This window comes from Mastigoproctus giganteus, chromosome 2 (genome assembly GCF_048544385.1).
Source record: "Mastigoproctus giganteus isolate SK-2022 chromosome 2, ASM4854438v1, whole genome shotgun sequence".
In the NCBI taxonomy this organism is placed as follows: Eukaryota; Metazoa; Arthropoda; class Arachnida; order Uropygi; family Thelyphonidae; genus Mastigoproctus; species Mastigoproctus giganteus.
Window position 1 is genome coordinate 233719904 of NC_143576.1, and position 144179 is coordinate 233864082.

Consider the following 144179-nt stretch of genomic DNA (forward strand, 5'->3'; position numbering starts at 1 on the left):
AATGCTCATTTCACTTAGAATTAGTGAAGGTAATTATTCATAAAAAAAAATAAAAGTGTATCCTAATTTGCTATGAGCAAATCTAAACAAGTCTTGAAATATAATAAATTCTTAATCATGCTAATTTAGTAGCAGAGAATAACCTGACTCTATATAAAATAACTACTGTGTTAATGTAATTTCTCATTTATTTATTTTATGTACTTTGTAAAATTAAGAACAGTATTATTTCTATACAGCTTACTGTTTTTCATTTGAGTATTCTCCACTAGCATTCATATGTAATATATAATGTACAGTATATGTGCACTTTTGTGTGCATGCAGGCCACAGTGTTTGCTATATTGTTAGGTTGTTGCCACATGACATCACTATATAATTGATTTAAAATTCAATGGTTATGCTATAATTTATATTTATGCTATTATAATCAGACTCTAATTTATATTTGCATAAAAATTATATAACTTGCACTGGTGACAATAGCAGAAGTATTCAATACAAGTTGAGAACTTTGAATATTTGAATTTTCTACCGGATATGGATCCTCCCACCTCCATCCAAACTGATGTAATAGACAAAAACAAACGGAATATGGAAAAACCACTAAAAGCACCATTCCAGTAATTCTATTACTATTATCCAACTTTTCAGTATTTATCCTTATTACATATTCTTCACATATATTCAAACAAACATGTATATGGAAAATTGTCTTATTGGTAGCCACAGACAGTTAATAATAATAATAAAACTGCCTCAAAATTAAATCAACACTGAAGATGATGTTACCTACAGATACTTCAGTTAAAAAATTGGTAACTGGCTCCTATGTCAAACATATCATAGCAGACAGAAATTCATTAAGCAAATTGGACACATTTTAATTAACAGATCATCTAAAAGCAAACCAATTAAAACAGCTGCAAAATGTGTGTATCTGAAACTAAATAACAAAAAACACAAATGATACATAATTGTTTCTTCTAAAATGGCAGCAGAACTGAAAATAAAATACCTATGAACTGTCAACATTATCTATCATTATTTATTCACTATTGTTAAATGAAATTTGGCACCAATATCATATTTTCTCTATAAAAGAAGATAAAAAGATAGTGTTAAGCTTAATCTCCCAACATTTGAGTTAAGCAATAATGAATTTTTACTAAAAAACCCACTGGCTTGGGTCATAGCTGATTAACAATTAACTTTTAATTCTGAAATACATAATTTTTAAAAGTCTATTACAGCAATTAAAAACTCCTCCCTTCTTAAAAAAAATTGAAAGATAATCTTCCCTTTAAGGAATACAATATATTCCTTTGAAGATTAATATGGCCACTTAAATCAAAAAGGTATATTTTTATAAGAAATCCAACTGTGAAAAACTTGCTGATATATTAGTATTAGGCATGACTGAAGCTTACTATTAATATAATAACCAATTAAAATGAACTAATAATAATAAAGCTAGTTATAATGTAGATTTTTTTATCAATACAATTTGCATATTTTTATTAGATTATTTTTTTTTTAAGTTAACACATTTTTCAATTATTTGTGACAGCTTGTTATTTACTACATTATGGCAATGTTTGAATACCTCATTTTCAAACTATTTTTGAAAAGCAACATTTTTGAGCATACTGTGCACCAATATAAAATAACTTAAAGGTCAGCAAATGAACAGCTGTGTTTCTCATGATGTCTTTGGTAAACAAAAGGAACCAATATATCAAGTGTTCAATTCATGCCTTAAATGTATGAACAACACGAACTACATATTGTCTACATATGGGGCATTCATGGAGTCTTTTCCCACATTCTGTACATGTAGCCATGTGCCCACATTCTAATAACACAGAATCTATTGGTGTTTCCATACAGATCTTGCACAAGTTTTCATCAGGTACTGCATCTAGGTGACAAGAAAAAATGCATTTGAGCATAACATTATAAAATTTAAAAATAATAAGGCTGTCCCTGTTTAACAAAGGTTTTTAAATAATTCCAAGTTAAGAAACAAATTAATAAACAAATTCAATATGGTACAATAATCCAGGATAGATAGGACTAGGGCAAACCCGTCCTGAAATTTCTGATTATATGGAATAATAAAATCAAAATATACTCTTTAATTTTATTTATTAAAATTAATAGGAATCCTTTTAAAGTGATGACAGAAAAGGTTGAAGTTAAAAATGCATACTCTTACTTCAGACCTACAGCAATTAAATACAATTAAAAAGGCATTTCAAAAATTTTAAACTGTTTAAAAATGTTTAATACTGGCAGGATTTAAACTGCCTAGCAAATGCAATGCTTTTAATGCTCACAGAAGAATAATTGCTGTTGTCCTTGTATTGCACTAGTTTTAAACAAACAGTAGATGGTCTAGAAACCACCTGCTTTCAGATTGCAAGTCTCTAAACAGGCTACCATAGCAGTGGCTCAACTTTTAAATAAATGGCATACTAATGTTCTGGTGATGCCATTTGTTAAATGTGGTGCATTGCCAAAGTAAATTGTAGATGTGAAATTTGTACATGAAGTTCAAAATCATGCTGGCCACAAAAACACAAGGGAGGAGCAGAAAGTCTTCTTTCTTTTAATTATTTTGAAAAGTTCAAAATAGCATTGGCTATTTTATAATTTTGAAATAGATGTGTAGCTTCCTTTTTGTTTTTTTCTAGTGGAAATTTCAGATTAAGTGAAATTCACATTAATTAGCCTCAGATTATTGATTCTACTGTATATAAAACAGTGAAATTCAAAGTTGCAAATTTTTAAGTAAATGATATATTGTATCCACAATAAGACTAATTATGAGGACTGTTAAATCAAAACATAGTCAGTGTGTGATGACAGTTCTCAGCAGGGATGGGGAAATAGACATGATAAAACCAACAAGTCAATAAAAAGCTCTTCATTTTGTTTGCTCTTTATTACAGATGTAGGTGTAATATTTCATATGGAATTTCAAACAGATGGTGCATCCAAAACAAATCATACAATGATTAAAACCACAAAAGCCACAAAAAATTCATAACAGAATTCTGGCTGTGTAGGCAAAGAATGCTACTCAAAAACTACTTATGTTTGGTGCTCAATGTTTCAAGGAAGAAAACCATGCACACACGATTTTTCCCATTCACAATAGCCTCACCACGTGAAATCCACTGACGATGATGAACATTTGAAAACTGTGCTGTGCTCAATTTTAAAAAAATTTTCTACCCCATTACTCATAATCCTGATTATCAAACAGTAGCAGCTCAGTGAATTCTATTTTTTTTTTTAAAAGGAATATATAAATTAGCAAAGCAATGGTACACAAAAATAAATGCTAAAGATAACTTTAATTTTCAAAAATACAGTGGGACTTCTCTATTACGAAGTTCTATTTAATGAATTTCTCTATATTACAAATTTTTTTCGCAAAACATTACACCCTGAAACAAAATTAATCCCATATAGTCAAGTTTTAGTCTCTCTATAATGAATTAAAAAAAAAAAAAAAAAAAAAAAAATACATTCACTCTAATGCAAACAAGTGGTAATTACCAGCCCATCAAAGCAGTGGGTTGGAGGAGCTATGCTTGCTTTTCACTCCATCACACCATGCCTTGACAACGATCGTTTGGAAGGGGTACCATGCACCAAAGATTAACCAGGTTTTCTAATAAATTTTGGGTAAATGTGGGTCATAAACTTTGCAATAAATAGGGCAGATTTGTAAATTGATGTTTAGTTTCAATTGTGCACTTGAATAATTTTACCATCATGGAAACATGTTGAAGAGAAAGTGTTTAAGTGTAAATGAAGTCAAGATTCTTCATGAAACTAACCAAGGTTTTAAGAAAAAAAGTATTATCAAGAAATATAACATATCTGCAAGCAGTTTATCTATGATTTTAAAAAATAAAGAAACAATTTTAAATGCATTGAAGGAGGACCAGACAAGAATTGAATTAATTTGTGTGTATACTGTTGTGTGTAAGCTGTTCTAAAATGGAATACATCAATATCAGGTCCAATAATTAAGCAACAAGCTGTGAAATTTGTGCAGTCTCTTGGACATACAGAATTTAATGATTTAGGGGTTAGATAAATTTAAGAAAGACCACAGAATTGTGAAAAAGGTTATTTGTGGAGAAAGTGTTGATGAAAGCAAAGAAAATTGCAACAGTTGGAGGAACACCTTAGAGAAGGTTTTGGAAGAATATTTGCTTTTAAGAATGATAAATGTTTTGGAGGAAAACAAAGCAAAGAAAGAATCACTCTGCTAGTTGGAGCCAATATGACAAGAAGTGAAAAATTAAGACTTTTAGTCATCAGAAAATCAAAAACCCAAGGTGTTTCAGAGGCACAAAATTATTAGAAGTTGACTACACCTTTAATAAAAAAAAATGGATGATAAGTGATATTTCTGAAGAATGGATATAAAAACTAGAAAAGCATATGACTAAAGAAAAAAGAAAATTGATGGTTGATTACTGATAACTGTCCAGCGCACTGCTAATATTTCTGCCAAACTTAGTGGGAAGTTTTTACCATCAAATGTAACATCAAAGCTCCAAGCAAATGGACCAAAGCATTATTAAAAATTTTAAATTCATTACAAGAACACAGAAACGTGGAAGTTACAATAAACTTTAGAGATCGTATCTCTGAACTTGGCAAAAGTTTGGACAAAACTATGTAAAAAAACGTGAATACACTATTCAGAATTGTTTTTCGAAAGCAGCATTTGCATTGACAACAGAAGTTGAACAATGGGATGAACAAGATGAACTGCTACTTTCACAATTGAAAAACCTTTGGACATTATTAGAATCATCAAAAATCACATAATACTAGATAGTTATGTTAATGTAGACCAAGATTGGTTACAACAGAACATACAAATGAAGATGAAATACTACCGAACAGTGTTAGGTGCAACCATGTTCACGAAGAAATCATGATGATGCATCAGAACAACCTGTAGAAAAGTCAACTCGCGACGAAATGATTCATACTTTTAAAATGGTTAGTCTGGGTCTATAATTTTGTGAAAATGTTCCTGATAGTGCATTTAATAATAAATGTTCTGAATAAATGTGAAGCTTTTTTAATTGTACCGTACAAAAGAAAATTACAGACTTTTTTAAATTTGTAATAACTTACCCACAATAATCGTGTAAACATAATTTAAATAAGTATGTTTTTGAAATAAAATATATTAAAAATAAACGAACATTTGTTTTCATTTTTATTTTCTAATTAGGTGACAATTTCCAATAAAAAAGATATTCTCCATATAGCAAATTTTCTTGCTGGATTTTTATCAAATTCATAACAGGGAAGTTTGTTTGGTTTGGTTTTTTTTTTTTTTTAAGAGCATTAGCAACTAAGGCCATATTGCTCCGGGATATGCGGTGGTCATTCCCTGACCTTTCCACATCCTCCGTATTTGGTGGCGACGGGCTCAAACCCCGGTCTAAAGGGAAGTTTGTATTTGAATGCAAGAACTTGTGAATGGGATTATCACACTTTGACCCTTTTTACACTATCAGAATGAAGGCAATGAATTCTGAATAAGATTATGCAAGGAGATTGGATTGATGCTATTATTTTGAACTGGAGTTGGCACCTTTGGCCTCCAAGAGCAGAAAAATGTAGATCCCAGATTTCTGGAGAAATATGTTAAAACAGGTTTCTTAGACCTGGTGTTTTGCATTTGGATTTTAATGAACTTGATGCTAACATTAACTCTGAACATCATGTTGAAACTTTGGGTTGCCTGCACTTCAGCATGAAATTGGCATCATGCTTCCTTATAATAAGAAGTTCACACAGTGAAAACAAACAACCAATATTCACATTTTTTGCCTGAAACTGGAAAACGGATGGCTTATAGGGTTTAACCTTTCCCCAAAGTGGCAAAATGTTCACAGTTACAAATTTAATAATTAATGATCTGTAATGTTATATAACACTGACATTAAATAACATTACAGATCATTAAGTATTAATTTTTCCACCAAACAAAAAAGTAATATAAATTCCAAAACAGGGATTTATATTACTTTTAATCTCCGATGAATACATATATCTATCTGTATATGCATATTATTTTATTATTTTATTTTTTCTTTAGTGAATACAATTATCTTACCTATATCTTTTGTTTCTTGTTTCTGTAACCACAGTTGCAATACTTTCTGCTGAAGCTCCTGTTTTTCACAGCATCCCTTATAGTCTACAAAATTCCGGGTAAGAATAAGCTTCAACTGTCTGACATTTAGCTGTTCTATTTCAGCTGGATTTTGTAAATCTTCCACAGACATTGGTTTAAATGGTTCTTTTTCATGGAATGGAGTTTTCTGTTAATGTAAAATAAAACATATCAAAAAAAAAAAAAAAGGTAAAACTCCAGTTTTTTTCTTTTTTTTTTTATGAAAACCCCAAACAAGAGAGGTATTATAACCTATAGTACTTAGTACCGTGCTTGGAGGCTGAGAAGACGAGAGAAGATATTTGTTGACAGATTTGAACTTCTGTAGACTGTAATTTTCAGGAAAGGCATATGAAGGAATGTTCATATGCCTTTCCTGATACATCTTGTAACTAGTAGGGGCCAGACATGTTCAAAGCCGCTAAGTGGATTTTTCTTATTTATTGATTTGAAATTATTGTTTTTCTAAAACTTTTGATTTAAATTTAGTAGTATAGCATTATTTTGTGATTTTTTGATTAATTTGGTGTATTTATTCTTTACTCGGCCTTGCAATTGCATAAAAGTATCGGTAAGGGTATCCACATGTTACAAGTCGCAACTCCGCTGAACGAGTAGTTTTAGCTATATTTAGCCGCTTATTGAATATTTTTTACATCAAATTATTTTTTGTAAGTAGCTCATAGACCCAGTAAGGATCGTTAGTTTATTCTGAATTGCGACAGTGAGATTTGAAAGTTAATTAATACTTAAGTGTCCATAGATTTACTGTTCGTAATTTCCCGCCCTTGTCTTTGTCATACGATCGTTATATATCGAACCTAGATAGTGTTAGTATAGTATAGGTTATAATATTTTCAGTGATCGGTAAAATCTATTAAATTGTTGAACTTCGTTGGCATTTAAATTGTACTTTTAACTAAATACATATACCGACTTAGATTACAAACGTAACATAATTAATACATAACTGATATGGAAGTTATATAAAGGGAACTCGGAGATAATTAATACTTGACACTAAAAATATATATATTCCGTTATAACTGTGTTGGGAGATAAGTTAGGGTTATAAACTGAAATTGAAATTTTATTTAAATTAAAAGAAATCATCACTCAGACCAGAGCAGCAAAACAAAAGGCTCAAGCTAATGGAAGTGCTGTGGCTCAGAGGAGAACTGAGGAGGGCAGTTGCCTTCTGAATCACAGCCTTCTAAAATGCACAGCTTGCATGATGTTTGTGGAGCATTCAGTTACGGGACATGATATTGCCATGTGGGATATCTTTGTGTGTGCGCGATGCAAGGAGCGTATCGAAATCAGGCAACAACTCAGCGTTCTTATGGGCCTATATGAGAGCTTGAAGGACAGGGTAGATGCCCTCGAAGGAACTAAATTGAGGGACCATCAAGCTCTCAGCTGCCCACATCAACGACAGAGCTTGCACTTGGTCATCGCGCAACACAGCGGCAACCCGCAAGGCAGAATGCGCTGGTCCCAAAGGAACTAGTAGCTGTTGGTGACTCTATTGTCAGGGAAACAGGGAACATGCTTTGTAAAAAGGATAGGTGGAACAGGACCAGGGTATGTCTGCCAGGGGCAAAGGTTGATGACGTTGTAGAGCAGATATCATCTTTTAAGGGCACAAAAGGTGATATAGTTGTACACGTTGGCACTAATAATATCAAGAGTAGGAGACCGGCAGAATTGCTTAACAAGTACAGGTCACTGTTGAAAAAAAGCCGTGAAGTAGGGTTGAATTTGAAAGTGTCTGCAATTCTGCCCAGACACGATAGGAGAGAGTATATGATGAGAGCCTTGTCGATCAATTCGGCCCTGGAAAGATTGTGCAAGGCTCAAGGGGTAGAATTTTTTTTCAGCCTGGACTGTACTTGTTAACAGGAGAGATTGCTTCTACAGGGATGGAATACACTTAAGTAGAAAGGGTGCAAGAATATTTGCTGATGCTATCGAGGCAGTGTTAGGTGGGTCGGAAAACTGCTAGCTTGGGGGGAGACAAAGACGAATAGATCAACAGTAGCCACTGGCAGAGGTGAAAGAGATTCTTGCACTGCTTCTATTGGAATGAGCAGAAGCCTGAAAAACAAGATGCAGGATATTTCAGAGACTGCTGGGAGTCATTGTGGTACAAGTAAACACATGGGTTGTGTTAGGGTAGCTATGAATAGAAATAGGTGCATGTATAGTTGCGTGTACACCAATGCTAGGAGTTTAGTAAATAAATTTGATGAATTTGAGGTATTGCTCAAAACATCAAAGGCAGATATTGTTGGGATATCAGAGATGTGGCGTCAGACAGATATAAGGAATGCAGAACTGGAATTTGGGGAGTACAACGTCTACAGAAAGGATAGACTGGATAGGAAGGGAGGAGGGGTTATGCTATTAGTTAAGAAATACATAAAATCCAAGGAAGTGAAGCCAGTGGACATCGCTGGACAGTGCAGTGTCGAGTCAGTTTGGTGTGACATAAGCATTGGGAGATCAAAATTGAGTAGGAGTGTGCTATAGGCCTAATGACTCTGATGAATATAATAAAAAACTGTATGGGGAAATAGAGTGGGCCAGTAAATCAGAGAGTCTTATAATGGGAGATTTTAATTTCCCAGATATTGACTGGAATTTGGGGATTGGTCACTCACACACTAGCAAGGCTTTTGTGGATTTATTAGATGATTGTTTTCTACATCAGTATGTTCGGTAGGCAACTAGAGGGAGGAATACTCTTGATTTGATTATCAGCAGTGATTCTTCATGCATTAAGAATCTGCAGATAAACGAACCACTAGGTGGCAGTGATCACAGTGTGCTGAAGTGGGATTTACTCAAAGAGGTAACTACCATTAGGGGTAAAGGGAAGAGTTATTGCTTTCGTAAAGGTGACTACGATGGACTGAGACAGTATTTAAATTCTATACAGTGGGACCAACTGATGATGTTACCAACAGCAAATGCAAAATGGGAAGCATTCAAAGAACTTATCTTGGAAGCTACTAGGCTTTACATACCAACCAAGAAATATTGTTCAAGGTTTAGTCCTAAATGGATGTCAGATGAACTGATGAGGCATATGTTGTTGTTGTATGTTTTACGGCGCAACGGCAGCTATAGGCCATTATGCGCCAAACAATGGTAGGAGGTAACAGACTTTATTAAAGTGAGATATGTGCATTATGTGAAATTTAAGCATTATATTCTGTCATAGCATTTTATCCTTTTTAGGAAAGAGAAAACTGCATCAATGTCAGATCTGTCGTCTAATATTTGTTGCAAAGTAGGTGTGATTTGGTCTGCATAGTTTGATAAGAAGGTAGTTTGCCGTACTCCATTATAGAGAGGGCAGTCAACAATGATGTGCTGGACTGTGATTTGAGCATGGCAGTTCGGACAAGAAGGCGGGTCTGAGGAAGAGAGAAGGTAAAGGTGAGTAAGGTGTGTATGTCCTATTCGTAATCTTGCAAGTGTGACTTCTTCCTTTAGGTTCGAGCGGAAACTAGATGGCCAAGACTGGAGTTTCGGTTTAATCCGAAGGAGTTTGTTGCCTTCTTGGTTTTACCAGATGGTTTGCCAGTAAGTCATACTTCGCTTTGTTATAAGACTTTTATAATTGGTGAAAGGAATTTTGAAAGATTCATCAATTGGTTGCACAGTAGATTTGGCTGCATGATCAGCACTCTCGTTGCCAGGTATGCCAACATGGCTAGTGACCCAACAAAATTTTATTACTTTTGTGTTCTTAGCTAGATGAGCCAGCAAGTTTTGAATATTACCAAGTAGGTAGTTATGATGCTTTCTTGGTTGCTGTAAAGTGAGAAGGGCACTCAGAGAGTCGGTAAAAATAATACTATGGGTAAACTGCTGCAACTTTATAGTTTCTAGCACCATTTGAATGGCATGAAGTTCAGCAGTAAAGATACTGCATTCTAAAGGTAACTGATTAGAGATTATAGATGATGGAAGAACAACAGCAGCACCAACGTGGTGATCAGTTTTGGAACTGTCTGTGTATATCCTGGTATAAGATTCATATTTCTCAAGTAGAGATTTATGAAGCTGGTTTACATTCTGTGAAGAAAGAGTACTTTTCCCCCATTCTTGAAGGGACAGATCACAGGTGGCAGGGCAAAAAACCCATGGAGGAGTCGTGAAACTAGTGGTGGCTATTTTAGAAAGGTCAAGCTGCCAATTATCAAGTAGTGAGCAAAGACGTATGCCAGCAGGTCGATTTATTGATGGATAAACGGCATACAAGTTCTCCCAATCTGGTGTAAATAGATGTTTCCACGATGGATGCAGGGGTTGGCTTTTTATTTTGATAGCGTAATTTAGCAGTAAAATTTGTCTTCGTAGAGAGAGTGGGGGATCGTGAGCTTCAGCGTACAGGCTCTGCACTGGAGATGTGCGGTAGGCACCAAGAGCAATGCGAAGGCCACTATGGTGAATAGGGTCTAAAGCCCTCAAAATGCTAGGTCTAGCAGAGTTGTAAACTGGTGACGCATAGTCTAACCTTGATCTTACAATAGCATGATATAAATGAAGGAGTGTTTGACGGTCAGCACCCCATGTTGTAGCTGATAATACTCTCAAAATATTTAATTTCTTGAAATAGGTGGTTCTAAGTTGTTTAATATGGTCAAGAAAGGTCAATTTTTTATCTAAAGTTAACCCAAGGAAACGAATGGTAGGCACAACAGGTATATCATGATTCCCCAGCTTTAGAAGTGGGTCAGGGTGGAGATTACGTCTTCTACAGAAATGAACTGCAACAGTTTTTTCAGGTGATAGGCGAACCCGTTATCTGTAGCCCACGTTGTAATTTTATTAAGGGCTCCTTGCAGTTGTCTCTCAATCATTCTCATGTTCTGTGAGTGACAAGATATACTAACATCATCTGCATATAAAGTAGTAAATACAGTGGCCGGAATGACCTTGGTAATTGAGTTGATTTTTATAATGAATAGAGTGGCACTTAAAACTGAGCCCTGTGGAACACCTTCTTCTTGGATGAATTTTCGGGAAAGAGTGGATCGAATACAGACCTGGAAGGATCGCTGCTTCAAAAAGTTCTGTATAAATCTTGGCATATTACCCCTGAAGCCTAATGCATATAGATCACGAAGAATTCCGTATCGCCAAGCTGTGTCAAAAGCTTTCTCAACGTCTAAATAAACTGTAGTCAAATGTTCCTTCCTTAAGAAGGCATTGCGAATCTGGTTTTCCATTTGTATCAAGAGGTCTAAAGTTGATCTACCTGTATGAAATCCACACTGCAATGAATTGATGAGGTTGTATTTGCTCAGCACCCAGGTGAGACGAGAGTTTACCATTTTTTCCATTATTTTACCCATACAGCTGGTGAGGGCAATAGGTCGATAGTGACGCGGGTTGATTGGATCCTTGCCAGGTTTTAATAATGCTATGACATACGAGTGTCGCCAGTTATCAGGGAAAGCATTTTCTGTGAAAACCCGGTTATATAGCTGGAGTAAGACATGAAGCGACTTTTCGCTCAGCTCTTTCAACATGACATAGTGAATTCCGTCAGGTCCAGCAGCACTGTGTTTCGACCTGTTAAGAGCAAGCCGTAGTTCAATTATGGTAAAGGGACAGTTGTACATTTGATGGTGGTCGGTGTTAAAATTTAGGGTCTGCTTTTCAGCAAGGGACTTTAATTTCTGAAAGTTTGGCGAGTACGAGGATACGGCAGAGGTTTCAGCAAAGGATTCTCCGAGAGTGTTAGCTATGTCTTGAGGTAGTGAAACATCATTGCTGTTTATATTTAGCATTGATAGATGCAAAGGAGGATATTTGTTATACATTTTTCTAATATTTTTCCAGATGGTTTGTGTTTTAGTGGACCGTGTAATAGTTGAAGCAAAGCGTTTCCATGACTCTCTTTTACTTGCACATTGAATGCATCTAGCATTGGCTCTGGCTTTCTTAAAGTGTACTAGATTAGCAGCAGTAGGGATTTTGCGAAATTTATTCCAGGCTTTATTTTTCTCTCGTTTAGCTTGATTGCATTCATTGTTCCACCAAGGTTTTGATCTTATTTTATAATTTGTGGACACCCTTGGTATTGCTGCTTCTGTGGCCAGCAATATTTGATTTGTTACATAATCAACTGCATTATTTATTGACATATTTGAAACAGTTGTTTTCTGCAGGGTGGCTAGTTGCCTATATTTTTCCCAATCAGCTTTGACAAAGTTCCATTTGGCAGTTTGATTATGACAAGGTGGAGATTTTGATTCTACACGGCAGACTATTGGATAATGGTCACTACCCAGTAGACTGCCATGAACAGACCAATCAAACAGCGGAAAAAGGACTGGTGAGCATATGGAGAGATCAATTGCTGAGCTTGACCCAGAAGGTAGATGAAAATAAGTGGGTAAACCAGTATTCAGTAGAGTCAGATTAAATTTATCTAAAAGCTTTTCTAGTATTTTTCCTCGTTTATCATGTATTCTATCACCCCCATAGAGGATTATGTGCGTTAAAGTCTCCCATGATGTAAAAGGGAGGAGGGAGCTGAGATACAACAGTTTCAAGAAATGTCTTGGTTAGGGGAAAGATATAAGGAAACAATGGTAAAAGAAAAACGAAAAGATATTCGAGCAGCTACTGCTTCTAGATTTGTTTGTAACATTAATGGTCGGGAAGGGATATTGGAGTTGACTACAAGTGCAACCCCTCCATGAGCCGAATTGCTTAAATGAGAAACTCTATCTTTTCTGTAGATAACATGATGTTTAAGTGAGGTAGCGACAGAAGCTGTTAAGTTAGTTTCTTGGAGGCAGAAGGTAACTGGGTTATACTGGAGAAGAAGATCCCGAATATCATCAAGGTTGGTGCGATACCCTCTACAATTCCACTGAAGAAAACTGGGCATTATTTGGGTGAAGTGTGGTCCTCGGTTTCTGTCCGAAGTACTGTTGGCTTATGGTGACCAGATTTTCTTTTTGGGAAGTACGGTCTTCCTGTTTCCATCTCTTCTTCTGGGAAGAGATCGAGAACGGGATCTTCGCGGTCAGTGTTTCCTTCCATTTCAATCGACTCAGTTTTAGAAATATCAACACTTTTTGAGTACATTGGATTACTGGTAAAGTGCGGAACAGTGATTGGTGTGTTAACAGCCTTGTTTGCTTTATATTGTTTACCAGAAAGGGGCACAGCTTCCAAAATTGACCGAGCCCAATCTGACATTGATCAGTCTGGGGGAAACGTTACCTCAGTTTGAGTACCAGTCGTTATTGTTCTTTGCACAGTACTGGTTACCGCAGTTGGTTTTTGGACTATTTCAGCAAAGCTGGGTCGAGTGTTAAATTGAGCCTGTACAGATTTTTTAGCTTCTTGGTAAGAGATGTTTTTTTCGGCTTTGACCCGTTGAATGTTTTTTTCCTTTTTCCATAGGGGACAATCTCTGGAGTAGGTAGTATGTGGACCATTACAATTTGAGCATTTGTGCTGCTCTGCTTTGCAGTCAGAGTGATTGTGCTCGCGTGAACCGCAATTGGCACAAGTGGCTAAACCTCTACACACGTTTTGGGAATGCCCAACGTTTTGGCATTTAAAACAGCGTGTAGGGTTAGGAATGTACAATTTTATTTGACAATTCAGATAACCTGCTTTGATGGATGCTGGAGGTTTGAGGCTATCAAATGTTAGTATTATATTCCGTGTTGGAACTAGAGCATTGTCTCGTTTTGTGTATATGCGCTTTACATGCACAATTCCCTGGTCTTGCAATTCATTTTTCAACTCTTCTTCTGAGAGATTTATGAGATCCCATTCAGCTATCACACCCCTGGAGGTGTTTAGAGTAGCATGAGGGGAGACAGTAATCGATAATCCTACAAAGGATGTCAGTTTTTGGATCCGTTGTGATTGCCGTTCATCTGAGACCTCAACGAGCAAGTCGCCCGATCTCAGACGTTTAGTTGTTTTCGGAGATCCTATTAGAGTTCCTAGGTATTTCTGAATTTTAAAAAGCGAGAGACTACCAAGAGACTGTTCTTGAGTCGAATGCAATACAAGGTGCATTGGATGCCTTCTTTGTAAACTGTCAGTTTTCTGACATTTACCACTGCATGAGTTAGAGTCTTCTGTCTCATGAGCAGCCATATTAAGATCCTTATGTCCTGTAGAAGAGATCATTTTGCTCCTTTTAGGCCCGGAAAGATAGCTTTTCTTTCCAGGTTACCGGCCCCGGCACGGGGAGGCAGGAGCAGTGCCACAAGGGTAACCAAGCAGCTCAGTTAGTTTGGTTAGTAAGATAACAAGAAACAGAAAGGTGAATTTCCTTCCTGGAACTCTGCCTACTTTTTGTAGTGCAAAAGTTTCTCAATACAAATAAATGAAGAAAATTGTGTTTAAACCTAAAGAAAACTATTTGCTTTGCACACAATATATAGATCGCTTGGCTACACTAATAATCGCTTGGCACCCGGGGCCGATGAGGCATATGGCAGAGAAGAAACATGCATGGGATACATTTAAATTAACACATGACACAGAAGCCTATGATAGATACAAGTTGATCTGTAACCAAGTTAAAAAGGAGGTTAGGCAGGCGAAGGCAGATTACGAGAAATCTTTGGCAAGAGATGCAAAGAAAAACAGCAAAGAGTTCTTTACTTATGTAAACTCTAGAAGGAAGGGGATGAATCAGATTGGACCACTTGATATCGATGGGTCAACTGTTAATGATCCTGCTCAGGTAGCTAACAAACTAAATGAATATTTTGCATCGACATTCACACATGAGGAGTTATTTAACGAGGGGAAAGCCAGAGGTGTATTCAACTCTAGCAGTAAGCTAGGGAATCTTGTAATAGCTGAGAGTAAAGTGGAGAAGAAATTGTTGAAGATAAACACAAGAAAGGCACCCGGGGTGGATCGGATCTATCCAGTTATATTAAAGGAGGCAGCAGAGGAAGTAACCAAACCCTTAGCCATAATTATGAGAGCTTTCTTGGACTCAGGGGAGGTACCCACAGACTGGAGATGTGCAAATGTGACCCCAATTCACAAAGGAGGATCAAAGGCTGACACAAGTAATTATAGACCTGTGAGTTTAACTTCTGTTCCAGGAAAATTAATGGAGGCACTAGTCAAAGAAGCACTGCAGGATCATTTAAACTTCAGTTATAGCTCGGACACAGCATGGTTTTGTTAAGGGGAAGTCTTGCCCGACTAATCTGATTGGATACTATGATGCAGTCGCAAAGGAACTGGATGCAGGGAATAACTTTGATATTATATCCTTGGATCTTAGAAAGGCTTTTGATACTGTTGCACATGGAAGACTGCTGCACAAATTGGAGCAGTGTGACATTGGAGGCAAATTGCTGCTGTGGATAAAGGGGTGGCTGAGGGGGAGAAGACAGAGAGTGGTAATCAATGGACACTGCTCGTCGTGGACTAATGTTATTAGTGGAGTCCCTCAGGGCTCAGTGTTGGGTCCATTATTGTTTTCTGTATTCATAAATGATATTGATGATGGTATATCAAGCTTAATGTCAACGTTTGCAGACGATACAAAAGTAGGCAGGGTTGTCAAGGACACTACTGACACTATGCTGCTGCAACAGGATCTGGAAAGGTTGAGCAGATGGACTGAGAGGTGGCAAATGAAGTTTAACATTGACAAATGTAAAGTACTACACATGGGAAACAGTAACCCCAGAGCAACGTATCAACTCTGTGGTACTACACTGACAGTGGTAGAGAATGAAAGGGACCTGGGGGTGGTTGTGCAGGCAGATATGAAGTTCTCTGAACAGTGCAGACGGGCTGCAAGAGTAGCTCATGGTGTATTGTCAATGATATATAGGAATTTTTCTAGCAGGAATAAGGTGATTATTCCCTTGTATAAGGCAATGGTCAGGCCACACCTAGAGTACTGTATACAGGTCTGGAGGCCTCATTTCAAGAAGGATGTAGAGCTGCTGGAATGAGTACAGAGAAGGGCAACAAGATTAGTGAATGGAACAAAGGGTTGCTCTAACGAAGAAAGGCTTAAGTTTTGCAAATTACAGTGTCTGGAGACTAGGCACCAGCGAGGTGATCTGATAGAGGTGTATAAGGCCTTGAATGGTTTGAGCATGCTCAATGCTGATGGGATTCTTCCTCTCGCTCAGAATAATCACCTGAGAGGGCATAAATTCAAATTGAGGAAAGACAGATGTAGGATAGACGTGCAGAAATTTGCCTTTAGCCAGCGGGTGGGTGGTTGGTTGGTGCAACAGACTTCCATCCCTTGTTGTGGAAGTTGATAGCCTAAATAAGTTTAAGGCTCAGCTGGACAGGTATTTTGAACGAACAGAGGGGTGAAGTGGAAGTGGTTTCTTTTTTTTTTTTTTTTTTTATTTTATTTATTTTTTTATTTTATTTTATTTTTTTTTTTTGGCTGATGCTGCATAAGCTTGCTTTCTTGCATCAAATGCCTCTACTAATGCTAATGCTAATGTTGTTCCAGAAAATGGCAGTTGAATGAATAAATGAGGAATATGAAAAGTTGGTTCTGTGGGTTTGAAGTTGGACAGTAAATGGATGTTGGCTAGTGGTGGTACATGTTCGGACTGTTTTGAAGGAGAGAGCAGGAATTATAGAAGCCAATTCAGAAGAACAGTGCCCATGAATGTATCTGTAGAAAAGGCATGCAGCAGAAACAGTATATCTATGAGACAGCGAGTGGAGAGACTCTGTTAGAGATGAGTCATTAATTAACCTAACTGCCCTCTTCTGAATGGAATATAGAAGTCTGAGAGAGGTTTTGGTGGCACCGCCCCAGATGTGGGAACGATATTCCATGGTAGTGCGGACTTGAGATTTGTACAGAGTGAACAGCTGTTTGGAAGAAAAGTAAGGCCGAGAACGAAAGAGAAAAAGTTTTTTAGATGCAGTATTTGTAATGTGCTTATGCCAGGAGAGACTAGAAGTCAGGGTAATACCCAAAAGAGATATTAACTTGCCTAGAAATGAGAGTGTCACCAAAGATAAGCATAGGAGCAGAAGAATCCTTTTTTTCGAGATATAAGACAAGACTGAGTTTTAGAAGGATTGATATCAACTAAGTTGCCTTTGCCCCACTGGAGAATTACCTGGAGATCGGCATTTAAGGAATTGGAAGTGGACATTCAAGAAGTTGAAACTGATTGAGCAGGGCAAGGTTTCTCAAAATGAAGAGTGGAATGCAATGTGCTATAATCGGCAAAACTATGGATAGGATTTCCAGTCAATGAAAAAAGGTCCTTAATATACAAGAGGAAAAGAGTGGGTGAAAGAACTGAACTTTGGGGGGACACCAGCATTAGTGGAGAAGTTAGAAGACAGAGAGCCATCTACCATCACTCTCAGTGAGTGATCAGAGAGAAAACTGGATAACCAATTACAAAAAACAGTTGGAAAACCATAAGATGGAAGCTTGTTTAGAAGACCTTTATGCCAAATATGATCGAAAGCCTTTGAGATGTCAAGCGCAACTACCTGTGCTTCACCAAACCTTTCCATTGAAATAGTCCATAAATGGGTAACATAAGCCAGAATATCACCAGCGGATCTACACTGCCGGAATCCATACTGGCGATCGTTGATCAGATGGGTTTCCAAGTAGTTTAAGAGTTGGCGGTTAATTGATTTCTCCATTACTTTAGAAAGAGTAGAAGTAATTGCAATGGGACGACAATTGGATGGGAGGGATTTGTCCCCTTTTTAGGAACTGGCTGGATATGAGCAAATTTACAAGCAGAAGGAAAAACACCTTTGGAATAAGAAAGTGAAAAAAGGTGGCAAGAACAGGAGTAAGTTCAGGGGCACAGGTTTTGAGAACAAGTGGAGAAATACCATCAGGACCTGGAGCCTTCTTAGCATCAAGATTCGTCAAAATTCTTCTGACATTCTTTTGACGGAAGACCACAGGAGGTATTGAATGGAGCATGTTGGGAATCATGGAAGGTGTTTTACCAAGATCATTAATACATGAGCTGGAAGAAAAATGGGATGCTAGCAGGTCAGCTTTATCCTTGGCCGAAGTGACAACAGAACCATCTGGTTTTGACAAGAGGTGGGAGCAGAGATGGACAAAGGTTGTGGCCAGTAGCTTTGGCAAGAGACCAGAATGCTTGGCTACAATTAGGGCAAGAAGCAAGTTTTCTACTCTTAGCCTGTTCAAAATCTAGTTTGGACTGATTAATAACTGCTTTACAATTGTTGCGAGCTTTGGTGTAAGCAGAAAATGAAACTGAAGAATTGGAAACAAGCCAATTACGATATGCAACATTCTTCTCTAGAATGGCCTTAGCACATTTATTGGAAAACCAAGGTTTAGATAAAGGATGAGATTTTAAAGTGGAGTGTGTGATAAAGGATTCCATTCCTACAAGAATAATTTCACTGACACAATCTGAGCAAACGTTGACAGGCTTTTTGAAACAGTAGTTCGACCAAGGAAAGAAGAAAAGAAATCTTGCAGGTCATCCCATTTTGCATTCGTGTAATGCCAAACAACATGAGGTTGGGAATAGTCATGAGATAAAGGCTCCATTGGAGAAAAGACAATCACCGAGTTGTGATCTGAGGTGCCTAAAGGACCACTCACTTGAACCATGTACTTAGAAGGATTTTTTGTGAGAAAATGTTCAAGGGTGTTGGCTGTATGGTTAGGATTGTCTGGTATTCTTGTAGGTAATTGAACAATCTGTGCAAAAAAAAGGTCATTGGTAATTGCAAAAGCCTCAGCATCTCGACCAGCTGGGTTGGTGTGACTATAAAACCGAAGCCAGCTGGAGTTGTGAATGTTAAAATCACCAAGGAATTGGTGATTTTAACAAGAGGAAGTCGAAGAGCTCCAAGTGATTAGTGGAGTTGGGAGAACGGTAGAGACAACAGATGAATTTGACACAATGAGGCAGAGAGATTTTAAGCTAGAAAAGATCGAAAAGAGGAGATTCCAAATTACCGTCTCTGACAGGGAATATCGGAATGGACATATGCACAAGTACCACCTTTGAGGCAAAAGGAATCATACAGCGAATAATTTGGGCAACTGAGATGAGCAGCAGTTGAATCAACTGATAACTGAGATTCTGTCAAAAAAGATAGATGGGGTTTGGCAGACTGCAAGTGGAAATGGACATCGTTGAGATTAGAATTGAGAGCACGTATGTATTTGTGAAATTAACTATGAAGTGTTTGGGAGGTTTAGATCTTTTCGCAGATAAGCTTACTCTATTAGTTTGACAATTCATGGTGTATTCAATAGTAAGAAAAAGGGGGGGGGGATACATGCTATATGAAGTAATGAAATTTTTGGATATGGCGTACACACAGTAAGAATACACCCAGATCCATGACATAACGTGGCTTCGACAATGCTTCCCGCATACACACTGCTCGGACTCCCTCCAGTCACTATCTGGCAGAGTACAGGTAGCAAGATTATATACTAGTTGATCCGGAAGCTTCCTAGAGAGTTACCAATATGTTCGGTCCTGTGTACTAACTAGCGGCCGGTCTGCGAACGCCGTTTTAGAGCTATACCCTCGAAATGTAAGGAATATTGGATCTTGCCACGATGTTCATCATAACCTCAAAAGTCGTCAATCATACTGCATTATGGAAGAGATGGGGAAGGGTTGACCGGAACTTTGCTCTGGAGACTAAACATGGGTTCCACCACTTCAAAGGCACCTCCGTAGCCAGGTGGGAAGGAGCAGCAGTGCGTAACACACGCTTCTTGATTAGACCGGGGTTCAAACCTGTCACCACCAAATACGGAGAATGCGGAAAGGTAGGGAATGACCACCGCATATCCCGGAGCAATATGGCCTTAGTTGCTAATGGCTCCTAAAAACCAAATAACAAACAAACAAACAAACCACCACTTCAAGCCTCCAATAAGCAAAGTAGTTTGATTGATTGATTGATTTGGTAGTTGTTGGCGCATCGGCTTCTGTGGCCATATTGCACCTCCCAAGGTTTTAGCAGTACTTTGATCCAAGCCCGAGGCGGGAATCGAACCCGCGACCTTTGGGTTGCCGGGTAGGTACTTTACCCACTCGGCTAGCCCGGTCGGCAAGCAAAGTAGTGGTATTGCACCAGTTGATGAGTCATCTACCACCTAGTATTGCCTGGTAACACAGAGGGGCGGCATTCCTCCATGTGGTTTGGGCGCTACACCTCGACCCCTGCTTAAATTGGTTCACACCAGGGTGGTCACCCACAGTGTGCTTGTGCATGGGGGTTATACCCAGGTTTACTAACAGTCCCACCATCGTGAAGGTGCAGGCAGAGGATTTGGTTGTCACAGACCATCTTGACTTCACTGAAATTGAGTCCACTTGACTTCAGTGTCACCCGAATATCAGTTCCATCAGCGTTTTAGACGCCCAAGATGCAAGTACAGCTTGTCTGTCATATCTGAGAGAATGTCTGACAACCTCAAGGACCAAAGTTAATGGGGGGGGCGCCTCTGTACTTCAGCGAGAAAGAGAGGAAGTCAGCGATTTGCAGGTGAAGGCACCTCCCACTCACTGCTTTCCCCCTCTCCTCTGTGCACACGTTACAGGTGGACGTCACATTACAATAGAATATGTCAGAGCAGGGAGGGAAAAAAAAAAAAAAGCAAAATGGAGCAAAAAATTGGTGAATATAAACGAAGTTTTTTTTTAAAAACGAGTAGAAAAAATTAAAATTAAGACCAGACACAACCACCAATACTTCTTGCAATGTGCTCCAGCAATAACATTTTTCTGAAAATTACCTGTCTGTTCTACAACCAGATAGATTAACAAGCCTCAAGAATGCATGCAGTATTTATCTGATACCAAGGAACTCATGATCATAGCTTGGGACAACTTACATATGCATAAAAAAAAAAAGTAAATTGCAGCCATTATCAACCCGCTGCAGGATGGAAGCCTCCTCAACAATTCATGCTGAGGGAAATGGACCATAATCTGCCACGCTGGTCCACTGCGGGTTGGCAGATCGACCGTATTTAGCAGTCAGGGGCTTGAACCCCCGTCTACTCAAAGAGCGTGTGCCACTGCACTCCCGCTCCTGGCTACGGAGGCACTACATACGCATACCATATGTTTAATTATCTGACAATGCTGGTCGAAAAAAATTACTAATTTTTTGGCAAGTGAGTGTATATCTATTTACTTTAGTTTATTTTATGACAGTTCTGAAGTTTGTCTGAAGAAGTAATTATAAGGTTTCCACATTTTAGTCCCAGATTATGTCACAATGAATTTAAGCAGAGAATGTTGTTTAGTATAATGGCTGAGCTATTTGGGTAAGCACCAAGCACTATTTGGGCAAATCAGGACATGCATTACACAGGCAGTCTATGCATTCTGATTTGTCTTGTAGGGCTGCTTTAAGTAAAGTGATAAAAGGCAGACAGCACTAGCCTTGCCAATCTATATAATTTTAATCATGTATTCCTCACTAGTTGTGTTTATTTATTTCAAGCAATGTATTTATCTAATCGTCCGTTAAATTTATTAAAAATCCAGTCTTTTGAAATATCAATTTAAAAATCAATGGAAAATCTCTGTACACAGCATATGTGCGTGTGCATGCACACGCACAGAGAGAGAGAGAGAGAGAGAGAGAGAACAATACCTTATTTATTGCTGATTCTGCTTCTGTGGCATCAAGACTTGTTGTGCTGGCAGTAGAATAACCATAATTCGACATCACAGCATCATCAAGTGATAAATTTTGAGCCTAAAGATTAATATAAACCATAGTATGATTCCTGGTATGCTAACTTTGTCTAAGACAAAAAAAAAAAAAAAAAAAAAAATCAATAGCAAATATGTGTACATTAAAAACAAGTCCAGCAATATACTATGCCCCTGATACTGTACAGAATTTCTGTTAGCAAAATGCATAGATTAACTGCCGTAGAAAAGTTACCTGTGTTCTGACTGAGTGCAAAGTTTCTTTGTTACTATGGCAACTATAAGCATATTGCTCACCAGAGGAAAATTTTCCAAGTATGCATCACATTCTAAGTCTTAAGTTATATATACATAAAAAATCAAACTGTCCTAGTGGCAAGTATATTATATGATTACAGGAAACCTGTATCTCCAAAGAAACAGTGCACTTCCCAATATATATCACATTTGCCCTATATTATGTGATGTTTGAGGAAGCATTCAACAAGTGATAAGTCAAAAATCATTAAGTCAACAATCAAGGAATGCATGCATTTGTTCAAGTGATTTTTGACAATTCTATACTTTAGATCCTGGTGGAAAGCTTCCTGAAGCAGTATATATGCCGGTATCAGTCAAACTTGTTTGCAATGATATTACTGACCAGTTCATTGATAATCCAACTTCAGATGTTCTCTCATCACTTGTCCTAATGAACATTGATACTATTATTATTCAAAATCTACATCATATGAATATGAAAGTTAGCAATCAGAAAGTTTATCAGTCTAATTAACTGTCAATCTATAGTGCAAACCCGACATCAGGAATTGTGCTGCTCTGGGAAATTATAACAAACATCAGAGGTGGTAATAAAGTTCCCAGACTGGTGCTATTGCAGTCACATTCAATAAGTGTGAAAATAAAAGAAGTGGTATGTTGTTGTTTGAACTTCCTCTAACAGATGAAAGTACAGAGATTGTCCAGTAGGCTCATAGATTGCAAGTAACAACCAGTTTCGTTAGTAGCATCAACATTCCGTGTCACGATTTTGTAATAGAGCAACGAATATCAAATTTTTGCTTTAAACTGGGAAAATCTGCAACAGAAACATATGAAATATTAAAAAATGTGCATAGTGATGAAATGTTAAGTTGTACCAGTGTGTTTGAATGGTATAAGTGAGCCACAGATGGATGTGAGGACATTTGTGATGACCTGAGAAGTGGGTGTCTGTCAATCTCTCGAAATGAGGACAGAGCTGCAAAAAAAATTGTGAAATTGTGGCAAAAGATCGTCATTTGACCCTCATATTGATGGCTGGTGAGGTGAATATGATTATGGAGACAATCCTTCAAATTCTTCTACATGAAGATTTAGGGAAAAGGAAGGTCTGTGCAAAATTTGTGCTGTACAGCCTCACAGACAAGCAGAAGCAATGAAGAGTGTCATGATGTGAAGATTTCATCCAGACTTTAAGATAATCCTCCTTGCATGTACTGTCACTGGAAATGAGTGTTGGGTGTTTCAGTATAACACAGAGACAAAGTGTAAAAGCATGCAGTGGACTTCAAAATCATCACCAAGGCCCAAAAAAAAAAAAAAAAAACTTTTGTTTACAGAAGTGCAGGATCAAGATAATGCTGGTCGTGTTTTACGACAAGTGGTGTGATTCACAAGGAATTTGTACCTGAAGGGAAGGGAGTCAATGCTACATTCCGGTACTTCAAATACTATCGCAGTGCATTTCCTGGGTAAGGCAACCATTTCAAGAGAAAGGCAGTTGGTTTTTATTGCACTACAATGGCCCCCCCTCCCTCCAACTGTGAACTTGTGACGACATTTCTGATGAAACATGGCATTGTACAGATCAACCGTCCATCATACACTGCAAAAATTAGTAACAGAGAAATTCTTTTTCCCAAAATGAAAACTGCCCTCAAAGGAAAGAGATTTCAGGATGTTCAGGACATAAAAAAAATGTAACCAAGAACTGAATATAATCGCTTTGAATGCCTTCACTAACTCTTTTCAGAAATTTTTAGAACAATGTAATAAGCACAATCAATTAGGTACTGATTACTTTGAATAAAAGTAAAACCATTTTCAGTCTGGGAACTTTATTGCTACACCTAATATATATACAAGGTTTGGTCAAAAAATATGGTTAATGTTGCAAAGAATTAAATAATTTTATTCAATTATAAAATTGTTCAACACTGTTAATATTCTTTAATCTCTCTCTCTCAGCCATGCACTAGGTTCATCTTGCCCACTACTGATCAAAATATTTTTGGAGGTCCTTTGTGAATGTTTTAGGTGGTCCATCATGTTTGATTGAATTTCTTGAATCTACTCAAATCATTTTTCTTTCATGTCCTGTTTAATTTTGGGAATAGCCAAAAATCACATGGTTCCAAATCAGGAGAATAAGGTGGGTAACTCATGGCCAGAATGTTTTTCAGCAAAAAACTGCTGAATAATAATAATAGAGTACACTGTGATAGTGAAGGAACCAACAGTTTCACCATTTTTTTTGTGTTATTTACAATGGATGGCATCTCGCAACGATTTTAAAGCTTCCTGGTAATAGGCTGCATTAACAGTGGTGCTTCACGGAACAAATTCTGATAACACCATTCCCTCATCAAAAAATGCAACAACCATCATGAACTTCACGTTTGATTTCACTTCTGCACCTGTTTTTGGCCTTGGTGATTTAGTTTCCCACCTGGAATTTCACTGATGCTTTCATCTGAAGTGAAAGCACATGGGGCAAACTTGTCTCCTATGCTTTTCTCGTGCCAAAATGGCCTGAACCAAACCAAAAAAAAAGGAAGACCCCTTGGCAATTTTTTGAATGGTCAGTCACTGATCCATTCAAAGGATGGTGCAGACACATTGATGTTTCAGGTTTTTGATGGCAACTACTTCTTTTAATTTCCCTCATGGAAACTGAAACCACTTGAACACTTTATATTTTTGTCATAGCCTAATTTCTGTGAACTTTAATGAACATTGTGTTTCTGTGGCTGACTTTCCAAGTTTACAACAAACTTTAATGTTTGCACATTGCTCAAATTTTGTCATTTCCAGTACAAATGACAAACAAGAAAGACAAGGGTTCGCTCAAAGAAGCTTTCCACTAGACTGGCATGTGAAGCACCTTTTTCATTTTAACTGATTCTACTATGTAATGCCTTTCAAACACAATGCTGATGAAATTTTATATTTTTATTGTTGACAATATTTGAATATTTTTTGGAAAAAAAAAAAAAAAAAATGAATAAAAATAATTGTGACCCAAAATATTTCAAGAGTTTCTAAAAATACAATTTTCAAATGAATTCTTTTATGAATTTTTAAATTGTAAAAAAATCCTACTGCAGGTGTGAATACCAATATTTCATTTCCATAAAGATTATAACTACTGCCGATCAATAAATCAAAACATTAAAAATTTGTGTCTGGCCCAGCTACAGCACTTCCAACAACACTGCAAAACAAAACAGCCACATAGGCTTGAAAAATGTTTTCAAATAATCACTAATAATATGGAAATCATATCGCACACAAAATCTACGTGGCACTGCTGAAATCATAAAAGGAAGAAATATTCAACAACTATGGTATAAATGGATAAGGCTCACCTTGTAGTCTCTCCTCCATGAAATCACAGTTTTTTCCATGCCTACTTACAGATTAATTTCCCACATGTTGAGGGTATTTACGAACTGGCAAATGAAACAAAAAGATTGTGAATAATTAGTGCATTTTCAATTTAATTCACAAATTCTGCACTTTTTGGACCCATCCATAAGCGGACAGAAGAGACAAAATTGTCTCATCAGGTACTGAGTTGGCTTTTTAAAATCTTTTCAAAATTTTTAAGTGCAGTTCGGCATTAAAACTAATATAGGTATTATTAGAGAGAACAGGAATGACTCAGTTTTTAAGCAAACTCTGAACCCATGCATCTATATGAAGATCTCACTTTAAAATAATTTAATAGTGATCTAAATAGTAAGCATATATCTTTTTTTCTCCTCTGAGAATAATTTCAGAACATACAAAAGCCTATGATAGACAAACTAGTCTGCAATCAAATCACAAAGGAGGTTAGGCAAGCTAGAGCAGATTATGAAAAATCTTTGACAAAGGATGCAAATAAAAAAAGCAGACTTCTTTATGTAAACACACTCGAAGAAAGGGGATAAACCACATTGGTCCAATTGATATTAGTGGATTAACTGTCGATGATTCTGCCCAGGTTGCAAACAAACTTAATAGGTATTTTTGTAACTACGTTCACATATGAGGAATTCCTTAGTGAAAAGGATGGCCAGAAGTTTATCAAACTCAACAGAGATCTAAATGATTGTGTGATAACTGAGAGAAACCACCTACTATTGCACATTGGAAGGAAAATTATTGAAGATAAACATAAGAAAGGCACCTGGGGTGGATGGGATCTATTGAGTTATATTAAAGGAGGCAGCTAAGGAAGTAAGCAAACCCTTAGCTATAATTATGAGAGCTTCCGTGGACTCAGGAGAGCTACCCATGGACTGGAGATGTGTGAATGTATCCACAATTCACAAAGGGAGACATGAGTAATTACAGACCTGTTAGAGAGAAAATAATGAAGTCACTAGTTAAAGAAGTAATGCATGATCATCTAGATAAGAGTGTACTTGTACTTCACTCACAGCATAGATTTGTTCAGGGGGATCTTGTCTGACTAATTTGATTGTATACCATGATGCATTAACAAAGGAACTGGATGCAAAAAATGATTTTGATATCATAAACATGGATTAAAGGAAAACTTTTGATACTGTTGCACATCGGAGCAACAATATCAAAGAAAATCAAAGTTATAAATTGGAGCAGAGTGACATTAAGGGCAAGTTAGTGCTATGGTTAAAGGGATGGCTGAGTGGGAGTAAAGTAAGGTAATCAATGAATACTGCTCTTTGCAGACTAACATTATTAATGGAGTCCTCCAGGGATCAGTGCTGAGCTTGTTGTTTTCTATATTTACTAATGATACTAATAAAGGTATATCAGGCTTAATGTCTAAGTTTGCAGATAATACAAGGGCTGTTCAATAAAGAATGATCATAATTTTTTTTTTTTTTTCACAATACAGTATACCTTTATTAATCATCCATATTTTGATGGTCATTTTCCAAGTATTCCCCATTTGATGAAATGCATTCACTCCAACGTTTTTGCCATCCTTCAAAAACATTGTGGAAGCCATTTTTTTTTACATGCGTTTGAGAATTGCCTTCAATGTTCTTCACAACTTCTGATGAATGGAAATGTTTTCCTCGTAGTTCCTTCTCGAACTGTGGAAATAACAATGACAATGCATGCACTTATGGTCGAATGTGATCCACAAAGTGTGCAAAGTGTGTTAGTTGTGGCACAGAGGGTTTTTCCCATCTCCACCCACAAAGTGTGCAGTACAGTTCTGTAGTAAGGTCCTGTAACAGTTGTATGATGTGGAACAACATGGTGGCACAACATGCTGGTAAACCTTGAATATCAAAAAGAGATGACCATAACCTTCCCTACAGAAGCCACAACTTCTGCTTTTTTCAGTATTGGTAATGCTTTAGACTTCCAAACAGAGCTTTGTTGTTTACTGTCTGGGTCAAAATGATGAAACCACATGTTATCTGCCATTATTACCTCGTGCAAACATCTTCAGTACCTTCTGTAGCTGAGGTCTGAGTGGTCTTGGAACCTAGCATGCACAAACATGTGTCATATGCAAATGGTCATGGAGAATACTGTGCAGCTTCCTTTAATATTCTTGACATCTCTGCCAGTTGCCTTACTGTTATATGATGATCTTCTTTCATGATTACAGAAGTAGTGTTTATGGTTTCTGTGGCGACAGCAATGGTTGGAGCTCAAGGACCACTGATTTAGCATTAGCATTAGTAGAGGCATATGATGCAAGAAAGCAAGCTTATTCAGCATCAGCCAAAAAAAAAAACATAAAACACACCACTCCCATTTCACCCCTCCGTTTGTTCGAAATACCTGTCCAGTTGAGCCTTAAATTTGTTTAGGCTATCAACTTCAACAACAAATGATGGAAGTCGGTTCCACCAACCAACCACCCGCTAGCCAAAGGCAAATTTCCGCACATCTATCCGACATCGGTCCTTCCTCAATTTGAATTTATGCCCTCTGAGGTGATTATTCTGAGCAAGAGGAAGAATCCCATTGGCATTGAGCATGCTCAAACCATTCAAAGCCTTATACACCTCTATCAGATCACCTCGCCGGTGCCTAGTCTCCAGACTCTGTAATTTGCAAAACTTGAGCCTTTCTTTGTAAGAGCAACCCTTTGTTCCATTCACTAATCTTGTTGCCCTTCTCTGTACCCGTTCCAGCAGCTCTACATCCTTCTTGAAATGAGGCTTACAGACCTGTATACAGTACTCAAGATGTGGCCTAACCATTGCCTTATACAAGGGAATAATCACCTCCTTATCCCTGCTAGAAAAATTCCTGTATATCATTGACAAGACACCATGAGCTACTCTTGCAGCTCGTCTGCACTGCTCAGAGAACTTCATATCTGCATGCACAATTACCCCCAGGTCCTTTTCATTCTCCACCACTGTCAGTGTAGTACCGCAGAGTTGATACGTTGCTCTGGGGTTACTGTTTCCCATATGTAGTACTTTACATTTGTCAATGTTAAACTTCATTTGACACCTCTCAGCCCATCTGTTCAACCTTTCCAGATCCTGTTGCAGCAGCATAGCATCAGTAGTGTCCTTAACAACCCTGCCTACCTTTGTATCATCTGCAAACTTGGACATTAAACTTGATATACCATCATCAATATCATTCATAAACACCGAAAACAACAACAGACCCAACACTGAACCCTGAGGAACTCCACTAATAACATTAGTGATTGTTTTTGGATTGGATTGATTGGATGATTGTTTTCTGCAGCAGCATGTTCGAGAGGCAACCAGAGAAAGTAATACTCTTGATCTGGTTATCAGCAGTGATCATTCGTGTATTAAGAATTTGCAGATAAAGGAACCACTAGGTGGCAGTGATCACAGTGTGCTGAAGTGGGATTTACTCAGAGAGGTAACTACCGTCAGGGGTAAAGGAAAGGGTTTTTGCTTCCGTAAAGGGGAGTACACTGGTCTCAGACAGTTTTTAAATTCTGTACAGTGGGATCAACTGACGATGTTACAAACAGTAAATTCTAAGTGGGAAGCATTCAAGGAATTAATTGTGGAAGCTACTAGACTTTTCATACCGATGAAGAAATATTGTTCAAGGTTTAGGCCTAAATGGTTATCAAATGAACTAATGAGACTCGTGACAGAGAAGAAAAATGCATGGGATGCATATAAATTATCAGGCGACGCAGAAGCTTGTAGCAGATATAAGCTAGTCTGTAATCAGGTCACAAAGGAGGTTCGGCAGGCAAAGGCGGATTACGAGAAATCTTTGGCAAAAGATGCTAAGAAAAACAGCAAGGATTTCTTTACTTATATAAACTCTAAAAGGAAGGGAATGAATATGATTGGTCCACTTGACATCGATGGTTTGACTGTTGATGATCCTGCTCAGATAGCAAACAAACTGAATGAGTATTTTGCATCTACATTCACACGTGAGGAATTATTACAGTTTGAAAATGGAAGAAGGTTATCAAATTGTAGCAGTGTGCTTAATGATTTTGTAATAACTGAGAGCAAAGTGGAGGAGAAATTGTTGAAGTTAAACATAAGAAAGGCACCTGGGGTGGATGGGATCTATCCAGTTATATTAAAGGAGGCGGCAAAGCAACTAAGCAAACCCTTAGCCATAATTATGAGAGCATCCTTGGATTCAGGGGAGGTTCCCACGGACTGGAGATGTGCAAATGTATCCCCAATTCACAAAGGAGGTTCGAAGGGTGACACGAGTAATTACAGACCAGTTAGTTTAACTTCTGTTCCAGGTAAAATAATGGAGTCACTGGTTAAAGATGCATTGCAGGATCATCTAGACAAGACTGCAGCAATAATTCAGACACAGCATGGGTTTGTTAAGGGAAAGTCTTGTCTGACAAATTTGATTGGTTATTATGATGTGGTCACAAAGGAACTGGATGCAAAAAATAATTTTGATATCATATACTTGGATTTCAGTAAAGCTTTTGACACTGTTGCGCATGGAAGACTACTGTACAAATTGGAGCAGAATGGTATTAAGGGTAAGTTGCTACAATGGATAAAAGGATGGTTAAGTGGGAGAAGACAGAGGGTGGTAATCAATGGGTGCTGCTATTCGTGGACTAATGTTATTAGTGGAGTCCCACAGGGTTCGGTGTTGGGTCCACTGTTGTTTTGTATATTTATCAATGATATTGATGAAGGTATATCAAGCTTAATGTCGAAGTTTGCAGATGACACGAAGGTTGGCAGGGTTGTTAATGACAGTCATGGCAGTGTGCTACTGCAACAGGATCTAGATAATTTGGGCAGATGGGCTAAGAAGTGGCAACTGAAGTTTAACCTTGACAAATGCAAAGTACTGCATATGGGTAGAAGTAACCCCAGAGAAACGTACCAACTGTGTGGTACTACACTTAAGGTGGTAGAAAATGAAAAAGACGTGGGAATAATTGTGCAGTCAGATATGAAGTTTTCTGAGCAATGCAGACAGGCTGCTAGGGCAGGTCACGGGGTTTTGTCAATGATATATAGGAATTTTGCTAGCAGGGAAAAGGAGGTGATTGTCCCTCTGTATAAGGCAATGGTCAGGCCACGCCTTGAGTACTGCGTACAGGTCTGGAGGCCTCATTTTAGGAAGGATGTAGATTTGCTTGAGCGTGTACAGAGAAGAGCAACACGATTGGTGAGGGGAATGAAGGGATCCTCTTACCAAGAGAGGCTTAAGTTCTGCAAATTGCAGTGGCTGGAGACTAGGCACCTGCGCGGTGATCTGATTGAGGTCTATAAGGCCTTGAATGGGTTGAGCACGCTGAATTCTGATGGGATCCTCCCACTTGTTCAGAATACGAACCTACGGGGACATAAGTTCAAATTAAGAAAGGATAGATGTAGAATAGATGTGCGGAAATTTGCCTTTAGCCAGCGGGTGGTTAATTGCTGGAACAAACTTCCATCTGTCATTGTGGAAGTTGATAGGTTAAATAAATTTAAGGAGGAACTAGACAGGCATTTGGAGGGTATGGTGTGATTTTTTTTTTTTTTTTTTTTTTTGGCTGATGCTGCATAAGCTCCTACACTTGCTTTCTTGCATCAAGTGCCACTACTACTACTACTACTACTATTAGTCCACGTTGAGCAGTGTCCATTGATTACCACTCTCTGTCTTCTGCCACTCAACCATACCCTTATCCATAGCAGCAATTTGCCTCCAATGCCACACTGCTCCAATTTGTGCAGCAGTCTTCCATGTGCAACAGTATCAAAAGCCTTTCTAAGATCCAAATATATAATATCAAAGTTATTCCCTGCATCCAGTTCTTTTGTGACTACATCATAGTATCCAATCACATTGGTCAGGCAAGACCTGCCCTTAACAAAACCATGCTGCGTCTGAGCTATAACTGAATTCTTGTCTAGATGATCCTGCAATGCTTCTTTAACCAGTGCCTCCATTAATTTTCCTGGAACAGAAGTTAAACTAACAGGTCTATAATTACTTGTGTCAGCCTTTGATCCTCCTTTGTGAATTGGGGTTACATTTGCACATCTCCAGTCTATGGGTACCTCCCCTGAGTCCAAAGAAGCTCTCATAATTATGGCTAGGGGTTTGCTTACTTCCTTTGCTGCCTCCTTTAATATAACTGGATAGATCCCATCCACCCCAGGTACCTTTTTATGTTTATCCTCAACAATCTCTCCTCCACTTTCCTCTCAGTTATTACAAAATCATCTAGCTCACTGCCAATGTCTACTTTACCTACGTCATTCTCCTTCCTGAATAACTCCTCATGCGTGAATGTAGATTTATGTGAATGAATCATGTCCATCTTTAAACATTAAACCAGCTGTGCAAGCTGTGCTATAGGGAAGCACAGATTCACCATAAGCCTATTTTAACATTTCATATGCTTCAGGTGATGTTTTCTTGAGACAGAAAAAAAAAAAAAAAAATTAAGAGCAGCATACTGTTCCTCGCACATCATGAACATTGTTACACAGGCAAAACTGAACAGGCATAAATTTGACTGACCGCCGTGCACACACAAGTCAACTGCAGATTTGCTATGTGATACAGCTTGGTTTGGTCTTAAATTCCACAGCTCAGCTAGAAATAACAAGCAGGACAATTGTTCATGGGAAATTATAATCATTTTTTTTTTTATCAAACAGCCCTCGTACAAAGGCTGGCAAGAGTGTTTAATGACAGTTATTAAAGCAACAAGATCTATAAAAATTAGACAGATGCACTGAAAAATGGCAACTGAAGTTGAACAGTGACAAATGCAAAGTACTGCATATGGGTAGTAGTATGTTAAAACTAGATTAATGTACCAACTGTGTAGTACACTCGGGGCAGTGGAAAATAAAGTCCTGGGGATGACTGTGCAGTCAGATGTGAAATTCTCTGAGCAGTACAAATAAGCTGCTGGGACAGCTCACGGGGTTTTGTCAATGATATACAGGAACTTTTTTAGCAGGGCTAGGGAAATGATTATCCCATTGTATTTGTTATTATTTGTTTTTTTTTTTTAGGAGCATTAGCAACTAAGGCCATATTGCTCTGGGATATGTGGTGGTCATTCCCTGACCTTTCCGCATCCTCCGTATTTGGTGGTCACGGGCCTGAACCCCGGTCTAATCAAGAAGCGTGTGCTATGCACTTCTGCTACTGCCCACCTGTCTATGGAGGTGCCATCCCATTGTATAAGGCAATGGTTAGGCTGCATCTTGAGTGCTGCATACAGGTCTGGAGGCTTCACTTTAGGCAGGATATAGAGCTGCTGGAATAAGTGCAGAAAAGGGTAATGAGATTGAAGGGATACTCTTATCAAGAAAGAGGCTTCAGTTCTGCAAATTTCACCTGAAGACTTGGCACCTGAAAGTTGATATGATTGTGATTTTTAAGGATTTAAATGGACTGAGCAAGCTGAAAGCTGATGGGATTTTTCCTCTTGTTTAGATTATGCACGAGGGGAATAAATTCAAATTGATGAAGCATTTTTAGAGAATAGATATGTGGAAGTTAGCAGATGGTTGACTGTTGGAACCAACTTCTGCTTGTGGTTGTGGAAATGGGTAGTTTGAATTAATTCAAAGAAGAATCAAGATCAACTACTGGAGGCTATGGAGAGGTTTGAGAATTTTTTTTTTTTTTTTTTTGGCTAATGCCATATAAGTTTGCTTCCTTGCTCATTTGCCACTACCAATACTAAACACTGAGTGTATGGTGTAGATGGCTGTAGTTATAGTATATTACAGAACATAACAGATGTTCTGTAATAGAGTACAACAAGAACCTTGGTATGCAAATTAAATGGGCAAATCAGGCTGAGTGCCTTGTTATAGGCAATTTCAACTTACCACTCACTGAATGGAAATTATGAACTGGTAACTTCACCTATTGTAGAAGTTTTTTAAACGAACAGTGTTTCCAGACTGCACTTTGAATAATGTATCCATGTATGGAGATGGCACCTAAAACAAGATGCAACTTGTTAAAAGGTCCAAAGAGAGGCAGCCACACCTGGCTAGAATGGCAAAAGGGAAGCACATACACCGAGTGTTCAGTGAATTATGACAACCTACCTAATACTTCGCAGGTCCTTTTGCCCTCAGTACAGCAGCTATCCGACTTGGCATTGATTCAACAAGGTGTCTGAAGTGTTCGGGAGGTATGCCCAACCAAGATGTGTGTAATGCGGCCAGCAATGCAGGTATGGAGATGATTGGTGTATCCAGACGCCTGATATACCTTTCCATAGTGTCCCCCACAAGTGCTCTATGGGATTGATATCAGGTGAGTTCGGAAGCCAGTCAATATGTTGGAAGTCAGAACTGTGTTCCTAAAACCATTCCTACAACAAATGCCCAATGGCTTGGTGCATTGTCATCTTGGAAGACACCAATGCCATTCAGGCAAAAGTGTAACATAGTGGGGTGTACACAGTCAGTAAGCAGTTCACGATAGCAGAGACCACTGATACGTTGTTCTGCATGCACCAAGGGTTCAAGTTCCTGCCAGTGAAACATGCCTCACACCATATAACCGCCTCCACTGGCCTGCACTTTTGACACCACGCATGATGGATCAAGAGCCTCATGTTGCTGACGCCAAATCCATACACGACCATCCATGGTGTGAAGTAAATAACGTGCCTCATCCGACCAGCACACCATCTTCCAGTCTTCTAATGTCCAACTTGCATGCTCTTTTAACCAGGCAAGTCTTTTACAGCGATGAACTTTGGTTAGAAGAGGATGCTGTAGGGGTCGTCTGCTGGTATAGCCCATACGCACGATGCATGGTCATGCCAGCTATTGTTCCGGGTGGGCCCACGTTGTATTGGGTAGTCAACTCTTCAACAGGGCTGCACCAGTTCGCCTGTACGAGTCTTCAGACCCAGCACTCACCTCTAACAGCAACCTTTTGCTGACCATTGCAGTTTTGCCGTCGGGTTGTTGTTTGACCTTTTTGACACCAGTCCCAGTATACTTTAACAACGACGGCTCTCAAACATCCTACCAGTTCAGCCGTTTGGGAAATCGAGGCACCAGCTCATCGATCACCCACAATTTGTCCTCTATCAAAGTCTGATAAATCCTTCCTTTTACCCATCACGCTCGGAATTTTACTACCCACTGAACCACTGACACCTTATCTATGCTACATAGGTCGACTAACTACGTACTCTCGTACCTCACGTGGTCAATGGGTTGCATTGAGTTTTCATAGGGAGGGATGGTCATAATTCAGTGATCACTCACATTGAATATGGGGGGCCACATAGTTGGTAAATATGACACTTTAGAGGGGATTGTAAAATGAATGTGAAATTTTCACAGTTAAAATGACATCAGAACTAAAACTCAAATTCAAATTACAGCAAAGTTTAGATGGACCATAGAAGTTTTATTTTAATCAGTGTGTTGTTAAATAATAGAATAAGTTAACTCTGTGGGTAGACAAGGCTGACCAACAGGAAGTGGATTGGTACCTACATGATGTGGGAAACACGCATATTTATTAATGCTACCATACATATAAGCACTAAAAACTGATACAAATTAATAAAACTACATAAAGTTTTATCCAATTTTGAGATAAGTAAAATCTGCAACTTATTCTAAGTGAATATGTTAAATAAAATTTTAGAACATACAAAGCTTTTAACACATCGATACAATATTAATAAGAATAAATGCTTTCCCCCCATTTTTTTTACCTCTGAGGTTTCCTCATAAAAATTCAAGTTGTTTGATGGTCCTGGACTACTATTTACACTTTCACTAGTCCTAAGGGGTGAATTATGCATGCTACCACCACCACTGCTACTACCACACCCACTACCAGTGTCATCATAATTTGCTGCTTGATATGTAGGAGGTTTAGGACTATAACAATTTGCTGAATCATACTGTCTACAATGTGTTGCTCCAGCATGGTGCATTATCAAATCTACTAACTCTGGTTTTTCTTTACAACCATGCATTGAAACAGCTCTTGAGCCTAAATACCAACGCAAATCCTTGATTCGCAATCCCATTAAAGCAGTTCTGTCCAGTGGCACCAAGGCAAATGTCTGACACCGCCTACACCTGTTTTTTTTTTCTGTTCCCTTTACCTTTAATATACATGATGAGCAAAAGTCATGTCTGCAATCACAACAGGTCTTCTGAAAAGAAAAAAGACATTAAAATTATTACTCTGCGATTCAATATTTTTCTTTAGTCAAAGAAATATTGGTGTAACATTTGACTAAGCCAATGCACAATTTAGAGTAAAATCATCATTGTAATTAGATCAACTGGCAAGGTTTTAACATCTAATAATAATTATTATTATCAAGGAAAGGGTGAGCAAGTTTGATTCAGATCTAGATGTCACCTACAAAACTTATACACCAGATTCAAAGTAAAAAAAAATTCTTTCCATGCTTGCCTGAAATATATCCTATCCAAGCCAACCCTGATACAAGCAGGTGTAGCCTGAACAGCTTTATTCAGCAAATTTAAATTATATAGGACCCACTGGAGACTTAGCATCCCAAAACAATGATTTTTAATGTCACTAAAACATTAAAATGATATACACCAGCAAAATGACATACCACACAAAGAGTGTGGTATATCATTTTGCATGGCACTCAAACTGTAAAACTCTGCATTGTATTTGGTACTTAGTGACTTTCAATATGGATTTAAAAGATTCAAGGAATGTGAGGCTGAAGGAAAGGGATTTTTTTTTTTTAAATAATTTACAGTTGCCAAAAACACAAGAGTATACTGCTATTATGGACTTCTAAGCATAAAACAAATAAAATAAATTGATTAATAAATAAGTACAATAAATACACAAATTAAATTCAGCTGATCTTTTGATTTGGTGTTCTATACATATCTTGAGAATATTTAAAATAATTAAATGCACATGGCATAATACTTTAAGAGTTTAGTATCTATATAATATTGGTGTTTTGATACACCATAGACACTCTTAAAAAAACTACAAAGTAGTTGTGGGCATCATTTGCTCTTTCTCATATTGTGCTCTGCCTTCACGACGAGTTGCCATGATACTGCACTACCTCAAATAAGTAACGCTTCACTAATAGAGAAGACTATTGTTACTTATTCTCAGTGAGTACCACCAGCCAGACATGTTTCAAGGCTATTGGCCTATCATCAGTGGGTGGGCAGGTACCCTAGTATTGCAGACATGACGACTCAGTTGTGAAGTTAATCGCACAATATGAGAGATGCCAAAAGGTGTATAAGATAATATTTAAAATAATTAAATGCACATGGCATAATACTTTAAGAGTTTAGTATCTATATAATATCGGTGTTTTGATACACCATAGACACTCTTAAAAAAACTACAAAGTAGTTGTGGGCATCATTTGCTCTTTCTCATATTGTGCTCTGCCTTCACCACCATATTGTGCTCTGCCTTCACTTCAAGGCCAATAGCCTTGAAACATGTCTGGGTGGTGGTACTCACTGAGAATAAGTAACAATAGTCTTCTCTATTAGTGAAGCGTTACTTATTTGAGGTAGTGCAGTATCATGGCAACTCGTCGTGAAGGCAGAGCATAATATGAGAAAGAGCAAATGATGCCCACAACTACCTAGTAGTTTTTTTAAGAGTGTCTATGGTGTATCAAAACACCGATATTATATATCTTGAGAAATATACAATAAATAAATTAATTTAAAAAAAAAAAAAAAAACTTTGTTAATTTAGTAAGTTTGGTGAATAATAAACTGTCTTTTAGGTATGTTTGCTCAGTTCAAACCCATTCATAACAATGTTAAAGCTCTTACAGATAACGTTATCTACTATCACAGTATACCTCTGAAAATTCCACCAGCAACAGAAAAGACAGAAATTCCATTTGCAGGAGAATTCTGACAGCACAACAGTTTAGAAAGCCTTTACATAATATAAGGGGGTACCTTTGCAGTTGTTGCCAAAATTGATAGGCCACTATACAAAAAACCCTAGCCAACCAAGGGAATATCCTGAATACAGGCTTGCTTGTAAATGAATCTTAAATACAGGCTTTTTAGGTGCATTTGCATATACATGTGCCTATTTTCTTCACCATGTCTATCTGTCCATCCTCATGTAACAGAGGAATTCCTAGTGGGCAGATTTTCATGAAATATTTATATTTGAGCATTTAAAAATATTTGTTGAACCATTCCAAATTTCATTAAAATTCGAAAAATAGAAAAATACAGCGATTTAACTGCTGGATTTTTAGAAAGAAACATTTCCAGAAATTAATATTTCTTTTTTCCATACAAATTGTATGGCAAAAAATAATAAATTCATAGATTAAATGTGGGTTTAATACAGTATTGTTAGCTTTAGACAGTCATGCAAGACTTGTTTTTTTTTTTTTTGTAGTTGTTGGCACATCGGCTTCTGTGGCCATAATGCACCTCCCAAGGTTTTTGCAGTACTTTGATCCAAGCCCGAGGCAGGATTCGAACCCGCGACCTTTGGGTTGCCAGGCAGGCACTTTACCCACCCAGCTAGCCCGGTCGGCTCTGCAAGACTTGTGAATGTGGTATCACATTCACAAGTTCTTCATGAACCATAAAAGCAGCATCAACAAAATGATTTTGCCCTCAACTTAAGCTGTTTGAATAAATTTGCTTTTAGTTTTATTGTATATCTTGAACAAGTTCAGGCAAAGACTGTCTTCAAAAGTTTTTTTTATCTGAACATACTTCAATCAAAGTTAGCATACACTGTTCTGCAAGTTGCTAAATGCTTGCCTGCTTTTGCAGTATGGGCTTGGTACACCCAGAGTCCTGAGCTGGATATCATCATCCCCCCCCCCCCCCGCCCTCTCTCTCTCTCTCTTTCTCTCTCTCAGGGTAACTCAAAGTTTATTTATCTGGTACAGCATAAGCCTCGGGTTTCCTTGTACCATACGGCTAATAATAATAATAATTTCATTTTTTTAAAATTGCATCATTTCTTGATGTTTTGTCCGTCCATCAGAAAGGCTACCTATCTGACTGACATAGCAGAAACCAACACTGGCAACCTGCAAAAAACCTATGGGGAAAAAAATCAGGACGAACACGAACCTAAGACAGGTGATCAAAGAGATGTGGCATATGCAACAGGTAACAACCATCCCGATCATCGTATCAACCACAGGTATGGTGCCAAAGACCCTACATAACAGCCTAGCAGCAACAGGTCTCCCAGCGGACACCTACAAGGTTGTTGTTATTTGGTTTTTAGGAGCATTAGCAACTAAGGCCATATTGCTCCTGGGATATGCGGTGGTCATTCCCTGACCTTTCCGCATCCGCCGTATTTGGTGGGACACCTACAAGGAACTCCAGAAAGTCGTAATCCTGAACACCTGTAGGATAGTCAGAGAGTTCCTCGACCAACAGTTACACCAGACATAACAACAACCACCCTATGTACTTGGTAGCAATACTTGTCACGAGGTGGAACCCCCAACCAGGGAGAAATAATATAAGAGCAATAATAATAATAATTTCATTTTTTTCAAACTGCATCATTTCTTGATGTTTTGTCAGTCCACCAGAAAGGTTTTCAAACTACACATTTTACTTTTCCTAAGTTTCAGCAAGGCACAAAGTTTGCCTTTATTTTCTCTCTCATAATGATGCTTATTACTTTACTCTTATATTAATAGAAAATTTTGTGACAGATAGGACAAACAGGTTTACTTACAATACAGATGCATTTGCTAGTCCCATCTTTGAAAACCTTGCCTTCTTCATAACTTTCCATTTTCTAGGTGTTATGATTTAGAAAATACAACCAATTTATAACATACATAAGCAAAGTATAATTAACCACCTTTCTACAATTACATGGCTGCTTTTGTACATAGAAATATACTGATGACTTCTTAAATGGTCCTACTCATTTATATAGGAATGTAGTAAGTTTATTTCTAATCTTTATTTACTTCTAACATTAGTGCAATGCAATGAATGAATTCTTTGGGGGTTTTTGGCAGATTCCGCTACACACAGATTAAACACTTCGGGGAAACTTCTTTGACTTACCACTTTCCATCCTCATCAACATTCAATACAAGTAAACCCTTCTCTCCATTCCAATTAATTACCAAGTTCATTAGAGGGCATGCTAAATAGTATCGATTTTCCTTCTTCTTACTTGTTTCTCTATGTTTTTAATTTTTGATTTATCGAAATTTGTAGATGGGCAGCATTTTAATGTAGGTTGTTACTTCCTGCTTTATGTAATGGAATAGTCAACCATTTCTATTGGAAGAGTTCTATATATCATTGGCAGAACTTGCATGAATTGTTCTAGAAGGCTGTCTATAGTGTTACAGAATGTCATATCAACCTGTATAGTTATTCCAAAATCCTTTGACATCAACTACCTTGAGTTCGATACTATCCAAGTGGCACATTAACTCTAGGTTTACTTCTGCCCAGATGCAAGCCCTTGCAGCATTGCCAGTGTTATCCGTCTGCTGCCTGCCATTTTTAGCATTGCATTAGTATTATTCTGTGTCTCAGCCAGTTTGATGCAACAAATTCTTTCCTGTAATCCCCCCCCAGTCTATACTTTAGTTTCCCCCGTCACCTTTTTAGGTCTTCTTTCATGCTGGGCACATATGACTTCTTCAGTCGAACTGGATCATCCCACAGTCTAATGATTATCTCATCTCCTATTTCAGCTGATCCAAATAATTTACTAAGTTGTTGTTGAAAGAGAATACTCTTATTACAATTATTATAGTCCATTTCATTTTAGTTCACTGCAATGTAAACTACTACTGAAGTTACTCTCACTACTGAAAGTAGCCATTTTCTCATTCACTGGCATAAATGTCAAGCATGCAGGTGACTTGATTTTGTTCACCTAAGGTGGTTACATGTTCCCACTAGGAATATACCAAAATTACATGCATCAGCAACTTAGGCCATATTGCACCATCTATAGTGTGTGTGTGTGTGTGTGTGTGTGTGTGTGTGCGCGCGTTCAGTGATCAATTTGATGTTTCCCGGACAAAAAACGTGAGTTTCTGGAAGAAAATCATGCTACTCTTGCCTGAGACTGAGTAACTCATTTACGCCATGAAAAATACCCATAAAAATTCCTTGCATCATTGACAGGGGTCAATGATGCAAGGAATGACAAACTTGGGTCTTTTCCACTCAGCATGCAGAGGACAGTGATTATACCAACTGTGCTTACACACGAGGGCTAAAATGAAATAAACTATAAACACCCTGCCCACAACTGTATTATCAGCAAACTGAACTTGAAAGCTGAAATATCTACATAAATTAATAAAAATCAGAAACAGTAAGCAACAATGAAGTTTGCAATTAATTACTGAGTCCACTTAAACATCCCATTATCCACAGTGATTAATTGCCCTAAATACCACACAGCTCCAATTCATACAACAATCATTTATGGAACTATATCAAAAGCTTTACTGAAATCCAAGTAAATGATGTAAAATTTAGCCAGACAGGATTATCCCTTGACAAAACTTGTTAATAGCATGACAAGAAATAGTTTGCAATTAAAATTTTGTAATGTAATTCTTTATTTTGACATTATAATGGAAATCATGAATATAAACGTTTTCTTAAATCACATACTAGTCAGGTATACTTCAATCATCTAAGAAACATCACTCCATTAGAGACAGTCACGTGTCCATATCGAGCTATATAAAAATAGTAGTTAGATACCAAAAGATAACATGTATATGAAATTCAGAAGAGAATGTGCCAACAGCATGACTTAAAATGACTTGAGTGCCAGTCCAAGCAGGTTATGTCATTTTTTCCATAGATATTCACAATTTAAAGTGAATAGAATATATTGAGAGTGGTCCAATAACCAGAAAACATTCAGCCAACTGCAGTCCTGTAGCTGGAGACAACTTGATGTTAAGAGGCCGAGTTAGTGTAAAATGAATCACACAGTTTAATAGACGGGCCATTGGTAAAATGGTAGCTCAGTACATCAAAGAATTTGTTGTATAAGGGGTATACTGGAACTTGCAATGCATTAGACTCTGTTAGTGATGGGATACAGTAATAGACTACCACACTGGTTCCATTTACATTAGTTAAAAACAAGAAGCTACGGTAAAAAAAAAAAAAAAAGAATGATCATCTGACATATACAGCAGATGACATGTTAGTTAAAAGCATGTAGCGTGGGTAAAAATAAGGTTTGCCTGGTTCCAACAATTCGGAATCAGGCAACCTTTTTCAGAGGTTCATGCTGATGGTCCAGTGATTCATACTGCGGTCACCATACGGTGACAGCATTATGAATCACTGGACCCATCATGTCAAGCATCAACGTCCAGGCTGGTGGTGGAAGTATGGGAAATGTTTTCATGATGATTTTACCAAACTTCATTCAAATGCTCAGATTTTCAATTACCAGATTTTAAAACACGTGAGCATCTGTGGGTTGAAGCGAAATGAGCTTCATAGCAAGGAATCTGGCACCAAAATATCAAAATAAATAAATAGGAATAACAGGACCTGTACCTAGTAAAATGTTTATTCATGCTAGCACTTTTATAAGTATATTTTTATTTTTTACCATTAAAAAAACAGCATAGCTTTTTTTTTAATACAATAAGCCATAGTTCCATAACCAATCAGAAGCAGACACTTTCTTATTTTATACCCAGAATATATTCCAAAATTTCTTGTCCATATTTTTGAAATGTCTTATGCAGTTTTGCATATACACATATATTTACAGAACTGCTGGTAGTAAATTATAGATCAGAAACTAGCGATCTTTGAACTTTACTGGTAGTGAAGCAACATTGCCACAACAGCATATTGCTCATTCTAAGGCACTTTCTCATAGTCACCAAAGCAGAGCATTTGCCAATGCTATTCAAATTTTACAATGTATACTTATCACTGGTTGATCCCAATGAAAGCCTGAAAAAGCAAGCAATTCTTTTATACAATTTTATTTATTTTTAAGAATGTGATATCAGTAATCACTTTGGCAACTTTGTTGTCCCAGTATTTTTTCATGGTAGGCATTTCATTTGTGGCATATCATAAGGCAAATTTTAATCAACAGCCCTACATTTAGGAACAGAAATTAAAGGCATTTAAATTTCTTTATATCTTTTATTCCTATATGTGGTGTGGCGTGTTGTCAAAATGAAAGTATGCAATCAAGAAACAGGCACAATATAGTTGCCAAAGTGATTTCTGGTATCACATTCTAAACATGGAAGGAAAAAAAAAAAAAAACAAACAAAAAAAAAAACAAAAAACAAAAAAATTTTTGTTATTCAAGTTTATATGTTGAACACATTTCAATAGCAGCAGCTGTTAGTATTGATTAAGAGCAACCATAGTGATAATTAACAGTCCAATCACATCACAGCAAGAGTAAAGCCAACAATGAGGAAACACTTTTGGAAGTTATGGTGTTTTCCATGGTTTTATATAACTTACAACTGCCAAAATAATAGCACTCTGTGGAGCACAGGAATTGTGGAATAATATCTAGATTACAAGGGGGGGGGGGGCTCATTTCAAAAGCACCAGATTTTTGAATTCTGGATTTATTAGGTTATCTAGATTTATAATTATATCTGCCTAACCAACATGATTTTAAGTTTAGAAATGCAAGACTGATTTTAAAATGCACAATGTAAGAATCACTGCAGATTTCATACGTCTTTTAGTTTGAAGGCATTCTATTACATCTGTATTTTTTGAGAAATTTATTTAAGAAAACCCAGAGGTTTTACTCCTCAGCACAAAAAAATACTACAAAAATCACAGAAAAATCTCACTTTAACAAATATGGGAGTAAGGACTATTCATTAAACTCAAAAGAAACATATATAGTCACCAAAGCTATTAGAATATCATAAAAGTGCTGTATTTGCAAAAGAAAAAAAAAAAAAAAAATTAAAAATACTACTGTATTTTACTGCACTTATTATGTGAACTAAAAGTGTTTGGATATTTGCTTTGTCATAGGGTGGAAGTTGAAACTGTGACTACTGATGTGTGACACACTTAACAGGCTGAAGGAAGATAATGAGGAAAATCTGAACTCCCTGGCACTTCGTGCTTCACTGTGAAAATATATTAATTGATACTAAATACCATCACACTGAAGCAGTCATATTGCCAGGTCCCATATGGACAAAAAGTGGAAATTGTTATTTCCAAAGTCCATTAAACTGAGGTCTGCATTTAAAGAGTAGAGAAATGAATTTGACAGTAAGTAACTTGAAAAACAGCATTATCAATATTATTCATATATAATATAAAATCGAATTTTGAAAATTATATTAAGTTATTTATAAAGATTATAAAAACAATATAACTTACCCTTCTCTTTATCACTGAGAATTTAGCGGCACAATCCTCACAGGCCATTTTCATTAAAATATTGAACATGTAATTGGAACTGCTTGATAGATGTATTGTCTCCTTTATAGCAAAAGCAGTTGTGCCCATGGGAGGAATGACACTATTGACAGCAATAAAAAGATACATCGGTTACAACAAGAGCAGGATACCTTTATTGACCAACTAATTTAATGAAAAATAAATTCATATAGTTTAAAAATCAGCATTTTCAAGTTAGATGAGTTTTGCTTTTTACCATGATCTTTCCTAAATTAGTCATATATCAGTAGCCTAAAGGCATAATCTGTAATGAATTTTTCCTCATCAGCAGACTATGACATTCTTTCCTGCTAAGAAAGATATCATTCACCTATTGATTAAGAAAAATTCAAATTTCTCATCCTTTATTTTCATTATTATGATTATTCAAAACCATGTTCCTCACCACCCAGTACATCATAATGAATTAACCCAAACAAAACACAGAATACAACTGCAGAACTGTGACCTAGTATTTTCTAAAAATTCATCTATTCATTCATATTGCTTGCATAACATGCACACCAGCCATTTCTGAGTGATAACTGTCCTTAAACACCTTCTTATATGCCTTTTAGTTAAGGTTACCATATTTTCAAATCTGAGGAGCTACGTACACACACCGGAACCCAATGAACATTACATAATGCTCAAGAAAGTGACACTATTGTTGTTACAATGGTTTAATGGCACAAGAGCTATTGTGGCTAAATCGTGCCCATCTATTTAATTTAATAGAGATTATAAATTGGTGAATAACTGAATTATTTCATACAAGTGAAAAATTCTGTTAAATGTGTATCATTCCTGATCAGGTGATGGATTCCTAGTGACTCATGTAACTTTGTAAGAGAGATAAATTGTATGCAGATTATCCCAAAAGTAATGCACAAAAGCAGTTAATTTTAAATGAATTTATTTTAAAACATAATTATTTAAAAAACCTATGTAGTCTTCTTAATGTCTTATGACTGCTTCCCAATGTTTGGATAATTTCTGAATGCCACTTAACTGTCTGCTGAAGTTATGCTGTTGATGCATTGGGACTCAATGCTTCTAAAAAGAGAAATCTTTGTCCATATAACAGTTCCTTCAGCTTGGGGAACAGATTTCAATTGAAAGGACTGATATTAGGCCTATAAGTGTTGTTGTTATTTGGTTTTTAGGAGCATTAGAAACTAAGGCCATATTGCTCCGGGGATATGCAGTAGTCATTCCCTGACCTTTTTGCATCCTCTTTATTTGGTGGTCATGGGCCTGAACCCCGGTCTAATCAAGAAGCGTGTGCTAAGCACTGCTGCCGGACTATAAGTGAGATTAGGTAGTGCTTCCCACATGTAACTAGTGAAAACAAGCTGTACAGACTGTGATATATTTTTTTTGTTTTTTTGTTAGTTGTTTGTGCATTGGCTTCTCTGGCCATAATGCACCTCCCAAAGGTTTTTTTTTTTTTGGATTTTCTACTCTGATCCAAGCCAGAGGCGGGATTTGAATCTGCAACCTTTGGGTTGCGAGGCAGACACTTTACCCACCTGGCTAGCCCAGTCGGTGACTGTGATATGAGGGACTTTGTATTGTCATGGAGTACAAGCAGACCAATTTCCAACATCTGTGGTGACTTCTGATGAATTTTTGAAAGTAATTTCTAACAAAGAAATGTTGCATAGCAGCCTCCAGTTACTGATCTTCCAAGTGGCAGTGACCAGCGGCAATAATACTCTCATAATTGTAGGCCGCGATGAAAATTTCTTTTAAATTTTATTGTTGCTGGCAACATTTAGAGGGGCATGGTGAAAACAGATGCTTCCACTAAGTTGACTAATTCAGGTTTAAAGTTGCATGTCCACATCTCATCAATGGCAACAACACATTTCAAAAATTCTTCACCTTCTTGTCAGTAACATGTGAATAACAGTGTTTCAAATTCTTTAAGCTTCATTCATTCATCTGACAGCAAATGTAGGAGCCACTGGGCAGATACCTTTTGTTTTTGAACAATTCAGTATTCTAGATTCGTTGGCTATTTCTTTACAGGTTAAAGATCTCTTTTCCTACAAAATGGTGGTAATTATGACTGCTGATGATGTACACAGATGTTCTCAGTACATCTTAGTGTTATTTGTCTTCAACATTGGCATGACCTTGACAAAACCTTTGAGATCAACATGAAATTGTGCTACAAGCTACTGTTGACTCACCACTTACTTCCTGCAACAATTGATAAATTTGTGTCAGCATTCAACCATGTAAAATTTCAATTTTGATAAAAGACCCTTGATCTAAAACTGTAACCTGACCTGAAGCAATATAATCATCCATTATGTGAAATCACATCCACATCCATTATGGAAAATGTGAATTGGAATATCATCGGTTTGGCTGAAACAAGAAGAAGAAATGAATCACTTATAAGTTTATCAAGTGGAAATCTGCTGTACACCAATGGAAACAGTGAAAGGAGTGAAGGTGGAGTTGGGTTTCTGGTCCATAAAGATTTTAAAAACAACATTTTGGAATTCAAAAGTACATCACCAAGGGTGTCAAGACTAATACTCAAGATTTCTAAGAGGTACAAGCTAAAGATTGTAATGATTTATGCACCAACATCGAGCCATGAGGATGAAGAGGTTGAAGACATGTACACTGAAATTGAGAGTCTTCTAGATGAGCAGAAAACCCACTACACTATTATTATGGGCGACTTCAATGCTAAGGTTGGAAAAAGGCAAAACAGCGCAGAAAGAGGAACTATAGGAAATTTTGGAATTGGTGAAAGAAATAAAAGAGGTGAAAGACTTGTGGAATTTGCAGAATCTCAAGGAATGTCAGTAATGAACACTTTTTTCAAGAAAAGGGTGAACAGAAAGTGGACATGGAAGAGTCCAAATGGATTAACAACTAATGAAATCAACTTCATCCTCACTAACAGAAGATATATTGTGAATGATGTTACCGTCCTGAATAAGGTAAATGTTGGAAGTGATCACAGAATGGTAAGATGTACACTTGATATAGATGTAGGAAAGGAAAGGAAAAAACTGACTCGAGTAAATAATACAAAGGTCTTTGAAATAACAGAGGAGGAGAAAAAGCAGTATGTACTGGAACTTAAGAACAAGTTTGAGCTTCTGCAGACTGCTCAGGACCAAGATATCGACGAGGAATATTACAACTTTCTGAAAGTGATAAAGCCCAAGAAACCTATAGGGAAACAGAAATCCAAAGAAGAAAAAATTAGTCAAGAAACACTTGTCATGATGAACCGAAGACGACAAATGAAGAGCAAGAAAAACACTGCCAGGGAGAAAATTGAGTATACTGAGTTATGCAAAGCCATTAGAAAGAGACTCAGAGAGGACATAAGAAGATTTAACACAAGAAAAGTAGAACAAGCATTAAGGGAAAACAAAGGATTTAAATCAGCAGCCATGAGCAGTAATACAGAAAGACAAATGATACTGAAACTGAAGAATAGCAATGGTGTACTTATAAACAGCAGAGAAGGCATAATTCAAATAGCAGAAGACTACTATAGAGAATTATACAAGGAGCGAGGGAATGATACCAGCAGTGGGGAAGATGGATTGCAAAGTAGCAACACATACGACATACCCGATATTCTTCCTGATGAGATAGAACATGCATTGAAGAAAATGAAGAATCGGAAAGCCCCGGGGGAAGATGAAGTTACTGTAGAGTTGTTAAAATTGGGAGGAAGAGACATAACACAAAAACTGGCAAGGCTCTTCACAAAGTGCATTAGAAAAGGTGTGATGCCTAAGCAGTGGAATAATGCAATCATAGTTTTGCTGCATAAAAAAGGAGATAAATCAGAAATTGGAAATTATAGACCAATTAGCTTGTTATCCCATATCTACAAGTTGTTCACAAGGGTCATTACTAACAGATTAGAAAGAATACTTGATGAGAATCAACCGAAAGAGCAAGCTGGCTTTAGGACAGGATTCTCAACTATGGATCACCTTCACGTAATATCACAGCTAATGGAGAAAGCAAATGAATATAAAACACAATTATGCCTGGCATTTGTGGATTATGAAAAGGCATTTGACTCTATACAGCATAAGGCAATGTTTCGGGCACTGGAAAGACAAGGCATAGATACTCCATATATTATGATTTTGAAGAAAATATATGAGAGTGCTACATCCTTTATTAGACTAGACAAAGACAGTAGCAAATTTAAAATCGAGAAAGGAGTTCGACAAGGAGACAATATCTCCGAAGCTGTTTACTGCTGCCCTTGAGGAAGCTTTCAGAAGATTAGACTGGTCGCAGAAAGGAGTCAATGTGAACGAAGAGTACCTAAACCATTTACGATTTGCAGATGACATTGTGGTCATAAGCCACGATCCCAAAGAATTAGAGGAAAATCTTAATCAGTTATGCACAGTTAGTAAGGATTTTGGACTAAAGATGAATATGGCTAAAACAAAAGTAATGATGAACAAGTATGCCACGGAAAGGGAAATAATGATTGAAGGAGCAGTAATTGAAAAGGTGGAGTCATATACTTATCTGGGACAAGTTATTAGCTGGAATAATGATAAATGGCTGGAAGTCAAGAGAAGAATAAATTTTGGATGGATAGCATTCAGGAAATATAGTCACATACTGAAGAGCAATATCCCAGTTTGTCTGAAACGTAAAATAATGAATCAATGTATACTCCCCACCATGACTTATAGAAGTGAAACTTGGGCACTCACCAAAAGAATGGAAGAGAAGCTAAGAACTACACAGCGAAGAATGGAACGAATTATATTGGGAATTAGAATGTTAGATAAGAAGAGAAACACATGGATTAGGCAGCAAACTCAAGTAAAGGACATTCTTATCAAAACTAAAGAACTAAAATGGTCTTGGGCAGGACACATAGCTCGAAGACATGATGACAGATGGACTAAGAAAATAACAGAATGGTACCCAAGAGGAGCTAGAAGAAAACCTGGAAGACAAAGGCAGAGATGGATAGATGAAATTCATGAGTTTTTGAGTAGTAAATGGATGGCCAGTGCTCAAAACAGAAGGAACTGGAAAGTTGCTGGAGAGGCCTTCATCCTGCAGTGGATTGAAAATGGCTGATGATGATGATGATGATGAATCATCCATTTTTTTACACAATCTGTTTCAAGCACAATAATATTTAGATTAAGCTTCAAATTATTATTCTGATTAATGAGAGTTGCATAAGCATATGGAGCAAAGAGTAATGTATGCACACAGTGTACATTACTTTTCGAATAATCCTTGTGGTATTTTGACAGTGAACACAATCGATAAGAATATGTTTTCCTATTAGCAAGGCATTAAACTTCACACATCAAGGAGCGTAATTCCCAGGGAGAAGGTAAAAATGTGTCAGAATGGTATTCTTGCAGGAGCAATATTTCTGCAAGCAGAGCTTCATGCCTATTCACCAAAAGATGGATTTCCATAACTGTGATTCCTGTTTTATTTATTTGGTTTTTTTTTTTTTTTTTTTAGGAGCATTAGCAACTAAGGCCATATTGCCCCGGGGATATGCGGTGGTCATTCCCTGACCTTTCCGCATCCTCCATATTTGGTGGTCACAGGCTCGAACCCCGGTCTAATCAAGAAGCGTGTGCTACGCACTGCTGCTCCTGCCCACCTGGCTACAGAGGCACCTAATTTATTTGGATTTGCCATCTTTGGGTCCATTGGTTATGACAAGCATGTCTTATTTGTGCATGTGTGCACTCATTGATGGTTGGGTGTTTTGCTGCTTGGTTTGCAAGCTCATTTCCTATAATACCAGCACGATGTGGAATCTGACAAAAAGTAATTGTTCTGTCTTTTGGAATTTAATCAGTTGTGTCCTTATTTGTTTTAAAAGAGGATGACCTACAGAAAATTTATTTTGTAATGCAATTATACTACTATTGAATGAATTGATTTAGATTATGAGGATTGTTTGAAAAGCTTGTGGTCCAAGTATGAAAGGGTAGCAGTACAGTGTTAAAAATTTTCTATACTTAATGTATAACACTTCAAACAGTTTCATGAAGTTTAAATAATATCTTTAAATTACAGGTCCTGAAGTTAATAAAGCTACGTCAATGAGGAAAGAACCAAAGACAATTCATGAGGATATGTTTAATACATTATAGAAGGATGCCCTTCCTATTTCATGCTTATGAAGCGGGCAGAACAATCTAAACATGAGCCTGAAAGATGACTCACACTGTGGAAGATCTGCAACATCCATCACTCCAGAAGTTAACATTGTGCATGATCTGGTGATGAGTGATTGATGGTTGACAGTTCAGCACATTGTCAGCATATTGGGCATCACATATGAATTGTGTGTACTACATAATAACAGAGGTTTGCATTATGAAAAAAGTGTCAGCATAATGGGTCCAAAGTTGTTGACAGCGGATCAAAAATGCACAAGAGTTGTCGAGTCAAGCGAACATTTGCATAACTTTTCCATCACTTTCACCCAGAGACAAAGCAGCAGTCCAAACAATGGAAGCACAGCTCTTTTCCCCCTATAAAGAAAGCAAGTGGAATACTTCTCTGGCAAGGTGATGGCATGAGTTTTTGGAATGCTGATAGAGTGCTGCTAGTGGATTATCTTTAGAATGGCCGATCACAGGGGAATGTTATACAAACCTCGTGAGGTGTTTATGTGAAAACATCAATGATCAAAGACCAATGCCAAGAATAACTCAGCAAAGAAGCCTTGTTCTACCAGGACAACGTGCCTGCTCACATGTTTAATTCCTATAGCTGCCTTGCATGAGTGTGGCTTTGAAATATTGGACCATCCCGCATATTCAAGAGATCTAGCACCATCAGACTTTCACTTATTTCCTAATGCTTCCCAACCCATACGTAAGTCGGGGAGTGGCTGTATTAATGAAGGTATATCAGCCTTAATGTCTAAGTTTGCAGACGATATGAAGGTTGGCAAGATTGTTAAGGACACTAATGGCAGTATGCTACTGCAACAGGATCTAGAAAGGTTGAAATGTGCTGAGAGGTGGCAATTTAAGTTTAACATTGACAAATGTAACGTACTGCATATGGGTAGCAGTAACCACAGAGTACAGTATCAGCTGTGTGGTACTGCACTACGGATGGTAGAGAATGAAAAGGACCTGGGGGTAATTGTGCAGTCAGATATGAAGTTTTCTGAGCAGTGCAGACAGTCTGAAGAGTAGCTCATGGTGTCTTGTCAATGACATACAGGAAATTTTCTAGCAGGGATAAGGAGGTGATTATTCCCTTGTATAAAGCAATAGTTAGGCCACACCTTGAGTACTGTAGTAGTAGTGGCATGTGATGCAGGAAAGCAAGTGTATGAGCTTATGCAGCATCAGCCAAAAAAAAAAAAAAAAAAAACCGCACCATTCCCTCCAAATGGCTGTCCAATTCCTCCTTAAAATTATTTAACCTATCAACTTACACAACAGCAGATGGAAGTTTGTTCCAGCAATTAACCACCCGCTGGCTAAAGGCAAATTTCCGCACATCTATTCTACATCAGTCTTTTCTTAATTTTAATTTATGGCCCCCCTTAGGTTCGTAATCTGAACAAGTGGAAGATCCTATCAGAATTCAGTGTGCTAAACCCATTCAAGGCCTTATACACCTCAATCAGATAACCGGGTAGGTGCCTAGTCTCTAGCCACTGCAATTTGCAGGACTTAAGCCTCTCTTGGTAAGAGGATCCCTTCATTCCCCTCACCAATCTTGTTGCCCTTCTCTGTACAAAGGAAATCTACATCCTTCCTAAAATGAGGCCTCCAGACCTGTATGCACTACTCAAGGTGTGGCCTGGCCATTGCCTTATACAGAGGGACAATCACCTCATTTTCCCTTCTAGCAAAATTCCTATATATCATTGACAAAACTCCATGACCTGCCCTGGCAGCCTGTCTCCATTGCTCAGAAAACTTCATATCTGACTGCAAAATTACTCCCAGGTCTTTTTCATTTTCTACCACCTTAAGTGTAGTACCACACAGTTGGTACGTTTCTCTGGGGTTACTTCTACACATATGCAGTACTTTGCATTTGTCAAAGGTTAAACTTCAGTTGCCACTTCTTAACCCATGTGCCCAAATTTTCCAGATCCTGTTGCAGTAGCACACTGCTATTATTGTCATTAACAACCCTGCCAACCTTTGTATCATCTGCAAACTTCAACACTAAGCCTGATATACCTTCATCAATATCACTGATAAATATATAAAACAACGGTGGACCCAACACCAAACCCTGTGGGACTCCATTAATAACATTAGTCCACGAAGAGCATCACCCATTGATTACCACCCTCTGTCTTCTCCCACTCAACCATCCTTTTATCCATTGTAGCAACTTACCCTTAATACCATTCTGCTCCAATTTGTATAATAGTCTTCCATGCGCAAAAGTGTCAAAAGCTTTCCTGAAATCCAAATATATGATATCAAAATTATTTTTTGCATCCAGTTCCTTTGTAACCACATCATAATATCCTATCAAATTTGTCAGACAAGACTTTCCCTTAACAAATCCATGCTGTGTCTGAATTATTGCTGCAGTCTTGTCTAGATGATCCTGCAATGCATCTTTAACCAGTGACTGTATTATTTTACCCAGAACAGAAGTTAAACTAACTGGTCTGTAATTACTCATGTCACCCTTCAATCCCCCTTTGTGAATTAGGGATACATTTGCACATCTCTAGTCCAAGGATGCTCTCATAATTATGGCTAAAGGTTTGTCATAACAGATCTGGAAGCCTCAGTTTGGCAAATTACAGTGTCTGGAGACTAGGCACCTGCGAGGTGATCTGATTGAGGTGTATAAGGCCTTGAATGGTTTCAGCAAGTTCAATGCTGATGGGATTCTTCCTCTTGCCCAGATTAATTGCTTGAGGGGACAGAGTTAAATTGAAGAAAGACAGTTGTAGAATAGATGTGAGGAAATTTGCCTTTAGCCAGTGGGTAGTTGATTGCTGGAAGAAACTTCCATTTGTTGTTGTAGAAGTTGATAACTTAAATAAATTCAAGGCAGAACTAGACAAACATTTGGAGCAAATGGATGGGAACAATCCTGCCAATCTTCATATCGCCTGCAAACTTAGACATTAAGGCTAATATACCTTCATTAATACAGCCACTCCCTGACTTACGTATGGGTTGGGGGAGCATTAGGAAATAAGTGAAAGTCTGATGGTGCTAGATCTGTTGAATATGCGGGATGGTCCAAGATAGCTAATATAGCTTTCTTTCTTGCATCATATGCCTCTATTAATGCTAATGTGGACCAAGGGAACCTCAGATAATCAAAAACTCGGATAACATGGAAGGTTTGGTAAATTATTATTAGATAAGCTGAACTTGAATACATTAACGTGATGATGTACACTATTTTTAGGTTAGACCTACTTATCGAACATAATGACTTTTCAATTATACAATAAAACACTTAATTTTATTTACAACTGTTTTATTACAAAAATTTAAAAAAAAAATAGTACAGGTATAAAAATTACAAATCATAGAAAAGAAAAATGTACAGTAGCACTACACCTTAATATCATATAAAAAAATTCCTTAATGGGTTTCTGTTTCATAGAAGCTCCTCACTTTTTAGCTGCTATATTTTGTACGTGCCTAAGTAACGAAACATTGGTGGGCACGGTATCCTCCTGCTGTACAAAATAATATAAAGCTGACTCAATAACATTTATACCTTCCATGTGTGTCATTTTCTTTTGTAGTTTCTGTGCACTGTTCATTGTCATCTTCACTTTCATATTTTTGTTTGCCAACAAACTTTATGGCCATGTCATCAGTCATTTCCAGTTGTTCATCAGAATTCATTCACTCTTTAATATCCTCTGTAGTAAATGCCTGAAACAGGAAGGTTATTAGCTAGTTCTCAAAGGGTTTCTTCACCTCTTTCATCTTCATTTGCCATCTCATTCTCATTGGCTTCATAAAATATTTTTTCTGTGTCTGGAGACTTAATAAGGGTAGCTGCCAACCAGTAAATAATGTCCTTGATGTTTATTTTTTTAAGATTCTCAACAACACTGGTCCCTGTTTCAAGATTTTGAAGCACATGTTTTAAGAGACGTTGCCTATAGTCTCCAAAACACCTTGATTAGGTGACAAAAACAGAGCTTTGATGTTGCCAAAAACTAGTTCACTTTCATCCAGATTTCTAACTCCAAACCTTTTTTTCCAATGATCCAACAAACCAATACTTGCAGTAAATTGTTGTTCCTCTTCATTAAAATGCTTATGAAATTCTAAGGCCTTAGAATTTCTTAGCCTGTAACACAGTGTCTCTCATCTACGTGAACCACCACAAAAAGAGCTTCAGAAGTCTGTTTAAATTCTCCATTTTTTTTCTATTCAAATTTTCACTATCACATACAGATGTTCTTTGTGAACACCATTTATCAATTTCCACTCTCTTTCTCCTCCAGTCCCCTACAGTCACTTCACCTAATCCACTAGCCACTTTTTTATTGTTTCTCCTTGATCCAAGCATTTGACTGCATTCAGCTTAGTATCTAAAAACATAACAACACACTTCTGTTTTCCACTCAGTGCTTACACTAACCCTAATAACATAGATGAAACACGACAAGTAAATTAGAAAAATTAGAGTAAAATTTTGAAATCTTTTTCTCCATTTTTATTAAATCTTTAAAACTAAAGAGTAAAAAGTCACAAAATCAACAAACGTAAAAGATCAGCACAGCTCAACAGTCAACTGGCATGAGTTCCCACTCTGTACTGATCTATGCACTCTTGTCTTTGATGACAAAGTATATACACCTTTTCAACAATTCATCATTTTCATCTTCACTCACAAGACTCTTTATGCTGAGATGTTGTGCAAGTGAGGCTGAGACATGAAATTAGTGATTTCAAAATTACAGATGACTGTTTATAAGAAAAACTTTTGAGCATAAAGGCAAGCAAGGCTCTGAGAGTTTATGGCACATACCCGGTAATTTTGAGGGAGCCATCAGGAAGTGTATTGAACCAATGAGGTTAATTATGAGGGCAACTTTGGACTCAGCAGAGATTCCTTTGGATTTGAGAAGTGCCAACGTATAACCAATACATAAAGGCAGTTCAAAAGAGTGAAGTCGGTAACTACAGACTGACTTCAGTGGTAGAGGAAATCTCAGAGGCAATGATTAAGAGTGCAATCTAGGGACATTTAGACAGATATGACATTCCAAAGGACACATAACATGGTTTTGTTTAAGGAAAATCATGTAGAAGGCATGATGTCAAAATTTTCAGATGGCGTAAAGATTCGCAGAGTTGTTAATGATCATGCCAAGCAGCACCTCTTCAAGGTGACTTGAAAAGACTTCAAAAATAGTCAGAAAAGTGACAGCTATTTTTTAAATGCAGTAAACTGCAAAGCCTTACACTTGGGGAATAGCAATGCAAAAATAAATTATACACTTGGTGGGATTGAAATAAAAACAGTTGAGGAAGAAAGGGATCTGGTAGTTAGAATATGTGCAGATATGAAGTTTTCTGAGCAGTGTAAACTGGCAGCCAGGAAAGCCCATGGTGTCTGATTTATCAAACATTATCCTGTAAGGATAGGGAGGTCATAATCCCACTGTATAAGGCAATTGTAAGACCACATTTGGAACACAGTGTTCAAGTATGGAGACCTCACGTGAAAAAAAAGACATGAGCTTCTTAAAAGGATCCAAAGATGGGCAACTGGTATGATGAGATTGGCAAAAAGACGAATGTATAAGGAAAGACTCCGAATATGTGGGCTAGAGAGCTTGACAACTAGGCACCCCAGAGGTGACTTGATTGAGGTTTATAAGGCAAGAGGCTAAGACTAGATTGTAAGAAGTTTTTAATTTAGCCAGCATGTCACTGATTGCTGGAACAAGTTGCCTTCACAATTCAAAGGTCAACTAGACAGTCACCTATGTGAGGAAGGAAACAATTTGTATTTTCTTATTTACTTGGGTTTTTTTTTTGCTATTGTAGCAAAAATTATGGCTTCCTTGCACTATATGGTGGATACTATATGTTTGACTTTAATCACTAATCACAAGGACTAGAGCTGATCCATTTTCTGAAACCTGCATTGATTATAATTCATCAGCCCTTGGGAATTAAGGCAATTAAAAAAAACCCTTCTCATTTCACCCATCTAATCACTCCAAATGTTTGTCTAGTTCAGCCTTAAATTTATTTAAGCTATTGACTTCCATAACAACAGATGAAAGTCAGTTCCAGCAATCAACTACCAGCTGGCTAAAAGCAAACTTCCGCATATCTATTCTACAACTATCTTACCTCAATTTGAATCTATGGCCCCCCCCAGGCTCTTAATCTAAGCAAGCGGAAGTATCCTGTCAGCATTGAGCCTGTTCAAACCATTCAAGGCCTTATACACCTCGATCAGATCACCTCACAGATACCTAGTCTCCAGATGCTACAATTTGCAGAAATTAAGCCTTTGTTCGTAAGCATACCCCTTTGTTGCTCTCAACAATCTTGTTGGCCTTCTCTGTACTTGTTCCAGCAACTCTACATCCTTCCTAAAATGAGGCCTCCAGACCTATATACAGTACTCAAGGTGTGGCCTGATCATTGCCTTAAACAAATGGATAATCACCTCCTTGTCTCTGCTAGCAAAACTCCTATATATATCATTGACAAATCTCCATGACCTGTTCTGGCAGCCTGTCTGCACTGCTCAGAGAACTTCATATCTGACTGCACAATTACCCCCAGGTCTTTTTTATTCTCCATCACTCTGAATTAGTACCACACAGTTGGTACATTTCTCTTGGGTTACTGCTACTCATATGGAATACTTTGCAATGTCAATGTTAAACTTCAGTTGCCACTTCAGCCCATCTGTCTAACTTTTCTAGATCCTGTTGCAATAGCATGTCATTACTGTCATTAACAACCCTGCCAACCTTTGTATCTGCAAACTTGGATATTAAGCCTGATATACCTTCATCGATATCATTGATAAATACACTAAACAACAATGGGCCCAGCACTGAACCCTGGGGAACTCCGCTAATAACATTAGTCCATGTAGAGCAGTGTCCATTTATTACCACTCTCTGCCGTCTCCCACTCAACCATCCCTTTATCCATTGCAGTAACTTGCTCTTAATGCCATACTGCTCCAATTTGTACAACAGTCTTCCAGGCACAACAGTATCAAAAGCTTTCCTGAAATCCAAGTATGTGATATCAAAATTATTTTCTCCATCATCCAGTTCCTCAATTTATTAGCATTAGTAGAGGCATTTGATGCAAGAAAGCAAGCTTATGCAGCATCAGCCAAAAAAAAAAAATAAATAAAAATAACCACTTCCACTTCACCCCTCTGTTCGTTCGAAATACCTGTCCAGCTGAGCCTTAAACTTATTTAGGCTATCAACTTCCACAACAAGGGATGGAAGTCTATTCTACCAACTAACCACCCGCTGGCTAAAGGCAAATTTCCTCACGTCTATCCTACATCTGTCTTTTCTCAATTTGAATTTATGCCCTCTCAGGTGATTATTCTGAGCAAGAGGAAGAATCCTATCAGCATTGAGCATGCTCAAACCATTCAAGGCTTTATACACCTCTATCAGATCACCTCGCCGGTGCCTAGTCTCCAGACACTGTAATTTGCAAAACTTAAGCCTTTCTTCGTAAGAGCACCCCTTTGTTCCATTCACTAATCTTGTTGCCCTTCTCTGTACTCGTTCCAGCATCTCTACATCCTTCTTGAAATGAGGCCTCCAGACCTGTATACAGTACTCTAGGTGTGGCCTGACCATTGCCTTATACAAGGGAATAATCACCTCCTTATCCCTGCTAGAAAAATTACAATATGTCATCAACAATACACCATGAGCTACTCTTGCAGCCCGTCTGCACTGCTCAGAAAACTTCATATCTGCCTGCACAACCACCCTCAGGTCCCTTATAAGAGAGAGAGAGAGAGAGAGAGAGAGAGAGAGAGAGAGAGAGAGAGAGAGAGAGAGAGAGAGAGAGAGAGAGAGAGAGAGAGACTGGTCAATAATTTTACAGGTGTAACAGATCTTACCTAGTTTGGGATTGCTAGAACAACTGAGTGATGTATTAAAAACTATCCAAGGGTTAGGATAGTTTTTAATAAAAATTAAGTTGCAAAAAAATTAGTACGGAATGCTTAATTTAAATGCAAGAGCATTAGATAAGACATCTTGTCATGACCAACAGCACTGTTGGTTGAACTTTTTAATGCTTGCTGCACTTTAAATGTTGTGAATAGCTGGTTATGAGAAGTGAATTGGTGGTTTTAAGAGTCATTTTATATTTTTTTGTTATTACTTTTTTCTACTGAAAGGAAGCATCACATTATAATACTGCAGATACTTTAGAAAATGCATGGACATTTACTATCTCTTCAGGTGAGGATATGTCCTATCTATTCCAACCTAGTATCAGAGAGGCATTTAGTAAAAATTTATCATTCAGTCACCTGATTTTCCTCCAGATTAAACTGATGTCCGTGTGCTTTTTAATAGCAGAGACAAATTGGATCAAAGTTTCATTTTTGGCTTTCCTTCTCATTTGACAAACTTTTGCTTTGGTGGGATATTTTCAAAATAAATTCCAGGCTCTATTCTTTTCTTTTTTTTTTCCATGTCACAAGCACCATTCCAACAGTTGACTGTGATATAGATGCGTGTGATGCAAACATATAACTAGCAGCAGTTAGTTATGTTTGGTACCATTCTCTGTGCACTATTAATGGTGTTGGAATTGAATAATTTGATCATCAAAGGAAATCCACAAATTGTATCTAGTCCAGCTTGCCTTAGAATATTTCCATTTTGTGTAAGTTACTGGTTGTATTGTGGCTGTGTTTGTATTTTACAGATTACTGGATAATGGTTGCTGTTAAGAAGATTTTCTAATACTGTCCACTTAATACTTGGAAATAGTGGGGTGTAGATTGACAAGTCAATTGCTGAAGTTGATCCTGTAGAGGGATCTTACTATGGGTTCACATCTAGTGAGTATGGGCTTGGCACACCCAGGGTCCTGAGCTGGATATCATCATTCTTCTCTTTCTTGGTGATTCCCTTCTATTTCTGACCCGCTCTCTCTCTCTCTCTCTCTCTCTCTCTCTCTCACGGGTAACTAAGAAATTTATTTTTTTGGCTGGTGCAGCAAAAGCCTCAGGCTTCCTTGCACCATATGGCTAATAATAATAATAATAATAACAGGAATATTATTAGTATCACGTAATAATTGGTAGATTTTTGTATTTAATTATGAAACATAAAAAAAAAAAAAAAAAAAACAACAAACAAACAAAAACAGATAAATACAAACATATATAACAAAAAATAAATTCTGTTTGCAAAAAATTACTGGCAAGGAACTGGTCTTATGGTCCGTGACCTTCAACGATTTATCTGCTTTGGCACCTAGCCTAAAAAAATGTTGTATGTCACTGAGTTAGTGGAAGAAGGTCATTAACATAGAAGAGGAAAAGGGTGGGAGAAAAGACTGGACCTTCGGGAACACCAGTATTATTAGCAAAGTTAGAACACGGAGATGAATGTTACATGGAATAACATCTAACATCCATCACTTACAGAGAGTGTTCACAGAAGAAAGCGAATACCCAATTGCAACACACAATCAACAGGTCATAAGATGTGAGCTTGTTTAGATGACTTTTATCCTAAACCCAATCAAAAGCTTTAGAAATGTCAAGAGCAACTGTTTAAGTTTCATAAAAAAATTTATACTTAATTTGTTCAAAGATGAATAACACAGGCCAACACATCACCAGTGGATCAACACTGACAGAATCCACATTGGTGATCACTGATCAGATGGAAGGTTTAGAGACAGTTTGAGTTGGCACTTCATGTATTTCTCCATTACTTTGGAAAGAGTAGAAGTAAGTGCAATGGGGCAATAACTGGAAGGCTTTATCACTCTTTTCAGAAACAGCTGGATACGAGCAAATTTCCAAGAAGAAAGAAGGAAAAACAGCAGTGGAATAAGAACAAGTGGAGAAATGCCATCAGGACATGGAGCTTTCTTAGCTTTTAGAGTGTTCAGAATTTTTTAAACATCCTTCTGCCAGAAAACAGTGAGAGGCTGGAATGGAGTGTATTGGGTATGACAGGAGGTAGTTTATTAAGATTGGTGATACACAAGTTAGAAGAAATAATATGATCATAGTAAGTCTGCTTTGTATTTAGCTGAGGATGCAATAGAACCATCAGCATGTAACAGATAGTGGGAGTACAGATGGGCAAAAATTTGCAGCCAAACAGTTCTGGCAAGGTAGCAGAATGCTCGACTACCATTTGGACAAGAAACACGTTTTTGAATTTTGTAACAGGCTAAGAATATTTAGCCTGTTCAAAATTGAGTTTAGATTCATTAACTGTTTAACCAATGTTGCAAGCTTTAGCTTGCAACATTGGTGAAACAGTTAATGAATACAAGCCAATTGTGTTATGCTACTTTTTATCTCGAACAGGTAGCACATTTATTAGAAAAGCAAGGTTTATATAAGAAATGACATTTTAGGGTGAAATAAAGGAGTTAGTTTCTACAACAATAATTTTACATCCAGAATATGAGCAAACATTGGGATCAGAAGAATTAAAACAGTAATCCAACCAAAGAAAATAAAAATCCATAAATTACTCAAATCATCCAATTCACATTCTTGTAATATTAGCTAAATAACACAAGGCTGAGAATGGTCATGAGAGAAATGCTCCATTGAAGAAGAGACCAACAAATGTGATCCAAGGAACCTAGAGGACCACTAACACTAATCACATATTCTGAAGTTGTCAGTGAGAAAAATATCAAGGTGTGTGATTATGTTCTCTGATATACTGGTAGTAAAATGAACAAGATCGGTGAGGTCATAAGTCATTACAACAGCCACAGCCCCTCAATCAGCTGTGTCTATGTAACTAGAAAACAGAAGCCAAATGGAGTTGTAAACATTAAAATCACAAACAAAAGTTAGACTGGAGAAAGTAGAGTTTTAAAGAAAATAAGTCACAGTTAAGTTGGGAGAATGATAAATGAAACAAACGAATTTGACAGAACAGGGCAGACAGATTTCAAGCCAGAAGATATTCCAAATTAGGAAATCTCTGAGAAGGAATATCAGAGCGGAAATAAGCATACCACCTTTGATGCAAAAGAATCACAGGCCAAATAGTTAGGGCAACATTGAGATTAGTAGCAGCTGAAGCAGCTGATAATTGAGACTGTCATAAAATTTAAGTGAGGCTTGGCAAATCGTAGATGGAAATATACATTACTGAGAATGAAACTGAGATTATGTATATTTGTAGAGTTGGTTCCAATCTCAATAATGAGACCACATATATTTATGAAATAAACAAGGAAATTTTTTAAAAGTTTATATAAATAAATAAATTTTCTTTTTATACTCAGGGACAACCTACAAGGTCGAGAGAATACAAGAAGCAGCACAGCACTTAATAGTCATGGGCTTGAACTCCGGTTCCAGCACATGCAGCAACAAACTTCCATCTGCTGTTGTAGAAGTTGATAGCTTAAACAAATTCAAGGAGGAACTAGACAAAGTTTTGGAAAGAATGGATGGGTGAAATGGAAAAGTTTTTTTTTTTTTTTTTTTGGCTGATGCTGTATAAGTTTGCTTTCTTGCATCATATGCCTCTACTAATGCTAGTACCATTTTATGCTTATATCTGTAAATGCAGCAAATGTGTTAAGTAGAATGTATTGTACTATAAATTTTCTTTTATTTCTATGATGGGCAAGGGCAGAACAGTTTACAATACATACTGAATTACTAAGAACAGCCAGATTTTCCTGTGGCAGTATTAGGATTAGCATTAGTAGAGGCATTTGATGCAAGAAAGCAAGCTTATGCAGCATCAGCCAAAAAAAAAAAAAAAACCCACTTCCACTTCACCCCTCTGTTCGTTCAAAATACCTGTCCAGCTGAGCCTTAAACTTATTTAGGCTATCAACCTCCACCACAAGGGATGGCAGTCTGTTCCACCAACCAACCACCCGCTGGCTAAAGGCAAATTTCCGCACGTCTATCCTACATCTGTCTTTCCTCAATTTGAATTTATGCCCTCTCAGGTGATTTTTCTGAGCTAGAGGAAGAATCCCATCAGCATTGAGCATGCTTAAACCATTCAAGGCTTTATACACCTCTATCAGATCACCTCGCTGGTGCCTAGTCTCCAGACACTGTAATTTGCAAAACTTAAGCCTTTCTTCGTAAGAGCACCCCTTTGTTCCATTCACTAATCTTGTTGCCCTTCTCTGTACTCGTTCCAGCAGCTCTACATCCTTCTTGAAATGAGGTCTCCAGACCTGTATACAGTACTCTAGGTGTGGCCTGACCATCGCCTTATACAATGGAATAATCACCTCCTTACCCCTGCTGGAAAAATTCCTGTATATCATTGACAATACTCCATGAGCTACTCTTGCAGCCCGTCTGCACTGCTCAGAGAACTTCATATCTGCCTGCACAACCACCCCCAAGTCCCTTTCATTCTCTACCACTGTCAGTGTAGTACCACAGAGTTGATACGTTGCTCTGGGGTTGCTGTTTCCCATGTGTAGTACTTTACATTTATCAATGTTAAACTTCATTTGCCACCTCTCAGCCCATCTGCTCAACCTTTCCAGATCCTGTTGCAGCAGCATAGTGTCAGTAGTGTCCTTGACAACCCTGCCAACCTTTGTATCGTCTGCAAACTTGGACACTAAGCCCGATATACCATCATCAATATCATTTATAAATACAGAAAACAATAATGGACCCAACACTGAGCCCTGAGGGACTCCAGTAATAACATTAGTCCACGATGAACAGTGCCCAATGATTACCACTCCCTATCTTCTCCCCCTCAACCACCCCTTTATCCATAGCAGCAATTTGCCTCCAATGTCACACTGCTCCAATTTGTGTAGCAGTCTTCCATGTGCAACAGTATCAAAAGCCTTTCTAAGATCCAAGTATATAATATCCAAGTTATTCCCTGCATCCAGTTCTTTTGTGACTGCATCATAGTATCCACTTCCCCTTAACAAAACCATGCTGTGTCTGAGCTATAACTGAAGTCTTGTCTAAATGATCCTGCAGTGCTTCTTTAACCAGTGCCTCCATTAATTTTCCTGGAACAGAAGTTAAGCTCACAGGTCTATAATTACTTGTGTCAGCCTTTGATCCTCCTTTGTGAATTGGGGTCACATTTGCACATTTCCAGTCTATGGGTACCTCCCCTGAGTCCAAGGAAGCTCTCATAATTATGGCTAAGGGTTTGCTTACTTCCTTTGCTGCCTCCTTTAATATAACTGGATAGATCCCATCCACCCCGGGTGCCTTTCTTGTGTTTATCTTCAACAGTTTCTCCTCCACTTTACTCCCAGTTATTTCAAGATTCTGTAGCTTACTGCTAGAGTTGAATACACCTCTGGCATTCCCCTTGCTGAATAACTCCTCATGTGTGAATGTCGATGCAAAATATTCATTTAGTTTGTTAGCTACCTGAGCAGGATCATCAACAGTTGACCCATCAATATCAAGTGGACCAATCTGATTCATCCTCTTCCTTCTAGAGTTTACATAAGTAAAGAACTCTTTGCTGTTTTTCTTTGCATCCCTTGCCAAAGATTTCTCGTAATCTGCCTTCGCCTGCCTAACCTCCTTTGTAACTTGGTTGCATATGAACTTGTATCTATCATAGGCTTCTGTGTCATGTGTTAATTTGTATGTATCCCATGCATTTTTCTTCTCTGCCATATGCCTCATTAGTTCATCTGACATCCATTTTGGCCTAAAACTTTAACAATATTTCTTAGTTGGCATGTAAAGCCTAGTAGCTTCCAAGATAAGTTCTTTGAATGCTTCCCATTTTGAATTTGCTGTTGGTAACATCATCAGTTGGTCCCACTGTATAGAATTTAAATACTGTCTCAGTCCATCATAGCCGCCTTTACGGAAGCAATAACCCTTCCCTTTACCCCTAATGGTAGTTACCTCTTTGAGTAAATCCCACTTCAGCACACTGTGATCACTGCCACCCAGTGGTTCATTTATCTGCAGATTCTTAATGCATGAAGAATCACTGCTGATAATCAAATCAAGAGTATTACTCCCTCTAGTTGCCTCCCGAACATGCTGATGTAGAAAACAATCATCCAATAAATCCACAAAAGCCCTGCTAGTGTGTGAGTAACCAGCCCCCAAATTCCAGTCAATATCTGGGAAATTAAAATCTCCCATTATAAGACTCTCTGATTTACTGGCCCACTCTATTTCCCTGTACAGTTCCTTATTATACTCATCAGAGTCATTAGGCCTATAGCACACTCCTACTCTCAATTTTGATCTCCCAATGCTTATGTCACACCAAACTGACTCAACATTGCACTGTCCAGCGATGTCGACTGGCTTCACTTCCTTGGTTTTTATGTGTTTCTTAACTAATAGCATAACCCCTCCCCCCTTCCTATCCTGTCTATCCTTTCTGTAGATGTTGTACTCCCCAAATTGCAGTTCTGCATCCCTTATATCTGTGTGACACCACGTCTCTGATATCCCAACAATATCTGCCTTTGATGTTTTGAGCAATACCTCAAATTCATCAAATTTATTTACTAAACTCCTAGCTTTGGTGTACACGCAAGTATACCTGCACCTGTTTCTATTCTTAGCTACCCTAACACAACCCATGTTGAATTTGAAAGTGTCTGCAATTCTGCAAAGACACGATAGGAGGGAGTATATGATGAGAGCCTTGTCGATCAATTCGGCCCTGGAAAGATTATGCAAGGCTCAAGGGGTAGAATTTTTTTCAGCCTGGACTGTACTTGTTAACAGGAGACATTGCTTCTACAGGGATGGGATACACTTAAATAGAAAGGGTGCAAGAATATTTGCTGATGCTATCGAGGCAGTGTTAGGTGGGTCGGAAAACTGCTAGCTTGGGGGGAGACAAAAGACCAATAGATTGACAGTAGCCACTGGCAGAGGTGAAAGAGATTCTTGCACTGCTTCTATTAGAATGAGCAGAAGCCTGAAAAACAAGATGCATGGTATTTCAGAGACTGCTGGGAGCCATTGCGGTACAAGTAAACACATGGGTTGTGTTAGGGTAGCTAAGAATAGAAACAAGTGCAGGTATACTTGCGTGTACACCAATGCTAGGAGTTTAGTAAATAAATTTGATGAATTTGAGGTATTGCTCAAAACATCGAAGGCAGATATTGTTGGGATATCAGAGACGTGGTGTCACACAGATATAAGGGATGCAGAACTGCAATTTGGGGAGTACGTCTACAGAAAGGATAGACAGGATAGGAAGGGGGGAGGGGTTATGTTATTAGTTAAGAAACACATAAAAACCAAGGAAGTGAAGCCAGTCGACATCGCTGGACAGTGCAGTGTGGAGTCAGTTTGGTGTGACATAAACATTGGGAGATCAAAATTGAGAGTAGGAGTGTGCTATAGGCCTAATGACTCTGATGAGTATAATAAGGAACTGTACAGGGAAATAGAGTGGGCCAGTAAATCAGAGTGTCTTATAATGGGAGATTTTAATTTCCCAGATATTGACTGGAATTTGGGGGCTGGTTACTCACACACTAGCAGGACTTTTGTGGATTTATTGGATGATTGTTTTCTACATCAGCATGTTCGGGAGGCAACTAGAGGGAGTAATACTCTGGATTTGATTATCAGCAGTGATTCTTCATGCATTAAGAATCTGCAGATAAATGAACCACTAGGTGGCAGTGATCACAGTGTGCTGAAGTGGGATTTACTCAAAGAGGTAACTACCATTAGGGGTAAAGGGAAGGGTTATTGCTTCCGTAAAGGCGACTACGATGGACTGAGACAGTATTTAAATTCTATACAGTGGGACCAACTGATGATGTTACCAACAGCAAATTCAAAATGGGAAGCATTCAAAGAACTTATCTTGGAAGCTACTAGGCTTTACATACCAACTAAGAAATATTGTTCAAGGTTTAGGCCAAAATGGATGTCAGATGAACTAATGAGGCATATGGCAGAGAAGAAAAATGCATGGGATACATACAAATTAACACATGACACAGAAGCCTATGATAGATACAAGTTGATATGCAACCAAGTTACAAAGGAGGTTAGGCAGGCGAAGGCAGATTACGAGAAATCCTTGGCAAGGGATGCAAAGAAAAACAGCGAAGAGTTCTTTACTTATGTAAACTCTAGAAGGAAGGGGATGAATCAGATTGGTCCACTTGATATTGATGGGTCAAGTGTTGATGATCCTGCTCAGGTAGCTAACAAACTAAATGAATATTTTGCATCGACATTCACACATGAGGAGTTATTCAGCGTGGGGAATGCCAGAGGTGTATTCAACTCTAGCAGTAAGCTACAGAATGTTGAAATAACTGGGAGTAAAGTGGAGGAGAAACTGTTGAAGATAAACACAAGAAAGGCACCCGGGGTGGATGGGATCTATCCAGTTATATTAAAGGAGGCAGCAAAGGAAGTAAGCAAACCCTTAGCCATAATTATGAGAGCTTCCTTGGACTCAGGGGAGGTACCCATAGACTGGAAATGTACAAATGTGACCCCAATTCACAAAGGAGGATCAAAGGCTGACACAAGTAATTATAGACCTGTGAGCTTAACTTCTGTTCCAGGAAAATTAATGGAGGCACTGGTTAAAGAAGCACTGCAGGATCATTTAGACAAGACTTCAGTTATAACTCAGACACAGCATGGTTTTGTTAAGGGGAAGTCTTGCCTGACCAACTTGATTGGATACTATGATGCAGTCACAAAAGAACTGGATGCAGGGAATAACTTGGATATTATATACTTGGATCTTAGAAAGGCTTTTGATACTGTTGCACATGGAAGACTGCTACACAAATTGGAGCAGTGTGACATTGGAGGCAAATTGCTGCTATGGATAAAGGGGTGGTTGAGGGGGAGAAGATAGGGAGTGGTAATCATTGGGCACTGTTCATCGTGGACTAATGTTATTACTGGAGTCCCTCAGGGCTCAGTGTTGGGTCCATTATTGTTTTCTGTATTTATAAATGATATTGATGATGGTATATCGGGCTTAGTGTCCAAGTTTGCAGACGATACAAAGGTTGGCAGGGTTGTCAAGGACACTACTGACACTATGCTGCTGCAACAGGATCTGGAAAGGTTGAGCAGATGGGCTGAGAGGTGGCAAATGAAGTTTAACATTGATAAATGTAAAGTACTACACATGGGAAACAGCAACCCCAGAGCAACGTATCAACTCTGTGGTACTACACTGACAGTGGTAGAGAATGAAAGGGACTTGGGGGTGGTTGTGCAGGCAGATATGAAGTTCTCTGAGCAGTGCAGACGGGCTGCAAGAGTAGCTCATGGAGTATTGTCAATGATATACAGGAATTTTTCCAGCAGGGGTAAGGAGGTGATTATTCCATTGTATAAGGCGATGGTCAGGCCACACCTAGAGTACTGTATACAGGTCTGGAGACCTCATTTCAAGAAGGATGTAGAGCTGCTGGAACGAGTACAGAGAAGGGCAACAAGATTAGTGAATGGAACAAAGGGGTGCTCTTACGAAGAAAGGCTTAAGTTTTGCAAATTACAGTGTCTGGAGACTAGGCACCAGCGAGGTGATCTGATAGAGGTGTATAAAGCCTTGAATGGTTTAAGCATGCTCAATGCTGATGGGATTCTTCCTCTAGCTCAGAAAAATCACCTGAGAGGGCATAAATTCAAATTGAGGAAAGACAGATGTAGGATAGACGTGCGGAAATTTGCCTTTAGCCAGCGGGTGGTTGGTTGGTGGAACAGACTGCCATCCCTTGTGGTGGAGGTTGATAGCCTAAATAAGTTTAAGGCTCAGCTGGACAGGTATTTTGAACGAACAGAGGGGTGAAGTGGAAGTGGGTTTTTTTTTTTTTTTTGGCTGATGCTGCATAAGCTTGCTTTCTTGCATCAAATGCCTCTACTAATGCTAATGCTAATGTGTTTACTTGTACCGCAATGGCTCCCAGCAGTCTCTGAAATATCATGCATCTTGTTTTTCAGGCTTCTGCTCATTCTAATAGAAGCAGTGCAAGAATCTCTTTCACTTCTGCCAGTGGCTACTGTCAATCTATTGGTCTTTGTCTCCCCCCAAGCTAGCAGTATACCAGCTTGACTCCACAACCTCCTTACTTGTAGCCCACACACACACACTAGTCACACACAATGGATCACTGCCAGTCCACATAGTTTTAAACAGAATTTTTTGTAGTTTTTCTTTTTATACTCTGATACAACTCCAATGTGATCGGCATTTAGAGCTTCACTACAAGGTTTTGACAGCCAGCATACTGTCAACACATCCATCAATAGACAGTGGACTTTTGAGGAAGAATATGGTCCAGTCTCACAATGTGTATATTAGCAATCACATATGTTACATCAATACTATAACCAGCCTTATTTCTTATATTTAGAATTTAATGTGTTCATACAGAGGTGTTACAGAAAACAATATAATTGTGAACTCGAGTGACACATATTACACAATGCTCGAGGAGACCCACCTTTTTCAGAGTCCATAAACAGAGTGAATATATGACTTTGACAAGTAGTGGAAAAACTAAATTTAGGTGATATGAGAATTTGCTATTTTGGTTTCATTCCTTTAATAGTAAAGTTTTAAAAATATCCTGATATACAAGAATGGTTATGACAATCTCAGCTGACTTTTATAATGGTGAGGGAAGATAAATTAGCTTTATTTTCATTTGAAACAATGCACGATCCAAAAATTTCCTGACATTTGTACTATATTAATGCCACAGGCAATTTCAGGATATGTATCTTCATAGCTTAAAATTAAGAATTATTTATAACCTTGCTACTTTAACAACAAACTCCTCTGTCTGAATTTTTTATTTATAACCTTGTTACGGCCTACATAGCCGAGTGGTCAGGAGCGGGAGTGCAGTAGCACACGCTCTTTGAGTAGACCGGGGTTCGAGCCCCTGACAGCTAAATATGGTCGATCTGCCAACCCACACTAGACCAGCGTGGCAGGTTATGGTCCATTTCCCTCAACATGAATTGTTGAGGAGGCTTCCATCCTACAGTGGGTTGATAATGGCTGCAGTTTTTTTTTTTTTTTTTTTTTTCCCAAAGAGAATCACCAAGCAACTTGAATTTATTTTCAATGAGAACAAGCATGGGAAAGAATGTAGATCATCACATCACTAACATGTTTATGAAGAGAAGAGAAAATGCAGAAATGAAGCATCAAATACAAAAGCAAGTGGTAAGTACTTACTACTTATTCAAGAAATGTGATTATATTACAATGAAAGTCCTTATAACAAAATGAATATATCAAGAGCTGTGAAAAATTAGAAACAAATTCATTATAATGGATCTTTGTCATGATTGATCAATGGTTTATAGCCAAATATTGGAGCAGATTATTGTCAAAAATAAAATCAAAATTTTGTTATAAAAAACACACACACACACACACACACACACACACACACACACACACACACACACACTTCTTCATTACTTTTTTTTTGATGCAGTAATATCTTTTACATTTATACACTGATGAGCCAAAAAATTATTACCAGCGAGTTGTTATGCAAATCAAAGCAACTGCAGGTGAACTACGGCGTGGGTCGGGACAAGATATAAAAACACCTGATACTGAGCTCCGTTAACCAGTGTTACTCTTGTTCTTCAGATGGGAAAGGCAGCGGACTTAAGCGAGTTTGACAAAGGCTGAATTGTAATGGCCAGATGACTGGGTCAGAGCATATCTGATATGGCACAGCTGGTTGGGTGCCCATGGTCAGCTGTGGTTAGTACCTACTGAAAATGGTCTGAGGAGGGAAAACCTATAAACCACCGGCGATGTATTAAACAACCATGGCTCATCGATACTTGAGGTAAGCAAAGGCTCTCCCGGATGGTATGTGGCAACAGAAGGATGACTGTGGCATAACTCGCCAGTAACTGGAATGCTGGTGATGGGAGTAATGTGCCACAACACACAGTGCATCGAACCCTGCTGAAAATGGGGCTGAATAGCTGCAGGCCGCTCCAAGTGCCGATTAATGTGTTCATATAGAATTTAATGAACAATTCGAGCACTGTTCACTGGCGACAACGCCTACAATGGGCATGCAAGCATCGAAACTGGACCTTGAGTCATTGGAAGAGGGTCGCCTGGTCTGATGAATCACCTTTCCTGCTGCACAATGTGGATGGCCGGGTAAGTGTGCATTGTTTACCGATGGAGAAGCGATGGTGCCTGGCTGCACCGTGGGACAAAAACAAGCTGGTGGTGGCGGTGTCATGATTTGGGCGATGTTCTGCTGGGATACCCTGGGTCCAGTCATCCATGTGCTAGGCACTCTGACATCTATCACCTACTTAAACATCATTGCTAACCAGGTACACCCTTTCATGGCAACAATTTTCCTCTCGAAAATCGTTGCCATGAAAGGGCTGCCCTCTTTTGAATGGAATCTAGAAGCCTGAGAGAGGTTTTGGGGGCACCGCCCCAGATGTGGGAACAATATTCCGTGGCCAGATTTGCGATTTCTACAGAGTCAACAACAGTTTGGAAGAAAAGTAACGCCAAGAAAAAAGAGAAACCCAAGTTTATTAGATGCTGAGGAAACAATATATGTAATGTGCTTTATGCCAGGAGAGATTAGAAGTCAGGGTAATCGCCAAGATCTTGCCTAGAAATCGTAGCGTCATCGAAGATAAACATAGGAGCAGAAGAATCCTTGGCGAAGGTAAAGAAAGCCAACACGAGAATGACGAGAAACATCGGATAACTTACGCGGAAAATTAGTTTCCCGATACGGCACTCTAGCGCTGCTCGCTTCAACAGATGGTAGGTGTTATCGGTCTGGAGCAAAGTCGAGAACGATATATTGATTGACAGGTAGGCATGGCAAATGATGTGCTGATTGGTTCGCAAACACAACACACAACAACATCGGGTTAGTATCATTTTAGTAGCACTCAGAAACACTAATGGTAACTTGCCCTAATGAACGCTTTCCATAATGGTGAAAAAAGGTAAGGTTACCTCCACTTGAATCCCATGGAAGCTTGAGCCCCTCCCAAAGTGGAGGGGGTAACCTAACCTTTTTTCTTTAGAATCATGTGGACTAGCACATAAATTGTTTATTAACAAAATATTTTTTTATTACTGTACTTTTATTTTTAAAGACACTCGTGCGGATACACACGCATCATAAAATCAATGAACACCTCACAGCTATTCACTATATATATATATATATATACGGAATCTTTCTTTCTTTTCTTATATTATTTCTTAAACTAACATTTAAGGTTAGGTCACTAAATATAAGGAAATTATTTCTATTATTTCCTAACCTACCATTTAAGGTCAGGTTACGAAATATAACAAAACCTTTTCCTTTTTTCGTAACCAAACCTAAATCAACAGTATAGTAAAATCACTCATGAACTCGAAAAATCTGCTTTTAATAATGAGAAAAAAACATAATGAAGAACATAAAAATGAACAGAACGAAACTTTTATTAAGTTAGTTTTCATTAAAAAATCAACCAACGTTTTATTTTCGTTACAAATTTCTTCCACCTTTAAAAGATTCATCACTACTATTACCTGTTTACTGTTCATTACAAAACTATTATGCACCATCCTTTACTCATAAATACACATTATAATGCCAACACAGTAGATTGTCCTCGGTCACACCCACCACCAATCATTTCATCGTTTGCCACGCCCACCTGTCAATCAATATATCCTTTTTGATTTCGGCTCCAGACCGATAACACCTACCATCTGTTTACCGCGCACGAGCAGCGCTAGAGTCCGGTGTCAGGAAACTAATTTTCCACATAAGTTATCCGGCTTTTCTCGCCGTTCTCGTGTTGGCTTTCTTTACCTTAGCCAAATCCTTTTTGCGAGATATAAGACAACTGAGTTTTAGAAGGATTGAAATTAAGTTATCTTTGCCTCACTGGAGATCAGCATTTAAGGAAATGGTAGTGAATATTTGAGAAGTTGAAGCTGTTTGAGCAGAGCAAGGTTTCTCAAACTGGAAGGTGGAATTCAATGTGCTATCGTCAGCAAAACTATGGATAGGATTTCCGGTCAATGGAAGAAGGTCATTGATATACAAGAGGAAAAGAGTGGGAGAAAGAACTGAACCTTGGGGGACACCGGAATTAGTGGAGCAGTTAGAAGACAGAGAGCCATCTACCACTAACCAGTGAGCAGTCAGAGATAAAACTGGATACTCAAATATAAAAAACAGCTGGCAAACCATAGAATAGAAGTTTATTTAGACGACCTTTATGCCAAACACGAACGGAAGCCTTGGAGGTGTCAAGAGCAACTGCTTGTACTTCACCCAACATTACCATTGAATGTGTCCATAAATGGGTAACATTAGCCAGAATATCACCAGTGGATCGACACTGACGGAATCCATACTGGTGATCGTTGATCAGACGGAATGTTTCTAGATAGTTTTAAGAGTTGGTGGTTAATTGATTTCTCCATTACTTTAGAAAAAGTAAAAGTAATTGCAATGGGATGATAATTAGATGGGAGGGAACATCCCTTTTTAGGAACTGGCTGGATATAAGCAAATTTCCAAGCAGAAGGAAAAACACCTTTGGAATATGGAAGTGAAAAAATAATGGCAAATAACAGAATTAAGTTCAGGAGCTCAGGTTTTGAGAACAGGTAGAGAAATACCATCAGGACCTGGAGCTTTCTTAGCATCAGATTCACCAAAATCCTTCTGACATCCTTTTGACTGAAGACCAAAAGAGGCTTTGAATGGAGTGTACTGAGAATGGTTTGAGGTGATTTACCAAGATCATCAATACATGAGTTGGAAGAAAAATAGGATGCCAGCAAGTCAGCTTTATTTTTGGCTGATGTGGCAATAGAACCATCTGGTTTTTTAACAGAAGTGGGAACGGAGTTGGGCAAAAATTGCAGCCAGTAGATTTGGCAAAAGACCAGAATGGTTTGGTTTGGTTTGATTTTGGGTTTATTGGCGCAAAAACAACTAAGGCTATACTGTGCCATGAAATGATTAAAATAACAATAAAGATAAAATGTGGTAACCTTTAAAAAGGTTACCTCGTCAAATTGTTATATATATATATATATATATATATATATAAAGCAGTATAAGTTTAAAAATAAATGATCCAATTTATATATGTGTGTATATATTAATAGCTTGTAAAAACTTAAAAACTGCTGACACGTGGTCGTTGTCTGATAAAATCTGACTGAGTGTATAAGGCTCAGTCGGATGAGTAAAAGCGGTAAAATATATATTGCGAACATGGGTAAAATTAACGCAATCTATTAAAATATGCTTTATTGATAAAATGGTGTCGCAAGACTCGCACATAGGAGGGTCATCCGCCCTCAGCAGAAAAGAATGTGTCAGATGACTGTGTCCTATGCGGAGTCGAGCAAGAACAACTTCCTCGCTCCGATTCCTGCGCAGACTAGGCTGCCATGTTTCTATTACAGGCTTTATTTGATATAATTTACTTGTTCTCTGTCTGTGCCATAGTTCTTGCCATTGGGAATATATCTTGTTGCATATTATTTGCCTGTAGTCTGTATAGGGGACTGGCAGGCAACGATTATGAGTGGGTGTTGCTGATTTGGCTGCAGCGTCAGCCAAATCATTTCCCTTTATCCCAATGTGGCTAGGAATCCAGCAGAAGCGGATATCAAACTTGCATTCATGAAGAGAATGTCTCTTCTGCTGAACCCGACAAAGAACTGGATGAGAATTATGTCTCGTAGATAACAAAGCCTGTAATACACTCAAAGAATCGGAATATATTATTGACCTTTGGAATTGACAAGTTCGAATGTGATCCAAGGCTAGCTCTATAGCATACAGCTCTGCAGTGTATATGCTGGATTCGGGAGGAATCTGCTGAGATATTATAGTGTCCGGAAAGACAGCTGCAGATCCTACGCACGATTCAGACTTCGAGCCGTCTGTGTAAATGGGCAGGAAGTCTGAGTGCTCAGCTTGGTGTGCAGAGTAGAGCTGCTGGTAGACAGATGATGAGGTCTCAGACTTTACCCATTTCTTAAGGGAAAAGTCGCACGGTGGGGGATGAGCATGCCAGGGTGGAAGAGTTTCTTTTGGTGTTTGTGCCACCTTGTCTACCATGATGTTAAACTCTCTGATTAGCTCTTGGACACGAATACCAAAAGGTCGGTTGGCAGTCTGACGGGTATTGTACAAGTTTTCCCAACGTGGCTCAAAAACGGATGCCCACGTAGGATGGTCTAGCAGGGATTTCAACTTTAAAGCATAGTTTAAAGACAACTGCTTACGTCGAAGGGATAACGATGGTTCGTTTGCTTCGACGTATAAGCTCTGGACAGGAGATGTTCGAAAAGCTCCAGTAGCGATACGGATAGCCTGATGGTGGACAGGGTCCAGCCATCGGAGGGCACTTTCTCTAGCTGAGGAGTATACCTGGGACCCGTAGTCTAATTTGGGTCGTACAAGTGCACGGTAAAGCCGTAGTAGGGTGCATCGATCTGCTCCCCAATGCGTTGAGGAGAGAGAGCGGAGAATATTGAGTCCCCTCGTGCATTTTGTACGAAGTTGACGAATATGTTCGAGAAAGGTCAACTTTTTATCAAACACAAGTCCCAAGAATTCTGTGTCTGACACTACTGGAATAACATTTTGTCCGAGCCTTAATTCAGGTTCAGGATGAAGATTACGTTTGCGACAAAAGTGTACGCAAACTGTCTTCTCCGGCGAGAACTTGAAGCCATTAGCAAGTGCCCAGGAATTAAGGTGATCAATGGCTTTCTGCAGTTGTCTTTCAATAACCCTCATGTTGCATGACTGACAAAATATGCTAAAGTCATCAACATAGAGGGCACAGTTTACAGTTGGAGGAAGTTGTTCTGTGACTGAATTGACTTTGATGGCAAAAAGCGTGACACTTAATACTGATCCTTGTGGTACTCCCTCCTCTTGGCTGAAGGGACGAGAGAGTGAGGATCCCACACGTACTTGGAAAGTTCGATTGGCTAAAAAGTTTTTAATAAAAAAGGGGAATTGCCCCCTAAGGCTGAGGCTATGCAGATCTTTTAAGATGCCAAATCTCCAAGTTGTGTCATACGCTTTCTCCATGTCAAAGAACACCGACACCAAGTGTTTGCGTTTTAGGAAAGCATCCCGGATGGATGCTTCCAATCTAATAAGATGGTCCAAAGTGGACCGGTTCCTTCGGAAGCCGCACTGGATGTTGGAGAGAAGGTCATTTGATTCGAGATACCATATTAAACGAGAATTAACCATTCTCTCCAGGATTTTGCACAGACAGCTGGTCAGAGCAATAGGACGATAATTGGTGGTGACTTTTGGATCCTTTCCTGGCTTAGGAAAGGCAAGAAAGATTGCCTTTCGCCAGGAGTCCGGAAACTGCCCTTCAATAAAAATTCTGTTATACAGAAGGAGCAGACAATCCATAGATTTTGGTGAAAGATATTTAATCATGTCATAATGGATGCCATCTGGTCCAACAGCACTTGCTTTGGAAAGAGCGAGGGCTCTTTTCAGTTCCTGAATAGTAAAATCCCCGTTGTAGGGAGAGAGGCCCTTGGACTTAAAATTAAGTGCTTCTCTTTCCAGTTTATGTTTCAGGACCAGGAACTCTGGGGAGTATGAGGATGTTGCGGAGATGTTAGAGAATGTTTCCCCAAGAGCATTGGCTATTGCAGTTGGATCTGCAATAGCGCATCCATTATAATCTAGGATTGAAGAAGGGTGGGATGTATATTTTCCCTTCATTTTCCGGATTTTATCCCAGACTACCTTAGAGTTGGTAGACTGGTTAATAGATGATGTAAAATGGATCCACGATTCCTTTTGACTCTGACGACGGATATATCGTGCTTTGGCTCGTGCACGTTTAAAGGCTATAAGGTTGGTCGTGGTAGGATATCGGCGGAATATCCCCCACGCTTTGTTTTGAGCCTTTTTTGCTGCTGTGCATTGTGAATTCCACCAAGGTTTCGGAAATGGTGGAAACCGGGCAGATGTTTTTGGCACTGTATTCGCAGCTGCTTGGACAATATTTTCTGTGATGTACTTAACTGCATCATTGGTAGGCTCTTGACTGACTGTGCTAAGATCAAAATTTGCCTGATGTTGGAAGGCAGTCCAGTCAGCCTGATCAAACTTCCACCGTGGTAACCTGAAGGGAAGACATGGTCTCCCACTGTGTAACAAGGTTATCACAGGGAAGTGATCGCTTCCGTATGGATTCTCCTCCACTTCCCAAGTGAGTGAAGGGAGCAGAGAAGGGGAGCAGATAGAGAGATCAATGGCAGAAAAAGTACAGGTAAGCATGTGGAAGAAGGTGTTTGTTCCAGTATTTAGAAGGGAAAGGTCATTGTCATTGAGCATACGCGCTATGACTCGTCCCCTTCCATTGATGTTAGCACTACCCCACAGGGTGTTATGTCCGTTAAAATCCCCGAGAAGTAAGAAAGGGGGAGGCAACTGCGTTAGAAGATCATCAAGGTCTTCCTGGGAGATATCAGTCCCAGGTGGCAAATAGACAGAGCCGACGGTTAATAAAAATCCCACTGTAAGGCGAATTGCAACAGCTTCTATGCTAGTTCTAATTAGCAAGGGCTGCACTGGGGTCTGGTTTCCCACAAGGATAGCCACTCCTCCATGAGCAGGACCATACGCAATTCTATCCTTACGAAAAATTGTGGTGTTATGCATTGTGGGATCATCATTTGCCTTTAGGTAAGTCTCCTGCAAGCAAAAGCAAACTGGCTCGTGCTTTTACAGGAGGGACTTGATGTCATCAGTATTTTGCCGAAATCCACGACAATTCCACTGTAGGAATTTAGCCATTATTTTGGCTTGGTGGGTCCATCAGGCGGCTTCCAAGGTGCTGAGGGCTTACTTTTATCAGTCTTGGGTTTATCTTTTTTGGGGAAGAATGGACGCTGTCCCGTGTCCATTTCCTCCTCCGCAAAGAGTTCCAAGACTGAATCTTCGGGTACCTCCTTCTGCTCGACATCCATGTTTACTTGGGTAGTAGGGGAGACTTCCCCTTTCTTATTCTTTTCTTTCATAATTACCTTTGTTATTTGTGGAGCATTAGGAGGTACCGATATAGGAGTGGCAGCTGATTGGTCCTTATGTGCAGGTTTTTGAGAACTTAAGAGATAACGCACGATGGGAGTGAAAGACTCCTTTGGAGGAATGGTCATGTCCGTCTGAGTTCCGACGGAACATCTCCCTGCTACCTTCTGGACGTAGGTAGGTCTGTTGATATTCAGGGGTTTGACCGATTTCCTTGCCTCCTGGTATGATATGTTTAGCTCTGCCTTCAGCCGTTGAATTTCTTTTTCTTCTTTCCACCTCTGGCATGCTCGTGAGTAGGCCGGATGTTTGCCTTCACAGTTAATACAGGTGGGTTTTGTGGCTGAAGATGCTGTTGTTTCGTGGTCCTTTGCACCGCATCGAGCACATGCAAGGACTCAACGGCAGGCCATTTGAGAATGTCCATACTTCTGGCATTTAAAACACCGTAAAGGGTTCGGAATGTATGGACGCACTGAACAATTGATGTATCCAGCTTTAATCTCGTCAGGAGGTTTAGGAGAGTTAAAAGTCAGGATAACGCTCCTGGTTTTAACAATTTTTCCATCCCTTCGCGCAGTAATTCTCTTGACGGCAATTACTCCTTGGGGTTTTAATTCGGAGCAGATTTCCTCCTCGGTTACGTCAAGAAGGTCCCACTCCGAAATGACACCTCTCGATGAATTGAGTGTTCTGTGTGGTGTCACTGTTATAGGTATTCCTCCGATTGATGTTACTCGGAGGAGATGTTCTGATTGCTTGTCATTTTTTGATTCAATCAAGAGATCCCCAGAACGAAGCCTCTTAACTGATTTGGGTGAACCTGCTAACCCATCTAACCCTTTTTGAATAAAAAAAGGGCGACATTTTACCAATCGGTTTTACACCGGTGGAGTGTATTATTAGGAACCTTGGAACAGGCCCAGATGGTACTTCCGTTCGCTGCCTCTTTTTAGCAATAATGCTATCTGGATCTTTCTCTATGCTTTCAGATAGGGACCGGGTTGGGGCCCCTGAAGAAATAAGTTTATCAGGATTCATTGAGGTTTTTATATTGTTCAGTGCCCGGGCTCCCCACCCACCACGGAACTCAAAGGGACGCCCACTACCCGGCATGCAATAAATGCGCTCGGGAGTGGGACGCCAGGGCTACCCAGACACTATACCCGCACCGCCGCCAGCCTGAATCCTGTCCCTCGGACCATGAGGGTAGGGGCGTGGCATTGTCACGGTTGACACTTGCAGGCGAGCCTACTAGCCGATTGATCCTAGCTGGGCCTTCCAGGACCACCCGTCTTGTCGAAGCAGGGGCCAAAGTGGTGTATTGAAGCTGGGCCCCTCAACCACCAGGATCCCCCTTTCCGAATTTCCACGGGTCGCAGCGCACGGCAAACACGCCGGATTCCATTGATGTAAGCCTGGAACCTGGGCTGTGGGCATTGGATCCCAGTGATGCTAGTCTGGAAGTCCAGCAGTGTCACTGGGAGGTCCCCTCACCGCGTATAGGTGCCCACGTCGAGGGGAGACCAGAATGGTCGGCTACCATTAGACAAGAAGAAAGTTTTCTACTCAGCCTGTTCGAAAGCTAGTTTGGACTGATTAATAACTGCTTTAAAAAGTATAAACGATACTTAATAATAAAAATTATTATTATTATGCTATGTCACTTATAAAAATGTAGTAGTGTAAATATTTTGTAATAAAAATTCAGAAATATAAGATTTCAGAGAATATAGGCTTAGTGGTTTGCTTTAAAAATGTTATGTTGAAAGGGGTTTGGAAAAAAAAAATTTTACGTTGAAAGGGGTTCGCGAGTCAAAAAAGGTTGGAACCGCTGCCTTAAGTAATGTGCACCCATGAAACTGCATTGAACAGTCCAAATAAATTTGTAATTATTTCTTACCAGCAACTGTTAGCCTATTACAGATACACTGAGTGATCACTGAATTATGACTACCCCTATGAAAACTGAATGCGACCAGATGACCATGTGAGGTACGAGAGTGCGGAGTTAGTCGACCTACATAGCATAGATAAGGTATCAGTGGTTCAGTAGGTAGTAAAATTCTGAACGTGATGGGTAAAAGGAAGGATTTTTTGGACTTCGATAAAGGACAGATTGTGGGTGTTTGAGAGCTGCCATTGTTAAAGTGTACCAGAACTGGCATCAAAATGATCAAACAACAGCCCGACGGCAAAACCGCAATGGTCAGCAAAAGGTTGATGTTAGAGGTGAGTGCCGGGTCTGAAGACTTGTACAGGCGAACAGGCGCAGCACTGTTGAAGAGTTGACTACCCAGTAATACAACATGGGCCAACCCGGAACAATATCTGCCATGACCATGCGTTGAACGCTCGCACATATGGGCTATACAAGCAGATGACCCTTACGGCATCCTCTCCTAATCAAAGTTCATCGCCGTAAAAGACTTGCCTGGTTAAAAGAGCATGTAAGTTGGAAATTAGAAGACTGGAATGTGTGCTGGTCAGATGAGGTACATTATTTACTCCACACCATGGATAGTCGTGTACGGATTTGGCGTCAACAACATGAGGCTCTTGATCCATCATGTATGGTATCAGAAGTGCAGGCCGGTGGAGGTGGTTGCATCGTGTGGGGCATGTTTCACTGGCAGAAACTTGGACCCCGGTGCATGTGGAACAACGTATCAGTGGTTTCTGCTATCGTCAACTGCTTGCTGACTGTGTACACCCCCCTCTATGTTACACTTTTTCCGAATGGCAATGGTGTCTTACAAGATGACAATGTGCTGAGCCATCGGGCACTTGTTGTGCAGGAATGGTTTGAGGAACACAGTTCTGACTTCCAGCATATCGATTGGCCTCCGAACTCACCCGATATCAATCCCACAGAGAACTTGTGGGATACTATAGAAAGGCATATCAGGCATCTAAATACACCAATCACCTCCATACCTGCATTGCTGACAGCATTACACACAGCTTGGTTGGCCATACCTCCCGAACGCTTCCGACATCTTGTTGAATCAATGCCATCTTGGATAGCTGCTGTACTGAGGGCAAAAGGAGGACCTATGAAGTACTAGGTAAGTGGTCATATTTCATTGATCACTCTGTGTATATTGTGCCAACTGCTCCATGAGAATCCATAGTCATCACAGGTGTAATTTGAACATTAGAGGCTATGTGGGCCTTCTTTGTTTTTTCTTTTTAATGAAAACCCCAAACTGGCAGAGGTGAAAGTGATTCTTGCACTGCTTCAATTGGAATGAGCAGCAGCCTGGAAAATAAGATGCAGAATATTTCAGAGACTGCTGGGAATCATTGGGATACAAGTAAACACATGGGTTGTGTTAGGGTAGCTACGAAAAAGAACAGGTGCATATATACTTGCGTGTACACCAATGCTAGGAGTTTAGTAAATAAATTTGATGAATTTGAGGTATTGCTCAAAACATCAAAGGCAGAACTGGAATTTGGGGAGTACAATGTCTAGAGAAAGGATAGACAGGATAGGAAGGGAGGAGGGGTTATGCTATTAGTTAAGAAATACATAAAATCCAAGGAAGTAAATCCAGCCGACATTGCTGGATAGTGCAGTGTCGAGTCAGTTTGGTGTGACATAAGCATTGGGAGATCAAAGTTGAGAGTAGGAGTGTGCTATAGGCCTAATAAATCTGATGAGTATAATAGGAAACTGTACACGGAAATAGAGTGGGCCAGTAAATCAGAGAGTCTTATAATGGGGGATTTTAATTTCCCAGATATTGACTGGAATTTGGGGGCTGGTTACTCACACACTAGCAAGGCTTTTGTGGATTTATTGGATGACTGTTTTCTACATCAGCATGTTCGGGAGGCAACTAGAGGGATTAATACTCTTGATTTGATTATCAGTAGTGATTCTTCATGCATTAAGAATCTGCAGATAAATGAACCACTAGGTGGCAGTGATCACAGTGTGCTGAAGTGGGATTTACTCAAAGAGGTAACTACCATTAGGGGTAAAGGGAAGGGTTATTGCTTTTGTAAAGGCAACTATGATGGACTGAGACAGTATTTAAATTCTATACAGTGGGACCAACTGATGATGTTACCAACAGCAAATTCAAAATGGGAAGCATTCAAAGAACTTATCTTGGAAGCTACTAGGCTTTACATACCAACTAAAAAATATTGTTCAAGGTTTAGGCCTAAATGGACGTCATATGAACTAATGAGACATATGGCAGAGAAGAAAAATGCATGGGATACATACAAATTAACACACGACACAGAAGCCTATGATAGATACAAGTTGATCTGTAACCAAGTTACAAAGGAGGTTAGGCAGGCGAAGGCAGATTACGAGAAATCTTTGGCAAGGGATGCAAAGAAAAACAGCAAAGAGTTCTTTACTTATGTAAACTCTAGAAGGAAGGGGATGAATCTGAAGAATAGCAATGGTGTACTTATAAATAGCAGAGAAGGCATAATTCAAATAGCAGAAGACTACTATAGAGAATTATACAAGGAGCGAGGGAATGATACCAGCAGTGGGGAAGATGGATTGCAAAGTAGCAACACATACGACATACCCGATATTCTTCCTGATGAGGTAGAACATGCATTGAAGAAAATGAAGAATCGGAAAGCCCTGGGGGAAGATGAAGTTACTGTAGAGTTGTTAAAATTGGGAGGAAGAGACATAACACAAAAACTGGCAAGGCTCTTCACAAAGTGCATTAGAAAAGGTGTGATGCCTAAGCAGTGGAATAATGCAATCATAGTTTTGCTGCATAAGAAAGGAGATAAATCAGAAATTGGAAATTATAGACCAATTAGCTTGTTATCCCATATCTACAAGTTGTTCACAAGGGTCATTACTAACAGATTAGAAAGAATACTTGATGAGAATCAACCGAAAGAGCAAGCTGGCTTTAGGACAGGATTCTCAACTATGGATCACCTTCACGTAATATCACAGCTAATGGAGAAAGCAAATGAATATAAAACACCATTATGCCTGGCATTTGTGGATTATGAAAAGGCATTTGACTCTATACAGCATAAGGCAATGTTTCAGGCACTGGAAAGACAAGGCATAGATACTCCATATATTATGATTTTGAAGAAAATATATGAGAGTGCTACATCCTTTATTAGACTAGACAAAGACAGTAGCAAATTTAAAATCGAGAAAGGAGTTCGACAAGGAGACACAATATCTCCGAAGCTGTTTACTGCTGCCCTTGAGGAAGCTTTCAGAAGATTAGACTGGTCGCAGAAAGGAGTCAATGTGAACGAAGAGTACCTAAACCATTTACGATTTGCAGATGACATTGTGGTCATAAGCCACGATCCCAAAGAATTAGAGGAAAATCTTAATCAGTTATGCACAGTTAGTAAGGATTTTGGACTAAAGATGAATATGGCTAAAACAAAAGTAATGATGAACAAGTATGCCACGGAAAGGGAAATAATGATTGAAGGAGCAGTAATTGAAAAGGTGGAGTCATATACTTATCTGGGACAAGTTATTAGCTGGAATAATGATAAATGGCTGGAAGTCAAGAGAAGAATAAATTTTGGATGGATAGCATTCAGGAAATATAGTCACATACTGAAGAGCAATATCCCAGTTTGTCTGAAACGTAAAATAATGAATCAATGTATACTCCCCACCATGACTTATGGAAGTGAAACTTGGGCACTCACCAAAAGAATGGAAGAGAAGCTAAGAACTACACAGCGAAGAATGGAACGAATTATATTGGGAATCAGACTGTTAGATAAGAAGAGAAACACATGGATTAGGCAGCAAACTCAAGTAAAGGACATTCTTATCAAAACTAAAGAACTAAAATGGTCTTGGGCAGGACACATAGCTCGAAGACATGATGACAGATGGACTAAGAAAATAACAGAATGGTACCCAAGAGGAGCTAGAAGAAAACCTGGAAGACAAAGGCGGAGATGGATAGATGAAATTCATGAGTTTTTGAGTAGTAAATGGATGGCCAGTGCTCAAAACAGAAAGAACTGGAAAGTTACTGGAGAGGCCTTCATCCTGCAGTGGATTGAAAATGGCTGATGATGATGATGATGATTCCCTTGTATAAGGCAATGGTCAGGCCACACCTAGAGTACTGTATCTAGGTAAATATGAGGTAAATCTAGGTATAAATGAGGTATAAATCTAGGTAAATCTAGATAAATTAGGCCTGGAGGCCTCATTTCAAGAAGGATGTAGAGCTGCTGGAACGAGTACAGAGAAGGGCAACAAGATTAGTGAATGGAACAAAGGGGTGCTCTTACGAAGAAAGGCTTAAGTTTTGCAAATTACAGTGTCTGGAGACTAGGCACCAGCAAGGTGATCTGATAGAGGTGTATAAAGCCTTGAATGGTTTGAGCATGCTCAATGCTGATGGGATTATTCCTCTTGCTCAGAATAATCACCTGAGAGGGCATAAATTCAAATTGAGGAAAGACAGATGTAGGATAGACGTGCGGAAATTTGCCTTTAGCCAGCGGGTGGTTGGTTGGTGGAACAGACTTCCATCCCTTGTCGTGGAAGTTGATAGCCTAAATAAGTTTAAGGCTCAGCTGGACAGGTATTTCGAACGAACAGAGGGGTGAAGTGGAAGTGGTTATTTTTATTTATTTTTTTATTATTTTTATTATTTTTGGCTGATGCTGCATAAGCTTGCTTTCTTGCATCAAATGCCTCTACTAATGCTAATGAAAGGTATTAGAACCCACAGTACTTTTCAACCAGGGTGCCAAATATTTTGGATTTAAGGTACTTAAACATTTCTGTTTTTTTTTAAATTTAAGTATTTATTTCATTATAAAAAAGGTACATCCTTATAGTTATATTATTATAATAACTATCATATAACTTTTTTTTTAAATATTACACACACATAGAAGCGGATCTAACAGGCAGAAAATGAAATAGGGGTATGACAAAATAAAATGAATTACTTAAGGGTGCCATTATTAAAAAAAGGTCGAAAACCACCGACTTAGTAGCATACATGGATTGAAGGTTGAGAAGATGAAAGAAGATTATTATTAATAGCACTAGTCAGCTATTATGGCTTAAACAGATTCAAGGCAGAACTAGACGAACATTTGGAGTGAGTGGATCTGTGAAATGAGAATAGTGTGTGTGGGGGAGTGTTTTTTTTTTTTTTTTTTGGCTGATGCTATATAAGCTTGCTTTCTTGCATCATGTGCCCTTGCTAATGCTAATAGTGCTAATAGCATTAGCAAAAAAAAAAAGGAAAAAACTTCCCATGTCACCAGTTGTGGTACACAGATACTTGTTGACATTAGACAAACTTCTGTAGATTAAAATTTTCAGGAAATAAATGTGAAAGGAGGCTCTTCCAGAAAATAGAAATCAAAAGAATAAATGAGGAAGAAGAAAAGTTGGTTCTGTGAATTTGAAGTTGGACAGTAAAAGGATGCTGACTGTGTGTGGCACATGTTTGGACTGGTTTTCAAAGAGAGGAGTTATAAAGCCAATTCAGAAGAACAGTGCCCATGGAAGTATCTATAGTAAAGGCATGAGCAGAAACAATGTCTGAGACAGAGTAGGGAAACTTAAATGATGGGTCATTAATTAACCTAACTGCTCTATTTTTTCAAATGGAATCAAGAAGCTTGAGGTTTCAGGGGCATAAACCCATACAGGGTTTACAACTTTCCATAGTAGGGAAGATCGGAGATTTGTGCTGAGTGAATAACAGTTTAGAAGAAAAGTAATGCAGAGAGTGAAAACTCAAGTTTTTTTTTAGATACAGAGGATGCAATATTTGTGATATACTTGTGGCAAAAGAGACAGAGAGAGAGAGAGAGATTAGAAAATTGGATAATCCCTAATAGAGATATGTGATTTTGTCTAGAAATCTGAGTGTCAAAGATAGCGAAAGAATCCTTTTTTTGAGATGTATGACAGAACTGAGTTTTAGAAGGATTGAAATTAACTATGTTATCTTGGCCCGATTGGAGAATTAACTGGAGATCAGTATTAAAGGAACTGATAGTGGATATCAGAGAAGTTGAAGCTTTTTGTGCAGGGTAAGATTTCTCAGACTGGAAGGTGTAATACAATGTGCTATCATTAGAAGAACTGTGGAAAGGATTTCCAATCAATAGAAGATGGTCATTAATATACAAGAGGAAAAGAGTAGGAGAAAGCACTGAACCTTGGGAAACACCAGCATTAGCGAAGAAGTTAGAAGGCAGGAGCAGTCTGCGTTCAACTACAGTCAGACAGAAAACTGGATAACCAGAAAACAGTTAGCAAACCATAAGATGGAAGCTTATTTAGAAAATCTTTATCCAAAAATGATCAAAAGTCTTTGAAATGTCAAAAGCAATAGCTTAAGTTTCAAACTTTTTCACTGAATTTGTCCACAGATGGGTAGCATAAGCGAGTATATCACCAGTGGATTGACACTGATGGAATCTTAGTACTCACTGATCAGATGGAAGGTTTTTAGATAGGTTAGGAGTTCGCATTTAATGGACTACATTATTTTTTCCTGACATATATAATTATTTATATAAACTTTCCAGATATGTGTAAACCCATTAATAAACAAATGCTCTTTACTGATAAAACAAGAGGAGATCAGTACACAATTTCCATCATGGCCATAGAGCTAGGGGTTAACAATGTAAGTTTGACAACATTACGCTTCTTTTGATTATGTTTATTAGTAAACATAAAAAAAATGATAATTAGTTACCCTAATAATAAATTGAGTTAACTAATGATCAGAGAAATATGTCTGATTGGGATGGGAAGAATTGGGTTTGGTTTGGGGTTTATTGGCGCATTAGCAACTAAGGCTATAATGCGCCAAATCCAGGTCATGTGTAAAAAATTAAAGTATTCAGTGACCTAGTTAATTAGGCCACCATGTCGAGATATAACATAGATGTTAAAGGTATAAAAGTATATCAGCAAAGCAATAAAAATTCAATTTTAAATACGGGTAAAAAGGCTTACTGATTTTAAAAAGCTAAAAACAGCAGACACATTGTCATTGTCAGATAAAATCTGACTGAGTGTATAAGGCTCAGCCAGATGACTAAAATCGGTAAAATAAAAGTCACGTTCATGTCTAAAACGTGGACACTCGATTAAAATGTGACGTATACTTAAATAGGTGTCACAGTTCTCACACATAGGACAGTCATCTGCCCTCAGCAGAAATGCATGCGTAAGATGACTGTGTCCTATGCGGAGGCGAGCTAGAACAACTTCCTCTCTGCGACTCCTGCGCAGACTAGACTGCCAATGTCGGATTACAGGCTTTATCTGATAAAGCTTGTTTGTGACATGATCATGCCAAGAATTTTGCCATTGGGACAGTAATTTAGCCTGTATTAGCTGCCTGTAGTCTGTATAGGGGACTAACAGGCAGTAAGTGCTGTGGGGTTCTGGTGACCTAGCCGCAGCATCTGCCAGTTCATTTCCCACGATCCCAATGTGGCTTGGAATCCAGCAGAAACGAATGTCGAAAGAACACTCAGACAGAGAGTGTAGCATCTGCTGAATCCGGATCACAAATGGATGAGGATTATACCTCATACTAGATAAAGCCTGCAGTGTACTGAGAGAGTCAGTGTACACCATACACCTTTGATACCTGTGGGTTTTAATATGGTCCAAGGCTAACTCTATAGCATACAACTCGGCTGTATATATGCTGCATTGTTGGGGAATCTTTCCAGATATAGAAAGACCTGGAAAGATAGCAGCAGATCCAACAGACAACTCCGACTTCGAGCCATCAGTGAAGACAGGCAAGAAGTTGGAATATTCGGCCCGGTGGGCAGCGTAGAGTTGGTGGTAGACAGCAGGTGGAGTTACTGACTTACCCCAATTTTTAAGGGAGAAGTCACATGATGGTAAGCGAGCATGCCAGGGTGGAAGTGGTTGCCTTGGTGACTGGGCAACATTGTCTACCATGATGTCGAGCTCTCTTAGCAGCTCTTGGACGCGGATACCAAAAGGCCGGTTGGCAGTCTGACGAGTGTTATATAGGTTTTCCCATGGGATGGGAAGAAGGAATGCAAATTTTAGCATCACAGTTGAATAACACTCTTTCTCCAAAGAAGACAGAAGTAGACAAGACTTCAGTTATAATTCGGAGACAGCATGGGTTTGTTAAGGTTTGGTTTGGTTTTTTTTTTTAGGAGCATTAGCAACCAAGGCCATATTGCTCCGGAATATGCGGTGGTCATTCCCGGACCTTTCCGCATCCTCCGTATTTGGTGGTGACGGGCTCGAACCCCGGTCTAATCAAGAAGCCTGTGCTACGCACGGTTTGTTAAGGGGAAGTCTTGTCTGACCAATCTGATTGGAAACTATGATGTGGTCACAAAGGAACTGGATGCAAAGAATAATTTTGATATCATATACTTGGATCTTAGGAAGGCTTTTGATTCTGCTGCACATGGAAGACTACTGTACAAATTGGAGCAATGTGGCATTAAAAGTAAATTGCTGCTATGGATAAAGGGATGATTGAGTGGGAGAAGATAGTGTGGCAATCAATGGACACTGCTCTTCGTGGACTAATGTTATTAGTGGAGTGCTCCAGGGTTCAGTGTTGGGTCCACTGTTGTTTTGTATTTATTAATGATACTGATGAAAGCATATCAGGCTTAATGTCTAGGTTTGCAGATGATACAAAGGTTGGCAGGGTTGTTAATGATAGTAAAGACAGTATGCTACTGCAACAGGATCTAGAAAAGTTGAACAGATGGGCCGAGCGGTGGCAACTGAAATTCAACATTGACAAAGGTAAAGTACTGCATATGGGTAGCAGTAACCCAAGAGTAACATATCAACTGTGTGGTACTACATTCAAGGTGGTAGAGAATGAAAAGGACCTGGGGGTAATTGTGCAATCAGATATTAAACTTTCTGAGCAGTGCAGACGGTCTGCAAGGGTAGCTCATGGTGTCTTGTCAATGATATACAGGAATTTTTCTAGCAGGGATAAAGAGATGAATTCCCCTTGTATAAGGCAATGGTCAGGCCACACTGAGTACTGTATACAGGTATGGAGGCCTCGTTTTAGAAAGGATTTAGAGCTGCTGGAACGAGTACAGAGAAGGGCAATAAGATAAGTGAAAGAAACAAAGGGTTGCTCATACAAAGAAAGACTTAAGTTCTACAAATTATAATGTCTGGAGACTAGGCTACTGCAAGGTGACCTGATTGAGGTGTATAAGGCCTCGAATGGTTTGAGCAAGCTCAATGCTGATGAGATTCTTCCTCTTGCCCAGATTAACTGCCTGAGGGGGCATAAATTCAAATTGAGGAAAGATAGTTGCAGTTGCAGAATAAATATGCAGAAATTTGCCTTAAGCCAGCGGGTGGTTGACTGCTGGAACAAATTTCCATCGTCATTGCAGAGTTGACAGCTTAAATAAATTCAGGCAAAACTAGATTAACATTTCGAGGCAAATGGAAAGTTTTTTTTTTTTTTTTTTGGCTGATGCTGTATAAGTTTGCTTTCTTGCATCATATGCCTCTACTAATGTTAATGCTAAGATGTGGAAGTTCATTTGTTTCTAATAATAGCACCAACAATGGACTGGTGCTATTATTATAGTATCAAATGATGTAAGAGCAATCTTATAGAGCATCAGACAAAAAATATATATAATAAATAAAATAATAAATATTATAGAAAACACTTCCTGTAGCACCTGTAATCTTTCTCTTATCCTTCCTTAAATTTATTAAAACTACCCACCTGCACAACACCAGACGGCATTTGTTCCATCAATCAATCCCTCTCTGGTTGAAAGCAAATTTTCTCACATCTATCCTACAATCATACTTTTTAAATTTACATTTATGTCTCCTTGTATATGTCATCTGAGCAAGAGTTTGCATGCCATCTGCTTTTAACTTACTTAATCCAGTTAAGGCCTTAAACACTTTATTCAGAACACCAATAAAGTCACAAAGCAGGCAAATTAAGGCAGATTATGAGAAGTCTGGCAAAGCATGCAATGAAAAGCAGCACAGATTTCTTTACTTATGTAAGGACTTGAAGGAAGAAGATGAATCACATTTATGTCAACTGACTGTTGAGATCCCACTCAACTCAGGTTTCTGACAAAGTAAAGAGATATTTTGCATCTAAATTCAAAAGGAATATTTTAGTGATCTGGATGCTGAAATGAGTCAAATTCTAACAGAGATGAATGATGTTGTGATAACTGAGGGAAAGTGGAAGAGAGAAAGAAAGCTAAACATAAAAAGAGGCACCTGGGATGGATGGGATCTATCCAATTATATTAAGGGAGGCAGCAAAAGAGATACATACCTTTAGCCATGATTATGAGAGCATCCTTGGATTCACTGGGGTCCTCTCTGGACTGGAGATATGCAAATGTACCCACAAATTCCCAAAAGGTGATTAAAGGGTGACAGTAGTAATTACAAACCTGTCAATTTGACTTCAGTTCCAGGAAAAATAATGGAGTAACTAGTTAAAGTAGTAATGCAGGACCATCTAGACAAGAATGCAGTTTAGTGGAGTTCCCAGAATTCTATAACAGCAATAATGATAGTATACTACTGCAACAGGATCCAGAAAAGTTGGGCAAATAGGCTGAGAGGTGGCAGCTGAAGGTTAACGTTGAAAAATGCAAAGTACTGCATATGGGTAGCAGTAACGTACCAACTGTGCAGTACTACACTCAGGACAGTGGAGAATGAAAAAAACCTGGGGGTAACTGTGAAGTCAGATATGTATGTTTCTGAGCAGTGCAGATAGGCTGGAAGAGCAGCTCATGGGGTCTTGTCAATGATATACAGAAATTTTGCTAGAAGGGATAAGGAGATGATTATCCCTTTGTATAAGGCTTGGTCAGGCCAAACCCTGAGTACTGCATATTGGTCTGGAGGCCTCAATTTAGGAAGGAACTAAAGCTTCTGGAACAAGTGCAGAGAAGGGCAACAAGATTGGTGAGGGGGAACAAAAAGGGTTATCCTTTTTGTTATCGATACTTACTGATACTTAGTATCAGTAAGAGTATCCACGTGTTGGACAAGATTTTGCAGCTCTGGCGAATGCTAAGTTTTTAATTATATTTAGCCATTTTATTGACTTAATTGTTATATTAAATAATTTTCTATAAGTAACTTATAGTCCTAGTCAAGTTCCTTGGTTTATTTTGAATTTAGATAGCGATTTTGAAAGTTAATACTTAGTGTCCGCAGATTTACCATTCGTAACTTTCGTCACTGTTATACGACATAGCGTATATCCTGAACTAGATAAAACTAGATAGCGAAACACGTAGCACTGTATTAGAAATCTGTTAGCTTAGTATAGCATGGTATTATCAATTAATCAGTAAAATTTATTAATCTTATTAAATTTCATTGTCAATTAAATTGCACTTAAATGGAATCATGACGCAGACTAGAGCAGCAAAGCAATACTCACAGATTAGCGAGAGTGCTGTGGCTCGGGGGAGAACCAAAGGGGGCAATTCTCCAATGCATCACAGTCTAAAAAAATGCACAAAATGTAAAATGTTTGCGGACCTGTCTAGAACAGGACATGATCTAGCCAAGGAGGATGTCTTTGTGTGTGCTAGGTGCAGAGACTGTGAGGAAATTAGGTGCCACAGCATTTTGATGGTATCTATGAGAGTTTTAGGTGTAAGGTGTAAGGCCCTCAAGGAAATTAATAAGAGGGGCCTATCAAGCTCTCAGCTGAGTAACTCAACACCAGAGTACACTCCTGTGCATCAGGCAACACAGCGGCAATCTCCAAGGCAAAATGTGCTGTTCCCACAGGAACTAGTTACTGTTGGTGACTCTATTGTCAGGGAGATGGGGAATATATTATGCAAAAAGGATAGGTGTAACAGGACCAGGGTATGTCTGCCAGCAGCAAAAGTTGATGACGTTGTAGAGCAGATATTAAGGGCACAAAAGGCAATAATGTTGTACACGTTGGCACTAATGACCTTAAGAGATCTGAAAATTTAATTAACAAGTACAGGTCAATATTGAAAAAAAGTTGCGAGCTAGGGTTGAATTTGAAACTGTCTGCAATTCTGCTCAGACACTATAGGAGGGAGTATATGATGAGAGCCTTATCAATTAATTTGGCCCTGGAGAGATTATACAATTTTACATTGTACAGTTTTTTCAGTGTGGTCTGTGCTTGCTAATAGGAGAGACTGTTTCTACAGGGATGGGATACACTTAAACAGAAAGGGTGTAAGAATATTTGCTGATGCTATCGAGGCAGTGGTAGATGGGTCAGAAAACTGCTAGCTTGGGAGATTCACAGACTAAAAGATGAACAGTAGCTGCAGGCAGAGGTGAAAGCGATTCTTGCACTGCTTCTAGTGTAATGAGCAGCCGCCTAGAGAGCACATTGCTGGGAGTCATCACGGAACAAGTAAATACATGGGCTGCGTTAGGGTAACTAAGAGTAAGAACAGGTGCATGTATACTTGCGTGTACACCAATGCTAGAAGTTTGGTAAATAAATTTGATGAATTTGAGGTATTTATCAAAGCATCAAAATTGGAATCTGGAGAGTACAATATGTACAGAGAGGTTAGACATGATAGGAAGGGAGGAGGGGTTATGCTGTTGGTTAAGAAACAAAATCTAAGGAAGTGCATCCAGTTGACATGGGTGGACAGTGCAATGTTGAGTCAGTTTCGTGTGACATAAACACTGGGAAAGGGAAAATGAGAGTAGGAGTGTGTTACAGGCCTAATAACTGACGAGTACAATGAACAATTGTGCAGAGAAATAGTGTAGTGTGGGCCAGTAAATCAGAATGTCTTGTAATGGGAGATTTTAACTTTCCAGATATTGACTGGAACTTGTGGGTTGGTCACTTGCACGGTAGCAAGACTTTTGTGAATTTCTTGGCAGATTGTTTTCTACAGTAACATGTTCAAGGGGCAACCAGAGAGGGTAATACTCTTGATCTGATTATCAGCAGTGATTATTCATGCATTAGGAATTTGCAGATAAAGGAACCACTAGTTGACAGTGATCACAGTCTACTGATGTGAGATTTACTTAAAGATTTAACTACCATCAAGGGTAAAGGGAAGGGTTTTTGTTTTCTTAAAGGTGACTATAGTGGTTTCAGGCAGTTTTTGAATTCTATACAGTGGGATCAACTGATGATGTTAAAAACAGTGAATTCTAAATGGGAGGCCTTCAGGGAATTAATCTTGGAAGCTACTAGGCTTTTCATACAAACTAAGTAATACTGTTCAGGATTTAGGCCTAAATGGATGTCAGATGAACTAATGAGGCTCATGGCAGAGAAGAAAAATGCATGGGATGCATATAAATTAGGTGACACAGAAGCTTATGGCAGATATAAGATAGTCTGTAATCAAGTCAGAAAGGAGGTTAGGCAAGTGAAGGCTGATTACGAGAAATCCTTGGCAAAAGATGCAAAGAAAAACAGGAAGGGGATGAATCAAATTGGTCCACTTGATGTTGGTGGTTCGACTGTTGATGATCCTGCTCAGATAAGCTGACAAACTGAATGAGTATTTTGAATCTACATTCACACGAGGAATTCCGTAAGGAGGGGGAGGACACAAGTTTACTAAACTCTTAACAGGGAGCTAAACGATTTTCTAATAATGGAGAGCAAAGTGGAGGAGAAATTGTTGAACTGAACATAAAAGGCACCTCGGGCAGATGGAATCTATCTAATGATATTGAAGAAGGCATCGCGAGAAGTAAGCAAACACTTAGCCATAATTATGAGAGCGTCCTTAGATTCAGGAGAGGTCCCCATGGACTGGATGTGCAAATGTATCCCCAATTCAAAAAGGGGCTTCAAAGGGTGACATTAATTATGGACCTGTTAGTTTAACTTCTGTTCCAGGGAAAATAATGGAGTCACTGGTTAAAGAAGTGATGCAGGATCACCTGAAACAAGACTGCAGTAATAGTTCAGACACAGCATGGGTTTGTTAAGGGGAAGTCTTGTCTGACCAATTTGATTGGATACCACGATGTGGTCACAAACTGGATACAAAGAATAATTTTGATATTATATACTTGGATTTCAGGAAAGCTTTTGATACTGTTGCACATGGAAAACTGATGTACAAATTGGAGTGGTATGGCATTAAGGGCAAATTGCTGCAATGGATAAAGGAATTTGAGTGGAAGACAGCAGAGAGTGGTAATAAATGGACACTGCTCTACGTGGACTAATGTTATTAGTGGAGTCCCCCAGGGTTCGGTGCTGGGCCCCTTGTTGTTTTATGTATTTGTTAATGATATTGATGAAGGTATATCAGGCTAAATATCCAAGTTTTCAGATGATACAAAGGTTGGCAGGCTGTTAAAGACAGTATGCTACTCAAACAGGATCTAGAAAAGTTAGGTAGATGAGCTAAGAAATGGAAACTGAAGTTTAATATTGACAAATACAAAGTACTGCATATGGGTAGCAGTAACCCAAGAGAAATGTACCAACAGAATGGTACTACACTCAAGGTGGAGAATGAAAAAGAAATGGGGGCAATTGTGCAGTCAGATATGAAGTTCTGTGAGCAGGTCGTGCAGTTTTGTCAATGATATATAGGGATTTTGCTAGCAGAGACAAGGTGATTATATCTTTGCATAAGGCAATGGTCAGGCCACACCTTGAGTACTTCACACAAGTCTGGAGGTCTCATTTTAGAAATGATGCAGAGTTGCTGATATGAGTACAGAAAAGGGCAACAAGATTGGTGAGAGGAACAAAGGTGTTCTCTTACCAGGAGAGGCTTAAATTCTGTAAGTTGCAGCATCTGGAGACTAGGCTCCTGCAGGGTGATCTGACTGAGGTATACAAGGTCTTGAATGGTTTGGGCAGGCTCAATGCTGATGGGAAACTTCCACTTGCTGAGATTAAGAACCTGAGGGGGCATAGATTCAAGTTGAGGAAAGACAGTTGTAAAATAGACGTGGGGAAGTTTGCCTTTAGCCAGTGGGTAATTGATTGCTGGAACAGATCTTCCATCTGTTGTTGTGGAAGTTGATAGCTTAAATAAATTTAAGGCTGAACTACATGCTATTGCTTACCAAGATAGGCTTAAAATCTGCAATCTGGAGACTCGGCACCTGCGAGATGTGTGGAAATTTGCTTTTGGCAGGGGGTTGGTTGATTGCCAGAGCAAACTTCCATCTGTCTTTGTGGAAGTTGATAGCTTAAATAAATTCAAGGCAGAACTGGACAAGCTTTTGGAGCAAATGGATGGATGAAAATTTTTTTTTTTTGGCCAATGCTGTATAAGCTTGCTTTCTTGCATCATATGTCTCTACTAATGTTAATGTTACTGCAATAATTGCCTACCTCTTTTGCTGCTTCTTTTAAAATAAATAGACAGATTCCATCAGTCCCAGATATCTTTTTGCAATTTTAGTTTCAACAACTTCTCTTTAACTTTCCTCTAGGTGTTCACATAACTACAAGTATTTAGCACCCAGTTAGAATTAGGTACACTGCTGGTATATTGATCTCTAAAAAATTTCATGTGTGATGCAGAAGCAATATATTTATTGAGTTTGTCAGCAGTGATATTGATTCAACTTATCTGGGAAAAAAAAAAAAAAAAAACTTCCTCATTCATTTCACAGATATGTGGCTCAATTCTAATTTCACTGATGGCCATTTCTACCAACAACCTGCCTCATTTCCTTTTTCTGCCAGAATCTCAATTCTCAGTACTACTAATATCAGTTGCTACTCAACTGCTACTCATATCAGTTGCAATAATTCACTATCATTCCTCTCCCTTCAAAAGTGTTAGTTGTGCTTATGTTTGTCTGGTATTCCTTGTCAGAGACTTCCTAATTTGGAATCTCTTCTATTTGATCTTCTCTGTCTTAAAATCTCCCTACCCCATTCTGTCAAATTTATCTGAATTTTCCCAAGTCCACTAATCACTCAGAACTTGTTGTTGTTTGGTTTTTAGGAGCATTAGCAACTAAGGCCATATTGCTCTGGGGATATGCGGTGGTCATTCCCTGACCTTTCCACATCCTCCATATTTGGTAGGTACGGGCTCGAACCCCGGTCTAATCAAGAAGCGTGTGATAAGCACTGCTGCTCCTGCCCACTTGGCTACGGAGGCGCCCACTCAGAACTAATTTCTTCTTTGTGAAACTCTTTCTATAATCTAACTTTCCTAACAGTGAGATAATTTTCCTTTGTGATTTTAATGTTTACAATTCCATTTGGGTTCTGTTCTCTAGTTATACAGACCCAGCTGTTTGAGATGGATCTGTGCAAGTAGAAAACTGTTTGGGTTGACTACATCAAATTCAGATTTTTACCTAAAATCTTCATTTGATGTTATGAACTTGAACAGTTTACTTTTACTCTATTGAATTAATTATTTTAGTAGAACATCTTATAATTCCTCTCAGAAATAGAATTATTGTGCTCTCTAATTATCATATTTAGATAAACAGACAAGTCCACGGGTGGCCAAACTTAACCTAGGAGCTGCGCAAGATAGTCTTCGATGGCTTGAGGACCACCTAAGTTAATTTTCAAAGAGCTTGGGTGACTTTTAATAAATAAAATTCACACAGACAGTAAAATTTTACTTTTCAGATTGAGCTACTTCAAAATCTGTTAGTAACTTCATTTTAACTATGTTTAACATGCTACTGAATAAGGTAAACAAATACTATCTTATAGTATATCATAAAATGATGGGAAAAATACAGCCAAAAGAATTGGAGTTGCATTATGATTAATTAATTTCATATTTTAAGGTCTGTTTTTAAAAAAGTAGGTTAACAGGCATTTTGAAGATGAAACTGTCTTTCCCAATGGTGAAACAGTGCATGATAAGAGACAATTTTCTTTCCTTTTTTTTTTTTTTTTTTTTGATATTTTCATAACTACTTATTTTTGTATGGTTAGAATTGCTTGCATTTTTTGAAAAATTCCAGAATTCCACAAAAATTTTTTGAAAAATAAATAAATTATTTATTTATAATTTCCTGTTAATCAAGATATTACTTTGACACTTGACTTTTCCCAGTCTATATGTTCATGGGAGCCACTGTCAAAGAGCTCCATGCAGCAGCTTTCTGCATTGACTAGTCCAGTCAGTGCAGAAAGATGGTAAACATTTCTTGAAAAATCAAATTTATTCTCTATGCAGATGGATTAAAAATTAGTCTGCAGTGTCTGACCCCACAAAGTGTTTCAATTAACCAAACACGGTTCGACCAAAACCCGTCTGATCTAATCCAATATTGATAGAGTTTAACAGTAATCCTGACACATCAACCCATTGTAACACACAAAACACAAAAATCACTTAAAATTAACACCTGCACTGCATGGTGGTATTATTCTGGTGGTCATCTAACGTAAAGACGGTGTAGTGTATACTCAAATTTCCTTTCATGATAATACTGAATACTTACTCCCAAAAAATTAAAGAAAGACTTTTTACGACGTATCGGAGAAGTTTCAAATTTTTACACCCTCCCGGCCGTTTCGAGGATAAGCCTTATGTCAATTTTATTGTAACGCTGAATGTAACTGTTAACTAATAAACCGGTTTTATTCTTGCAGTTTCAGATAAAATGCAGGACAAACACAACATATATTATCAGGATAATATATTTTAGAAAAGTTGGAGAAATTCATGACTATTTTAATTATGGTATAAAACTAAATATGGGAATGGATATCGTGACGGCGTTAGTTAACACTTACTTTTAAGTATAGCAGCACAGCAAATACCTATTAAAATTAAATGTTTACACATAACGTCTTGAAAGTGGTAAGTTTTACAGTTATAAAAATTAGCAAACAGGAACCTGTCAACTATCTTTATCAACACCAACATACGTAAACATTGCACTAATCACAGATGGATATAGCAGACAAGCAGCAGGGCTTCACAGATACAGTGAATGAAACAAAAGAAATGCAGAAACAAATGGCAGCAAATCTGACGTACACTCACCTAATCTTTAATTTTGGTTGCGTAATACTGATAACCCTTTCAATATTAATGCGTTTCATGCAGCAATATAATTTTAAACACAAACTGATTCGTTACATTATAATCAGGATACGAGTTCAGATACTATTCTGCCAACTGCTCGCCCTCCCAGTCATTTTTCAATTAAAAAAAAAAATGTGTAACAAAAAATATTTCATGTTATTTTACTTGTACTAGGTGCAGTTTAAACCTCAAAATCAAAATGGGGTTTCTAGTTCTTTAGTTACAATATTGAGAACATTGACCTTTTTCTATAGTCAGTTGTTTTCTCTGTACAGTTGGCTTCCCATAACTGGTCACATATTTGAAAGGATTTGGGTTTCATTTTCATTGCAAGACAGGAGAAGAGAGAAAAGTGACATAATCAAGGATATGGAATGGATTGTGCATCAGAACGGCGTTCTGGTTCATCAGTAATTCAGTCATGCACTGTATGTATTTGATTATTAAACATAAGATGTTTTATTAACAAGAACGTAGAACTTCTAAAGGACCTTTCAAACGAATCGAATTAGTTGGATACTGGCAGCCGAGGTACGATTTCATTTCGAAATACAAGGATTTTCATCCCACCTAGTGCCAACAAGCATCTGGAAGAGGTACATTGGGCCAAAATATATTTGGCTTAGTTACAGATGCTTTTTCATCAACCCCTAAGGGTTTTGCTTAAGGGAATTTTTAGAATTATCCAGGCTATGCTGTATGGCTGAGCCAGAACGAGTAGTATTAGTAGTAGTAGTAGAGGCATGTGGTGAAGCAAAAAAAAGCAAGCTTATGTAGCACAAATAAATAAATAAATAAATAAATATCTCGCACATCCATTTCCTATAAAAGTTTGTTCAGTTCTTCCGTGAATTTATTTCAGCTATAAACTTCCACAACGACAGATGGAAGTTTGTATCGGCAATCAACTAACGCTGGCAAAAAAGCAGATTTCTGCACATCTAGGAGTATTTCTACACTTGAGAGAGTAATTCGGAAGTGCACTCTGCTTTCTCATTTAACTATATCATACAAAGCACCTCGTCCCGGCAAATGCTATACGGATTCAAATAATAACATTACCTGGAGCTGCAAAATATATTTCAAAAACTACACCTTCTGCATAGAATTATACTTTAAAAAATTAGCACTCTCCTCCTAATCACTATCGAAACCTTCAGTTTGGCGTCTGTAACTAAGTTCGCAAAGTGAATTACAATACCGAATAAAGGTCAGTATATTCTAGGAACGCTCCTGTGTTAATCTATGGTAGTAACTAGTTTACAACCAGTTACTACCTAACCGCAGGGACTCACATCTGGTGAGCATGGGCTTGCCACACCGACAGTCCTAAGCTGGATATCATCATTCTTCTCTTTCTTGGTGATTCTTTTCTAGTTTTGACTCTCTCTCTCTCTCTCTCTCTCTCTCTCTCTCTCTCTCTCTCTCTCTCTCTCTCTCTCTCTCTCTCTCTCTCTCTCTCTCAGGATAACTCGGAAATTTTTTTTTTTTTTGGCTGGTGCAGCATGAGCCTCAGGCTTCCTTGCACCATGTAGCTAATAATAATAAGCTTCTGTGTCGCATAATAATTTAATGCATCCAATGCATTAGTTCGTCTGTCATCCATTTCGGCCTAAATTTGAATGGTATTTCTTAGTTGGTACGAAAAGCCTAACTGTTTCTACGATTAATTCCCTGAATGCTTTCCATTTAGAAATGGCTGATGCGAGCATCATCAGTTGGCCCAGAATTTGAAAACTATCTCATACCATTGTAGTCACATTTACGAAAGCAAAACCCTCCCCTTTCCCTTCATGGTGGTAACATCTTTAAGTAAATCGCAAATCAATACACAGCAATCATACCACCAGTGAACCTTGCCCTCGTCGGTAGCGCAGTTGGTACAATCGCCGTTTTCTCCATACCGGGTGGAAAAGACTTGAATCGGAGTCCCGTGAATGCCATGAGGAATTGCTATGGTTCTTTTTTTTTCACAATGTGGCTGGTCTCAGTCGAGGGTAATACGGTGTTCCTCCGGGAAACTCGGGTTTTTTGGCGAGAAAAACTGAAAATCGACCACAGAACACACACAATTTACAGACAATATACACGGAACAACATAGCCTTAGTTGCTGTTAGACAGTACAGGGAGGGAGGAGGGGTTATGCTGTTAGTTAAGAAACACATAAAATCTAAGGAAGTGAATCCAATTGATGTTGGTGGACAATGCAATGTTCAGTCAGTTTGGTGCGACATAAGCACTGGGAAAGGAAAAATGAGAGAAGGTGTGCGTTATAGGCCTAATGAATGTGATTATTATAATGAGCAATTGTGCAGACAAATGGAGTGGGCCAGTAAATCAGAGTGTCTCATAATGGGGGATTTTAATTTCCCAGATATTGACTGGAATTTGTGGGTTAGTCATTCGCACACTAGCAATACTTTTGTGGATTTATTGGATGATTATTTTCTACATCAGCATGTTCTGGAGGCAACTAGAGGGAGTGATACTCTTAATCTGATTATCAGTAGTGATTCTTCATGCATTACGATTCTGCAGATAAAGGAACCACGAGGTGGCAGTGATCACAGTGTGCTGAAGTGGGATTTACTAAAGAGGTGACTACTATCAAGGGTAAAGGAAAGGGTTTTTGCTTTCATAAAGGTGACTACAGTGGTCTGAGACAGTATTTAAATTCGATATGGTGGGACCAACTGATGATGTTACCAACAGCAAATTCAAAATGGGAAGCATTCAAAGAATTAATCTTGGAAGCTACTAGGCTTTTCATACCAACTAAGAAATATTGTTGAAGATTTAGGCATAAATGAATGTCAGATGAACTAATTAGACATGAGACAGAGAGGAAAAATTCATGGGATACATATAAAATAACAGGTGATACAGAAGCCTATGATAGATATAAGCTGGTCTGTAACCAAATCACAAAGGAGGTTAGGTAGGCTAAGGCATATTACGAGAAATATTTGGAAAAGGATGCAAAGAAAAACAGCAAAGAGTTCTTTATTTATGTAAACTCTAGAAAGAAGGGGATGAATCAGATTGGTCCACTTGATATCGATGGTTAAACTGTTGATGATCCGCTCAGGTAGCTAAAAAACTAAATGAATATTTTGCATCTACATTGACACATGAGGTGTTATTCAGGGAGGGGAATTCCAGAGGTGTATTAAACTCTGGCAGTAAACTACATAATCTTGTAATAACTGAGAGTAAAGTGAAGGAGAAATTGTTGAAGATGAACATAAGAAAGGCACCTGCGGTGGATGGAATTTATCCAGTTATACTAAAAGAGGTGGCAAAGGAAGTAAGCAAAAATCCTTAGCAATAATTATGAAAGCTTCCCTGGATTCATGGGGGGGGGGAGAGTACCCATTGACTGGAGATGTGCAAATTTGACCCCAATCCACAAAGGAGAATCAAAGGGAGACCCAGGTAATTACATACCTGTCAGTTTAATTTCTGTTCCAGGGAAATTAATGGAGGCACTGGTTAAAGAAGCATTGCAAGATCATCTAGACAAGACTTCAGTTATAGCTCGGACACAGCATGGGTTTGTTAAGGGGAAGTCTTGTCTGACTAATTTGATTGGATACCACGATGTAGTCATAAACGAACTGGATGCAAAGAATAACTTTGATATTATATATTTGGATCTTAGAAAGGCCTTTGATACTGTTGCACATGGAAAACTGCTGCACAAACTGGAGCAGTGTGGCATTGGAGGCAAATTGCTGCTATGGATAAATGGATGGTTGAGTGAGAGAAGACAGAGAGTGGCAATCAACGGATATTGCTCTTCGTGGACTAATGTTATTGGTGGAGTCCCTCAGGGTTCAGTGTTGGGTTCATTGTTGTTTTTAGTGTTTATAAATGATATTGATGATCGTATATCAGGCTTAATGTCTACGTTTGCAGACAATACAAAGGTTGGCATGGTTATTAATGACAATAATGAGAGTACGCTGCTGCAACAGGATCTAGAAGAGTTGGGCGGATGGGCTGAGAGGTGGCAAATGAAGTTTAACATTGATAAATGTCAAGTTCTACATATGGGAAGCAATAACCCCAGAGTAATGTATCAACTCTGTGGTACTAGACTGGCGGTGGTAGAGAATGAAAAGGACCTGGGGGTAATTGTCCAGGCAGATATGAAGTTTTCTGAGCAGTGCAGATGGTCTGCAAGAGAAGCTCATGGTGTCTTGTTAATGATATACAGGAATGTTTCTAGCAGGGATGAAGAGGCGATTATCGCCTTGTATTAGACAATGGTCAGGTCACACCTGGAGTACTGTATACAGGTCTGGAAGCCTGATTTTAAGAAGGATGTAGAGCTGTTGGAACGAGTACAGAGAAGGGCAACAAGATTAGTGAATGGAAAAAAGGGTTGCGCTTACGAAGAAAGGCTTAAGTTTTGCAAATTACAGTGTTTGGAGACTAGGCGAGGTGATCGTATTGAGGTGTATAAAGCCTTGAATGGTTTGAGCATGCTCAATGCTGATGGGATTCGTCCTCTTGCTCAGAATAATCACCTGAGAGGGCATAAATTCAAATTGAGGAAAGACAGATGTAGCATAGATGTGCGGAAGTTTGCGTTTAGCCAGCGGGTGGTTGATTGCTGGACGAAAATTCCACCTGTCATTGTAGAAGTTGACAGCTTAAATATTTTAAAGGCAGACTTGACAAAAATTTGAATTAAGTGGATGGGTGAAATAAGGGTTTTTTTTTTTTTTTTTTTTGGCTGATCGTATATAAGCTTGCTTTCTTGCATCAAATCCCTTTGCTAATGCTAATTACATCAACAACAGTAGTTCTTTTATCTCCAGATTCTTCTTGCATGAATAAACACTGTCGATAGTGAGATCAATGTTATTACTCCCTCTTTTTACCTCTCTAATATGCTGCTGTAGAATACAGTGAATCCAACGATACATTTAATTGAAAGAGAGAGAGAAAAAAAAAAAGTTTCTATTGGAAACGTTCAATTCATTGTAAATATACACAAGTTGAATAGTGTTGTAAAGGCGTTCCTCGGCTATTTGGTCAGAGATTTACAAATAACTTACAACTAATAGGTGCATTAATGATACTTTAAATTATAGACAGGAGTAGATAGATTTATTTAGTCCCAGCTACCTTATTTAAATAAATAATTTTTTTGTTTATACTTCTGGACAACCATGCAGTGTTAGGAGTTCACAAGACAGAGTACAAGAAACAGCATAATAATGAGCAGTATTTAGCATTAGCATGAGCAGAGGCATATGATGAATGAAAGCAAGCTTATACAACATCAGCCAAAAAAACACCCTCCCATTTCGGTCATCCATTCATTCCAAATGCCTGTCTAACTTAGCTCAGCTTTAAATTTATTTAAGCTATTAACTTCCACAACAAGAGATTGAAATCTATTCCAGCAATCAACTAACTGTTGACTGAAGGCGAATTTGCGCACATCTATTCTACAACTGTCTTTCCTCAATATGAATCTATGTCCCCTCAAGTTCGTAATCTGATCAAGAGGAAAAAATCCCATCAACATTGAGCTTGCTGAAACCGCTGACGGCTTTGTACCTCAATCAGATCACCTCGCAGCTGCTAATCTCTAGTCGCTGCATTTTGTAGAACTTAAAAATTTTTTGGTACGAGCACCCCTTTGTTCCCTTCATTGTACTCTTTCTACATGCTTTCTAAAATAAGGCCTCCAGACCTGTACACAGTACTCAAGGTATGGGTTGCCCTTTGCCTTGTACAACGGAATAATCACCGCCTTCTCCCTGCTAGCAAAATTAGTATATATTATTGACAAGAAATCATGAGCTGCTCTGGCATTTCATCTACACTGCTCAGCGAACTTGATATCTGACTGCACAATTACCCCCAAGGTCTTTTTCATTCTACACTTCCCTTAGTGTTGTTCCACACAGTTAATACATTTCATACAGCTATAGATGGAAATTTCTTCAGGCAATCAACCACCCTCTGGCTAAAGGGAAATTTCCGCACATGTATTCTGCAACTCTCTTTCTTCAGTTTAAATTTATGTCCCCTCAGATGATTAATCTCAGCAAGATGAACAATCCCATCAGCATTGAGCTTGCTGAAACCATTATAGGCCTTATACAAATCAATGAGAGCACTTCGCAGGTGACTAGTTTCCAGTCACTGCAATTTTCAGAATTTAAGCCATTATGAGCAACCCTTTGGTCCCCTCACCAATCTCGTTGCCCTTCTCTGTACTCGTTACAGCAGCTCTATATCCTTGCTAAAATGAGGAAGGATAGAGACATGTATACAGATCTATATCCTTCTAGACCTCTAGAGTTGTAACAGTACTTAAGGTGAGGACTGACCATCGCCTCATACAAGGGGATAATCACCTCCTTCTCCTTGCTAGAAAAATTCCTGTACTTCATTGACAAGACATCATGTGCTACTCGTGCAGACTGTCTGCACTGCTCAAAAAATTTCACATCTGACTACACAAATACCCTAAAGTCTTTTCATTCTGTACTTTTCTGAGTGTAGTTCCTCACAGTTGATATGCTACTCTGGAGTTACTGTTACTCACGTGCAGTTACTTTATATTTGTCAATGTTAAACTTCAGTTGCCTCCTATCAGCCCATCTGCTCAATTCATCTAGATCCTGTTGCAGTAGTGTAATGCTAGTGTCATTAACAACCCTGCCAACCTCTGTATGGTCTGCAAACTTGGATATTAACCCTGATATACATTCATCAATATCATTAATAAATAGAGAAAACAACAATTGGCAAAATACTGAACCCTGATGGACTCTACTAATACCATCAGTCGTCGAAGAGCAGTGTCGATTGATTACCACTCTCTGTTTTTTTTCCCACACAACAACCGCTTTATCCAGAGCATCAGTTTGCCCTTACTGCCATACTGTCCAATATTTACAGTATCTTCCATGTGTAACAGTATCGAAATTTAATCTAAAATCCGAGTATATGATATTAAAATTATTTTTTGCATCCAGTTTCTTTGTGACCGCACCATGTTATCCATTCAAATTGGTCAGAAAATACTTCCCCTTAATGAACTCATGCTGTGTCTGGACTATAAATGCAGTCTTGTCTAGATGATCCTACAGTGCTTCTTTAACCAGTGCCTCCATTAATTTCTCCGGAACAGAAGCTAAACTTAGAGGTCTGCAATTACTTGAGTCACTCTTTGATCCTGCTTTGTGAATTAGGGATACATTTGCACATCTCCAGTCGAATGAAACATCTTCTGAGTCCAAGGAAGCCTTATAATTATGGCTAAAGGTTTGCTTACTTCTTTTATTGCTCCCATCTAGGTAAATCCCATCCACCCCAGGTGCTTTTCTTATGTTTAACTTCAACAATTTCTCCTCCACTTTGCTCTAAGTTATTACAAAATAATTTAGCTCCCTACCAGAATTAGATATAATTCTGGCATTCCCTTCCCTGAATATCTCCTCATCTCTGAATGTGAATGCAAAATACTCATTCAATCTTCCAGCTACCTGAGCAGGTTCAACCGTCCAACCATCAATATCAAATGGACCAATCTGATTCATCCTCTTTCTTCTAAAATTTACATAATTAAAAAATTCTTTGCTGGTTTTTTTTTTTTTGCATCTTTTGGCAAGGATTTCTCTCAATCTGCCCTCACCTGTCTATCCTCCTTTGGGACTACCTTACGGATGCAAGATATGCATCCCATGCATCTTACTTCTGTGCCACAACTCTCATTAGTTCATGCGATATCCATTTAGGCACCTTGAACAATATTTTTTAGTTTGTATGAAAAGTTTTGTAACTTCCAAGTTTAATTCTTTGAATGCTTCCCATTCAGAATTTGCCGTTGGTAACATCATCAGTTGCTTCAACTTTATGGAATTTTAAAATTGTCTGAGAACACTGTATTCACCTTTACGGGAAAAAAAAAAAACTTTTCCCTTTACCCATGATGGTAGTTACATCCTTGAGTAAATCCGATATCAGCACACTGTGAACATTGTCAGCTGTTCCTTTACTGCAGATTCTTACTGCATAAAGAATCACTGCTGATAATCAGTTCAAGAGTATTACTTCTTCAGTTTGCCTCTCGAACATGCTGGTCAAGAAAACAATCACCCAATAAATCCAAAAAAGCCTTGCTAGTGTGCGAATGACCAACCACAAGTTCCATTCAATATCTGGGATGTTAAAAATACCCCATTATAATAGAATCTGATTTAGTTGCCCACTCTAATTTCCTGCACAGTAGTTCATTGTACTAATCGGAGTCATTAGGCCTGTAACACACTACTTGTCTCAGTTTTGTTTTCCCAGTGCTTATGTCACACTAAACTGATTCAACACTGCACTGTCCACCCATGTCAAGTGGATGCACTACTTTAGATTTTGTGTTTCTGAACTAACAGCATAACCCCTCCTCCCTGCCTACCCTGTCTATCCTTTCTGTACACATAGTACTCCCCAAATTCCAATTCTGTATTCCTTATAATATTAATAATAAGATTCTTTATTAACATAAATTGTATACAAAAGTGATTCCTTACACAGAAAGTCAGAGGAATCTTACAATACGTTGTTTATACAAGTGATTTTTTTTATTAAAAAAATAAAATAAATAATAATAAATAAATAAAAAAACAAAAATTATAATCAAAATGTAATAGTAATTAAAATGAAAAAGGACTACAAATTGAGCATAACATGGAATGACATCGGCTAACTAAGACCGGCACTTACACAATTGTCCTTTACAAACATAAAGAGAGGCCAAGATGCCATCGCGAAATGCCTTGTCAATTGACCACAGGTCGATGTCGATGTTGAACGAGTTGAGAGTGTCCAGATTCACATTTGGGAAATGTCTCTTGAAATTCTGTAACCTTTGGAGCCTTGAGCACAAGGAGGGGAAGGGGGAGTACTGCAGAGATCTCTGCCTGGCAACCGCCAAACAATCAACCGTATTCCAGATGTTGATGTGATCATGCTTAGCTGAGCACAGATGAAGAAATGCCTTTATTTTTAGCACATGAACTCTATGGACTGTGGACGTGTATTGCAGTTCGGAGCAGAGTGCAGATTTAGATGCCGTGTAGATCTGGTGCGACCTCTTCAGCACCCAGAATTCGAGGCTCATAGTTTCCTGAGGCTGGTTGGTGGTATTTCCTGATTATTTGCTTATTGTGCTTTCTGTACAAATCTATTTTCCTTCCCCAGAAGCCTCTCAGGGCTTTGGAATACTGAGTTTGGATTTGTTGTTTATAGATGAGTTTGGCATTAAGAATTACTCCTAGGAATTTGACACTGTCTGTGGAAGCCAGAACATTTCCTGCCAATTCCGGACTTAGAGAAGATGCAGTATCAGCAGAAGTCATCCGACTTGGAGTAAAGATGAGATAGTTTTACTTCTCTGGATTAACTGACGAGCCAAAAAATTTGGTATACTTACAAAATGTCTTTAGGTAGCTGTTTATAGAATCAGAGGAGGTTTATCTTTCTTGTGAATCACCAACACGGCGTTTGCATTGCAAGTAGCATACGATATCATAAGCATACGAGAGGAACGCTAGAATTTGATCCATTAGTGGAACGAATATTGCTGCAAACAGCAAGGCTGGGATCCCAATCTCTATCTCCACACTTTTACAAGTAAGGCAAGAAGGGACGTGATTTGAACTGAGTCGAAAACAGATTTAATGTCCAGAAAAATGGTGTGATCTTCGTTGTCATTCAAGGCGTGAAGTATTTTCTGTGATAATAATTGTAGGCAGGTTACAGTAGATCTATTAGGCATGGCATGGTGGGTTTGTTCGGGCCTATGCGTAAAGATTGCGAGTGCTACATCGTTATAGATGCACTCTCGAGGCATTTCAGGAAGGGAGGGGTAATTGATATTGGCCTGAAGTCAGCCGATATTTTGGCATTAGGCTTCTTCGGAATTGTCACGACTCCGTATGACAACAGCTTGAAGCCACCTGTGCATATTTGAATACTTTGTTGAAGAGGTGAGTGAGCTTTCTGCTGATGAAATATGATGCAATTTTTAGACTAAAAAGAGGTATTGCGTCAATTCCTGTGGTGGACTTGTCAGGTAGTGAATTTATTATTTTTATTAGTTGTTCTTCGGAAATTTCTGTATTAATAGTAGGTGAAGAAACGTTAAACGCTTCGTTCCAAGGATATGCTTCGGACACACAGTGATCTCGCTTAAAACGCAACACATGCTCACACCATTCCTGGACATCTAAAGATAAAGGGGTACAAGTATGATTAGTGGACCACACACGTTTTTCCCTGGATAGCCGGCAGTTCATGAAATTGTCAATAGCTGATTATTTACTCTTCTGGAAATCCATCCTTGCTTTGGAAAATTTGGCATATGAGTCTTGTGAGGGCGACTTCTTGTAGGAGGCATGGGCTGCCTATTTTTCCCTAAAGGCGTTGGTGAAGAGGTCATTCCACCATGGTTTTGAGTGGGGACTAAGAATGCATGTTTTGGACATTGTACACTTGCAATGAATTCCATCCATCTCGAAAGCCAGTAGGCAGCCGCATTGGTGTTAAGCTCAGCCAATATGTTCCATAGGTAAAGTTGGAAAAGGGTAGTAACTTTTCCAATGTTCATGTATTTTGGATTGTATACTCTCCTGACAGTGTGCGCAGTTTGTACTTGCGTACGTTCATCCTTAGGTGCCTGCAGTGATATCATGGCAGCAATCGGACGGGAGGAACTTCTTAACTATGGTCAGGGTTAGAAGATGCGCTACAGGGCGGCATCGCCATATGAGCGAGGTACATGAATAAGGGAGCTTCTTTGTGGCTGGCAGTGGAACGTTAAAGTCTCCGAGGATGATGAGCTTTTGCAGATGATTGATTGTGGATGACAGCCATGCTGTCAGATTAAGGACACCATCCTCAGAAAACCGATGGAGGGAAATAAACGGCACACACAGAAATCGACAAACCAGCAATTCGGTAGATTCCAAGAACTGCTTCTATGTCACCACTTGGATAAGTGGATGCCTGAATTAGGGGAGTGAACTCCTTTGACATATTGCTATGCCGCCACCTCGTCTCCCAATTCTATTAGCAGCCAGCGTATGATAGCCAAGATTTGAGGTGAAGGTAGCAATTTCCATTTCATCTCTGAGCCAGATTTCAATCAGAATGACCAAGTCGTACTCTGTGCAGGAAAGTAAAACAAGTAGGTCGTCTAGTTTGTTTTTGACACTTCTGATGTTTTGTAGGAAACATTGGATATTTACCTTCACAGAGGGTTTTAATATGACGAAAAATACTCTCCGAACAATATCTTCTTTTGATATTATGATCTGAAATCTCGTCCGGGGACCGATGTCGCGTTCAATGTGCCCTATTGCTGGATGTTCTAACTGGATTGCGACCAGTCTAATGTTCGTTCGTCATCTACATGCTAGGCATCCACGAATTGCACCCACACCCAGATGTAATTTTGGAGACTCCGCTAGAGAGAACAGGTAGCTATGCTGGCGTAGTTATGCATTGTTGTGGAAGGGGTTCAGGCTTAATGAATTGTTAGCCTTTAGTCTCCCATAGTTTGGCATCACTAACAGGCTTCTGAGCCAGTATTCGGCATTGAGGTATTGTTGGTAATTGGGCACATCAATCTGAATCCTGAATAATGATTTTGAAAGGCTTACTGGGCATGCCTAGTTCCTTCAATAGTGCCTCTATTTGTTCAACTTTTGTCAACGGATCTAGCCTGCTAATGAAAATATTCGCGTGAGTATTTATTGCTGGTCGCTTGGTGATTTCGTACGTATTCTGAGGATAGTATTAACTACTCTCGCACCAATCGAGGTGGTCTTGCTGTTTCTGGAATGCCGTTGGCGTGGGGATGCTTGCATCGATGCAAGTCCAGGCATCTGGCATTGCTCTGCTCCATTCGTGTCTGCAATTTCAGAGTCCCGTTTCGTAGATTTTAGCATTGCGCTATAGGCGCTGTCTTTAGAAAGTGGAACTATTTCTGTTTCAGATAGTAACGATGACTCAGGTGAGGGAGATGGGCGTTCCTGTGAGACGGGACAGGGGAGCCTAGTGTTCACGAGCAAGAGATTTTGTAGCAGGCTCAAGGACTTTCGTTGATAGTCTTCAAGCTGGCTCAGACGTTCCCTTAGCGAGCTATTTTCTGAATGCAGTTTTCTTAGAATTAACCTTAGCCTTCATGGTTTCAAGTTTCCCGGTGCTACGCCCGCAAAAAGCGTAGCTGACTGAAGTCTGTGATTCCGTTTGAGTACAATTATCAGTAACCCCAGGCAAAAGCTCAGTTGTGCAGTAAGTTTTAAAACTTTTATGTTACTACAAAAATTGCAAAAAAGAAGCTGGCATGATGATGTACATTTTATTAGGCAGTCGGAAGGTTTTCAGCAGCTCGAGCAGGGTTGCATATTTTTCAATGGCATTATACCTAAAATTCACTAAACACTACAGAGAGAGAGATATGGCAAGGCTACTGACAAAGTAAAAGGAGAGTACATACTAACCAAGGACTGTTCCTTCAGGCTAGGATTAGGCTACATGAGAAGCTGACTGCTTACTTTTTGCAGCATGTGGGCTCCAACGGGTAAAGGAACATACTGTACTCACAATGCAAACAACAAGATCCGATTCAACTTTAGCAATACTGCCAGGAAATCCGAAATTACTGGACGAATTAGTAGCAAAAAGCACTTCGATAATTACTCATCACAAAGTATGAATATAAATCTAAGACATTAGATGAAAATTAAGATGGTTACATTAGTTTAAGAAACTAAAACAATTGAAATAAGCGGAGCGTGTAAATCACCCGACCCGAACAATCACGCGCACGCGCATGTTATATCTGCGTGACACCACTTCTCTGATATCCCAACAATATCTGCCTTTGGCGTTTTGAACAGCACCTTCAAATGTATTCATCAAATGTATTTACTATACTCCTAGCATTGTTGTACAAGCAAGTATACATGCACCTATTTTTACTTTTAGTTACCCTAACACAGCTCATGTATTCACTTGTTTTGTGATGACTCCCCAGCAGTCCTTAAAAGCCCCAGAACCTTGTTTTCCAGGCTGCTGCTCGTTCCAACAGAAGCGGTGCAAGAATCACTTTCACCGCTGACGGTCTACAGTAGCACACTGGTATCGTCACCGTCCTCCCCACACCGGGTGGAAAAGGCACGGATTCGAATCACGTCGATGACGCGAGGGACGTTAATGAGTTAATTAGTCGGTCTCTGGCATAGATAGCAAGGTTTTTGCCCCAGAGACTGGGGTTTTTTGTCCAGCAAAACAAGCAAATCTAGCAGAGAAAACACGCCATTTACAGAGAAAAATATCAGTTTATTTAATGAATTACGGGTGACCCTAATGTAATAATTTCACCTCTGCCAGTCTGCGCGGGTAGCAATGTGGTATCCTCACCTGGTTCGAATCCTGTAGATGACGCGAGGAATTTTTATGGGCGTTTTTCACTCAGTGGCCGAGTTAGTCGGTCTCAGTCGTAGAGAGGAAAATTTCTCCCCACGGAAAATTGATTTGCCTGGTTTGCAATCCTACTGAGGTTTTCACATGATTACATCAACTAAATAACATCCAATCAACAGCTCATTGATTCCACAGGTGAACAGAGGCTCACAAGGCTAGTGCAAAGTAACAGAAATGCTTCAGTCAGTCAAATAGCAACCCAAATAGGCATTTTCGAATTCGCAACTCGTCGTACTTTGTCAAGTATAGGATATTGCATTCGACGATCGAATCTGTTCCACTCCTGTCATGAAAAAACAATTAAGGGACGTTTATGGCGAACTTGCAAACACCAACACCGAACAGCAGAGGATTAAACAAATGTTTTCTGGTCTGATGACTCTGCGTCCCTGCTGTTTTTCGCTCATGGGAAAATTAGAATAAGGCGAAAACAGGATGACTCCATAGACCCATCCTTGCAGGTGTCAAAATGCAGGCAGTTGGTTGTGGTGTATTCCTGTAAGGAGAGAGTTTTTGTGATGCACACTGATCCCCTTTGATACCAGAGGAACAACATTTTGTTGCTACAAACTATCTGAAATTGTTTTCGGCCAGGTACTTCCTGTCATGGCTGCATGTATCCCTATGCGAATGGGTCCGTCTAACGGGATAATGGGACATGCAGAAAGATCATAATTATACACCACTGGTTTCAGGAACATGGGAGGGAATTCAGCCCACTATGGCTGAATGAAATGCATCTGTGGGATATGGTAGATCGAGCTGTTTGGAGTAGAGATCTGCAACCATCCAATTTGCAACAACGGCAGGAAGCAAATATATCAACACGAACTAGCATCGTGTAGCACGCTTTCGACAACTTATGAAATCCATGCCACTATGAATCCAGACTGTTCTGAGGGATAAAAGGGGACTAACGTGGTATTTAGTTTGTTATGCTATGTGTGTAAATTGACCTTATGAAAGCTAGGATCAATGCCCTTCCTACCCTTTCCAGAATATTTAGAGGGCAATTGTAGAGCTGGCTGTCTGGCTACCGAGTCTGTGGCCCATATTGCCTTGAGGTGTCATCGCTTCATGGCATTAGCATACAACGTCATGGTGTTGTTGGTAATATCGTTGCTAACAGGCTCGTACAGAAAGGATGGCCGGCTGAAAAAGAACCACACTGCAACACTGCACTTCACCTATTATTCCCACTTCCTTGGGGGGAGGGGACATTTTTTGTTCCTTCTCCTCCACCCCCAAACTTCTACTCTGGTGGGGCATGGGCATGCCCCACTGAAAACTGGGGCTATCTACTCTATTGGCCCCATATTTCTGTCTTTTCCCCCCAATCTTCGGTCTCCCTCCCCTCTCTACCTTCATCATAGCGAAAGCCCCACACGTCAAAAACTTAATATGATAAAATTACCTTATGCCCAAAACTCGGCCTAGCAAACCAAAGCGACATTACCCCAGCGCAGATTTTTTATTTACTTATATATATATTTTTTTTATTTTTTTATTATTATTATTATTATTATTTATATATATTTTTTTTTATTTTATTTTTTTTAAGGTCCTAGCCGCCGAAATCCCAGGAAATTAAGCGGCAGGACCTGCCAGAGTGAATCTACAGCTACTGGGTTCCTGGTCTGCCTCCACGGGGCGTAAGTGGGACAACGTTGGGCCTCAATAGGGGTCCAACGGCTAAATGACCAGATGAACAACGGTACAGAACACAACACATGAACAATTCCCACACACTTTTAAATCTCTGGCATTTCCCAGTGAACTGGTTCACCACAATGAAAGCAACGCGGAGATGGGGGAAACCCCTGGTGCCGTAAGACAACACACACTTACACTTACACTTACTGCAACACTGCAGAGGGGATATGTAAGCATGATCTTCTGTGTGTGAGGTGTGACTCAGTGTTTCTCCTTGACGCCCAGATAGTGGGCTACCTATTGAACTACTGACACCTTATCTATGCTACGTAGGTCGACTAACTCCGCACTCTCGTGCCTCACGTGGTCAACGGGTCGCATTTAGTTTTCATAGGGGTGGTTATAATTCAGTGATCACTTATTGTATTTTGAAGAATAACCGAAGTTTGGGAGTAATATTTTAAGAAAATGCTTATTTCAGAATAGCATTCTAAAAAAATATATTTTTGATGAAGGAATACTGTTATTCCTTCTGATGAAGTCAGTCCAAATCCAAGCAGAATTCAACACCGATGAAATCCAACCAGTAAAATATCACAACTTATGGAGTTCCCAAGAATTCAGAAGAAGAAACTTTTTCTTAGTTTAGTAGCAAGGGTCAAAATTCATTATTCAAGTTGTCAGAAGAGATAATAGAAAATAAGTTCTCAAAGAGTACAGTAAACCCTTAGATGATGTCTCAAAATCCTAAGAATAAAGTATAGGATTCTTCAAAGCAAGGAAAAATAATTTTTTTTCCAATTTGTTATGATTTTACGATCTTGCAGTTTAACTCTAATTGGCTGTGGTTTGACGAGAATATGAGGCAAATCTGAAAAAATCTGGAACCATTGAAAGCTTAAAGAATGAGAGAAAAAAAAAAAAAAAAACAACAAAAAGCTTTTCATACCTTTAGTAAGAGTAGTAAACTTGTTTATTACTCTTACTAAAGTTAGGAAATAATACATACACTTAAACTAATAAGTATTTTTATACTACTTTATATGGACTTTTCGTGCTTTTTTGGGATGAGAAATTGTATATTTTTATTTTTATTAATAACAAGATACACAACAGGTAACCATTAACAGTGTATCTGAGAGCAGAACAATGAACACAATTGATAACAATTATATGAAATCCAACAGGAAGATAAACATTGAGATAGATTCAAACATTAAAATCATGTACAAAGGCGGATTGCATTAAGTTAAGTTACCGGTAAAACAAATAATAATTAATCAGTTAGAGAATATAAAAATAATAAAACAAGTAATAATTAATCAGTTAGAGAATAGAAAAATAAAACAAATAATAATAATAAACTACAATAATTAGAACAGAGCTAGTCACTTTGCAATTTAAGAGAAGAGGCGAACTTATGGATGGAGTTCATCAGTGGTTGGGAGTTGTAAAAGGTCAATGAGAGAGTCATTTGCTGATTCTGTTTAGTGGACTGAACTTCATTAATACCGTGGTGGCAGAGTCAAGGCGAAACGGTGTAAGGTTCCTGACTTGCTTACAAGGAGCATTGAAGTTGATTTTACTAAGGATATCAGATGCTTCATAAGTTCCAGTGATTACTTTGGCTAGAAGAGTGAGATCAGCACTAACTCGTCTCGTGCGCAGAGGCCTCAGATGAAAGTAATCGTACAGCGATTCATAATACACTGAGTGATAGAATAGAGGACTACGGTACGTAAGGTAACGGACAAAAGTTTTTTGGACTGCTTCAATTTTGTTAGTTAAAGTCTTTGTGTGAGGATTCCAGATGGGTGAACTGAATACAAGGATTGGCAGAACAATAGTTTTATAAAGGATAACCGCATATCTGTAGTTTTTGAACTTTTAAGTGTTCCATTTGATGAATCCCAGTGTTATGAATGTTTTGCTGGTGATTTTAAGGACATAGGCATCGAATTTAGCACTGCTGGAGAAGAGAGTCCCAAGTCACACCTTTCGATGATCTCAGAGTTAATAGTGTACTCTGTATTTATTAGTTGTGGAGATCTGCCGGATGAAAAAGAGATTACTTTGCACGTCGAGGGGTTAACAGACAAGCCATTCAGAGATAGCCAAACAGAGAATTTATTGAGAGCACATTGAAGCTGCTGGGAATCGGTAATCTCCTTCACTGCTGAGTAGATCTTCAGATCATTTGCATAGAGAGCAACTTGAACATTGGAGGTGTAGATGAAAGAAGGAAGATCATTTACGAAAACAATGAAAAGCAGAGGACCTAAAGGGTAGCCTTGAGGTACTCCACTTAGTGGTATAAAACAGTCTGAGTTCACTTGATTGATGATAACACTCAAGGAACGATGCGTAATATAGCTGCGTAGCCATGAGAGCAAAGGATCACAGATACCATATAGCTTAAGTTTTTCCAGAAGTTGTTCGTGCGGGACTTTATCAAATGCCTTAGATATATCTGTGTAGAGTGTATCAACTTGAAAGTGGTTATCAAGAACTTCAGAGGTGTATTGCCAGAAAGGAAGCAAATTTGTGACTACTGACTTTCCTCTGCAGAAACCATGTTGATTCTAATCAATGAATGGCCTGAAGAATTTGAAGAGATGTTTGTGTACTGCTGTCTCGAAGAGTTTAGCCAGGCTGTTTTGCAAGGATATGGATCTGTAATCAGTTACATCATTTTTATCACCTTTTTTGAAAATAGGAACTATATTAACCTGCTTAAAGTGTTTAGGATACTTCCCCAGCCTGAGAGACAAGTTGAAGATCTGCAGTATGAGGGGTTTTAAGGTAGTGACAGTCATTTTCGGATATAAGCCTGGAATGTCATCTGGAATGTCATCTCTAGTATAGTCATTTCTCATGCTTTTTAATGCCGAATTTAAATCTTCATCTGTGATAAAGAGGTTAATGAGGATATCATCTTTAACAGGTGTGAAATCAGGAAATGAGGCAGGTTTCAATGTATCATTTGTTTGAATTTTGGAAAAATGTTTGGCAAACTCTTGAGCAATACTGAATTCACCCGATAAGAGAATTCCATCTGCGTTATGGAGTGTAACTTTCGACTGGTTATATTCTTGTGCTTCATGAAATTCCAGAATGGTTTAATATCTCTGTGAGTAAGCAGACTATCCTGAACTGACTCTGTATACATATTGTAAGATTTTAATATGAGCGTTTTCACTTCTTTGCGAAGTTGGCTGAATATTTTATAGTATTGACTGTCATCTGATTGCTTATACTTGTTTCTATAGAATTCTTTGGATTTAATTTTTTGTATTAGTTTGCTGTTATAAGATACTTTCTCCAAGCTTCCAGCCAAAATTCATCAAACGCAGAATGTAACTAATGCAGATAAATCTCAGTTACTTAAACAAAAGTAGAACATCACAATTATTGCCACAAAAGACCGAATTTTTGTTTCTAGGCTTGAACCCGCCACTAAACCTGAAGATCTTATCAACTTAATTAAAGAAGAATATGGTTTCGGTGTGGAAGTCTGTTCTCTGAAGACACGGTGCCCCGCCTACTCATCTTTTATAATAACATGTCTTCCATCACAAACGGAAAAAGTGCTCAGTCTAAGATCCCTCTTATCAGGGGGCTGTAGTAAAACGCTTCACAGACAGACCGACAAGGCAGTACAAAATCTCTTCTCCAAATGCATAACAATCAGTGGCCCTGTTATCTACACATACAACGTTCTCCTCTTGTAACAGAATCCCCAGATCTCAGCTGTTCAGTGTTTTTACCTTCAGAATTGCAGGAATATAGTTAGTAGCCTAAACCAATTTAGAGCAATCCAGGGCTTACATATTTATGACATTTACCTGCTCACTGAAACCTGGCTCTCTATAGAGATTGATGACCAGGAGATTATAGATGGGCATTATATAATACGTAGAAAAGACAGAGGATCTTGTGGAGGCGGAGTAGCTATTATACATTCTAACCATATACTCTGTGAAACTGCATCAAATTTCACAAATACTGAATCACTATACTGCCTTCTTCATCTTGGCAAGTTAAACATTTTAATCGTATTACTTTATTTTCCACCTCTCTTAACTAATGTCGACCTTCAGTACGTAGAAAACTCGCTGGAATCTATCTTCCCGCTAATTCAATCTACCGACATAGCAATGGTTTTGGGTGACTTCAACTGTCAACTGGCCAATTTAGGATCTTCTTCTCCATCACTGCAGACTAGGGCTCTCTTTAATATACTTCACAGCTATGGTCTTGAACAAGTTTGTAATTTTCCAACAAGAGAAAATGCCTACCTTGACCTAATATTCTCCTCTACTCACATAGAGGTTTACAATGACAACCCTATATTTCACTCGAATCATTCGCCAATTACTTTTGACATCACTGTGACTTCTCATAACCTCAAATGCAGCTCCCGTTCTCCACGATTCAATTTCAGAATGGCTGACTGGCCTCTGCTCAACCTAGCTCTCAACAACAAGGACAAGCAGCTCTTTGACGCTATGAATGACATCGATGTGCTCACCAATAACCTGATCAACTGTGTCCACTCAGTTATATCTGACATTGTTCCTCAATCCCATCTGACCGCACGCTCTACCTACCCGCACTGACAGAGACTGCTTGGCCAATAAATTGCTCTGTTGAATGACTTGAATCATAAATGTTAGCAGGCTTTGGCAAATTGATATTTGTAGCAGTAATGAAGAATTCTTATTTACTTTGAGACCATTAGTTTCAAGAGTAGGTTCAGAGTTCTTCCTAGCTTCCCTTAAGTGGCAAGACATAACCGACGTGAAATTTTTAATTTGGGCGTTGATGTCAAAAATTTCAGCCTGCTGATTAGTTAATATTGTTTTTATACTACGAATCCCCGTGGATAGCTCGCAATTACCTTCATTGAGTATATTAGAATCCAGGGGAATATCAGATTTTTCAGAATGAGATACGCTGATTAGCTGAGTTTGATGGAGGATTTTCTTCATAGTATTAAAGAGTAGCTCCTGGAATTTGTTTGATTGTAGAATAGAAAAGATTGGATTCAGAGTTTCAGTAGTGGAGTTAGCGCTGAGATCTTCGGACAGCACAGATATATGTGTTTGAGTTGATGCTACCCCGGAGACAACAAGGAAGGATTAGGGGCTTCTTCGGGGTTCAGAGTCAGTATTTCTAGTTATTGGCATGATATTTGTCTCAACTGAACTAGAGTAGGGCATTTCAACTTTGCTAGCGGAAGAGGAGGAAAGTGTCTCAGGTTCCATGCTGTTTTGCGTTGCAACAGTTATAGAGCTTTTCTGAGAATTTCTGAGTCGACATCTATCACAACAGAATGATTTCATACGACTTTTATTTAATTTTTTCAGGTCAGATTGGGTACAGTCATTGCATATTAATTGCTTACACTCAATACATTGGATAATGGGGTCAGAGCTGGTTCCACAGATAGTGCAGACGCTAGAATTTCGACAGAAGGTAGTATTTGTCATATTGAATTCAGATACTGTAGTGTTGTTAGACAATTTAATATCACCACCAGTTGTGGATTTGCAAACAATTGGCACTGTGACCAGCCGGTTGCCTTAGTTGTCCCGCAGGGAAATCCACAGGTAGCAGGGATCTAAGTAGGGACGGGAGAGCAGACTGGCTATGCGAAACTCTAATGCCGGGTCAAGGTCAAGTGTCTGTTGAACACATCTATAAGTTGAACTACAAGATAATGGCTGAAAGCACTTGTATAAAGCAGAATGAACATGCAGAAATTCATTTAATACTTATCTGTTGTCTTCTCAAATAATAAAGCACTTGCATCTGGCAATCCAAGGGCCTATCTTCATGTGGTGGCACTAATAGGAACTTAATACTTTAATTTAAAAAATACACAAATCAAGAAAAGTTTACGGAGCACATCATACAAAGAGCCGGGCACAATCGTCCCTCTAGCAGAAAAAGTTCATTATATCAGTTCTTTATAATCAATCCTGTTTGTGATATCATTCTCAATACAAATTATTGCCAAATTACTTAATTTTTCTTGTCCAAGTGAATTTCTAATATAATTCTTAACTCTTTTAAGCACAGAGAACGATCGTTCTGCTGATGCGTTCGAAGAGGAATTAACAAAAATATTTTTTAAAATTATGTCCACGTTAGGAAAAGTTGATATAAGTCCTCCTTGAATTGCTTCGTACATTAAAGAAGGTGAATATAAATACAAACGGAGGCCATGAGTTTATCGCTATACATTAGGTATCCGCTGTATTTGTTAATATAAAACAAAATAAAAATGAATGTTCTAAAACAAAATAAAATACCTATGATATTTAAGTTAAAATCTTATCGAAAAAGTTCAGCTCTCGGTGTTCTTGGGCGCCACTGAATTGCGGACGTGAATCCCTTTAGCTCCCGGGTAGGCGCCTCCGTAGCCAGGTGGGAAGGAGCAGCAGTGCGTAGCACACACTTCTTGATTAGACCGGGGTTCGAGCCCGTCACCACCAAATACGGAGGATGCGGAAAGGTCAGGGAATGACCACTGCACCGGAGCAATATGGCCTTAGTTGCTAATGCTCCTAAAAAAAAAAAAATAACAAAAATAACAAATAGCTCTCGGGTAAACTAAAGTATATTATTAATTTCACGTGGTATATAAGTGGTATTAAATATAGTAATAATATTAATAAATTTAAATTCGTTCGCAAAAATATTTTTCTCTTTCACTTTCAATTATTATCTTAGCCTGTGAGAAGCTTTAGCTGCATTCGCTGCTAGTTGAAGATAAGCAGTCACCTGCGTTCTAATTGGGGACACCCTTAAGCATAAGGCTATCAGGGACGCTGGTTCCATACAAAGCAGTCTTTACTTTTTCAATTAACTTAACTATTTAAGGAAGAACTAAATATAAAATTTCATAAAAATAGGTAAAACCATTTTTGAAGAAAACTTAATTTTCAAATTAATCTTCGAGTTCATTGACCTTCAGGTAGAAAGTCAGTTTCCCATAAAAATTACTTAAAAATATTAGTAAAAACAGAAATGAGTTTTTCAAACAGTAATTTTGGGGCCCCCCCTCTGATCACAGACCCTAGGCAGATGTCTTTTTTGCCTATTGGATAACGCGCCCTTGGTACAGTGATTATAACATCGTACTTGCAACACCGGGTGGAAAAGGTTCTAATCCCGAATGATGCGAGAAAGTTTTGTTTTTTTTTTTCTTTCTTTTTTTTAACTCCGTGATAGCAACTTATCCACCCTCCCTCGCAACTTGGGTTTTTCGTCCAGTGAAACAGGCAAACCGACCAGAGAACACAGGTGTAGATGAGAGTTCTCTATGGCCGCTCTAACATGACAGGGTTTTTTTTTTACAGGACAAGGTCAACGTACTATCTACCAGTTATATATAAGTAAAGATGTAAAAAGTCCTCATCCCTAAATAATCCTACATCACCAACAACTGCCAACGTTATAGTCAGAAGGTCGATGATTGTCAAGTCAAACGTTGCTCAAATGGACAATGCACCTTACAGGACGTCAACGGCCTGTAAGTTTTAAATGTGCAGATGAGCTTGCAGAACGTTTAGACGACTTCATCTTCTTCTTTCTTCCTCTTCCTCAAATCTCCACTCCCACAAATATCATGGTATGATACTCCTCTCAGCCAAACCCACCCCAGCACACACAGTTCATGTTGTGTGCTCAATTGTTTATTATATATTTATTTATGATATCTCATTAATAAATTTATTGGGTAGTTTGGATTCTAATAATACCAAGTAATACTTGATAATACCTAATAATCCTAATAATATCGAATAATACTCATATCCTAATAATACTTAATACTAAATAAAGGTACTTCATTAAAAATAATCACACGGTAGATGCTTTTCCGTTTGAAGAGACCCAAGTTTATTTATTGATTACACTATGTAGTAATTTAACTTTGGTGAGAATTTAATTAACTCCATCGAATTTGATGGAGATCAACGTCAAAAGCTTGAGTACAATTCAAATATATTTCAACTAATCACACCATAACCATTTCCTCTCTCTATAGTTGGTTGCTCTTGTCAAACGAATATAGTTAACATGATACCAGACTGCTAAAATGGCATTTTGGTTTTGTGAAAACTAACCCTGATGAGAAATATTAAATAAACATTCTCTATTCTGAATTTATTTTCTAATTATTTCCTCTTATTGTCTTGTCAACAGCTATTAAACAACGTGGGTTGTTAATTAAATTATCCATTATATACTTATTAAGGTATTAACATACTTATGATCACCTGCCACCTTCTAAATCATCGATAAACCATAATGGTTTAATGTACTCAGCTAAGTATGAGGCGCTTTGCTGTTGTTTCCAATAAACTAACAAATAAATACAGATTTTCCAAACCAAAATTTAGTCAAAATCAAACTGCTGAGCAAGAAAGTTGAACACACACGATTTATGGACATCACATATGGGTAGATGAGAATGTTCTCGGGCGGTGTAATATGACATTTTTATTTTGTTTTATTTTTTAATAAGGTGCGGAAGGAAGGCAGTTGAAACCGCTGGAGCTATTTGCAAGAGTTGCTCTTACAGGCCAATATCATCAGAGAATCTTACCCACACTTTTTCAGAATTAATACAAGTTGGGGTCCTGTCCTATTATTATCGCCACTAAAGCCCTATACTTGCTTTTATCTGGATGTGCTAATCTTTCTCTCTCTCTGTGAATATTAATATATTTTTATATGAATATAGTTTATAATTAAAACGTTCTTTAAGATTTTCAAGATTCATTGACGTGTCTTACCCTCCTTTGATAATAGAACATTTATAAAAAAAAAAAAAAAGAAATTGGCTGTTTGAGAATGACTTGTTAGCCATTCCATTTCAGCTAAAATGTAGGTATGAACTCATTTTTATGTTATTTTTGGAACATCTAATTCAATAAGCACTATATTTCCAAATTGACCAATTTAAATTACCACTCCTCACAGCTGTATCTTATAAACGTATCCAAATAAACTTGCTTATAGTAAAAATTCTGTTAAAATTAAGATGGAAAACTTAATTTAAATTCATCTAAATAAATTCATCATGTTAACAATGCTTGGGAATTCTATTCCTTTTTAGTAAGGGTACTAAAAACAAATGGTTAGTTGCTGTAGGGTTTTAGGCGCATCAGCAGCTTGGGCCGTATTATTCAGTAAAATATGTATTAATATGAAACGTATTAACTCAATCAAGTTGTGAAAAAGACCCATGGAAACTCCTCGTGTCATTGGGAGGGGGGTGATTCGAACTCAGGTCTTTTCCAAACGGTGTGAGTAGGATGGTGATTATAAGCACCCTGCTCTCCACGAGGGTCTAAACACATTATACAGAGTGTGCATAGGCAGTAATTTGCTGCTTTAGTTATGTGATGAAGTGTGAACGACCATAAGGTGTATCGGAACATCCTCAGGTATTTCCAGATTTTTTTTTTTTTTTTTTTGTTTTTTACCAAATTACACGGCTATTTATTATCTAAAAGATCCAAGAAATATGAGAGAATATATCTTCCAAAAGAGATACTTTTGAAGGACTACACGTGCACATTAATCTCCACTTTTACTTATCTTTTTGAATCCACCAAGGAATTATTTCTCTTAGCTAACAGTATACATTGTGTGTGCGTTTCTGTTTATTATTATTTTTTTTTACTCGTCCAGTCTACTTCCATTCTGTGAAACTTCTTTAAAACATGGTTATCCTGAAAATTGAAATCAAAAGAAACATCACATCAAACCATGTGATTCCCAAACTTTTAAAATTAGAATACACTGATGTTCAAAGAAAGTGCATCACCCCTTAAAATAAGTGTAATATTGCATCAGCTGTTACTTTCAGCTATATAAGCACGCTCTGCAAGAGTTGCAGTTATTCCTTGCTTGTGTCAGTATGGCGAGTTACTGTAGTTGACGCCACGAAGAAACAGTGCTCTTGTTGCTTTAAGTGAGGAAGGATGTTCTTCCCGTCATATTGCTTATACAGTGTCTTGTAATCAGTCGACAGTGAATAGATTTCTTTCCAAACTCAAGAATTCTGGTTCTGCTGATAGGAAAAAGGGAACCGGACGCAAACGAGTCTCTACGCCAAAACAGGACCGCGTTTTGAAGCGCTTATGATTTAAAAACCGTAAAGCTTCTTCGTCTGAGCTGAAAAGAGAATGGGAAGAACATACAGGAGTGGTAGCAAGTGCAGTAACAGTCAGAAGATGCCTCTTCAAAAATGGACTTGTACCCAGTCGTCCTAAGAAGCTCCTCCTCACAAAAAGAATGAAAATGGCCCGATTAATTTGGTGTAAGGAGCGTGTCAAATGGACACCCGAGCAGTGGAAGACAGTTATTTTCTCGGATGAGAAGAAATTCAACCTGCATGGTTCTGATGGGAGACAAACGATTCGCCGTAGACGTTGTGAAGAATACCATCCAGACTGTATGGTGTCTACAGTGAAATTCCATACCAGCCAAATGATATGGGGGTACATTTGGTATCGCGGAGTAGGTTACCTGCAGTTTATAAATTCCGTAAATGCCAATGGATACCTGGCTATATTGGAAGGCAAATTTCTGCCAACTATTAGAGACCATTTCAATCTGCCAAGTAACTGCATCTTTCAGGACGACTCTGCTCCTTTTCATTGGGCAAAAAGTGTAAGTAGGCACTTCTGTAGTTACTTTAGCTTCATTTCTGCATTAGAGGTTCGACAGTAATGTGTTTACATTTGTTACAGGTGAAAAAAATGGTTGGAAGAACGGTCCATTACAACTGTTAGCTGTCCAGGAAACAGCCCGGCAGGACCTGAATCATATAAAGAACTGTTGTCATCGTGTGGAATCTGCAGTTGCCAGAAAGAAGCCAAAGACCTTTCGGAACTTGAGGAAGCCAGAATTCGTGTTTGGAACCACGAACTATCAGTTGATAATCTTCAAAAAATGATCTTGTCAATGCCTCGACGGTGTGCTGCTGTCATCAGGGCCAGAGGCAGTTCAACTAAATATTAGTTTGGGCGTGGCGAACTTTTCATTTTGTTTTCCATTTAAAATGAGAAACTGAAGCAAATTCTGATAACATTTCAGCCATAATTGTCGTGTTTACCAAAACTGTTGTATAAAGGTTGCAAATGCTCATTTTGGAATATTTTGAGAGCACCTGTCAAATATTACTTAGCTTTGCCTTAACTATTAATAAATATCCTTTGTTTATATTTCTATTTGTGATGCTAGTCGTTAATGTAGTGTACCATCGCGAAAAAGGGTTAGAAATTAAATTCCTAGGTGATGCACTTTCTTTGAACACCAGTGTATATCACGGCAGCACACCAACTGCCACCATTGACTCATACATTGCTTGCGCACACACAAAAAAATACACAAATATGCATACAGATATACAAAGAGCCTCATTCACTACTGCACATGAATATCGGTCATAAACATGCGCGCACAAGTCATGTACGAGCATCAGTAATTTTTTTCTGAGCACATTACAACTAGTGAAAAATCACTTTTAGTGCTACCTCAGCAACTGGGTCAAACAAGCCTAGCGGCACACAGTTTGGGAACTAGTGAAGTAAACTAATAAGCAGTTGAGTAGGTAAGTTTTTTGGGCCCTTAGGCAAGAAATCATTTTGGGCCCCTTATTTTTATTAAAATAAATTTTAATTAGGTATAATATAAAACAAAATGTTGAATCATTTTAATAACATATGTATTTTATTTACGATTTATTTATAATTTTACAAACATCAAAAACATGAAAATTAATATTACAATACGATACTGACTAGATCCAATACAGAAGTACATTCATCTAGGTCTATATAATGCTTCTGTAGAGTTTTGAAAGCATAATTAATTTCGCATATCACGTTATTCAAAAATATACAAATGAAAAGAAAATCAAATGTCATCATTTTCTTCATTATTCTATGCGCTTCGTCTCGGTCTGCTTTTTTAGTTAATTTAGGATTAATTTCTGTCAAAGCTTTTATAATATCCGCAAAACGAACTTTCACAGCTTTTATATATTAATCTACCAGACCAGCGAGTAGGGTTGAGTTTTTTTAATGTAACTTCAGATTCCCCAGTAAATTTAGAAAGAAGATCCCATCTTTTGTACTACTTCCAAAAAAATTATACAGATTTTGAAGAATGTCGAAAAATGATGAAATGTTATTACAACAATTTACGCTATCATTAATAACTAAATTTAAATTGTGACTTGCACAATGAATGTACTCTGCATTTGATTGGATTCTTTTAATGCGTGACTGCACACCATTATAAACCCCACTCATGGCATTAGACCCGTCATATCCCTGACCATAACATTTTTCGATGGGAATATTTAGTTTGTGTAATATTTACATTATATTATCTGTCATCATTTCTGCCGAATGATCATTCATGCCATAGAATCCTAAAAAGGTTTCACAGATTTCAAAATCTTTGGATTTTTCATTTTCGTCGCGAATTATGTGAACGTGTACAATACCACTTAATTGATCTTTTTTTTTTTTTCTTTCTTTTCTGTGAGATCTTCAGTAGTATCCAAAATTAGTGAATAGAATGGTGCTGAATTAATTTTGAGTGTTACACTTTTCTTTTGTTAAGTTGGTACCTAAAATTTTTATTAACTCATTTTGGATAGTGGGGCTTAAATAAGTTATTGAACCAGATGGCTTATTAATAATTTGTTTCATTACGTCATCATAGTAGGAAAGTAAATGGACTTGCGATAAAAAATTGCCGTTGCAATCTTCCGAAAATTCCTTCCCGATGACCGCTAAATGCTAAAGAATTTTTATCCAACATAAGCGTTATCCGAAATAACCGTTCTAGTACCATTTTCCAAAATGAGGATCTGTATCTTACTTGTTCCTCAAGATCTTTATCAATCGTTGCGTTCTTTGCACACATTTCATGTATAGCACATGCCCCGATATGATGTTGAGAAACACTGAGTTTTTATCCGAAAAGATAGATTTTTCCAATCTCGTAGTCCGGAGTAGCACAGCCACAAACGAGGAACTGGACCATACGTTGAAGTAGAATAGTGCTACGTGTCACTAAAACTTCTATTTTGTTGTTCAGAATCCCTTGGAAATGGTCCTTTAGGTCTCTGAGGTGACAAACTCATAGTGTTTCTTTTTGTTTCATCGGAAATGTTGATGTCCACGTATTCTCCAAGATCGCTTGAGGGAATAAACGGTGCAGTGCGTTCAACACTAATTTCCGACGAAGGCATATTTATTATTGTTGAATTGTTTTCGTTTGATGACTCTGCTTGATTTGATCCGCAGATATATTTACACTAGCAGCATTCTTTTCCGCATTTTCCGATTCAATACTGGTCTTTTTTTTTACCTTCTTCTAGACATAATTCATTACTGTGTTTTGCAAAGAAATGATCTAATTTAGGTAATTTATTGACTGCTTGTTCTTTTGCTTTCTTCATTGTTCTTTTTTGGGCTCCACTCTTTCCCTTTTTCTTTTCATCCATTTCTAACTAAAAATTTTATTAATTTAATTTTAAATACAAATAGTAATAATAAACAAATACATTTTTGCCTGTCAATTGCTGTTTTGATAATGACTTGAACTTGAAAAAACTTGAAGTGAGATTAATCAACTAACAACTTTTGACCACCGTATATGGCTAAATGTTCGTATACGGTGGGGCCTATCCTCCCTGTCCTCCTGTCAAGTTGGGGATCCCGAACACCATACGACGCATACACATACAGTAACCGAGCGGGTGTCTGATCACCATACAAAGTTGCATTTGTAAAAGCAAAATAAAGACTGCCGATAAGATATAAGAAGAATTCCTTCTTTATTCTAGATGTATAACATTGTTGAGGAGCTGAGTGAGAAAAGTATTTTCATATGTTGCAACTGTCTGTAGGCTCTAGCTTAGTAGGGGCAGCCCCTATTTGCATCTGTTTATGGGCCCTGGTGAAGTAGGGCCCTAGGCTTTGCCTACTTTTGCTACACGGTAGCTACGCCCCTGATAATAAATAATGACATTAAGCACTATATTAAAGGAAACTATATGTACAAATATACAAAAATATATAATAAAAATTACAACTGAAATTCAAGTCCAATATCATCAAGGTTCATCAGTCTTACCAACTCCAATCTACCCTCCCAGTTAGCAGAGTAGCTACAATCACTGTTGTGTTCTATATGAGATGGAAAAGGCTTGGACTGGAATGCCATCTGGACGGGAGGAACTTTTATGACAGTGGCTGAGTTAGGCTGTGTAAGAGATAGGGTTTATGGTTTTTTTTTTTTTTTTTTTTTGGAGGAGAGGGGATGAAAAATGCGATTAAACTCGCATTTTTAATCCACAAAGACGCTGAGCATAGAATTATACCGATTCAATGACATGATACATTAACGCTTAACGACCTTACTTGCCTTGGTGCAAATTCTAAAACAACCCATAAGTAATCCATGGTACTAAAACTTTCAGCAATCCTTTCTTTTCTTTTCTTTTTCTTTTTTTTTTTTTTTTTTTTTTTGCTATCCATGGTACTAAAGATTTCAGCAATCCTTTCTTTTCTTTTCTTTTCTTGTTTTTTTTTTGTTAGGGACTACCGTAAAAAATTGAAAAACGAAAAATAAGTGATGCTTGAGGCACACACATCGCTCTTCTTCGTTCTGTAAAACTTGTAATCATTAATACATTGCAAAGACTTTCGAAAACACGTCGTAGTCTGTGTGAGACTAATAGAATTGTAAATAACTTAAGTAAATACTCTACCATGAATTCCACATCATTATTCTAAAGGATAAAATTTAAATTAAACACGCATGTTGCCATCAAATTCGAGTTTTTTGAAAGCTGTTTTCATTTGAAAGGTTCTTTATTAACGGATAATGATCTGCTTATTATTTGACGATTTCCCCCACTCCCCCGTCTCGTTTTGTTTTGTAAAGTGACAAATGTAGCCAGCGGCTTTGTCAGAAAACTAAAGTACTAGATCCATCCTTTGCATGAGCATTCTTTCAATCACTATTGAATAAGAAGGCGTCTTTGCCCAGCGCGAACCATTACTAGAAGTAGCATTTATTTTTCTATTGTGTCGTTTCGAAATGGAAGTTCAGCCTTGAGCGACAAGGTAACGATAAAAACACTAATTTATTGAAATGAAATGTGTTATACAAAATGAAAGAGGGTGCCTCAGTTCTCGGTGAAAATAAAGAGGGTCTTTTGTAATTTCCGAAGAAAAGCTTTTTATGTCGACCGTGGTGGCGTTTATTGACGCGAAATCTCTATAATAACGGTAAGCTTTCGGTTCTAACACAACAGTCTAATGCCATAGCAGTGCCTTCAAGAATTCTGTTATTACCCTTAATGTAACCCCGCTTTACTCGCCTTCCGTCTTTCAGGTTATTGTCTTAAATAAATACGAGAGTGAAACAGGCAATCACAATATTACTAAGTGCATAGGATTTCTTTCCTCGATTTTCTTTTTTGTACCTGTTCGTTCGTGTTCGAAATTTATTTCAAAAGAGTCAACGCAGCAAAGGCACAAAAATTAAAAATTCGTTACGATTTTATACGCTCGTTCATGGTAGATGCTTTGCGCAATATTTGATTTATTATATTATTATATTTATTATATTTTATTATATTATTTAGTTTTTGTTATGTTGCGCAGCAATGGTATTATTTCTTAGAGGTCGCTGTTCACGATAAAGAGAATTATTGGCAACAGACGAAGAAGACTAACCTGCTTACAAAGTACGTACTTTAATTAATTCTCTTACGTTAGAATACTTTTATTTTTTGTAGCTTATTATTGTATTAAAGCTCCTTTGTGTAAAGAATATCCAATTAATGCTCCTTTATGTAAAAAAATTATCTAATCGCTCGCTTAACAAGTCAAGGAAATGCTTTTAATACGAGCATTTTAATATCTATCTATGGGACGTTTTACTTAAAAAAAAAATACAAAAAAAAAAAAAAAACGTTTCGACCCTCAGATTATAGCAGACTGGAAACTGATATCATACTTTAATATATTTTTTTTTTCTTTCCACAGAACTATAACGTCTAATGGTCATAAAGTCCTGCACCGGTTTTAAATCATTTAGTAAAAATTATATGAAAGTTCAAGGCTTAAAGTTTTTTATATAATAATTTCATTCATGTAAATCTGATTTTTCTTTTTGTTGTATTTATATTTTATATTTTATCAATTTCTCTTTTATTTGCAGATATTGAATAACCCCAAATGGCGACAATTGAATAAAAAGTGAACTGCGTGCTTTGGCTTGCAGAGTTTAAATCAATAACAGCTATGAGAAGAAAGTTCACTACTCATTATAAATAAGATGTACCCCGTAAAAAGTCAATAAGTAAAGTGTGTTAGTTGTCTGACGGCGCCAGGGATTTCCCCCATCTCTGCGTTGTGTACTCTGTTTGTGTAGCACAGAACTCTGTGAAGGACAGAGATTTAAAAAGTGTGTGGGAAGTGGACGGATGGGTAGTGTTGTGTACCGTTGTTGTTCTGACCATTTAGCCGTTGGGCCCCTGTTGGAACCCACCGTTACCGCACTTGGCCCCGGGGAGGCAGGTCAGGTACCCAGTAGATTTTTGTACTCTGGCAGGCCCTGCCACCTAGTTTCCAAAGATTTCAGTGGCCTATGTAAAAAAAAAATAAATAAATAAAGTAAAAAAAAAAAATAAATAAAAAGAAATAAAAATGGGGTTAATGCTAGAATATAAAAGGCCAAGAGTAATGTAAGCATGGTTTAAATTTGGACATTATTAATTGATAAGTTGTATGGTGGTTAGACCACACAAACTTATCAATTTAAATTGTGTGGTAGTTAGACCACACAACTTATCAATTTAAGTTGTGTGGTCTAACTACCACACACTTATAATACACTGCGAGTTAGACAGACTAGGGGGAGAGCTGAAGGCTGGGGACGCTAGAGAGAAGGCGACCCCAGAGAGTCAGACCCAGGCCTCACCAGGTGGAAGAAGAGGATACCAGGGGGAAGGAGACAGGAATCAATCTCCTCCCCCCCCGGCCGGGGAGAAGAGTAAAAGAAAACCAGGCTAGAGTGCTCGGTTTCAAAGTCAATAAGTAAGGTAAGGTGTAAGGTGTGTTGAGGATCTAACGGCTCCTGGGGTTTCCCCCCATCTCCGCGTATTTTCTATGTTTCGGGAAAGCCTGAGATTTTTTTTTTTTTTTTTTTAAATGTATGGTTCATGTGCTATGTCGTGTGTTGTGCCCTTTTGTTCATCCGGCCTATTAGCCGCCAGGCCCCTAGTGGGACCTGACGCTTCCACACCCTGCCATGGGGAGGCTGGCCGGGTGTACCCAGTGAGGCTATTTACTCTGGCAGGTCCTGCCGCTTACTTTCCTGAGATTTCAGTGGCTAGGATCTAAAAAAAAAAAAAAAAAAATATATATATATATAAAATAAAATAAATTGGAGAAGTCGCGAGCGTAGTTTAGTTAGTTAAGGTTCTTTTAAACATCGTTTGGGGTTTACACTGAAAGTCTGTAAGGCCTAAAAGGTCGGGCATAAATTTTGGTATGTCTTAAATTTTGATGTTGGGCTGATCGCTATGTAAGATGACAGTTTTGGGTGGGGAGGAAGAAGACTGGGGGGAAGTAGGAAGCAAAGGGGTCGATAGAGAAGATGACCCCCCGTTTTTCAGTGGAGCATGCCCATGCCCCACCAGAGGGAAAGAAGGGGGGAAGAAGGTTCTCTTCCTGAGAGGAAATGGGGTTTAAAGAAGATCCTGCAGGTGCAGGATCTGAGAGCCAGATGGTGCTCTACTCTAGCTCTGGGACGCTTCAGTGTTGGTCTCTTTCAGGAAATTCGTCAGTGTGATGAAAATTTGTCTTGTCTGGGGTAGTTTTCCTCAAGATAGTTGTTTTCTCCTTTTCCTGTGAGCAACTTTGATTAGTCTTTTAGGAACTAATGGTGCATTTTTCTCTACTGAATTTTCTTCTTTGATTCTGGTTTGTTTGAGTTTCTCCCTTGTTCTGGTTCATCCATTCCTTCTAAGTTTAGGCTTTTCTATTGAGTTTTGTTGTCTTCCTGCTGGACAGGTTGTAGTGCAATAATTGTTTTCCTTCTTGTAAATAGTTGAGCTGCAAAGTTGGTAAACGCTACAAACTCTTCTTGTGTATTCAGGAGTCGGGATTCTTGGTTAATTGGATTGTACTGGATGTTTGTAATGAGGCTCACTCTTATGTCGTCATAATTTTCACATTCATGCATGACATGAGTCCATGATTCGGGTTCTCCGCAAGTACAATTTCTATCTTCTGTTATGTCTAACGTGTTTAGTTTTTCCTTAAACGGGCCATGGCCCGTTAATAGATAGTAGCGTTAAGGCCCGGGAAAAACCTGGGTGGGATTTTCGGGTGCATTTTTGTCACTAGTGGAAGAAATTTATGGGTTATTGCTCCTTTGGTGGTTTCATTCCACCTTCTTTGCCAGGTTTCTGTTAGGAATTCATCTATCCTTTTTTGTTCCCTCTTCCAGCCACTAGTCACGTCAAGGGTTATGCCACAGGTTGTAATTGGGATCGCTTTTTTGTAATAGTACATTAGTCCCGCGCGAGCAACTTCCAGGTCAAGGGATAGTGCACCTGCAATGACCTGGAGAGCCGCCGTACTAACTGTGCTACCCGCTCTGGTGATTGTAAGTAGTATGTTCCTCTGAATTGTTTCAAGGATTTTCTTGTTTGTTACTGTGCTGGTTTTCGTCATCAATACTAGCGATCCGTACCTAATTACTGGATGAAGAAGGTTTGTAATATAGGGAGAGGGTCTTTTTATTTAGCCCCCAGTTCTTACGCGTGATTCTTGCTATAAGTGCTGTGTATATGCGTATCTTCTTCCTGAGGTAGTTTAAGTGCGGTTTAAATGAGAGATTGCTGTCAATGATAATTCCTAAGTATTTTATCTCGTGTGATAATTTTACTGTTATTCCTTCTACTTATAGTCAATAAGTAGGTGGATGAAAAAATTTAAAGAAACTGGATCAGTTAATGACAAACCACGATCTCGGAGACCCCGAATCAATCAACAATGACGGCAGCCATGTTGAAGTGTGATAATTAAAAACTGGATTAAGAATAAAACTTTAAGACTTGAACGTTCATGTAATTTTTACCAACTAGTTACATTATTTGTATATCTTTAGTTATTAAAATTTAAAACTAGCGCAAGACTTTATGGTCACCCTGTATGTATATAGATGTTTAAAGCTATGGTAATCCATTCCGGCCACACTGCATTCCGCAGTTTCCGGATATACTATAATGCGGATTTTCAGGAGCTCATTAGTTGAGTTAGCAAGTCTTAGGCGAGGGTTGTATGGTTTTATCTTCAGAAATCTCGAGATTTTCGTCTAGCAAACAACAAACAGTTTAAAAACCCCGGGGGGCTCACATCTGGTGAGTATGGGCTTGGCAAACCCAAGGTCCTGAGCTGGATATCATCATTCTTCTCTTTCTTGGTGATTTCCTTCTGCTTCTCTCTCTCTCTCTCGGGGTAACTCGGGAATTTTTTTTTTTTTTTTTGGCTGGTGCAGCATAAGCCTCAGGCTTCCTTGCACTATATAGCTAATAATAATAATAAAAGATGCACGCAATTACTGACGCGACACTGATACCTTATAGCATTAGTTTCTCTGGCACTTAACACACACACACATACACCAGCCTCGAGCAGGAGTTTTGTACCCATTCCTGCCAGCTGTAGCTTCAGTTCTGGTTTGTGGTGCTCTTAATGCAAAGCTATCTTAATATATATATGAGGTGCAGCAATAAAGTTCCCGGACTGGTGTAATAAAAAAAACACAAAGTAAAGGAGCTCAAGAATGGTTTTATTTTTATTCAAAGTAATCACCACCTGATTGAGTGCATTTATTCTGTTCTAAAAGTTTCTGAAAAGAATATGCGCAGCGTCCGAAGAGATCCTGGAATATTTTATCTCTGAAGGCAGTTTTCAACTCGGGAAAGAGAAAAGAGTCCACTGGTGCTAGATCGGTAGAGTAGAGTGGATGGTCGATCTCTACAATTCCGTGTTTCATCAGTAATATCTTCACAACAAGTGCGGAATGGGCAGGCCATACAACAAGAACTAGCTGCCTTTCTCTCGAAATTGTGGCTCACCCAGTAAATGAACTAGGATAGTCTTTGAAACACCTGTACATAGAACATCGGAGCTCCCAAACTTGACTGATAGCCTCAGTAAGTGTCTAAGGTAGAATGTGGACCCTGGCGCGACTCCTCGTGGCCAAAGTTGGGAGTCGGGGGAATGGGACCTGGTGTCCCTTGTACCCTAGCTGCAAAGTCGCCAGGTGCCGGCACTCGACACTCAAAATAACAAAACACATACACACCTATGTACATACATACACTTGCCGCCCTTGACCTTTTGCCTTTTCAGATGCTATAGCGGCCCTGGAGACCGCAATTAATCAAAGACACCTTGACCTTGTACATAGAACACAGATTGACTCTGCCCTTCAAGTAGCAATTCTTTGTGAATCACACCTTGTTTGTCGAAAAAAAAGATCGGCATCGTCTAGGTCGTGGACTTCTGTAAACGAGACATTTTGGGCTTTGGTAATGATTTTGAAGTCCACTGTATGCTCTGACGTTTCATCTCTGGCTTACTGAAACGTACAGCACTCATTTCCAGTGACAATACAGTCGAGGAAATTAAGAGTGTCTTGAAAAATCTGGATGAATTCTTTGCATTATGACACTCATCGTTGCTTTTGCTCATCCGTAAGGCTGTGCAGCAGAAATTTTGCAGACTTTTTGCAATCTTAGTGCAGAATTTGACGAATTGTCTCCTTGTTAAATCCAACTTATCAGCCATCATTCCGAGGCTCAAATGAAAATCACGTGCCATAATTTTCCGCAACTCTGTCTTCATTTCAAGAGGTTGAAGGATGCCCACCTTTTGAGTCATCGCGAACATCCTCACGTCCATATTTGAACCACTTATACCATTCAAACGCACTGGTAAACGTTTCATAACCATAAACAATTGTAAGATTCTATCTTACCCTATCTTACAAGTCTAAAAATAATAAATTTGTGTATTTTGAAATTTATTATATATTTAAGAGACAGGGTTTGGCAAATTGCTGATTTTTCCACAGTTGTTTGTTTGAGGTAGAGCGCGGATTAGCGTTGTCAGTGGGGGTAGTTCAGACTAAAACAGAACAATAGAAGTGTCAGCTGGGAACTGTTCTGGTTACTTGAAAATATAACAGATGCAGCACACAGGTATGGCCATAAATGCTCTGCCAGAAACGGTCTGTACTTCAGGGGAGAAAATGAGCAGTGACTCTGGTAATGAAAGACACCTTAAGTTTCTGTAGATACAAAGTGACACAGTTGTAAACTGATTTTGCGACGCCATCGAAAACTGAAGGGCGGCTAGGTCGGGCGAAGAGCGTAGAAAAAAGGATTAAGGGATAAAAGAGTGTGGTCATAAAGTCAAGTAACCGATGGCGGCAACTCCGAAAACAACACGGGTATTTCTGCGGAAGGATGGCTTTCCCATACAGAAAGTTCCCAAGACAAAGAGGAGAGACTTTAGCGAATAAGAATAAAGATGAAGAAAAAGAAATTAACGGTGATTGGTCAAGGAAAGGAGGGAGAGGGTTGAACAAAAATGAGAAACAGGGAAAAAATGTGAGACAGATATTTGGAGGTGTGTGAGAGATTTTTGGAAATGAGAGTGATAACAGGACCGGCGCAGTTCAGTGAACTGCGCCGGCCCTGTTATCACTCTCAAAGATAGTTGCTAGAAAGTTTAAATGAATGGCCAGAGGAGTGTCCCAGAAGCAAAACCCTTGTATTATGGAGAACCAGCAACGAATGCAGTCCAGAGCTGTACGTCTAGTGGACCAGTAAGCCAGACCAGGGATGACGACCGCTTGAAAGAAATCAGGAGCCAGGAACCTTATCAAGGCAGTGGGAAGAAAAGTAAAGAGAAAGTAAGTCTTGGAATTTTGATTATGTTCACTGATAGGTCGAGCTGAATACTTTATTTTAGAATAAAAAAGGGACAAGTTCTCACAATTGGAGAACCAGCCAGGAGTAAAGTTCCCACAATTGGCTTGTTGTGAAGTACTTCTAAGAGGTTGATTAAAAAAGGGGATAACAATATACCCTTAGTCATATACATGTGGAAGAAGGGACAGAAAAAAATATAAGATAATTATATGTGTATGTGAAAGTAGAGATTATATGAGAGATTATCCATATGTATTACTGTGAAGGAGCATGAATTGAACGATGGTATATGCCAATTAATTTAGTATTTTTTTATTGCTGATATGTTTTAGATGGTTTTAAATGCATGGAAAGGAAAGACGTATATGAGAGAGCATTACAATTATGTGGAATAGAAGAAAGCAGTGAGTGATTGTATATTTATGATTAATTTATGTTTGTATTTTCCATATGATTCTAACAGTGCAATAAACTTTGTTATATTGATAATAAAAATGTCTCATCATTCAAGAGAAATACACACAGCCCTATAGACCACTACCGAGCTTATCCTGGTTGGGCGAAAAATAAAAATAATTGAGCAGTCAGATAGCTTGTGGACTTTGGAGGATTTTGAGGTACCAGTTGTTCTTCTGGAAAAATTATAACAACTACCCATTTGGGTTCCAAAGTATAGGGGAAACTGGTTGTTACTTGTAACCTGTCATCCTACTGGACAATCTCTGTACAACATGCCACTTTCGTTTATTTTCGAACTCATCGAACATCCGCAACAGCACCAGTCCGGGAACGTTATTGTCACACTTGGTATGCTGTATTTATCAAGCGAAACGTGCCCTTGGCATATAACTTTTTTTTAAATTTAAAGTGAAGTTTTTAAGTATCATATCAATGTGGTTGGTAATATAGAAGAATGACATGGATGAAATATTATCTTGATGTTTTATATAAGTGAAGTCGCGATTTTATTATACAGTATTAATTTGATAGTTTTGTTTCTTTATAGTTAAATATTAAATGTGCTAATTTATTCGAGCGAAATTAAGGGAAAAAACAAAGGTGAAAAAACTTCAAATTCTTCTTCGGATAATCGAAATTTCGGATAACTGGAATTCTGCTGTATTTAATGTTTATGAGTTCTTTTTTGTTCTTGTTTTTTTTTTTGCACTCGCATTATGATTGCATTCAGTCAGTGTGGAATTAATTTAGATTATTTTGAACTGTTATAAAGGTTTTCCAAGGGTCGTGCATCGTTCACGTGCCCCAATCAAAGTGACCAGTAGGTGGCAGTTCTAGGCAGAAATCATAGCCAGCGGTTCTAGAATTAAAGCCCAATGCCTTTGGATTTATGACAGATTTTCTTATGAGACCCATATTTGATCGAAGAAAAACTATTCATGGGTGATATAAAAAAACTTTGCATCATATAAACATGTATTATTTATTGCTTAAGAGATAAAAAGAACGTAGAAGTTTTGTTTTAAGTGAGAGACACGGAGCTGGTAATATAAGTCGATAAAGATATCCGGCTTTTTTTGTAGATTTTTGTCATGGGAACTGTTCTACAGGAAGGAGAACTTCATTGAACACTTTTGTTTGTAGTGAGTGCGGCCGGACAGCAGGATCGAAATATTGAAAACAGCGTTACCTGATTGATTTCGATCAGTAGCTTCTTTTGTTGATTTTGTTCTTCATTTTGGTAATTTGGTGACGGACCGTGCAGCTGCGTTTTCAGCGTGTATGAACCACGCATCAATCGGTCTTCATTGATGAGCTGAGAGACATTTATTTAATAGAAGCAGCGCTTCTTTACTATAGAAAATCATTTGGGATCGATAAGTGTCTTAAACTGATGCTCGCATATGATAGGTATTAACTTCAGAAAATACTCGGCGACGTCGTTATTCAGCAACCTGGCACCGCCTATTACGGTACCCATAGTAAAACCTCCAAACGCCAGATGACATTTATAGAAAAATGCTTAATTATTCATGGGACTGTTATTTAACAGTTCATCAGATGACAGTCGTATTCTCTCTGTTAGCAACCAAGTTGAAATCAATAGATTTTCCATAGTTTTCCAAAAAATTAACATCATCAAAGTGAAAACCCTCAAATCTGTCATGAATTCAAAGAAACAAAAAGTGAAATATGGTCTAACTGCTTGAAAAGGATCAATTAAATATAGAGAAGAATTTTAATCAAGAATTTAAGAAGTCAATTAATTTCTACTTCATTAACAAAAAGTTTTCTATGGAAAATTATGAATTTTCTTTTATATATATTTTTAAAATTTATAAAATATAAAAGAAAATTTATTATTTTTTACATAGCGAAATTCAAGAAGGTCTATCTGTTTATATTACAAAAAGTATCACGTGGATTTGATCATTAGATAAGCGGAACTCTGGAACCACCCCCTTTATTTGATTAAGCGTGAATTACCCGAGCTACAGGTGCAGGTGCATCACTGAGATACAGTGGTACCATGATCTTTCTCATTTATCACATCTGTCACGCTATGTTTCCTTCTTATGATGACCCCAAACACGAAAAGTTATAATCTACTAGGTGTGGTATAAAGTTCCCCGACTGGCGCATTTGCGATTACGTTCGATGAGTTTGAAAATAAAGAAGTGATATGATGCAGTTCAAACTTCCTCCAACAGATGGTGATCAGATCTGCAACAGAAATGTATGAAGTGTTAAAATCTGTTTATGGTGATGAAACGTTAAATCATACCAGCGTGTTTGAATGGTATAAGCGGTTCAAAGACGGACAGGAGGGTGTTTGCGAGGACCCAAGAAATGAGCGTCTGTCAACCTTTCGAAATGAAGCGCATTTCTTGGATGATGTCGCCATTTCAAAGCAGCTGGTTTGCTGGACGAAAAACCCGAGTTTCCTGGAGAAAAACCCAGCTACCTTGGCGTGAGACATAATAGCGAGCCTGTAGCAGCCTACTGTGGATGGAGTGAGGATTTAACGGTTAGAAGAAACTTATTGAAATATTGTATTCGAATTTCTGTATCCAAACTAACCATGCAAGCTTCCATCATCATCATCATAATCGCGGCTTGTGTATCCCTTTTCAGCATTGTACTGGTGCGAAAGACCTTTTGTTCTATTTCCAAGACTGATTAAAAAATGAACACCATTAAGCTATTTTTATTTAAGGCCAAACAAAACGAAATCTTTTAAAATTATACACTCATTAAATCTATTAAAGTGTGTATAATTTTGAAGGAGGCAGTTTCAGTTTCATTCTAGATACCTGACTAGCTAATAATGGTTTAATTATTAATTCAAATAAAAGTCCAACAAAAAACCTTATTTTTTTATGCTCACAAGTCTCGAGCAGTTCGTTTTAACTACACTTTAAACAATTCTCCTACAAACAAAACATTGTAGTAAAAGAATGGAAATTATTTTCAAAATACTTCTGAGTATTTTGAAAGTTGTTTCTTATTACAAACCTGCAAAAATTTTAGGTTTCGTGAAAAGATTGTTAAGAGACTTTAGACAATAACCGTTATAGTGAAAATCTATGGACCCCTAACTGTTACTCATATTTCATTAGACATGAATCATCAGGGAATGATTACTCCACACGAAACGTCCTCGTGTGGAAAACACTTGAGGTCGAATCCTGCCAATGAAGAGAAATTTTTATGGGCTTTGTTTTTTCACAACGTGGCCGAGTTAGTCGGTCTCAGGCGTAGGTAGCATACTTTTTTTCTATCAGAAATTCTGGTTTTTCGTGCAGCAAACAGAAAATTAACCACATAACACACTCAATTTAAAGACAATATCCACTGAGCAATATGGCCTTAGTCGCTAATGATCTTAAAACCCTACAACAACAACAGAATTTAATAATTCGAATACTTAAATTGAAACGAACTACTAGAATTCTTTGAATTCGTATTTAACCTCTGATATTACCTTCAAGGTTGAGATAACTTTTCTTGAAACTTTTGGGCAAAGCAACTGTAATTGTCTGATGAAAATTTTATCTTAATGCTTCAAGGTTTTCATTTATTATATAAGTTAACTGTTGCCATCCATTCTCGTTATATTTATTCTGATAATGAATGCTACGTGGCGCTGCTCTGTTAAGTGTAATTATCTGCGATGTTGTCTAATGTTGTTTCTACTTGAATACCTAAAGCAGCGCACAGATACAACATATTAACGACCCGAACCCAACTCGTAAATTAATGACTTGAAGCTTAATAATCAACTTTGAAAGTGCTAGGTCAGTAACAAAATATTTTCTCTGGAGACTGTTTATATCTTACACTGCAAACGTTTCGGAAATATAACCATTATTTATTTTATCCGATAGAGTAAATACATTTGATACATTTTATAATAAGTACATTTATCAAGGACTCAGTATCGAGGCTAGCATAACAAATTACCTATGTTCCTTCTACCTTTACTATCTTAAAATAACTGAAAGACCATTCTTAAAATACCCATCAGATGAAAACTAAAACATTGACTCTGCAATATGCATTTCGGTAATTTCCCAATCAAAGAGTTATTGAGTTAGTGTGTGTGCGTGCGTGCGTGTGAGCCTTATGCGTCAAAGCAACTAAGGCTATGAGGAGTTAGTATATTTTGTCTGTAAATTGTATATTTTTTGGTCCATTTGCCTGTTTGCTGGACGAAAAACAAAAGTTTCGGGAAAAAAACACCTTGCTGTCCTTGATGGAGAACGATTAACTCGGTCACCTTGTGAAAAAGGCCGATAAAAATTCGTCGCGTCATTGATGGGATTCGAGCTTGGGTTTTTCCACCCGATGTGGGGTGGACGGTCATTATATCCATTGTGCTATCTGCGAGGGCGTAAAGAGTTACTAAAATACAAACATGTTGAAAGAGTATTAAATCCTTTGAAAATGGAATCCTCCAAGAAATTTTGAAACTTTTTTCTTGGGCAACAACAGAGCGGATAACTATCAAATTTTGGTTGAGAATTTGTTAAAGGCCTACCAGTGCAGGAGGCCTTTTATAGAATAATGAATTATAGAATACTTTGTAGAATAATGGAAACACCTGTAATAACAGGTACAGTTATGCACTAATATAGTGTTGGACCACCTTTGCTTTAAAAGCAGCTTGTATTCTACGTGGATAGATTCAAATAAATCTTGCTGTCTTAGAAGAATATTAGACCATTCTTCATGGAGGAACATTTCAAGCTCTTCGAGTAATGAAGGAGAAGAAAATCTGCTTCCCACTCGCTTCTCCAAATAAGCACACACTGACTCAATAATGTTTAAATCTAGCAATTTAAACATTTGACTGTTTAAATGTTTAAAATATGCAGCCACGATAGATGTTTAGCCTCAGTTTCATGCTACTCAAGCCAGGACTGGACACACCTGTATATATTAGAGCACCTTGAAACATGACAACGTTAGTGAATAAAAATGTTTGCACCATGGGATGAACCTGGTCACTCAAAATGTCAAGGTAATCAGTGGCAGTAATTCGCCCATTCAGGGTGATGATAGGACCTAAATGAATACCGAGATATTGCCCAAGCCGTTGTTGATCCTGCTCCTCCATTTTTGACGGTTGGAATAAAACGGTCAGGATAATGCGCTTTCTTTGGCATTCAATAGCTCTTGATGTTGGAAAAGGTGTGAATGATACATTCCTTACGTCATAGAGTCCTGTCGATGACTTAAGGAATTTTTATGGGTCTTTTTCAAAACGTGGCTAAGTTAGTCGGTCTCAGGCGAGGATAGCAGGGACTATCTCCCGGAAACTCCGGTTTTCATCCAGCAAACAGAATATAGACCACAGAACACACGCAATTAGCAATATGGCCTTAGTCGCTGATGCTCCTACTTCAATATCTGTTTATATTTTAAAGAATAAAGTTTTAAGTCAAATTCGCTGGACAGGCAATTACAATAATGGAAATTTGCAATGGAATCCCTCTATAATTTAACGAGTTATACGATTCTTTTCATTAGCAGTGGCTAAATTGTGATTTTTTCCCCTCCCCTCTCGATGTTTAACAATTAAAGTTCTGAAAGATATTTTCATCTTACCAAACAACGACGCAAGCTTCATTTTGCAGCGAAACTTTAGTTCATTGTGTTAGCCACAACCAACTTGTTACTAAGGCCGTGTTATAAAGTACTTCACTCTCTCGTGCGCGTTCAAGCACGCGGTTCTTTGTGTCTGTTCCCTTCCATCCAGGCACTTCAATTTTATTCATAGACTTCATTCATTCGCTATAGCTTCCAGAAAATGCACTGCAAAAGAGAATGGTGAAATATCGATTTCCACATTCTTCCCAGCAGTTTCGAAAGGGGAAAAGGGGTCGAAAGAAAAAAAAAAAAAAGTTAGGAGAAATTGTTGAACGGAGAATCTTTCCCATGCAATAGCGAGGATTTTCAAGTAACACGCTTCCACTTTACGGACAACATATTTCTTCGCAACTACTGTTTTTACCAAGTCCGAAATAACAAAGACTTTGCTTTTTTGTCTGGTAGTAAGACTTTTGCTGGAATATGTGCGTGTGTGTTTGTGTGCATCCATAAATTTATGCGAATTATTGGCACTTAGGTGCTTTCACTCCAACTTCCATTTCTTACCAGATAAATTGGAGTACATTTTGAAGAAAAAAAGGTCTTTTTTCGAATTGTTCTGTAGAAGGTTGAAGATCATCTAAAATGGAGTTTTTTTTTTTGGCAGTAGTCCCGAAATGACGCCGCCAGTAGTATTTATTATATACCGTAAAATTGTATATAATAATAAAAATGTAATAAATATTTTATATAAGAAATATGCATCACGATATACATCTATGGTCAAAAAGTTAAGGTATTCATAACGAACCTGCAATAGTTTGAAAAATTATTGATACAAGACAATGAAAGTTAGTGAGGAAGTCCATTACGTTATAATGTTCTGAACAGTGCAGATGAAATTCTGAACTATCAGTTCAAACCAGTTCTTGCGTATCTGAGCATGAATATTCAACAGAAGAGTTTGAGACCTCATTTTAGGAGTAAAATTACATTTGATAGCAAAGTAGCAAGCAGCACTTACAACAGGGGCATCCATCCTTCCAACGACCTCTGTTGCTGTCCACGGTACCGATGAACAACGGATACTACATATCTGTTCTCTTCAGACCACTTGGGCTCAGGAAGCAACCAAGTTTATCTGCTGAACAGAATACAGTACACAGTTCCAGCAAGCTTTGTACACTTTCGTAAGTGCTTTCCAAGATATACTCCCTACTTCAAACAATAAGAAAGCAAGAAAAAAAAATCAACAGAAATAAATGTTAAAAGGACTAGTGTCAAGAAAATCTTGTAGCGTGTAAAACCTTCGGTTGCTTCCATATAAATTCCAACTTGCTCAGACTGGAACCCTACAAACTTTGCTTCACATCTGTGAAGAAGATCAAATATAATAACACCACTCTTCATGTCCAGTGACTGTTGGCTTATGTCGATTGAAATGGCAAGTTAACAAAAATTCTTGTATACAAGCGGTGAGGAGTTTCGAATGCTTATTCACTTCTGTGCTGTAAAGTTGAGGGCCTTTGATTGAATGCCAGTTGAAATACACTTTGAGTGAAGCATTTTCTAATGACAACGTATTTAAAATTAAAATTTCTTGAATCACTAAACTGGACCACATTTCATAATTCGAATAGAATAATTGAAAAGGCCACACAAAATGAATTGGCGGGATGCCATTTTGATCACCGCGGAACAGTCTCTTTGCTGTCTTGGTCAAAATCTGTATCTTCCGTCCAGTCTCTTGAAGGTGTTCATGATTTCGGTAGCAATACTTTTCCATTCTGCATACATCACTAGAAAGAAGTTATCAGTTCTGATCATACAGCCTTTCACCTGTCACTGTGAATCTTTGCAGTCGATAGCTCTGATTACAAATACTAGACAAATTATTTATTAGGGTCACTCATACTTGACAAACCCTTGACAGTCTGGTCAGCTGGTCGACCAGACTAAGTCAAAATTTTGTCAAGCAACTAGCCTGTGGACAAACTGTCGTGGAACCGATATGTTTCCAACATCATAAAGCTCATCCCTGTTTGCACCTGTATTGAGAAACATGATTAGCAGACTGTAAGAAGTGGGATTGTTTCTCGCCGTCCGCTGTTTCGAAAGCCTCTGGCGCCATTCCATTAACGTCAGCGTCTGCAGTGGCTCAGAAAGAGATGGCAGGGCTACTTGGAAAAGAATAATATCATGTCTCTAGTGACAAATAAAGTATCTGTTTGGGATCGACTAATAACTGTATCCGCCTGGATCATCGTGGGTAGCACAGTTAGTAGAATCACCATCCTCGCCACACTGGGTGGAAAAGACCTGAATTGGAATCCCATCACTGACATGAGGAATTTTTATGGGTCTTTTTCATTTCAAAATGTGGTGAGTTAGTCGATCTCAGGAGAGGGTAGCATGGTTTTCATTCCCGGACACTCGAGTTTTTTGTCCAGCAAAGAGTAAATCGATCACATAAAATGCCAATTTACAGACATATTATATACGACGCAATAGGGCTTAAGCTGCTGATGCGCCAAAACCCATCAACAACGAGAACAACAAATGCTTGGGACATGGCTAATCCAGTCTGCATTACGAAGTAGTCTGCGTGAGCAGCACAGTGGTATCGTCACCGTCCTCCCCACACCGGGTAGAAAAGGCCCGGTTTCAAATCCTGTCGATAACGCGAGAAACTTTTATGGGCTTTTTTCGCTCCGTGGCTGAGTTACTCGGTCTTAGGCGTGTAGATAGTAAGGTTCCCTCTCCCCAGAAACTGGGTTTTTTCGTCCAACAAAATAGGCAAATCTATCAGAGAACACACACAATTTACAGACACAATACACATGGGTATAAGAATTAACTTTCCCAGTGACCCTAATGCAACAGTTTTTGTTTTTGCATTAAGGAGCAACATACGTGGACGAGACTCGGAATCATGGTATGCGGCGACATCAGTTGCAATAGCCATTCGGCTGTTTTGGTTACTAAAAGCAGTGGTTCTGACCATTCAGCACTCCATTCCAGACTCAATTTCAGCAGGACAATACCGATCCACACATTGCTAGCCTTCACAGGTAGCACAATTGATATAACCATCGTCCACCCCACACGCAGTGGAAAAGACTTGGATTCAACTCCTGTCAATGATACGAGGAATTTTTATTGGCCTTTGTCACAACGTGGCTCAGTTACTCGGTCTCATGCGAGGGTTGCATGTTTTTTCCCGAAAACTCTAGTTTTTCATCCAGAAACAGAATATCGACCACAGAACACACTCATTTTACAAACAATATGTACGGAGCAAAATGGCCTTAGTCGCTGATGCTCCTAAAACCCTACTACAACAACAACTTCATTGATATCTATCACTTCCCTTATTTTGAGCTAAAAGCATATACTCCTTTTCAGTGGGTCTAATTTAATCTACATTAGCCTAGTACAAATTGTAACACACAAAATAGATTTTCGAATAGCCAAACTAGGTATGTGTTATTCAACATGGCATA

The 144179-nt window shown here is 38.4% G+C and overlaps 1 protein-coding gene across 1 annotated transcript; it reads right to left on the bottom strand.

Annotated features, from left to right (window-relative positions):
• Positions 1-1616: 1616 nt before the first annotated feature.
• Positions 1617-97431, bottom strand: LOC150090253 (E3 ubiquitin-protein ligase rififylin). Its single transcript, XM_090369035.1, has 6 exons — positions 97349-97431; positions 44025-44166; positions 35357-35806; positions 21881-21985; positions 6164-6371; positions 1617-1921 (listed from the first exon to the last, which is right to left on the bottom strand). Exons 1-6 carry the CDS (start codon positions 97405-97407, stop codon positions 1752-1754), a joined length of 1134 nt encoding a protein of 377 aa, XP_090225161.1. The 5' UTR covers positions 97408-97431; the 3' UTR covers positions 1617-1751.
• Positions 97432-144179: the final 46748 nt, after the last annotated feature.

What these genes read in the sequence shown, in the direction of transcription:
- LOC150090253 (XM_090369035.1), bottom strand. Translation starts at nt 97,407, where the DNA reads ATGAAACGCATTAATATTGAAAGGGTTATCAGTATTACGCAACCAAAA. An exon ending in CAACCAAAATTAAAGATTAG is followed by an intron (nt 44,167 to 97,348) that starts GTGAGTGTACGT and finishes TGCTGTCAATAG; the next exon opens with TGTCATTCCTCCCATGGGCA. An exon ending in TTTATGAGGAAACCTCAGAG is followed by an intron (nt 21,986 to 35,356) that starts GTAAAAAAAATG and finishes ATTAATCTTTAG; the next exon opens with GCTCAAAATTTATCACTTGA.